The sequence below is a fragment of the Octopus sinensis genome, unplaced genomic scaffold (genome assembly GCF_006345805.1).
Source record: "Octopus sinensis unplaced genomic scaffold, ASM634580v1 Contig12060, whole genome shotgun sequence".
Classification (NCBI taxonomy): Eukaryota; Metazoa; Mollusca; class Cephalopoda; order Octopoda; family Octopodidae; genus Octopus; species Octopus sinensis.
Genome location: NW_021832531.1, coordinates 188,287 through 332,465, shown reverse-complemented (window position 1 = coordinate 332,465; position 144,179 = coordinate 188,287). Strand labels below are relative to the sequence as shown.

The 144,179-nt window shown below is 33.4% G+C and overlaps 9 protein-coding genes and 3 pseudogenes across 9 annotated transcripts; 6 read left to right on the top strand and 6 right to left on the bottom strand.

Moving 5' to 3' along the window:
• The first annotated feature begins 9,373 nt into the window (after window positions 1-9,373).
• LOC115229179 lies at window positions 9,374-10,138 on the top strand. The gene has a single exon (XM_029799580.1). The coding sequence runs from the start codon at window positions 9,374-9,376 to the stop codon at window positions 10,136-10,138; it is 765 nt and encodes a 254-aa protein (XP_029655440.1).
• Window positions 10,139-32,928: 22,790 nt separating this feature from the next.
• On the bottom strand, window positions 32,929-45,906 carry LOC115229178. The gene is made up of 4 exons (XM_029799579.1): window positions 45,802-45,906; window positions 42,354-42,547; window positions 41,812-41,920; window positions 32,929-33,726 (listed from the first exon to the last, which is right to left on the bottom strand). Exons 1-4 carry the CDS (start codon window positions 45,904-45,906, stop codon window positions 32,929-32,931), a joined length of 1,206 nt encoding a protein of 401 aa, XP_029655439.1.
• Window positions 45,907-54,353: 8,447 nt separating this feature from the next.
• On the top strand, window positions 54,354-56,763 carry LOC115229177 (probable rRNA-processing protein EBP2 homolog). The gene is made up of 2 exons (XM_029799578.1): window positions 54,354-55,085; window positions 56,722-56,763. Exons 1-2 carry the CDS (start codon window positions 54,354-54,356, stop codon window positions 56,761-56,763), a joined length of 774 nt encoding a protein of 257 aa, XP_029655438.1.
• Window positions 56,764-58,213: 1,450 nt separating this feature from the next.
• On the top strand, window positions 58,214-58,873 carry LOC115229176. The gene is made up of 2 exons (XM_029799576.2): window positions 58,214-58,531; window positions 58,563-58,873. The coding sequence occupies exons 1-2, from the start codon at window positions 58,278-58,280 to the stop codon at window positions 58,843-58,845; spliced, it is 537 nt and encodes a 178-aa protein (XP_029655436.2). The 5' UTR covers window positions 58,214-58,277; the 3' UTR covers window positions 58,846-58,873.
• Window positions 58,874-61,855: 2,982 nt separating this feature from the next.
• Window positions 61,856-62,356, bottom strand: LOC115229175 (transforming growth factor beta-3 proprotein-like). Its single transcript, XM_029799575.1, has one exon. The coding sequence runs from the start codon at window positions 62,354-62,356 to the stop codon at window positions 61,856-61,858; it is 501 nt and encodes a 166-aa protein (XP_029655435.1).
• Window positions 62,357-67,364: 5,008 nt separating this feature from the next.
• Window positions 67,365-74,150, top strand: LOC115229174 (annotated as a pseudogene).
• Window positions 74,151-74,671: 521 nt separating this feature from the next.
• On the top strand, window positions 74,672-75,450 carry LOC115229172 (dynein regulatory complex subunit 5-like). The gene is made up of 2 exons (XM_029799574.1): window positions 74,672-75,262; window positions 75,295-75,450. The coding sequence occupies exons 1-2, from the start codon at window positions 74,747-74,749 to the stop codon at window positions 75,448-75,450; spliced, it is 672 nt and encodes a 223-aa protein (XP_029655434.1). The 5' UTR covers window positions 74,672-74,746.
• A 4,071-nt stretch (window positions 75,451-79,521) lies between these two features.
• On the bottom strand, window positions 79,522-80,982 carry LOC115229171 (pre-mRNA-splicing factor ATP-dependent RNA helicase DHX15-like). Its single transcript, XM_036499129.1, has one exon. It carries the CDS (start codon window positions 80,980-80,982, stop codon window positions 79,522-79,524), a length of 1,461 nt encoding a protein of 486 aa, XP_036355022.1.
• A 9,457-nt stretch (window positions 80,983-90,439) lies between these two features.
• On the bottom strand, window positions 90,440-96,002 carry LOC115229170 (probable serine carboxypeptidase CPVL). The gene is made up of 6 exons (XM_029799573.1): window positions 95,886-96,002; window positions 91,748-91,922; window positions 91,615-91,716; window positions 91,450-91,513; window positions 91,213-91,402; window positions 90,440-90,730 (listed from the first exon to the last, which is right to left on the bottom strand). Exons 1-6 carry the CDS (start codon window positions 96,000-96,002, stop codon window positions 90,464-90,466), a joined length of 915 nt encoding a protein of 304 aa, XP_029655433.1. The 3' UTR covers window positions 90,440-90,463.
• Window positions 96,003-110,085: 14,083 nt separating this feature from the next.
• LOC115229169 lies at window positions 110,086-118,809 on the bottom strand (annotated as a pseudogene).
• A 3,365-nt stretch (window positions 118,810-122,174) lies between these two features.
• LOC115229168 lies at window positions 122,175-123,319 on the bottom strand (annotated as a pseudogene).
• A 110-nt stretch (window positions 123,320-123,429) lies between these two features.
• On the top strand, window positions 123,430-124,760 carry LOC115229167 (proteasome subunit alpha type-5-like). Its single transcript, XM_029799572.1, has 4 exons — window positions 123,430-123,443; window positions 123,657-123,746; window positions 124,224-124,413; window positions 124,737-124,760. The coding sequence occupies exons 1-4, from the start codon at window positions 123,430-123,432 to the stop codon at window positions 124,758-124,760; spliced, it is 318 nt and encodes a 105-aa protein (XP_029655432.1).
• Window positions 124,761-144,179: the final 19,419 nt, after the last annotated feature.

Here is a 144,179-nt window from a genome sequence, read left to right as displayed (position 1 = left end):
ATCAGGCAAATTGCAAATATAAAAATGAGAAGTTAAATAATTCTTTACTAGTACACATAGAGCATCCTTAGTCGACAAATAGCCCTTTATATTCTCTATGTTAGTAACAATACTTTTTTAAAACAAAGATCCCAAACATACGAACAACTCGAAATGTTTTTATACCCTGAGTATATTTGACTTGCTTAAATGAACGACCTTATCGAGCCCAAGTCTCATAATTGCTGACCCCTATATAAAAACGATAGTCCCTGAGTATTCTATAGACCATATGGTCAATTTCAGCGTACTCAGTTATTTCAAATTGCAAAAAACCGACGTATTACTTGGATAATAATATTGGGTATTTGAGATGCGCATTTTAATTATATTACGCATATACTCCATAACAACTACCATTTCGACAATGATTAGTAAACCTAAACTTTCAATCACACCAAGATCCATATATCCTTGGTGTTCCTCCAAAACTATAAGCGTATTCTGGTAATTTTCATAAAATCGAATTTTGGCCATCGAGCGAAAAATAAAATGTGAACAGATTAATGCCTTTTTGATCGAAGATTTAACTAAACGTTTCTATGCGAATAAACGGGAAGTATTTGACTGCGTTACAGTTATCAATAGAAATTTTTTTGATATATTTATAATTAATAGACAAGTTTTAATAGATAAAAACTAAATTATAATCTGTGCAGTTAATTTTAATTTTTTATCAAAAAATAAATATACAATTCGGTCGTTTGTGATAGGCTTAAATGGAACATGATGGCCGATGTCACATACCATTTAATTTCTGTACACTTGTGGAAAAAGCCCCTTATCCAATAGAATGTGTAACTTCTTATGAAAAATCATCAAATAATGGAATTGGCATTGAATTCTAAAATAATTTATTTAGAGATAATGATATTAGTTGGAACTCGAAACGGGTCACTTTTAGAATACCGTGCCAATATTTTAGACAGTATTTATTCATTTTACACCAAATAGCTACGATCGGAGCCGATTTAGTTAATATACAAAAAATTTTCTCCAAAAAACCAATTGTATCCATCTTTCATTAATATTTAACAATTTAGTTGCAGTTGACTGCATCGGCTGACCACAATCAGCTTATTTGTCTGACAGGTACCCCAATATTATATTAAAGATGGCTATGTTTGGGTTTATCAACTTGGAGACAGGTCTTTAGTACAAAAAATAAACGAAAACAAAGGTGCCACTCTATTTACGTTAGAACACGTTTGTTCTCTTGCTATATTCCACAGCGAGTAAGTGATGTAAAACGTAAAAAACATCCGGAGCGGATTTGTGTGCTTTTAAACCGTACAATCGAGCTTTACCAGTGGAAATCACAATATACTTACATGGTTTATCATTTATTAATTTTTACTTCTATCAGCGCAGTTTTATTGTTGTCGAACAGCCAAAGTGTCTCTTATGGCATTTACGAAACATTTTTATTGGTTTGAAAAACGATTACTACCGAGTGGATGTATAAATTGGTTTTCTTAGACATAGATCACGGATGGGTCTGTCAGGGAAGTGTTCTCTGCCGGCTATTCCCCTTATCCGATGGTGGAAATTGTTGGGAGTTCTTCTTTGGCTTTTTCACGTGATCGTGTTACTTCCATCGTGACTGATTTCAATCAAGACCATCAAACCATCACTTGGTCTGATGCTCCTTATAATTTGGGTTTTTTTTCGTTTTTTAGTTAGCAGTGTTTTTCTCGCCATTTATGATTGGATTTATGTCCAACAAAATTGTGATCTACGAAATGGACAGCGTTCAGCTGATTTATACATTTGAGTTAAAGAAAACGTTCAAGTCGATCTCCAGGGATAGTCAGATGGTTGTTTTGGCTACAACAGACGGGCTATTTGCACTGTCACTCGTCCCCATTTTCCAGCAAATCAACTCGCTCCTGCAATCTTTTAATTTTTCTTTGGCTATAAGAATACAGGTTTTATGAATAAATATGTTTAGAACGATATTGGCGAACGATCCACAGACGACATTGTCTATCGGAGAATAAACCAAAAAAAGGCATTTTATCTTTTTTCTCGAGGAGAATTCGAGGATGCTTTCCAGACTTTTAAATTCTTAGACATTGGTTATATTTCTAGTTGTTTTATTTTAGACACTTTGCATATAATTGGGATTTACTGGAAACTTGCGTCGAATGGGTTTCTTACGCGGACAAATATTCCTCAATTCAAGTTGGACATTGAAGATGAAGTAATTTACTCTACAAACTCCCTTTCTGCCCTCATCAAATTTCTCTACTCGGTAAGTATTTTTTCTGGTAAATTTAGTGTCGAGCAAAACTAGAAAATGGACAAAAGTTAGGTTGTTATCCGCTTTTTGGAGATTCGACAATGTTATCATCCTCCATATCTACAATCATCGATACCATTCTCCTACGTTGTCATATTATGGTTGGTTTAGCCATTTGTACTTGTACAGGTCAATGATCATTTTTGTGCTTCTTTGTTGCGGGGGAAGAATAGTTGCGACGTGAGTGAGTCACAACTTATATTAGAGGAGACAGATCATATTAATGAACTGTTAATTCTCTATCGAACTAACAACCTTCATCTCAGAGGTTGACGAATTAAATTACCAGTGAATAGCTTTCAAACTACTCCAAAGTCGTATAACAGAAAAAATCGAACAGAATATATCGACAAATTTGGATTTAAAGTTATTTGCCGATTATCTCGAACTTATGGGTTTTCTCTAATTTAGACATTTCAGAGTCTCACAACCGTTCTGTGGTATATGAGCAAGTACTTTGGATTTGGAACATTTGTCAGTGGAAGAAGGGCATTCTTCAAGTAAGTTTTATTTTAAACTAATTAGATTCTTACTTGTCCTCTTATGAGTGAAAGTGGAGTCCTTCAATGTCAGGTTCTTCAGTTTGTCGAAGATAAAATTCCCTCATTAAAGCTGGAATATCTCGTGCTTTCCTAATATTTCAATTTTCAGGAAAAACAAGTCTTTGACCTTGACTCTAAAGAAGCACATTTTCACAATACGCTGTGCTCAATATATCTAGAAATGCTAAATTCCTCTGACACTCCTGATTTTGGGATCCGTCAGCAATTTAAACGCCTTTTGAGAATTTCTGAATTCCACGACGTTCTTGAGATAATCGACAAACTGCCCAAATACGGATTTTATGAAGAAAAAAGTATTTTATATGAAAAAATTGGTGAACATGATACTGCTTTAGCTCTGATCGTGTTTGTTTTGAACGATTATCAGCAAGCACTGCGGTTTTAATATTTTAATTGAATATATCTAGTTACTGCGCACGACATGCTCATTTAAATGTAAATGCTAATAAATATCATTCTTAGTTATACACGTCTCTGTTTGTCCTCCTTGCTTGTAAGAAAGTTGACAACGTCGATCCTGAGTTTGTGAAAAAGGATGTGAGTGATTTAATCATTGACATGCTCAACTATCACTCAAACAACCTCGATCAGATAACTGTACATTTACTTATATTAGTCAAATAGGTGTTATCAAGCATTGACCCAAATACTCGTCTTAGCAGCTTATCAAATTATTTACTCAAATTGCTCAACTATAGTCAAAAAAGAAGTATTCAAATCAAAAAACGACTTATTGAACGTTTTTCAGATATCGTTGGGGTTTGTTGACTATGACTTTAGGCGATGGAGGATCATCACCGGACTACTACCTCCTCCGTGACTATAACAGAAGATACAGTTTGTGTGAGTTGCAACAAAAACATTGGTCAGTCAGCTTTTGTATTACATCCTGACGGAAGTCTCCAACATTACTTTTGCTACTCAAAATCATAACTTTTCGTATTTATAAAAACAAAAACGAATTAAATTTTAAAGACAGCCCCAGACACTGTCGTATGACTTTGTCGGAAATTTCCAACCTCCACTGTTTTTGTCACTTTTTGAGGAATTGGATTCGTTATCCTGGTATTCCTCGCTATTTCTTGAGGTTCTTTGTTGATAAGGCTTTTTATGCCAGCCTGTAGGCCTGTCTTTAAAATAAATAAGAAAATATAACTTTGGGCGACAACGGCACTTGTAGATATAAATAAATTCTTATTCGTATTGATTTCAGATTTGACGGTAAGTGTGGATGATATAAAACCAGATGAAGATGGCTTAAAATCAATAAAAATGATTACTGTTGAATCCTTTTTAGTACTATCATCAGTAGAATTGATGGAAAGCTTATTCAGTGACTTGAAAAAATCCTGAATAATACATTTTTAGATTTACTATATCATATTTCTTCCCATGTGTCGATTTTTGCGTGGTAGGTTGTTCTTCTTGGATTGATACTTTATCTTTCAGGCCATTGGAGTCGGCTGTTCTTTGACCAATCCTTTTAAAAGTATCCTAAAATTCTAAAAATATCCCGAGACCAAAGAGAGTTTCTTCCTCGGCTTACAAATATTTTGTGAGTCACGTGAATACTCTTGTTTGTCGTCAGAGGTGTTATTTTGATGGGATGTTTCTTTGTTTAATGACGTGGAGGGTTCCTATAGTTGACGTTAAGATGTCACCCTGTTATATTTCGGTGTATGTTTTTCAATTGGTCCGTTCCAGTCCATATAAGATGGAGATTACTAAGATAAGTAATGATAACAAAAATTAACCAACAGGAAATAAAACCAATTTTTTAAATTTTATGCAAATTTATAAATTTTTTGTTTAAAATATTGTTATTTTAGTGTTGAAAAAGACGCTAGAAAGCATTGTGGTGTTGCATAGAAATTGTGGTGTTGCCAGTTGGTTGAAATGACAAACTTTCTAATAAAACAAATGGGCAAATTATAAATGACTCGGAGAATAATAGTGCGTTGGTGATATTTCTCTTAAGAGAAGAAAAATTTCTTGATCAGGATCAATGAATTATTTAATTTCTTATTTTAGGTTTGGTTGTGGTTAAATAATAATGGTATCTTGGTTAATTAAAACCAATTATTTTAAGTAACTATTTCTTCGTCCAAAACTACTAACTATTTCTTTGTCAAAATCGCCATGGAGATTCTTTTGAACAACCATTGTTCCTTTTGAGGTTCTCTTCGTCTTCTTGGAATTAGTTACACAATTTTTCCAACGAGTTCAAACGATTTATTACTCATGGCTTCAGACCTTATTAGGCAATTCGGAAAAAGAATTGTTGTCCGACAGACTGGAATATTTAGAGATTTTATATTCTTCAGCTTACTTAGCGGCTGGACCTGGACTGGTTGCAGAATAAACTATGTTTGTCTTCGAAAAGGTGTTTGTGCACGTAGAGTCCTAAACAAGACATTACTTCACGACAAAAAGTGACTTCATCTGGGCGTTTAGGGTCTTCGCGGTCAAGTCCAACAGATTTCAGTTCTTTGGAATTCAGCAGCTTGTAACGCAGCCAAAATAGTCTCGTTGATTATCATAATTATGGTCATATGCTGGATTACAAATGTAATTTGTTTTGATCTCATTTGCGCCTATTTTTATTAAAATTATTCTGTATCCTCAAACTTACTTTTCTTCTGCAATCCGTTCCTTCTTCCGAGGGGCCTTTCAAAATTGATGACCAATTTTTTTCGGTTTTATTTTATTTCGATGATGTGTTACAGACTAAACTGCCCTGTCGGGTCGAAAGAGTCAGAATCTAATCCTTTAGAGCAGAGGTTTCCAAATGGGGAGGCGCGCCTCCCTAGGGAGGCGTTGACTCGTGTCAAGGGAGGCGCGAAAAGTATTTCAGAAACATTTTTTAGAAAATTATATCTATGTAAAAAACGTGACTATATTCCGATAATAAGAGTTATTAATTTAAAAATTATATTTTTTCAAAAATTTATTTAATTTATTAGACAATTAAATAATTTTAACACATGGATAAATTCTTGAGTGGTTGCAAAAGAAAATTCACGAATAATAAAGATTTTGACGATGGTTCAAAAATCAAAATGATTGGAATATAATCAATACCACTCCAAAGACAAGAAAATACTTTCCATCTTACTTATTGTTAGGATTCACACGTATCTTTGTTGATTCTATGGAAAAACCCCTCTGTTTGCTTTGCCTCAAAACACTTGCAGCAGATAGTATGAGGCCATGCAAATTAAGAAGACATTTTGAAACGATGCATTCTGAACATGTCCATAAGTCTGAAGAATTTTTTAAAAGAAAATTAGAAGAGTTGATAACCAAACGAAATCGTTAAAAAAACTTGTTCTGTCTCTTCAAATGCTTTACTAGCATCGTACAAAGTTTCTTACAGGATTGCAAAATGCAAGAAACCGCACAATATCGGAGAAACTCTAGTTTTGCCAGCAGCTATCGATATGGTTGAAGCAATGTTTGGCGAATCCTATGCAAAACAATTAAAGCAAATACCGCTTGCTGATAACACAGTCGCTAGAAGAATTGATGACATATCTGAAGATCTTTGTGATCAGTTGGTTTCTCGACTACGTAACTGTAAATTTGCTATACAAGTTGATGAGGGAGCTGACATAAATAAAAATGCACATTTAATTGCATATGTCAGATATGCTGAAGAAAGTACAATAATAGAAGATCTATTATTCTGCAAACCATTTCCTGGAAGGAGCACGGCCAATGAAATTTTTAATATAATTGATACTTTTTTTGAAGAAAATAACATAGAATGGATCAATTGTGTTGGACTAAATATCGAACTCGTTTAGTAGTGACTAATGAGCTAAGAGTAGCACTCTCTGCGATGACACCAAGATTTGAAAAACTTTGCGCCAAGATGGAAAAAAAATTATCTCATTAACTTTTTGTTTTAAAAAATTGTTTTTGATAAAATAATAATTGTATTATATTATGGAATATAAAGGGAGGCGCAAGATTGTACTTTTTCTCTAAGGGAGGCGCGTAAAAAAAAGCTTGGAAACCTCTGCTTTAGAGACTTGGCTATTCTGTTTTTTTGCCTTTTTTTACGGTTCCCATAATCTTATCTAAACTGTTATTTTCCCGTCTACTAACATTTTTAGCTGTAAGATTTTGTGGCCACTTTTTACATCTGTCTTACTTAAATCTAAAAATTTCGGCTGATGAATGTTGAAGTAAGGAGTAGGATATTCTTTATTGTACATCTGTTCTGGAAAACCTTTGCTTCCGTTCGACCAACTGGTTGTCAAGGCCATTCCAGCGACTGGCCTATGCTGTCCCTTTGGCCTTTGCCAGACTTTTTTTGAATGATGAATCGGAATTTGCCTTCGTCTTGATTTTAATGTGGGCCTGCCTTATGGTTATTGGTTGCTAAAACGGACTCTATGAAATTTTGAAAAAAGATGCGCCTTTATCTGAATTAATCTATATACAGTCCGACCCAAAATGGGGCAGACCCCAGGGGTGGGGCACCCTCGGATTTTGGGGCACCCCCGCAATTGGGGCACTTTATTCCAAAAGTACATTTTGGCAGAAAAAAAATAAAAATCGATAAAAAATTATGGAATTTTTGGGGCACCATAAAATCATTTATAAGGAATTAAAAATAAAATAAAATTATAATAAATTAATTATTTTTTGTTTTATTTTCAATTTATATTTTTATTGTTGTGGTTATGGATTACGAAACTAAATTGAAGATTGCTAAAGAAATTTTGAAGAAAAATTTATCTGAGAGGCAACTAATGAAAAAGTACAACACAAGTAAAGGAACAATATCAAGAATAAAACGAAATATTGTACCTTTCTTGCAACACGGCAATACTATTTCTGAGGAATATGACACATTTAAAGCCGATAAAGATAAATTTGATGATCAAGTCTTTGAAATATTTCAAAGACTACGCGTAGATAAAATTCCGATTTCAGGCCCTATTTTGAAAAAAATTGCCTTAGTTACAGCTTCAAAAATTGGATTTACTTCTTTTAAAGCTTCCAATGGGTGGCTTGATAGATTTAAATTGCGGCATGAACTTCAATTCAAGTCAATATGTGGTGAAAAAGCTTCATGTGATTTATCTTATGTGAAAAATTATTTTGAAAAATATGACCAGAAAGTATTAAAATATGGACCTAGAATATATTTATTGTGATGAAACTGCGCTTTTTATAAAAGAACTCCTCAAAAATCATTTGTTGAACAAGGCGAACCGTGTTTTGGTTATAAACAAGGAAAGAAAGACTCACTGTTCTTCTATGCTGCAGTTTAATCGGGGAAAAACTTAATCCATTGATTATTGGAAAATATAAAAAACCTCGGTGTCTAAAAAATTTTGATGTTCAAGATTTTGGGTTATTGTATTCATCTTCTCAAAATGCATGGATGACTGGAAAGACTTTTATGAGTTGGCTTACACTTATAAATGAATCGTTTTGCAAAAACAACAGAAAAATATTATTAATACTTGACAATGCGGGATGCCATAAAACTGCCGAATGTTCGAACATCGAATTTTTATTTTTGCCGAAAAATACAACGTCCTATTTACAACCTTTGGATATGGGAATAATCAAGATTTTTAAAGATTATTATTCCTCTTTCTTAATGGAATTTTTATGTTTTCAAGATTTCGAAAACGATTTTACACATTCTATTGGTAAATTAAATTTGCGTCAGGTTATGATGCTAATTTCAAAAGGATGGGAGAAAATAGATGCTAAAAGTATTGTTAATTGTTGGAAGAAAATCGACAGGAACCGTGATTCTTATGCAACAAAAAACTGTCTAACAGATGAACATTTAGATCAAGTTGTTAACGAAACAATTGATGGAGAATGCGAAGACATGAACAATAATGTTTATGATACATATTCAGAAACCGAAAATAGTGAAAATGTCGTAGCAAAAACAAAAGATCTGCTTAACAATTTAGAAGAAAAAATTTCTAATGTTGCACCAAGTATGCTCCGAGATTTTTTTGATTTTCGGCTGAAATTGACGAACAATATCAGACAAAACTCTACAAATAAAAAGAAAAAACTGAATATTTTAGTAAAAATGTTTTTGATGTTTATTAATGGTTTAATTTTTAAAAAAATAACAAACCCCTGTTTTTGGGGCACCCCCGCATTTTGGGGCACTTGGTGCCCCATTTGGGGGTCGGACTGTATGATTTTTGGCATAAATTAACATCAATTCTATTTTATTATAATAAGCATGATGAATTCAATGAATGTTAGAGAAATCTTATTTTGTTGGAATCACGATTCTACGTTTTCTGTATCCTTTAAGACACGATTCATAATCACCTACAGAAAAAAATCTGAAAATTCTCACAGTATTTTAATTTTCAAATTAATTGTTAACACGACTATAACATTCTTTATACTATAGCTCGTATTTGATTTAGTGTATTAACAAAAATTAATTATAAATTTTTAAATTAATTTAATAATGGATAGTGATTTTGGTGACAATGTCCCTTCCATGGCGAATGTATTTTCTGTAGACGACACCATTCAGATTGACAAAGAGCAACTGGAAACTTTCATTCCAAGCAACGGAGATGAGTTATTAGCAATGATACAAGCAGAGAGATGGTTTTTTATATTAAAATTAAGCCTCAGTTTTATGCCAAATGTCACTTTCTCAGAACCAATAAAACATGTCCAGATATTAAATGATGCTAAAGAAGACACAACTAGCAATTATCCGGATAATATTCTGCCTTCTAAAGATTTTCACAATTTTCAAATTAATCACTTTAAATCAATTTGTGACAAATTTTCACAAACCCGACAAATCAAAAATTACATAGAAAATACAATTTTTCAAATTCCATGTACCAAAAAAGATTGGAACGAATATTTTCTTTCTCAACTAAACCAAAATATTTCCAAATCCGAGCCAAAACTATCAACGATATGCCAACTAAAACCAAAAGACATATTTCGAGCACTTTGTGGACTTTATGAGTGGATGAAAGTACAGTTATTTACTGATTCAGCGGGGGAGTGGCTGTATTCTCTTCTAGTAGCATTAGTGCCGCCATTACACCCGGACATGCATTCTTTATTAAGGGATATTAATCGTATTTTTATTGCAGAAAGACGTTCTTTTATAAATGAAAGTTTTTCTCATAAAATACTCGATCGGATCAATATTTTTATAATTATAATTTCTGACTATTTTGGGCAGTCTGATATGCTTTTGATGTGATTTTGTAGTTTTTAATGATTTTTTAATTTTATTTAATCAATTCGGGGATCAATTCTAACTATTTATTCTAACGATTAAATAGTAGTAACTAAATGTAGAACTTGTGTTTTAAAAAAATTCTAACGATGCAATATCTTTTTTTACTTTTGATGCCTTTGAAGTAATTTCGGATTTAGGATGGCTAGTCTAGGAAATATATATTAAAATGAGTATTAAGTAATCAATGTTTTGATTCTCGTGTAGTATAAACTAAATATTTTCGGTATTTAGGTGCGAAAAAATTGTAACTCAAATCTTATTGATTTCTCATATTTATTCATTGAAAAATCACAAATTAAAATTTTCATTTCGTAAATTAGGTACGCAGAAAATCCTGCTTGCATGCTAAGATTTATCGATCCAAATCTATTTTCAGGGCTTATAAAGTAATACAGTATAACCTCCATTTGGGGCAGACCTCTGGCTTGGGGAACCTCTATTTTTGGGGAAACCTCTATTTTTGGGGTAGTTTGAAAAGGATATAATTTTTATGCGGTAATTTCCAAATTTAGAAATTACCGGAACCTCTAAGTGGGGCACAGGATTTTTAATTTATATACATATTTGCTATTAAAATTAAAATTAATTATATAAAATTTCATTTGGAAGCCTCGTGTAATTTTTGTATTCTTGTTCTTATGGCTCGTAAGCTTAGTCTTGAGTTAAAGATCAAAATTGCCAAGGAATTAAGTGAAAATAAACATCTTACTGAACGAGATATTGTAGATAAGTACAAAATTAGTAAAGGTTTTTTATTAATGTAAGTTTTTAGGCGCTGTGTCACGTCGTCATGTCATAATAATTGTTGGAAAAACATGGCAAAATTTAAATCCTGAAACAATAACGAATTGTTGGGAAACAATTAATAACTGTCGGCAACAGATTCCTAGTTCAAATTTTTTAGTTAACAGTGAGAAAGAAAATTTGGACACGATAATTGCAGACGTAATTGCTGAAAATGAAGAAGAAAATAATGATGAGTCAATATATGACCAAACTGAATGCAACTGTTCACACTTGGACACGATAACAGCAATGAATACCTTGAAGAGAATATTCACCGTTTGTTTCCCGATGCGTTAAAAGACTATTACAATTTCAGAAAAATATTGGGCATACATATGAAGAAATCTGCAACAGGAAACAAAATAACAGATTATTTTCGTGTAATAGAATAAAAATTTTTTTCTACTTGAAAAATACTCTAATTATCAATAAAATTAGTGGAAAACATGTTAAATGTTCTTAAAAATACTTATTTATTTATAAATAATGAAAAATATGCTAAAACTATTATTATTATTATTTAGCCAAAAACAGAATCACCGTCTTAACCATTAACTAACGTGTTCAGGTGATTCCGACACTTCTCAACAGTCTAGCCATCTTTTCACGATGTTCAGACCGTGACCCCACACACTTTCTGTATGTACGGTGAAATGCTTGTGGTCCATCTCCACGATCCCTCCACTTGCCTCTACAAGAGACTCCAGGTTCGATGGACAATTTTCATGTCGGTATGGTCCTTCAGTATGTTTATTAAATTTTTATAAAAATAAAGAAAATTTCAGACCTCCATTTTTGGGGAAACCTCTATTTTTGGGGCAATTTTTCAAAATTGATGCCCCAAATGGAGGTTATACTGTAGTGTGTTTTAAACAAATAGATTTTAAAATCTTAGAAGTTAGTAATCCAATCTAATATAGTCACAATTCGGCATTCTTCTATATGATTAACAATTTCAAACAATTTAAAAATTCTGTATAAAATTTATTGTCACTAACGCATAAATGAGTGCAGGTTTATTTAAAGAAAGCAAAGAAAGTGACAATACTTTGACGGAATAAAAGAGATAATTGCAGAGAAAATCGAACTCTTCTGAGGTACGTTCAGAATCTTGTCGGGAGTCAGGGTTTGTTGGAAAATTAAGTCAATAAATAAGTCCAGATTGAATCTTCAATTACTTGCTTATCATCGGAAACTTATCCTTTCCCCAGTTGGAAACAGAATCGCGTAGATCTATTTGGTAGGCTAGTTTCAGGGCCGTATTTTATCATATTTCAGCACGATTTTCTAGTATTGCTTTGAGTAGTGCGACGCCTCCATTCCATACAGTAGGCTGGGGAGAATAGACGTGTGGAATACAAAAAAAGGTACTTAGGTCTAAAAACATATTCTTTAAAATACAAAGGACGGAGATGGCCTTGATATGGAGAGAGTATATAATTATTATAAAAAAGCTTTATTCCGTCATTAAAGGAACAAGAGGTTAACCATAATCGACAAATAGAAATAACAAGAAAAACAGTAAAAATAGTTCAGTTAAAATAGTCTAGTGAAATAATTTATTTAAACTTTAGCTACAAAAAAAGTAAGTATTAATATAAAAAATTAAATATAAAATAATTAATAAAACATTTATGAAAACACAATAATGAAATAGCCGCTGTTTTTAGTGGTTATTTATTTGGTATTAATTTTTAAGATGAAATTACGATTATTATCAAACATAAAATTAAAAATTGAATTATTAACAAGATCTTTCTTCATATCCACAAAATCAACCCCCAATCCCGACTCATTAATTTTCCACATAGGACAACCTGTGCTAGATTCTTCTGATAATTCAAATCCACGGGAATTCTCTGCGGATAATCCTCAAAACTGGGTTATCTCTGCATTGGCGAGGTTTATTTATTTAAATAAATTAGAAATTTATTCACAATAAATGGAATTTCTCGAGTTATGTACGGCCCAGATTTTGTTACTCTCACAAAGGTTCATTTTCATAAAATTAATTTATTTTAAAATTTAAAAATATATAATTATTAATTAAAATAATTATTAATTAATATAGACTGAAGATTCCGACTGGTTAATTCTTAAGCCTGAAATTTTTTCAATTCTGAGTGATCATTTCAGTTCAGGAGCCCCTTTATTTACAAAGAATATACCAAAAACGGACTCAAAAATCTCAACTGATGAAGAGGAAGAACTAATAACAATGATCAAAGAACTAATTGAGTCCCGGATCCGACCATTTATCCAACAAGACGGTGGTGATATCGAATTTATTGTAAAAAATATCGTTTATTAAAGGACTTTGTTAATGGAACTGTACACGTACGACTTATGGGGTCCTGTGTGGGCTGTCCGAGTTCGACTAGCACTCTAAAGGGTGGAATAGAGAGGATGCTTCAGTACTACATTCCTCAGGTGACCTCAGTCGATGATGTACTTTTAATAATTATATATGTGGAGGTTAATGATGATCAGGTTAGTCAGGAGGCCTTCAAGTCTTTTGAAGATCGACTTAATGATAAAAAACCTTTTGTTGATAAATAATGATTTAAATTGATCTAATATGGAAATTATTCTTCTAGAATTTTGTTTTATTATGTCGTAAGGCGAGAGTTTATAACAGCCGTCATAAGTCGTCATAAAATAATAATTCACGTTATTGAGTAATACTAATCAACCCCGCAAGCTTTTTTATTGCTTTAAAAAGCAGAGAAAATGCATAATCTTGCTGAATTGATGATTTTACTGCAGTTTTTTGTTAAATAGGAAAGTAAATCTGCGGTTTATAGCGATTGCAAATCAACAAGACACTAAAAGGCCGTTATTGTGCAAAAACAGAATAAAACTTTGTCTACGTTTTTTGTTAAGGTTAGTAAAGAAGATCTTGTGATTTTGGCCAAACTAGTTTCGATTTATCATGGCGTAATTTATCATCACAGCTTTACCAGTAAAGACTGCAACAATAGACTATTCGTGAAACAATGTCTTGACTTTGCAATTTCTTCAAAGATATCACGTGGCATTGGAATAACGTGATGAATATTTTTGAAGAATCCATTATAAAACTACTACCGCCACAGAACTGAATGGATTAATGACGAATTTTAAGGAAAAGTTATAGCAGCGACGTGCAGACAAGTTTTATGAAAGCAAAATACTGTAAAAATTCTAAAGCCTGAAAAATTCAATTTTTTGACAGACAAAAATTTACGTAAGAAGTTTACCATTTTTTCTAACGCAGTTTGGCATACGTACGTACATAAACGGTATAATTATGAGTATTCGTTTTCAAGGAGACAACCATATTTCTTTTGATAATGAGTGGTCACCTTTGTTGTCACTTTTTGAGCATTAATATCAATAGCGATAAATTGTATAAGGAATTGCCTACGCTGTGAAAAGTTTGCAGTGAACTCGTACGCTTAACTGGTAATGTTTTAAATATATGGGTCAAGTTTTTTGCCACTCAGCCAAACGTTTTGTATTATATGTTCTGTCAATTTCAGTATCAAAAGCAAACTGTGAAAGATTATTTAGTATTATGAATGCTCTTTGAACAGACAGTAGAAACAGACTTAACTTTGACCTCATTAAAGCTGAAATGATGATAAAAATAAACTTTCATATGTCATGTAATTACTTTTAAAAGTTCATCAGAAAAGAGAAAAACCTTCTTCTAGCGCCAAATAGGAAAATATAAATTTAAATGCGGCATAGACTGATTTTTGTTGGAAAAATAGATGTTTTTCGTAAAATTTGTAAATTTTCTCTGTTTTAGTATTTTTACATGTACGCTTTAAGGATTCACAGTTTCACAAATTTCTTCTATCATTATGATTTGATTACAACCTTAAAGGTTGATAGGCCGACGCTGCGTAATTATCTCTCTAAGATGCACAGGACTCTGTTGCTCTTGATTTCAGAATATCGTGTTTAGTAGACTTTAACCTTGTAATGCTTGGTATTAAAATACAGTGAAACCTCTCGAATCCGCTTGTTTTAATCAAAAATTAAATCCTGGAAATGCAAAAAAAAGTTGGGAACGCTACATCTATCCCATGGCAGTTAGCAACGTTTTCAAAAGACTTCCTACCAAAATCGGAGAATTGTTCCTTCCGTCAGCGAATTGTTGCTACTCTTTCAGCTAGGGGTTGGCGGAAACGGAGCTTGCAATGAGGCCGCTCATGGCATTCGTCACATTGTTCTTCAAAACAAAATTCTCTTTCTCTTTAAACATTATGTCTTAAATGCGTTAAATTCAGTCTGGCATGATTATTCTTATAAAATTGTTCACATCCATTTCCCTTCTTTATATCCCATTTCCCACCTTGCCTAATCCGTCTCCAGCTGCCTTAAATTTTGAGATATTTCTTATTTGGTCAAATACAGGAATCTAGCATAGTACTCTTCTCGGTCCCCTCTTTTTATTATTTGGACGTCGTCACTTTTGGGAGGACACTTGATATGGTTCTGAATGACGATTGTACATCAACGGGCTTAATCAGAGTTGGCAAATATATTCCTAATTTCAACGGATCCTTTTCTGCTCTTTCTGTAAGCAGAAAAGACTTTTCAGTTACAAAGATCAAAAATGCACCAAAGACTTTTGGTTTGTCAATGTACCTGAAAAAAATCAAAAAAGCTCTCGTTGAAAAGGAACTCGTGCTGGATTTTTCTAAAATCACTATTCTGTTGAGATCGTCTGTTTGTTTGTTTACCTTGAGCTGCTGAATATCCAATTCTATTGCGATAGCTTGTTACGGGAAAACTGCTTTGCCGGTTCTTTAAGGAATTGAATTTTTCGTCTTTTCTTGCCTTCCTTTAATGTTCTTGCAATCTAGTCAACCCTGCTTTTCACTCTCTTTTGAACTTCATGATTTTTAAGATTCTGTTGTCGGCTTAGACATTTGGTCTGACTTAAATCTAAAAATTCGTTAGAATAAATTTCCCAAATAGAACGAGATGCAAAACCTGCATATAAAACGCATTTTTTCTGCCTATACTAAAATACAAATGCAAACATAAATATATTTCACAAACTGCAACTAAAATCCTTACGGAAATGTCTTATCCTAAAGTGATTAGTAACAAGAACCTATACGCTACATATATTTAGAGACCACTTTTGTCGGTGTGTAGGATAACTTTGAGGTGGAATGGGTCCGTGCTTGTAATGTGAATACGAGATATGGTATTAAATAGATTTTTTGATTCAAAAGAAAAAAACAAACAATTTATGTTTGCAAAAAACAAATTTTTACCAAAATTGAAATCTCTTAATTTTTTGTTAGACTTTGCATTTTTGGTAGATATTACAGAAAATCTGGACATGCTTAAAAAAGTTTGCGAGGCTGCAATAAAACTATCACATAGAATCTCAAATGCATATAAGCCAGTGTTTCCCAAACTTTTTCTTGTTGTTGTCGCCCCCTTTAACAAACTTTTTATTAATATCGCCCACCATGAAAATGTACATGGAAACAAAAAGAAAAAAATTAATTTATTTATAACAACAATCAATAAGAACAATGACGTTGTATGAATTTAGAAACAAATTCTTCTACATTTGGCTTTATGTTTGTAAGACGAAGTCGTAGATCTCCTCTCTCAGACGTCTAAGCGGTTTCGACTTTTGGTAACGAGTTGAGATACAACGCTAAAGATTCTCTCAACCAAGTAAGAAGTAGGAAAAGGGATAAAAAATAATTTAGCTTTCTCTCATTAAAGCTTTTAAATGATGCTTGAGATAATCGTTGTTTATTCTCGTCTCAAAAGAAGCCTAAAAAAATTAAAAAAAATTAATACAGGAGGAGAGTCGCAATTACAGTTCATTTCCCGTCTCCTGTTGGCTCTGCCATAGAAATCGTTGTTGATTCTCCTCTAAGGTGAAGCCTTAAAAAAATTAAAAAAATTTATTACAGGGGGAAAGTTGCTGTCCCAATTCATATCTGATCTTCTGTTTGCATTTTCTCTTAAAAGTTTTTCCAAATGCTAAATAAAATAAATTAAGCAATTAAAAAATCCGTTGAAGGCTGAACCATTAAAGAAATTCGCAATAATTCATATAAATAAATCCTAATCGACAATACGTTAATAATAATGCTGCACGTTATTCATTTTGCTAGACAAAATTGATTGAATCTCTTGACGGTTCTCTTATGAGAATTAAACTACATTGTATTGGTAATCTTTATTTATTGTATTTTTAGAATGTATTAAGAATTAAAAACATTTCGCATACAGAATATGTAAAGAATTGTTGTTTTCTGTAATTCAATTTTTAAAAAAGTCTGAGGATTTTAAAATTTCCAGAAACTTTACGGAATTTTTAGAATGTGCATTCCCAACTTCTTGCTTTACGTTATTTTATTAAATGATTAATTGATGACTTTATGTCTGGAAAGTTTCTCGTTCAACGTTTGCTAATATAGTCTCTTTTTGAAATTAGATATAAAGATTAGATTATTGTCCTTGCCGCTGGGACTTAACGCTTTTCTTCTATCTCTTTGTGTTGATTAAATCTTATTTGAAAAAAAGATTAGATTATTTATTATTAATGAAATCTCTCGGAGTCAAAAAGTTAATCAAATCATTTTTGAATTCTCCTCTCGGGTGTAACCTTAAAAAAAGTTTAAGAAAAATTTAATACAGGAGGAGAGTCGCTGTTCCAGTTCATTTCTTGTCTTCTATTTGCTATGCAGTTAAAATTGCGGTTCATTCTCCTCTCAGGTGTAATCTTAAAAAAAGTTTAAAAAAATTTAATACAGGAGGAGAGTCGCTGTTCCAGTTCATATCTGGTCTCTTATTTGCTATGCAGTTATAATTGCGGTTCATTCTCCTCTCAGGTGTAATCTTAAAAAAAGTTTTAAAAAATTTAATACAGGAGGAGAGTCGCTGTTCCAGTTCATATCTGGTCTCGTATTTGCTATAATAATAATAATAATAGAGGCATGTCCGCAAGATCGCAACTTAATGTGAAATCTCGCACTGGCCAGCCACATAAGATCAAGATAGAAAGAGAGAACATGTTATTAGGAACTAACTAATCCAAACGAACGAATCCAAACGAGCTGTCCCCCCGCATCTATTTTTCTCTCGTGCTGTGGCTGATGTAGACATCCGGTTCCGCAGTGAAATCACTGATGACGGCGTCACTCGTCAATCCTGGGTGCATGTATGCATGGAACCTTCAGCCGGAATGATAGCAGTGAGATTCGAACCCAGAGCTTCGCTAAACTGCCAAATTCTTCAAGCACTGCACCTCGTATTTGCTATCCAGTAAGAAATGCGGTGCATTCTCCTCTCAGGTGTAACCTTAAAAAAAGTTTTAAAAAATTTAATACAGGAGGAGAGTCGCTGTTCCAGTTCATATCTGGTCTCGTATTTGTATTTTCTTTTAAAAGTTTTTCCAGATGCTAAATAATACAAATTAAAGAATTAAAAACACCGTTGGAGGTTGAACCATTAAAGAAATTCGCGGTAATTCATATAAATAAATCCTAATCGACGATACGTTAATAATAATTCTGCACGTTATTTATTTTTCTAAACAAAATTGATTGAATCACTTGACGTCCCTCTTATTTAAAAATACTATGTTTTAATAATGACAGCTTATGGAAATCAATTCTAATTACATAGATTATAAATCTGGTTAATAATAATTCTACACGTTATTTATTTTTCTAAACAAAATTGATTGAATCACTTGACGTCCCTCTTATTTAAAAATACTATGTTTTAATAATGACAGCTTATGGAAATCAATCCTAACTACATAGATTATAAATCTGGTTAATAATAATTATGCACGTTATTAATTTTGCTAGACAAAATTTATAGAATCACTTGACATCCCTCTTATTTAAAAATACTTGTTTTAATAGAGACAGCTTATGGAAATCAATCCTAATTACATAGATTATAAATCTGATTTCGAGTAAGTAAAAAATTGCTTTCTTCTGTAATTTCCTGTTATCCAACATGTGAAGCTAATTATACTTTCATAAAATTTTAAAAATCATTTAAAACCAATGTGAATACAGTATAGATTGTTTGTTTGATAGATTATTATTATTAACCCCCAAGCTTGCTTAGCATAGCAAACTCGGCACAACCAGTCGAATTAAGAAACCACGGAAGAAGAAACTGTCCGTGCTGATCAACATTAGCCTCCAAATCTTTAATACAGCTTTCCGGATCCAAATATAGGTGGAGAATATCTGTTCGCCCAGTTCCCATTTGTCCGCCTCCTACCGTCGCTCACCGCACGTCATTTGTTTCCGGCAGGGTTTTACATAATGAAGATTTTTCATTGGTAATTGGGAACGGTATCAAGACTTGAACGGTATTGTTTGAACTGTTTTGAATCTATATATTATCATGATGTAAGCAATTAGGAATATTATCTGGTATGAAAATTATCCACGAGCAGTTCGCCAGAGTTATATTCAGATACCTTCATTTCATGTTTGTGTTCAATTAACATAATTTTAAGAATTTTTTTTCACTACAGTGGATTTTATATAAGTTATTATTGTTTTTTCGATGGTTTTTTTATCCATGGAAAACATTTTGAAACAATTCTATCCCACGTCAAAATCACTGGAATACTTTTCGCCTGTGCTTCATAAAGCATCGAAAGTTCATTTGCCAGTTGTTGCAATTTATCGACTTCAACCTTTTTGAAAATAACCCACATCGACTAAAATTATTTCCTTCTTTGTTTTGTCGAACACAAAAATATCAAGTTTGTTATATTAAACGTTTTTTTCTGTCATAATTGACTTACTTATTAACTTGAATTTCAATAGACTGAACAAAGTAAGCCTTTATTTCCTTCCTCTTTATTTCCTTCCTCTTTATTATAAACACGACACAAATGAAGATGGATACACTTTACAATTAATTGTGTTTTCAGAGATAATCACTGTTTAACATTTTACCACACAAAGTTGCCAAATAGTGGACAGTTTTCTAGTTTTAAATATTTTCTTTAAGCAACTAAAAATCCATATTCTCCATGCAAAATATTTTTTAGTGGATTGATGGCCTTTAAAAAATTTTAGTTATATTAAAAAATATTAATGTTTATATTTTTATATTGGTAAAGCAACATATTTCAGAATACATCCACGTTTTTAGTTAGCGTGCAACACAAATGGTTCCATTTGTTTGTTACTTCCTATTAGCCACAACTTGCTGTCGAAGACATCGAAGAGCTAATGGCTAAACCTGAGTATGTGAGGAATATCTCCATTATTGCTCACGTTGACCACGGAAAGTCGACTGTTACTGACTCCTTGGTGTGTAAAGGCGGTATCATTCCAGTCCACAAAGCTGGTGATATGCGCTACACTGATACCCGTAAGGATGAACAGGATCGATGCATAACTATCAAAGCAACGTGAGCTAAATCCACACAACAACCCAATTTAGAGCAATTTCTTTAGTTTTTGACGTTGGACTTGACGGAGATGAGAACAAAGAGAAATATTTAATCAACTTAATTGACTCGCCAGGACACGTTGATTTTTCAAGCGAAGTGACCGCAGCTTTGAGGGTAACCGACGGAGCTGTCGTAGTCGTTGAGTGCAATTCTGGTTTTTTGGGGTTATGGACTCTTCTTAGGAGTTTGTGTGCAAACAGAGACCGTTTTGAATCAGGCTCTGATGGAGAGAGTGAAACCTGTTTTGTTTCTGAACAAACTGGATCTCGTTTTTATAACCCTAAACATGGAGGGGGAGGAGATCTATAACTCATTTTTGAGGATTATTGAAAGCGTCAATGCCTTGATTTCTCAAGGATGTGGAGATGTCGATCAAGGGGATGAACTGCAGCTACAAATCACCACTGGAGATGTCGGATTTGGCTCAGCTTTGCAAGGCTGGGGATTCACAATTCCAATAATTGCGGATTATTACTCAAAAAAGTTTGGAATAAGCAAAGCAAAAATGTTGGAACGTCTTTGGGGTGATAATTTCCGAATGCCTAACGGAAAATGGACCAAAAATGAGAATGAGGGTGTCAGGGGTATAATCTGTCTTGTTTTTGAACCGATCAGACAGGTTTTAGAATCACGTGACTTGTAGTTGCTTAAAGCGTGTAATAACCAGGGAAACACCGCGGAGGCTCTAAAAATGGCCGATAAATTGGGAATTAAAATAAGTGCTGATGATGCTAATCTAAGCGGAAAGCAATTGATAAAAGTTGTATTGTTTATTGATTTTAAAGAAAATTTTGGGGAAGTGGCTCCCGCTGGGGGAGACTATAATTCAAATGGTGGCCAAACATCTTCCTTCGCCTGTGACTGCTCAGAAGTACCGAGTTGACCAGCTTTATACTGGTAACTTGGACGATCAGTGCGCAGCTGGTAGATTAGTTATTTGAGGCGTAGGAATACGAAATTGTGACCCAAATGGCCCATTGGTGTTGTTTATCTCGAAAATGGTGCCATATGACAAGGGGCGTTTCTTGTGTATGGGGAGAGTGTATTCTGGGACTGCTTATGCCAATCAGAAGGTTAAGATCATCACGAATAATGACAATCCGGAGAGCCACAAGATTAACAAAGTCATTTCGAGGTGCATTTGAATTGGTTTTAGTCTCAGAGTTGTTTTGATGAGCGCAAGGCAGAATCCTGAGCAGTTGTCAGGGGCACCTGCCGGGAATATAATTGGGATAGTCGGAATTGATAAGCACATAATGAAAACAGCCACACTGTCGGACGATGCTGAGTGCTTTCCAATCCGACAGATGAAGTTCAGTGTCTCCCCTGTTGTCCGAGTGGCAGTGGCACCGAAGAATACGGCAGATTTGCCAAAATTGATAGATGGATTGATAAAGCTGAAGAAATCTGATCCGATGGTTGAGGTTGTCTGTTTTTGTAACTGTGTTTAGTGCATTAGTTCTGAATCTGGCGAACATGTGATTGCTGGGGCCGGAGAATTGCATTTGGAGATCTGTCTGAAGGACCTTGAGGAAGATCATGCGTGTATTCCAATAATAAAGAGTGATCCGGTGGTCTCATATCGGGAGACGTGCAGAAAGAAGTCGCAAGTACGTCTGACCAAGTCGCCCAATCAGCACAATCGTCTTTATGTCTATTCTCAGGCGATGACAGACGACTTGGTAGAGGAGATGGAATCTGTATTTTTTTATTTATATTAAAGGGGCGTTTAATATTTTCTTCGGACATGAAGGAGAGGGCCAAGAATTTGGAGAAATTCGGGATTGATCCTTCAATATCGAGGCGTTGTTGGAGTTTTGGTGAAGACCCTCAAATTGCTAATTTGTTGTGTGACAGCACAAAGGGGGCACAGTTCATATCCGAGATTAAAGATTCATGCATTGCTGGGTTTTGTTGGGCACTGAAAGATGTATTTTTATTAATTACATTGTTAGGGTCCTCTTTGCAAGGAAGCAATGAGAGGAGTACATTCCAATTTGGTGGATGTTACTCTTCACGCTGATTCAATCCACAGAGGAGCCAATCAAATAGTCGATCCAATGAGGCGGGTGATACTTGGGACGTTCCTTGAAGCAAGCCCTACGCTGGTAGAGCCCGTGTATGTAGTTGAAGTACAGGTGAGTAATGTGATCATCAGTTTAGTCCCCATATGATTCGATGGGAGGAGTTATGTCGACGTTGAATAAGCGGGGAGGTGCTATTATTTCTCAAGATGAGGCTCCAATGCCTGGTCAGCAGATTCTGACTGCGCATTTGGCTGTGAATAGGTCTTTTGGTTTGTTTTTTATTTTGGGATATGTAATAGGATTCACGTCTGATTTGAGGTCGAATACTCAAGGAAAGGCTTTTCCTCAGATGAGATTTGACCATTGGCGAATTATTATGGACGATCCATATATCCCGGGCTCTCAGACCAATCAAATCGTCCTTGAAATTAGGAAAAGAAAGGGGTTAAAGGAAATGATCCCAAAGCCGACCGAGTTCCTAGACGTATTATAATTAGATTGATGTTTTTTTTTCTCTTAATATTATCTTGTTCTTAATTTGATTTGTGTATGTGCAAAGTAACTAGTTTATGTTTTGTGTTTTTGTTAATCGCCCAAATATTGTTTTTTTGTGTTTTAATGTTTTAAATTGAATATTATGTCGACGATGAATTGATTAGATAACAAAATGGGAGTATTATATAAAGATTAAAACTTTTTTATTTAAAATTAGTATTTATGACAAATTATATTCACTGAAAATTAATCGAAAATTGACTATATTGGAAAACAATTCATATGCATTGAAAATTTACTATAGCTGGTCTCGTAATCTAATGTGAGATCGGGGTTACGCAACAATAACAATAAAGTCTTATAAATGAGCATTTAGCATCAATGGAACAAAAAGTCAATAATTATTTCCCAGACATAGACATTGAAAAATATGATTGGATCCGGAATCAATTTTTGGTTACTCATAGTAATGAGTTATCCGTCCATCTATTACACAATTGTTTTGAGAAAATAAGAGACTCTTATCCTGAAATTGATTTAGTGATAGCTACTATACAAGCTGCACTTAACAAGAACAATAGAAGAAGACGAATATTCAAAGACAGAAACATCCCCATCCTACCTCGTGTCCATTTGACAAAATGGGGGTCCTGGCTTAAGGGCACATACTATTCAGAACATCTGATCGGAGTTTAAAATTCGCGGATGATGGATATCTATACCATTTCAGGTTTAAAGTGGGTCTTACCAAAAGCAAAGGGGGTCTTATCAAAAGCAAAGTGGAACTTATCAAAAGCAAATCGGTAAAAAAATAATTTTTGTTTTTTTAAACAAAGTGACTAAGCAACATTCTAAGACCGCGAGATTAGTTGCAAAAGTGACTAAGCAACATTCAAAAATTTGCGCACATATTTCATTTTTTCATTCGTTTTTTTCACAAATAAAAAAATCTGAAGCTGCAATTCAAAGCCTATGAAGAAGATGGTGACTTGATGGAACTTGAAAAATCTCTCAATGTTCCGAAAACTACTACTTATTATTGGTTGAAAAAGAGGGATAAACCTGATCAGCGAAAGGGGTCAAAAGCAAAAAAATTCTTGATCCGCATAAAAATTATTGTGTTGAACAAATTGAACTTAACCTGAGAATTACCCTTGAGAATTTGAGAATTCTTTTAAATTCTAATTTCAGCTTAAATGTGTCAAAAAAACCATTCGAGTCCACTTGGACCGTTCCTGTTATTCTTTGAAAGATATCAGGTATGAACCAGAAAAGGACTTAAATTTTTTTTATTTAGAAACAGATTTAAAATATTAAAAATTATTTTTTTAATTTCCTTAGCCGACTAAAATGTACTTTCTCAATAATATCTCCCTCTTCATTTTCTAAGTCTAATGTGTCTCCGTCCTGTTTTATCACTCTGTATGCAGATGTATCTATGTGGTCATACAGAGAATATTTTCTTGTTTTTTCATTTATATCTTGATCCATCCGTAAAAGTGCGTAATCTCCAACTGATATTTCCTCTTCATCAAATCTTCATCAAAACTTTGTACACATTTCCTCTCCATCATATTGTTTTTGAACACCTTTCCATTATCTGTTTGCAAGATTAATGGAGCTACAATCATCATAAAAATGTTTTCAATAATAGGCACTATTTCTGTGGCGCATTTGGTTCTCGCAAGTTCTACAACCCCATATTTTGAAAAAGAGTCAATTAAAACGAGAATCTGGATAAATCGAGCACATTTTTCAATTATTTTGCTAATCTCTTCCCGAGTTGCACCATATATCTTTCCCTTAAGCATAGAAAACATTTTATCTCTTCCAAAATGTACATAATTGTGCTCACACTAATCATAATTAAATAAATTGATACTTGTATATATTTCAGCTTTAACTCTTTTTCTTCTATGCAGAATAATCTGACTTTTTTATTCCTTTGGTACATGTAGGCTATATTTTCCTCAATAAGTATTCGGTTAGCAATCCTACGTAATCTAAAACGTTCTCTTCTACTGATTCCGTCATCAAATGATCCAAATTGTTTAAAAGTTCTTATTTTCAATAAATCCTCTTGCGATAGTGTAACATTAGAAACATTTGATAACGTGCAAAATTTAAAAATAAAATACAATAATATATAATATTAATTAAGAAATTGTGATTTTTGAATGATTTTATTATATAGAAAATATAAAAATATCCAAAGTCTGACCAAGTGACTCACGTCCGGCGTGACTCACGTCTGTTGTGATTTTTGAATGATGTGACTCACGTCTGGACTGTGACATTCATTATATTCATCTTGTCTTTGATGTTATGATTCACAATTTTAGTATCACACCCATCATATAGTTGAGTCATTTTCAGTTCCATCAAATTTTATTTGCAATGTTTTGATTAATTTAGAAATCATTAATTCTTAATTCATTTATTTTATTCCAACAATGAGTTATTTTGTTTTTTTTACTCAATTCCATGTCTCTTAAAAATATGATAACTTGTCGCATATTTATCTTCAATAATATCTCATAATAATTCTTATAAATATCGCCAATACAAATTGTTTGAATAAGATAATTTAAAAGAACTGATCATTCCCATATCAAGGGGTTGAAAAATGGCAATTGTTTTCTTTGAAAGTTTGAGGAAAGTAAGATTTTAATAATTTAGACATCTATAAAACGTAGCATTATCAAGAAAAATTAAAATTTTCGATTTGTGAAGACATTTTATCATTAATTTTTAAACCAATTGTTGAAAATATTACTAAAATATTCTATGACAGATCTAACTCGGAGAAAATACAGAATTTTTACAGAAATGCAGAAAAAATCATTGCAAATTGTACGATTGAGATTCCATTAACGCGACCTGATTAATAAAATTGTCGTTATTAACTCTCATCTTGATTTTGCCGATTAGAAAAAGTCCTTATGTTTGTCCGTTATAAAAATATTTGTCAAAATGTACGTACTAAAATAATTATAATTGTTTACATATGAAATGAGACAAAATTTCTAATTAATCGAACATCAGACAAAACTGCCTCGCAGGATTGAGAGACAACAAGGGTGCAAAAACGACCAATTTTGTCAAAATTTTGTCAAAAAAAGGCAGGCTTCTTCACAATTAAAAATGTCTTCTATGTTTAACTTATTCATAAAGTAATCATACTCTTCGTAAAATTTTTTAATTGAATTTTTGTCGGAGGAATTCTTTTCACCAGAAATTGCTCTAAAAGATAGTTCATGACATTTTTTAAAGCGGTCTAGCCATCCATTAGAGCCTTATCTTTTTACAACATCGTAATTGCTAGAATTCAGAGGTTAGCCCTATCGGTGCTAAATAATGATGACATGGTTTATTAAATAATTTTATTGTTCCATTTGCTAAGACCAAATTTGGTTTTGATAAGATCCACATTAAACCTGAAGACCTATACTTTGCTTTTGATATATATCTATAGTTCTAACAGCGACTTTTGAAGCCTTCCTCTCTGTCTCCACCCAACACCGACTCCCATGTTTACGTGCAGGTTGCTGCCAAAGCAGCTGTGCTTGGTTAAAGGCTCTCCCTTCCATCAGGAATCTGGCGAAAAACGATTTCTTAAAAATCGCAATATCCCTCCGTGTTGAACTGAAGATCTATCAAACGCACAAATGCCGCCGTGGGGAAGCTGTTGACGAGTACGGTTTGGACCCTCCCGCTTGCCTTCGGAGTGCCCCTCGTGCCCCTCGCCACAATAAACTCAACGCAAAGATCGTAAGATTTTCAAGTAGGGCCACCTCTCGAATTCGCTTCTTTTTACCCCCAATTGCTTTGAAGTGTTCGGGAATCTTTGACCCCAAGATGTTCCGCTTCCTTCGCTTTCTCGGTCGACGGATATCAAAAATAAGACACGATTCCAGAGAGTCATCCTGACTTTTGGAACTTCTGTCAATCGCCGTGATCCGTGGGAATGGTTTTGTTATTCGCGAGGTTGGCCCAGCGTCTCGTGAGATATATTTTTCCAAATACAGTCGGACCTCGGTTTGAGCCACTTGGTGGCTCATAAACCGAGGTTGTATCATAAACCGAGGTTCGCTAACAATCCTAATTAACAGTACTTTAAGTAAAAAATAGTTCACAAGAAACAGATAGAAACAGTTCATAGTTTATACTTTTTTGAAATAATGCGTAATCTTTTCTCCAAAACGATTTTTATCCCGTAAATTAATCATTATTTTTTTCCTTAGGGCGTAGAAATCATTTAATAATTCTGGAGAAAGTTTGCATATATTTTCCTCCATATTATTAATAAGAGTCAGTGGATCTATGATGTCTGTTGATTCAGGCCCATTATAAAAATTTATTTCGCTTTCAAGCAATTCTTCGACAAAGACTTCGTTCACCATTTTGTCACGTCAGTATGAATCTTCGAATTGATATTTATTGTTTCCTCCCATCTACACTCAAAAATTTTTTCCAACAATTTTGAATTTGATTTGAAGTTACATTGGCCCAGGCTTCAGAAATTAGTTGCATCACATTCTGTAAATTGAGACTCTTGATTGTTTCCAAAAAATTGCTTCTATTTTCACAAATGCATACAAATTCGATAGTAAATTACTGTAATTTGTCTTCAGTGCTTTAATTATGCCCATATCCAATGGCTGAACTAACGATGTAGTGTTTTTAGGTAAATATAAAAATCAATGTTTGAATAATCGGATAGTCTATGAGAACTAGCATTATCCAACAACATTAATATTTTTCGGTTTTCAGAAAGCATTCTGGTATTTAATTAAAAAAACCCAGCTTTTAAAAATTTCAGTTGTCATCCACGAATTTTTAGAAGAAGAGTACATGACGTTAAAAACATCAGGATTGAATTGTTTTAAGCACCGAGGGTTTCGATATTTGCCGATAATTAAAGGCTCCAGTTTCTCTCCAAGATAACTGCAGCATAGAAGCAGGCTAACCCTTTCCTTGTGCTGCTTAAAACCAAACGAATTTTCATCACATTGTACAAATGACTTAGTTGGTGTATTTTTGAAATAAAGTGCAGTTTCGTCGCAATTAAATACATTTTCTTTACCATAATAAACAACTTTTGTATCTAATTCTTGGAAAAAATGAGGGAGCATAGATGTATCTGCGGAACCCTTTTCACCAGACAATGTTTAAATTTTTTTTTACAAATTGACAAATATAGTTAAACAACGAGAATAAAATAGATATTAACTAACTAAATTCCCGGCCTCGTAAATGAAAACACAGTTTCCATGTACTATAGCCAAGGAAATCCTTTCGAGAAGCCACTTGGACTCGCGTGGGTCTCCCCGTTTATGGGAAATCATGCGGCCAAGCTTTTTCAAAAAGGAAAGATACTTTTCGCCGATGACGCCGGACGTCTCTACAAAGATAGGAGTGAACAGATATCGTTCAGAGAGCTCCTTGTACTTTCCAATCTTCATCTTCTCGGTTTTGCGAGAGACTGAGCCAGCCTCGACAGCTGAAGAAGGAAGATTAAGCTCCGAGAAAGTGTCTGAACACGTCGCATCCATAACAGAGACTTGCCGAACTCAAACGGGAAAGTCGATAGACCGTCGGGTCTTTTTCCGTCTTTTTCGGAAAGTCGATAGACACAATGTTTGTATTGTAAATTATATCGTTTCTTAATCTTTGAAGCCAACCATTAGACGATTTGAAATTATTAAATGATAATTTTAAAGCGACCATCGACCCAATTTTCTTAATGGTCGGTCCAGATAAGGGAACTTTTTCAAGTCGCAATTTGTGAAAAATTCGAAAACTTTAAGATCGAGATTTTTAAGCTTTTCAGAATCACTAGTTTGCTCGGATAAATCAGAATAAATAGTTCCATTATCAAGAAAAGGAAATCTTTTTTATACGTGAAATTGTAGCCCTGCTAACTTTGAAAATTTCCGCAATTCTGCGCTCTGAAAGCTGGTTCCGTTTCATATATTGGGCTATTTCGAGTTTTTTTTGATCAATTTTCATTTTAGGCATCTAGAAAAACATAGAACAGTGGAAAATACTTAAACAAAGATAACAACGTGACAAGGAAAAAATTCTTTAAAATAAACGATAAAATATATAAAATAAAAATAATTTTTTTTTAATCTTAATAGTTTATTACAAATGAAAAGAAAATGGAACAAGAAGTCAGCTACTAGCCGCAGAGAGAATAGAGAAACTGTTCCCCCTGAGTACGGCTATTGAGACGCGCTCAAAAAGCCGATTGACCTCACGGGGGTCGTTTCTAATTCTCCCTAAAAAATAATTATATTACAAAATATTTAGTTTATAGCAATTTTTAGATGGCTCATAACGAGGTCTATTTTTAATTGATTTTTACAAACCCCTTAGGAAAAAAGCAGTTTCAAAAAACGTGGCTCAAAAATAGAGTTTGTATCATAATCGAGTATGGATCATACCCGAGGTCTGGCTCATAACGAGGTCCGGCTGTACCACCGACTGTGACATGTCGCAATTAGAATTCTGACGCAATTTAGACTCTAGCCTCCGATAGCTTTTCAAAGCAATACAAACCAATTGCAACAACGACTGGGCGAAAATGTTTTGCTTTACCCTTTTCAGCTTAAGTTTGATCATTAGCAAACTCTTGCCTGATTTATTGGCCACCAAAATTAAAAATTCCATTGTCACTTATAGCGATTCTCCATTGAATCTATGGTTGGCAGTGAACATTTGTTACCTCCCGACATTTTTCTAACCTCCGAAGGCACCATCAGGAAAAGAGTCCGCACTAAGTTAATAGTCGGAGATTTCTTTGTCGCATTGAGGATTTTGAGTTCTGACGACCGAATTGCTGAAGTGAATTAAAAATATTCTCAATTTGCTTCGCGAAAAACACCTATTACATCCTGTTCCATCACATTTGACTTGTTAGCCTAAACAAAAAGTCACAAAGGACGAATTATTCCGGAGTTTAAAGTCGTATTTCCAAGTAGTTTTGGTGGCATCGATAGACTACGCCTCAGCCACATTAGAATGTACTTCTGTGAGAAAGAATCTTAGCAATGATCTCTGTAATAAATCTCTTTCTATAAGGAGATTTATCTAATTTTTCCCGTTCTTAGTTTTTCTCTAGGAACATGACTGCACTGTATAAAAAAGACGGCGGAATTAGACAAATCTTTATTGATAACGTATTTAAAAGGCTGATCTCAAAAATTACGAGTGCAAGATCTATTTTTTCCACAAATTTTTCAAAACATTCAGCTGGGGTTTGGAGTCAAGGATGGCTGTGAAACTTTTATCCACGTCGTAAAGACTTTATCGATTTTTGCCACCTATCTCATTCAAATTACATCGTAGTAAAACTTGATGTGAAGAACGCCTGAATCTTGAATGTGCATTTCTAACTTTTTATCTTACGTTATTTTATTAATTGCGGATCTAGTCTATTTAAAATTAAATATCAAGATTGAAATTTTGGGAGCGACGCACACTGCGTCCTTGCCGCTGGTACATAACGCTAATTAATAATTGATTTTTTTTCTATCAACAAAAAAAGATTAAGATTATTTATTATTAATGCAAGATCATTCTCCATTAAATCTATAATTGGCAGTGAACATTTGCTTCGCGAAAAACACCTATTACATCCTGTTCCATCACATTTGACTTGTTAGCCTAAACAAAAAGAATCAAAAAGTTATTCAAATCATTTTTAAATGATGCTTAAAGCTAATCGTTGTTCATTCTCTCTCTCAGGTGAAACCTTAAAAAAGTTGAAAAAAATTTATTACAGGAGGAGAGTCGCTGTTCCAGTTCATCTCCCGTCTCCTGTTGGCTCTGCCATAGAAATCGTTGTTCATTCTCCTCGCAGGCGAGACCTTAAAAAAATTTAAAAAAATTTATTACAGGGGGGGAGTTGCTGTCCCAATTCATATCTGGTCTTCTATTTGCATTTTCTCTTAAAAGTTTTTCCAGGTGCTAAATAAAATAAATTAAACAATTAAAAACACCGGTGGAGGTTGAACCATTAAAGAAATTCGCGATAATTCATATAAATAAATCCTAATCGACAATACGTTAATCGCAATGCTGCACGTTATTCATTTTGCTAGACAAAATTGATTAAATCACTTGACGGCCCTCTTATGGGAATTAAACTATATTGTATTGGTAATCTTTATTTATTGTATTTTTAGAATGTATTAAGAATTAAAAACATTTCTCATACAGAATATGTAAAGAATTGTGTTTTCTGTAATTCAATTTTTCAAAAAGTCTGAGGATTTTAAAATTTCCAGAAACTTTACGGAATTGTTGGAATGTGCATTTCCAACTTTTTGTTTTAAGTTATTTTATTAAATGATTAATCGATGAATTTATGTCAGGAAAGTATCTCTTTTTGAAATGATGTCCGCATCCGCCCCTGGATCTATCGCCACAACCGCGGAATGCAAAAAGATGCGGAACTTTTTTAGAATGGTGACCACTTTTGCACTATAAAATTTTTAATTTATTGGAGTCTAAATATTTTAATATCAAATTATTGGTTATCAGTAGGGCAACCACCAATATGACCTTAAAATGATTAAAATATGACCTTAAAAATATAACTTTTTTGACCTTATAATTAGAAAATATGACCTTATTGGTTAGAAAATATGACCTTATAATTAGAAAATATGACCTTATTGGTTAGAAAATATGACCTTATAATTAGAAAATATGACGTTATGGCCAGATAAATTGAGCAATCTTTTAACCCTTTTTCGGAGGCGTCCTCTCAATCAAAGAATTAACATTATAAATTTACTTAATTAACAATTAAAAAAAAAAGTTTATTTAGCATCGAGAAACTTCTTTCGACAGATAATGTGGTTCCCGGACATTTCCATAAATACACGAATAATTCAGGAGGGAAATCTCTCAAATTAGCTTCTTGAATGCTATTCCATGGCATTGAATTTGTTCTTTTTTTTAAATATTGTGCAATCTCATATGGATCTTCCCCAAAGTCGATAGAATTAATACAGTAAAACCTCTCGAATCCGCCGTCTCTCGAATTTTTTCAAGAATACGAAATTTCCTATGAGAAATTCCCGAATCCGCCAATTTCTCGAATCCGCCGCATTTTTAGAGCAAAAATAAAATTATATGGTCGCGAAAATGTCTATAATGCAGATAAGACAGGATTATTTTATAAAGCTCTTCTATGTAAAAGTATTTCAAAAAAAGCATGGATGGATTCTAAGTTATTCAATACATTTTTGTTCGAATGGGATATCAGGTTGGCTAAAGAAAAACGCAAAATACTACTCGTAATTGACCAATGTCCATCTCACAAGATTTTTACAAATTTACAGCAAATTGAAATAATGTTTTTGCCGGCAAATGCTACGTGTTTATTACAGCCGATGGACCAAGGAGTCATTAAGACATTCAAGACGCTATTCAATAAATTCAAATTTCTTGAAATTATTGAAAAAATTGAACTCGGAAAATCGTCATCTGAGGCATGTAAAGAAATAAACCTTAAGGATGCTTTAATTTATACCTATCAAGCATGGACAAAGCTAAATAGTACAACAATAATAAATTGTTTTCGACATGGTAAATGGACCGAAGATTTTATTGAAGAAATATATGACAAGTCCTCGCTTGAAACCTATCAGCAATTCGTGTCAAGACTACAAATAAATGATCCAAGAGATCCTGGACAATTTGGATAAAAATGATGATGAGGACATTTATTGTGGAGAAAAAAAGAATGAACAAGTCGTTTTAGACCACGATGCTTTGAATGCTCTCCATGCATTGAGGAAGTACTTCAAACAAAAGGATGAAATTAATTTAAATGTCTTCAATCACCTTGATGATGTTAGTAGAAACATCAAAATAAATATTAAAACTAAAATAACTGACTATATTTAAAGAAATTAATGTCTTCATTTTTTAATTAGTCTATAAAATTAAAAAAATGCATTTTATTAACAAATAAAAATATTCAAATTTGTCTCTCGAATCCGCCAAACTCTCGAATCCGCCGTAATTTCCCAGGTCCCAAATTTGGCGGATTCGAGAGGTTTTAGTGTATATTGAATAGCATCTTTAACAGTATAAAAAGTATCTTCACATTTCTTTATTCCTTCGCTTAGACAGTTGTAAAATGATATGTTTGCTAGGTTCCGCTCCAGTGAATCAGAATCTATCGCCTTCTTTGCATTCAGAACAATTTTTCCATTATTCGATAACGAGGAAATTTTGTTCAAATGTTTTGAATAATATGTTGCAGCATTAAGCCAGCTGCCCCATCTTGTGACAACAACATCTGAAGGTAGACCAAATTCTGAAAAAAGCTTTTGACGACTTTTATTTTTAAGCGTCACAATCTTCATCGATGATATTAAGAAATCGATGTCTTGATAGTGAGAACGCACTTTTAGTGCACAATTATGAAGTAAATGGGCGAAACAAGTAAGATGAATCATATTTGGATAAAATATACGTATGCTAGTTGCGGCTGACATCATATACGGTGCAGCATCAGTTAACAACAAAACAAAGTTTTTTCTTTCAATTTGGTAATTTCGTAAGCAATCATCAATTGTTTGACAAACTGAACTTGCATCAGCAATCTCAACACAAATACAGTCAATTAAATATATATTGGTTGGGTTGTCAATCTTTCCAGCAATAATGTTCACATATTTTTTTAAAGAATGTTGGGTTTCGTCTATTACTAAAAATATTTGACTCCCTTTGAAATATTCTTTAAGTTTTTCAACCTGTTTCACAAAAATAGTGGAAACAAGATTTCTGGAATGTGTCTCACTAGGCAGTTTAAATCCCAAAGTTTCAAAAAAAGTTTGAAAATCAACATCCCTTAATTTGAACAGCGGAATATTTGTTTTGGTCATCATTTCGACCAAACAATCGCGTAACACTCTTCGGAAACCACATCTTTCGAAATTAACTTCATTTGGACATTAGATTTTCCTGATTCTAATCTCTTTTTGTGTTTCAACGTTTGGCGATGTTGTTTAACGTTGAAACTTTTTCCATATTTAACAGGAACACAACATTTTGAACAGTAAAGTCTCCCGCTGATCATCCTCTTCGAATTCGTTAGGAAATTTGCTAATTATCTTAATACAGTACCGCTCAAATGTTTCGGACCACCCACTTTTTCTCAATTCCAAGTCAATCCTAAATTATTTTTATACGGTTCTTTAGAGAAACTTATTAGATAAGCTTAAACACATTTATTCTATTTTAAAAACTTGGACAGATATTCATGTTTGGCGCAATTTTAAAATTATCGATTTATACTCGATCATATGTTCCGGACCAGTTTAAAAAAAAACGAAATTTATTAAACTTATAAAAAGTTAATAATTAATATTTCCTCCGTTGTTCGTTATAACAGCATTTATTCGCTCTGGAAGTGAATTGTATAATTTTTCAATGTACGAATTATCAATCTCGTACCAAATTTTTTTGGTCAAATTCCAGAGCTCTGGAAGATCTTTTGGTTCCAGATCATAAGTTTTTGTTTTAGTACCGACCACATATTTTCAATAATATTCAGTTCGGGTGACTGGCTCGGCCAAGTTCTAAGATTTTTATTTGTTTCCTTTGAAAAAAATTCATTGTCGACATGGACCGATGGGAAGGAGCGCCGTCTTGCTGGAGATACATGGTCTCATCATAAAAATTTTCGAGTCCAACATTTATAATTCTCTGATACTCTGGCGGAATCAACATTTTTAATGCATAAGACAATGTTTCTCCATCCATTTGCAGCAATAGCTCCCCAGACCATAATGCTAGGAGAAAATTTTCGTGTTTTTAAAACAATATTTGAGTCAAATCTAGAGTTTGGTGGCCTTCTAACATAATTTTTTGTGTTTGAATGCAAATTTATTTTGCATTCATCACTAAAAATAATTTTACCCCAATCATTTTGGCTCCAAGTTAATTTCTCAATGCACCAATTTTTTCTAGCCTTTTTATGGCATATGGAAAGACTTGGTTTTGGGCATTGCTTTCGCGCCATTCAAATTATTTCTTTGTAGGCATCTTTTAATTGTATTTGTGCTTACAATAGAATTTAATTTCATATCAAATTTAATTTGATTTGCCGTTTTTGTGGGGTCTGCTTTCGAAATTCTCACTAATTTGCGTTCAGATCTTGGGGATAACAATCTCGGTCGACCAGATTTGGGTCTGTCGGAATATAGTCCAACGGATGAATATCTGGAAATTGTTCTTTGAACAGCAGTTTTGGATATTTTTAATTTTTCGGCAATTTCTCTTTGTGAAGCTCCATCTTTAAAAAAAGTGATGATAGCGACCCGATCAACCAGTGAAACACGCGGCATTTGTTATTTATTAGTCTTTTGTTTTTAATTGAATCAAAAATTATTTAAATTTAAAGAGATTTAACTGGTTCGAAACATATGATTGCAACTGGTCCGGAACATATGATCGAGTCAAAAATCAATTATATTCAATTGGCGCCAAACAAAAATATTTAAAGAAAATTTTAGAATAGAATATGTATTTAAGCTTATCTAATAAGTTTTCTAAAGAACCGTATAAAAAAATTTAGGATTGACTTGGAAATGAGAAAAATAGGGTGGTCCGAAACATTTGAGCGGTACTGTAATAAATGGTATGGTGTGTGTCTGTCTGTCTGTCTGTCTGTGTGTCTGTCTGTGTGTCTGTCTGTCTGTCTGTCTGTGTGTGCACACCAACTTCAAATTGGCAATACAATGTCCTCGACTTTCATGATGAGGTCCTTAAAACCTTCCCCCCAAAAAAATTAAAAAAAAATTTTCTGCGTTTTGGTCAAAATGAACAACTACGATGTCCTCGACTTACATGATGAGGTCCTTAAAACCTTCCCCCCCAAAAAAATTAAAAAAAAATTTTCTGCATTTTGGTTAAAATGAATAACTACGATGTCCTCGACTTACATGATGAGGTCCTTAAAACCTTCCCCCCCAAAAAAATTAAAAAAAAATTTTCTGCATTTTGGTTAAAATGAACAACTACAATGTCCTCGACTTACATGATGAAGTCCTTAAAACCTTCCCCCCAAAAAAATTAAAAAAAAATTTTCTGCATTTTGTTAAAATGAACAACTACAATGTCCTCGACTTACATGATGAAGTCCTTAAAACCTTCCCCCCCAAAAAAATTAAAAAAAAATTTTCTGCATTTTGGTTAAAATGAACAACTACAATGTCCTCGACTTACATGATGAAGTCCTTAAAACCTTCCCCCCCAAAAAAATTAAAAAAAAATTTTCTGCATTTTGGTTAGAATGAACAACTACAATGTCCTCGACTTACATGATGAAGTCCTTAAAACCTTCCCCCCCAAAAAAATTAAAAAAAAATTTTCTGCATTTTGGTTAAAATGAACAACTACAATGTCCTCGACTTACATGATGAAGTCCTTAAAACCTTCCCCCCAAAAAAATTAAAAAAAAATTTTCTCTGCATTTTGGTTAAAATGAACAACTACAATGTCCTCAACTTACATGATGAAGTCCTTAAAACCTTCCCCCCCAAAAAAATTAAAAAAAAATTTTCTGCATTTTGGTTAAAATGAACAACTACAATGTCCTCGACTTACATGATGAAGTCTTTAAAACCTTCCCCCCAAAAAATCAAAAATTATTTTCTGCATTTTGATTAAAATGAACAACGCGAATGTCCTCGACATTCATGATGAGGTCCATTAAAACCTTCAAGGCAAAAATCTCACGTATTAAGAATATCCTTGATGAAAACGACAGCGAGAATATTAACAATGATGAACTCCCAATTATTCGCGATAAAGAAATTCAATTCATCCTATGTTTTTCTCTTTAAAATTAAATGCATATATCATTATCGACCATGAATCAAAATTAAAGCTATTATCATATTTGACTTTGACAGAATGTGCAATCACAGATTGCACGACTTTGAATAGAGTGTGCAATTAACAGATTTTGAAAAACCACTTTGATAGTTGAAACCACATTAGCACAATCATTAACACAATTTACCACCAATTGACGCACGACTTGAATAGAGTGTGCAATTAACAGATTTTGAAAAACACTTTGATAGTTGAAACCACATTAGCACAACCATTAACACAATTTACCACCAATTGACAGCGCAATCAGAAGAATTTGCGTAAAAATATTAACTATTTACTTGAGTTTTTTCGTAAAGATAGAATTTATTTTCGGTATGCCTCTTTTCCTAAACTTTTTTATTATTCAAAAATAATTTTTTAAATAGATAACCGAAGGAGGAAAAACGAAGCTGAAGAAAAAACGGTCAGCTTAATAAGGTAATTAATTAAATTTTTTTTGTGTGTCGCTTTCTTGCCTGCCGCATTTCCGCCTGCCGTATCCCCCCTGCCCCATTTCCGCCAGTAAAAAATAAAAAAAGAAAAAAAAGGAATTACAAAGGAAAATGAAAAAATTAAATATAAAAAAAAATAAACCACAAAAATGAAAAAAAAGTTTGCAATGACAATAAACAAGGCCCAGGGACAGTCATTAAAGGTAGTTGGGTTATTTTTAGAGAGTGAGTGCTTTTCACATGGACAGCTGTATGTGGGATGCTCGAGGGTAGGCAGAAGAAAATTTATTCATATATGCCAAGGAAGGACGGACGACAAACATCGTTTATCAACAGGCGATAGAATAGGGTTACATTAAACCAGGTAGTTTTATACATCTACATAAACTTATAGTTGTTTGATGAAACAGGCCCTCCGCAGGAGCTAGGTCGCGGTGAGCGAAGCGAGCTGCCGAGCTAGTATTATATATTTTCTTTTTATTTGATTTTTTAGGTTTAGGCATCACAACAGATATATTTAATTATATGACTAAATGAAAAAAATATAACTTTATGGAAAAAATATGACCTTATGAAAAAAATATGACATTAATGGCCTATAAAACTACATCGAAAGTAAATAAAAATATAATAATAATAATTTAAAATGATGGAAATAATAAACTAACAATTCTTTTTTGATATGACTTTAATGACTTTTGGTTGTTCTAGTTATCAAACATCCAAAAGAAAAAATATAAAGTAATGTACACTCCTCGTCACTGAAAACCGAACAAGCTATTTTTGATGATTTTATTAATTTGCGCGATTTCGTCAGAGAACTTGTTTATGATTAACAAAAGCAAGAATTCTCCGGATTCTGAAAAAAAACTATCTAATCAGCTATTTATTTAGACCAACTTTTCTATGATGCAGCAAGCGAATAACTAATCAGACATCTATCAGTCGCTCCCAAAGATCCCAATGGCTGATGTTAAAAAAAGAAGACAATTGGTTTGTATAAAAATAGAGATGCGGAGATAATATCTGCATGAGGAACAGTTTGGATAGTTCGGTATAATAATAAACCATGTTTGACGTAATAAGGTCATTTAGCATTGTGTGACCACTTTACGAGGTTTACTCGTAATTTCCGTAAAGAGGAGAATTCGGTTAATTTAAAGCTATTTGATTGGGCTAGTGGACATATAGTTTTGGATAGGTTGGCAAAAGTCCAACGCAGTTGGGTCATAAATTTTTCAAAGTCACAGAAATGTAGACGTGTTCCAAAATAATAAAGAAAAATTAATAATCTCAGATATTTACTAAAGAGATCAGCAAAAGAACTTTAGAAGTGTAATTTTTATAAAATAAATATTTTTAAAACTTCGCCGCTTCAGCGTCTCGCAGCTCTGGGCTAGACATTTAATATTCCCTAGATTTCTGCATTCTGAATTCACGATAAGTTGGCTGTCCATGACTGAATGCGCCTAGGAAACACAATTTTATTCTCCAGCGCGTTTTGATTTAATTTTTCTTTTATCTGATAATGGATTAATCAAAAATTCAGGTTGTTCGAGAATTTGGAATACAGGCCTTATCCTTTTTTTTGATCTAATAATTTCCATCAAAACAATAAGGAAGTGAAAAGATAGCTAAGCTATTACTGGCCTCACGAGACACCCGGCCAGCCTCGCGAATGGCGAAGCCGTTCCCTCGGATCACAGCAATCGACAGACGTTCCAGAGCCAAGGATACTCTCTTGGATCGTGGCTAATCCTTGAAATCCGTCGGGCCGAGCGAGCGAAGGAAAGGAGTGTCTGGGGCCGAAAATCCCGGAGGACTCCACGGCAATTGGAGTAAAGAACAGCGAGTTGAAAGGTGGCCGTACTTGAGAATCTTTCGGTCCTCGGCCTGCTTCGAAGCGTGCCCAGGATTGTCGGCGGACAGAGCAAGATTTCCAAGCGAGAACGTGTCCGAACAGGTAGAATCCCTGCTTGTATGGGAAGGTGGACAACCCGTCTGGGCGTTTGCCATCCCCTCTATCCAGTCCAACAGGTTCAAGGATTGACGGGATGCCAGCTGAAGCGAGGGCTCTCTGTATGATCGAGTTGAGTTCACTAAGCTATGTGGTTATTATTATTATTATTTAAGCCAAAAAACAGAATCACCGTCTTAACCATTAACTAACGTGTTCAGGTGATTCCGACACTTCTCAACAGCGAGCCATCTTTTCACGATGTTCAGACGTGACCCCACACACTTTCTGTATGTACGGTGAAATGCTTGTGGTCCATCTCCACGATCCCTCCCACTTGCCTCTACAAGAGACTCCAGTGTTCGATGGACAATTTTCCTGTCGGTATGGTCCTTCAGTAGGTTATGGATTTTTCTTGGATTTTCTCGATTTTTACTTGGTTCGTTGCCGCCAGGTTACAGCCCCAAGCAGCACATGCATAGCCTATTGTTGGCTCGATATACTGCTTGTAAAGGGTCTCTACCCTGGCGGACAAGTTCTCCCACAGTTCCAAAGAAAGGCTTTCACAAAATTGATTTTCTTAATACAAGTTGACACGATCGATTCAACATGAGGTGAAAAACAGAGGAAAGTATCAAACGTTACACCCAATATCTTCTGTGTTTTCTTTTGTGTTATTGGGACTCCATTCAGCGTGACTTCAATAGTTTTCGTCCCATCTTCCTGTTTTTCGTGTGAAAGGGTGACTGCTGACTTTTCGGAACATGCATGTAGTCTGTTTTCATATAGCCATCCATATAAGTCGTCCAGTATTCTTTGTAGTCTTTCCTTCGCGTATTCGACATTTACATCCCTTGATGCGACAACTATGTCATCGGCATAGGAGAGTAGTATGTCATTATTATCCATAGGAACCGGGAGATCATTCAGAAACAAGTTGAAGAGGGTCGGGGATAAAGGAGAACCCTGGGGGTACACCATTGGGCAATAAGCGTGATCTTGAACTCTCGTTCCCGACGCACACTTTCCCACGACGTCCGCTCAAAAAATTCGCTATCCATAGCTTCATAGGTGTAGAAATATTTGTACCAAATATCTTTTGAATTAGGATCTTCCTTGGGACGGAGTCAAACGGTTGATGTACAAAATACATCAAATTACGGGCCGTGCTCCTTTTTTATATATTAATTAAAATAAAAGTGTTAATTTTAGTTTACTATCTCAATTCCTTTATCATTAGAGATTGACTTTTCTATTCTTTTGTAAAATAAAAAATATGGAAAAGACTGAAACACTACATTCACTATTGTGGCTTGTATCTGAAATAAAAAAATATTGTAATTAAACTTGATGGTCAGTAATCATGAGTCACTTACCACTTCAGGACATTACATAACAAATGTAGTGTCTGTTGATGTTAGAATAGCCTTGGTGGACGATAACTGAGTATAATTCATATAATTTGGATTTAAATACACTAACACTTCAATTACGTCAGGGTCATTCAAATAGGGTTGCATGTTCATTTTTGAGTCAAATAGATATTTCGATTTTAGTTTTCGTATAAATCTATTTCTAAAACAAATTCTAGAATAAACTAAGTAATAATATTTTTTGGTTACGGGAGAAAACCATTTTTCGATTACGAAAAGTGTCACTGGGTCTGAAAATACTTATGCCGAGTTCCCAAACGAATGAATTATTGATATTATAAAAGTTCTCGCAAATTGGAAAGCAATTGGGTGTGATGGAGTTTACAAAATTTTTTTATAAAAAGCTTCACCGTTATTCATGGACCAATATGCAACGAAATACGAAAAATAATAAAAGATACGCCTGAAGATTGGTTTTACATCGGAATTTCGTACCTTCTACCAAAAATGGATTTATTTAGTTCACCCAAAGATCTGTAATCAATTATGTGCATGCTACAGGTTATTGATGCCAGTTGAGGAGGTAACTCCTGAATCTAGACTGGGCGTTGACATGAATCTGCTCATCCGTGCAGTGAACGTGAGCTTTAAAAGAATGTGGTTGATGTACAAAATACATCAAATTACCAAAACAGAACCTAAAAATAACTTAATTTTTAATTCAATCTGAGATTTAAATGTTAGATAACAAATCCACAAGTCGTTAGTAAAACAATTAAAATTCCAAGCCGTAAATAAAACTATCGATCATTTCCAAAGCCGCCTGGGGTTGTATATGTCCATCATTTCTGACAAGAACCTGGTACACATTTTGATAATTGCGCACATATCCATTCACCATCCTTCGCTAACCAATCCATCTTTGATAAAAACTCGACGTCATCGGAAACGGAACAATCAAGTCAAGTTGACCGTTAAAAAAGAGACATTTATAGCCATTATCAATGATTGTTTAAAACAGTGGAGTTACAGACTGCATAAAATCTTCCACCAATGCTATCTTCACACGTTTACCGTCATTAAACGTTTTCTTCCCCACATTCAGCATCCGTACATTTTTGGAGAGCCACTCTTTGTAATAAGTCGGCTTTACCTAACGTCTAATCATAATACTTTATTGGCCATGTAATTGAAATAATTTCTCCGTCCAGTCAGATTGAAGAAACGAGTGAGGTAGGGAGTCAAATCCCCGTTTATAACCTGGTCAAAGTACTTCAACTTCCTACTCACGACAAACCTCAAAGACTTGTCTGTAATCGTTCCGATCGATGCTCTCTGGGATCATTATTCTGTATTCGTCAAACTGACTGATTTGATAATTATAGATGAGACCAAGGTTGTACAAATACGTTCCATAGTTCACCATCTGATAATGGGAGATCATAACTCATTACGTTGTAAGGATCACAAAGACCGCTCCGATGATCATTCCTTTCAATTTGATGGGACTTGAGGAATGTAAGTTCATTTCGTAAATGGCACTTACCATCGCGGGGACATATTTCCTAGTCACATAAAACTGATTTTCTCTCAACTCGGAAAATAACGTGAAAAATTGTCGTGCAAGTCTAAAATAGGGCAGTGATCTACATTGAGAGATCTCGGACAATTAAAGGCTCTCACTGGTTAAAAGACATTCATCATTCACAACCTACAAGTCATTTATAGGTGTCATTGGGTTGTCGATGTAAATTACAGAACAATGCCTTGTCCAGGTCACATTGCGTTGAATCACCTTCAAGTATTTGTCAATGGTAAACGGGCCGTGCTCCTCGAACAGGCTGTATAGAGAAGAGCCACTGGGTCCTCCCTGAAGCCAGGCCAACACTGGGGCAGAGTGGTTTCCATTCTTAAGGAATGAGAGTTCGGTTTACTTGGGCAGGGAAATACCAGAAGAACATATTTCTGACGCAATCGTTGCTTACTCGGAAATAGCCCGAGTAGCTTTCAATGTTAAAGTACAGAAATAAAAAACAAAAGCGAGTTTAGGGTAAATTCTTCTTTTCAGGGAAAAATTAATCACTATTTATGAAGATTAATCACTATGCATATTCACTAATGAGTCTCAATCCACAATGTATATTTAAATATTTTTATATAAGAATTACGAAAATGACGAGTTTTTATAAACCGCTGCACATCTTATTAACTGACAAAAGTTTGAAAATAAATGCAGATTCATTTCGCGAGTCAACACTAATGAATGAGGAACCAACAATAAACTTTTTAAAACCACTCCAATACTTGTAAAAAAGAGTTATTTTTTATTTAACTTTGCGATCCGAAAGATAATTTCTGGGTGGTAGGAAATGTAAGTACAGGTATTCCCTCTATTGGTCGCCATTTTTGGGACCAAGTCAGAATTGGCGGCTAAGAGAATTTGGCGAGTAAAAGAAATAATCAATATTCTATATTCTATCAAAAAAATTTCTATAATTTTTAACTTACCTATTTGAGTGATTCTAAATATTTAAATAAATATCTGAAACATTTATTAAAAAATTAAGATTTTAAGTAAAGTAATCATTAATAGTTTTTTGACTGCTCTTTTCTCTATATTTTTTGCATTTGTATTAAACTTTCAAGCATATTCACATTAAAATGATTGTCATGTGAAAAATATTTTTTGAGGTCCGAAACACTTTTTATCGCGTCTCGATATCTAATACATTTGTTTCTTTCACAATCTTCAATAATTAAACTGTCTAAATTGTCATTTTCATCGTTTTTGTTTTGTAGAAATTCATGAAGTTCGTCATTTTCAGAGTACGTAAAGTCTATAAACTCCTCTTCTTTTATGGGATCTGAGATCTTTAATTTATCTATAATTTGTTCGAAATTTTTTATTTTATGGTTTCCCTTAATAGGTTCTTCAATGCTTTTTCCCCATCTGGCTTCCAGGCAAGATAAGAAAATAAAACTTCATCTTTAAGCGTTAATTTTTTATAGCATTCAATCTTTGCCTCACCGTTATTTATTTTTTCAATTATATGTTTAAATTTAAATTTGTTGAAATGCAATAGGTTTCATGTAATCAATCCAGGTAATGATTTCAGAATCAATTGATGAATATTTGAGTTTCAAAATACGAAAACTTCTCCCATAAATTGGATTAATTCCAAGAATTTTTTGTTTTTTCAATTTAAGATCGTTAATTGTGCACTTCTCAAAATTGATTTTTTGAAACGCGACGAAAAAATTTCTGAAACAAGACTTAAACTGTCGCTATCGTTTCTCCGCCGCCTTGGATCTAAGCTCGTGGTTGCCAAGAAAGATCCCAACGAGTCGATCAGACTCTTTCAAAGGATCTCATTGGCCATCATGCGCGGGAATTGCCAGTCGATTCGCTGCGCATTTTAACTCTTTTCGTTTATTAACAATAAGTTTGTCTTTTAAAAAAAGACTTAAACTCAGAGAAGAGTTATCAATAAGATAATTTATAATTTCTCTTTTTTGACCATAAGATAATCTAGAACACTTCCTCGTGTTACACAAAAAGATACGCGGTATAAATATTTGAAAAATTATTTTTTTTACTTTCCGCAGGACGGTGCGTGGTTTAGCCCCCCGGCGTTTCCTCTTTGCCCATTCCTAACTTTATCTGTTTTTATTTGAAAAAATTCATAAATAAAAAAATCATTTTAATACTAAAACGTGGTAAGTAAGAGAATTTGGCAAGCAATAGAATTTCCTTAGTAAAAATGGCATTTTTTCCCCAAAAGTAGCTATTAATAGAGGGTAAACTGTATTATTTCATTAAAATCTGTCACGGAGAAAAAAGATGAATGTGCTTAATTAAATATTCGGATGTCATCCTTTCGAGATGTGGATATGGATTAATTTTAAGATTCATAATAAGGATTAATTATTTCCGATTCACAAATTTTCCTCCAATTCCGTAAAATGATCTCAAAAGAATGTCAACTTTGTTAAGATCGGTTTCTCGCGGATTGAAAATAAATGGAATGATTTAAAATTGTACCATTATTCATAATTCTGAGAAATATTTTAATTAAGATAAATTTTCCCAGAATTTGCCTCAATTTTATATTCTGGAAAATTGGCCTCATTCAACAAGTTTCACTGTCAACGAAACATCATATGTTATTGGTTAATATAGTTACCAATAGAATGCAAAATCTGTTAAAATCCTGGATCAAGAAATATTTTTCGTAAGAATGTTAATTATAATGATTAAATCCACGAGTTGAGGGTCATATGAGAGACAATCCTTTCCATTAATTTTCTCTCGAGAAACGTGTAAAAATAAATAAAGATAAAACTTTACTAGCAAAATTAAACACCGAGGAAGCATATGGTGAGTTAGTTTTCTAACAATGAATTTAAATCGAAAGATAGTTCTTTGACAATACAGGAAAGTCGATATGAGTTACAGCAATCGTGCCTTATCTTGTGCTATCCTGCGTAAAGAGATGTTGGAAGAGATATCACTGTATTTGTACTCGGTAAAGATAAGCCAACCAAAAAATTAATAAAGGGAAATCAAATAATAGAAATTGTTGTATTTAATAAAATGAGAATTCGCCATACAATAAAAGTATAAAAGACATTAATAATCATTAAGTAATGTTGTTTGAGTAATAGCACTCAGAAAACATTAAAAATAAATTATTAAATTGTCTGAAAAATAAAATTATAAATAGGTCAAATCAAGAATCTATTTGACCACTAGAATTCAAAAATTAGGTCATTATTTTAAATTATAGACAAAGGAATAATACATATTGCAATATTTGGAGAAACAAACTCATAACCAACAATTTTTTAATTCATGGAAGGTTCTGAGCAAATATTAATATGCATAAAGTCCTTGAATAAAAATAATTATTATTTGCAATAAAAGAACATGCGACTCGTTGACGCAGTTAATTAAGCAATGTGAATTTATACAGTTTTAGGTTTACCATTTAATAGGCTAAACTCAATAATATAAATAAATATATAATTTAAGTTTTTTAAATGTGCGTGGAAGAATCATGTTGATTTTAAATGAATGTAATAATACCATGATTATACACTTGTCTGTGAAAAGTCTCATTGAGTTGAGAAGTAGTTAATGTGGCTTAATTATTTTCAATTTACAGATTTACTTCTAATTCGTTCAAATGGCGGCAAAAGAATGTCAACTTTACCAAGACCGGTTTTTCGCGGATTGAAAATTGATGGAATGACGTAAAATTGTACCATTATTCATAATTCTGAGAAATATTTTAATTAAGATAAATCAATTTTATCCATCTGGAAAATACTTCGAGCTTGACCTTATACTTTTGGTATAGATTCTTCCTCTTCGCCCAATGAGGAAGTTAGTCATCCAATTTTTAGGATCGAGGGGATTTTGCTGAGAAATATTTTCCTAGTCAGTATTTTCTTAGGCACGGAGTCGAAAGTCTTGTGAATGTCCACCGAACACATAACCGTCTTTTCTCTGCAGCGTTTAATCTTTAGTCCTTTTGAGATAAAGTTAATCAGCCTGGTAAAATGCGAAGCTGTAGATTTCCCACTTTTGAATCCATGTTGGAACTTCAGATGAAGAAATAATTGTTTGACTCGGTTGAGTATCAGTTTTTCCAGAGCTTTAGATACTACGCAGAGGAGAAAGATTGGTCTGTCTGACGATGGGTCGTGTTTAGGCTTTCCCGATTTCAGGATAATGCAAATGAGAGCAATTTTCTAAATGGTAGGTATTGAATTGTTGTTTATAAGGAATTATAGATTTGAACCAGGGCTGCTATTGCTACTTGCCCAAGGTTTTTCAACAGAATTATAGAAATTCCGTCATGTCCACAAAAACCCGTCCTTCTTAAATTTTGGATAGCCAGAGACATGGAAATATTTCTATGAATAATCAATCACATTAATGTCAAAGAAAATTCTTCATAACTCTCCATTTCAGGATTAAGATACCAATGGAGATTAAAATCGAGAAGGTCATTTTACAGAAGACCAAATCTTACTTCTTGACATGTATCTCCCCGAAATCAAGTAAATATTTTTGACTCATTTGTGAATATGCACATTTTATTGCCTTCATGAATACTACGCTGTCATTTAAAATACAAAAGGTAGAAGGGACGACTGATTTTTGGCGACTGAAAAATAGCATTTGATGGCATGTAAAATTAATTTTAAATAAGATTTATATAGTTCTGATAATCAGACTAAACGTCCAAAAACATCTACATTCAGGTAACGAAGATTACAGTGATATAATGATTCAAAACATTTGAATATACATATCGTATAATTAACAATTTTAAATCTCCTCCAATAATTATACTTCTGTCAGTCGATCTTACTAAGACCTTTAATCACATTTCAAGACATTTTTGAATACTAAAATTGCTATGACTGATATTCCAACAACTCTGAAACGTCGGCTTTTTAGAATTATTGGTATGTACTAATAATATAATCGATTGTTATAATAAGAAATTGTTATAATAAATGTATAACCAAATATTTAAATCTTCTAAATAATAACTGGAAATGTTGAAATAAGGGCTTATCTAGGAAAACTCTATAATTTTGTTAATTTTATATAATTATAATATTAAAAAATAATAAATTAACGTGAACGTTATTTTGTGTTTTTGTTGGGTTATGAATTTCGATTTACTCCAATATGTCGATAGACACATGTCCATTCGTATCATAAAATATTATGCCGAATTAAACGTATTATCAAAATATTTTTTATAATCCTAAAAAGATATACAAAAAATCAGATATGAATTCCTCCATTCTCGAATTACTGTCAAAAACCCACGGAATAGACGACGAGATTGAATACTACAAAATAGTACACAACACTGAAACAGTCCCACATGGTTCCACTAATTCAAATATTTTATTAGAATTACTTGAAAAACGTGAAAAAATTAGCACCGTCCTCTCCTCGAACGAAAAGTCCTTCGGTCCCCTTTTCGCGGCCATTTCCAAATTCAAAAGTGAAATAAACGGCAGCACGTGAGCTAATCAACCCATCAATTTTAGAGTCCCCAGCATAATTTTCAGCAGATTGCAGTCAGAATTTGATGTAGCCATTTTGTGACTATTTTTAGACTGATTTCCCCAATTTGTTGTGCTTTGCCTTTGAGTTTGTCCAATTCAAGTTCGATATTGGCAAATACGAGGAAGCCTACCTCCAATTGGACTTACTTCATCCACTAGTAGATTATTTGCACGTGTTTTAGATGCTTTATGTCGATTCTGGTCGGTTTGTGAAGGGTTTTTGGGGTAAGTTGTGCTGTGCGGTTCTTTTGGGTAACTTCAGTCGGGCTGAGACCCACTTGGCTGAATTGAGGCAGGTTTTGTCACAGGTTTGGGTTGTGGAATAAGGTTAGTCAAAAGTCAGTCTTGTGAGGGCATTTACTGATAATTTGTGGCTGCTGAATTGGTCGTTGTTTGTTTATTTCCGTTCTGTTGAGTCACTCCCAGTTTTTTGTGAGCTGTTTTTTGAGAGCAGGTTGATGGAAGTGACTGATGATTAGTTTTTTGGATGGTGTTGTGAGTCGGTCGCCTTATTTGGTTTGTTATTTGGCTGTGGCTGTTGTTGTGTCTCGAAATGACGACAATTTTGAACGTCTTTTGGAACTGATTGTTATTTTTGTGTTTTTGAGTATTAGAAGCAAATGGTGGACAAGGATTGTGTGTCCTCCTTTGTGCTTAGGTTGGTGGGGGATTTGGATTTGATTTCGATGGCAAGGGACCTCAAGGACTGTCGGGAAGTTGATTTGTTTTTTATAAATTTTCAGATCATAAAATTGGATTATTTCATGAGTAATTTTGCAGATTTGTTTTATAAATATTCTTGTCAGTTAATTTTGAAGAGAATGCTAAAAATAATGTCTTGTTTGTCGATAAAGTTTGTTTGACACAATGTTTATATATTTGTAGTAATTTTATGACTTTGTTTGAAATTGATGGGGTTGAATTGGACAGAATGGTTCAGGATTTGAACTCAAATATGAACATGAGAATTAAAGTCGACTATAAAAATGTTTTTTGGTTTTTTTATTGATATTAAGGATTCGCTGTCTTCTACTGTTGTCGCGGAATCGGTTGATATTACCCTATATAAGAAATTGGATGCGGTTGTAGCCAAAATGCAGAAGTTAGTTGTCGAATGATTTTGTTGTTTTTCAAATTTTTATTTATTATAAGCAAATTATATTTTCTTTTTATTAAAATTAAAAAATTCGATTCTTAGAACCTGATAAACTTTTTGATTCAAATTTGAGGATAAGGAATCATCTAACAGCTATCTTGTTAATTTTTATGCGTTAAATTTTTTGCCGAATCCATCAATTGTATGTCAGATTGTGAATGATACGATTGCAGGTGGAAATATTGAGAGAAAAATCTTTGCGGTTTTGGGCCAGTATCCGAAGTTTGTCGAAATCATCACAGGTCTTCAGGGTTTTCTTTAAAAGCCTCAAGTCGTCTTGCAGAACAACCGGTTGTGGAAAGAGTCAAGGTTTTTTAAATCTGAATCAGAAATGCCCCATGTTGAGGAATTGTAGAGTAGTACAGGTTTGACGAAAGCATTGTAGACTCTAGAATCTAGAGAAATTTAATTATTTATTCTTAAGGTTAAAATAAACTTTAAATAAACTATTTTAGCGTAGCATTTTTTATTCTTCCTATGTCTAGTTGTGCTAAACGAAATCGAAACATCACTCAAGAAAATCGTGTATTTCAAAAAGATTGGGAAGAAAAATTTTTTATGGTCGATTGTAAGGGAAAAGCACAGTGCCTTATTTGCTATGCGATGCTAAGCACATTAAAAACGTATACCATCGAAAGACATTATCGGCAACACTCTTCCAAATTCGACTCTTATCAATGTCAAAACATCTAATTCTATGATTTTAGGAGATTCGAGAAAAAGAATATAACACACAATGCATATATGAATATATCAATATATAAAATATACTTTGTGCGGCCCGCGAAACTAATTTTAATTATCGATTTGGCCCTTGAGCTAAAAAGGTTGAGAACCCCTGATCTAGAACACTTCCTCATGTTACACAAAAAGATAAGCGGTATAAATATTCGAAAAATTATTTTTTTACTTTTCGCAGGAGGGTGCGTGGTTCAGCCCCCGGCGTTTCCTCTTTGCCCATTCCTAACTTTATCTGTTTTCATTTGAACAAATTCATAAATAAAAAAAATCATTTTAATACTGAAACGTAACGAGTAAGAGAATTTGGCGAGCAATAGAATTTCCTTAGTAAAAAATGGCATTTTTCCCCAAAAAGTAGCTATTAATAGAGGGTAAACTGTATTATTTCATTAAAATCTGTCAAGGTGAAAAAAGATGAATGCCCTTAATTAAATATTCGGATATCGTCCTTTCGAGATGATTAATTTTAAGATTCTTAAAAAAGATTAATTATTTCCGATTCACAAATTTCCTTCCAATTCCGTAAAATGACGTCAAAAGAATGTCAACTTCATCAAGATTGGTTCTCGCGGATTGAAAATAAATGGAATGATTTAAAATTGTACCATTATTCATAATTCTGAGAAATATTTTAATTAAGATAAATTTTCCCAGAATTTGCCTCAATTTTATATTCTGGAAAATTGGCCTCATTCAACAAGTTTCACTGTCAACGAAACATCATATGTTATTGGTTAATATAGTTACCAATAGAATGCAAAATCTGTTAAATCCTGGATCAAGAAATATTTTTTGTAAGAATGTTAATTATAATGATTAAATCCACGAGTTGAGGGTCATATGAGAGACAATCCTTTCCATTAATTTTCTCTCGAGTAACGTGTAAAAATAAATAAAGATAAAACTTGACTGGAAAAATTAAGCACCGAAGAAGTACATAGTGAGTTATTTTTCTTACAATAAATTTAAATCGAAGGATAGTTCTTTGAAAATACAGGAAAGTCGATATGAGTTACAGCAATCGTGCCTTATCTTGTGCTATCCTGCGTAAAGAGATGTTGGAAGAGATATCACTGTATTTGTACTCGGTAAAGATAAGCCAACCAAAAAATAAATGAAGGGAAATCAAATAATAGAAATTGTTGTATTTAATAAAATGAGAATTCGGCATACAATAAAAGTATAAAAGACATTAATAATCATTAAGTAATGTTGTTTGAGTAATAGCACTCAAAAAACATTAAAAATAAATTATTAAATTGTCTGAAAAATAAAATTATAAATAGGTCAAATCAAGAATCTATTTGATCACTGGAATTCAAAAATTAGGTCATTATTTTAAATTATAGACAAAGGAACAATACATATCGCAATATTGAGAGAAACAAACTCATAACCAACAATTTTTTAATTCATTGAAGGTTCTGAGTAAATATTAATATGCATAAAGTCCTTGAATAGAAATAATAATTATGAATAGAAAATTAATATTTGCAATAGAAGAACATGCGACTCGTTGACGCAGTTAATTATGCAGTGTGAATTTATATAGTTTTAGGTTTATCATTTAATAAGCTAAACTCAATAATATAAATAAATATATACAGTAAAACCATTGGTGCTCGCCATTTTCGGGACCGAAAAAAAAATGGCGAGCAATAGAATTTGGGGAGCAATGGAAATAATCAATAAATTTTTTGACCTTGAAATTTTGAAAACATCTCGGTTTTCGATACTTTCCTAAGTGAACCTTTCAAGTCATATTTAAGCAAAGAAACAAAGAGAATCGAAAGAAATTAAAAAGAAAAAATTAACTAAAAATTATCAATTTCAACAGTTGGTCTTTCGAGTTGATTTTCACATTCGATCCATTTTGAATGTCCGAAACAATTTGTACTTGTTTTGGTCGTTACTTTTTTCCAGGCAAAATATGCAAAAAGAAGACCGTCTTTTAAAGTTAATTTTGTATGAGCTTTCCAGTGGATTTTCTCCATTTTCAATTTTTTGTAACATAAACTCAAATTTAAGTTTATTAAAATGTCCTTTGAAGGATCTAATGATTCCTTGATCCATTGGTTGTAGAATTGTTGTAGTCTTCGAAGGTAGGTAAAGAACTTTAATTGACTCTAAATCAGCGTAAAGTTTATGGGATGGTCATCGATCCACAACTAAAAGAATTTTTTGTTTTTTTAGATGCCTATCCCATGTTAAAAGCCATTCGTTAAAAATTTTACTTGTCATCCATGCTTTTGGTGAATGACAGTAATCGACAAAATTTTCGACTTTAAAATTTTTAAAGCAGCGAGGTTTCTGGAACTTTCCAATCATAAGTGGAATTTTTGTTTGCCCCAGTCATATTTGAGCATAGCAACAAAGAAAATCTAAAAAAATAAATAAAAATTAAACCGTTCTTTAAGGATTTTATGTCCATATCGAACCTTCTGACAAACACTTTTTGACTGGATAGATTTGTAAAAAAATCCCAGTTTCATCAGCGTTATAAATGTTTTCAGCATTATATTTTTGAATCTTTGCAGAGATCAATTTCTTGTTTCTGATCAACTGCAGCTCAATGTATTCCATCCAAGTTAATAGTTCGGTGTCAATAACAGAATAAGTTAAGTTAGATAATCTTTTCTTATTGGAGAAAATAGGATCAGTAGACATTATTTTCTCTTTTCCAAGTCTAAAATCGTTTACAGCCCTTCGAGATATTTTTTTCTTCAAAACAGAAGAAAAAATGTAAGCTATACGGTCCATCGTGAGACTTTTGTTCTCCTCCATGTACGCAATAATGCGACGTTTTTCATTAAAAGACAATCTTGTGCTCTTACGCATGTTGAATTTAGCATGGTTGAAATATTTTATATAAAAAATAGTTTAACCAAAAAAAATATTTTATATAAAAAATAGTTTAACCAAAAAAAATATTTTAAAAAATTAATGGCGAGATTTAGAAAATGGCGAGCAATAGAATATTTATCAAAATTTACTAGAAATTTTTAATTTTTTGGAAAATATGTGGCGAGCAATAGAGGTGGCGAGCACCAGAGCTTTTACTGTAATTTAAGTTTTTTAAATGTGCGCGGAAGAATCATGTTGGTTTTAAATGAATGTAATAATAGCATTATTATACACTTGTCTGTGAAAAGTCTCATTGAGATGAGAAGTAGTGAATGTGGCTTAATTATCCTCAATTTACAGATTTACTTCCAATTCGTTCAAATGGCGGCAAAAGAATGTCAACTTTACCAAGACCGGTTTTTTGCCAATTGAAAATTGATGGATGGAGTTGTCTCGAAATGGTTGAATCAGATGTGGTAATAGGGAGTCAGAGGCAGCTGGAAGTAGACTCTTCTTCCAAGAGAAGGAGAGTGGATATCAGCGAGCTGGAGTGAGATCTGCTTAGTTTCTGATTAACTATTAATTTATTATTGTTTGTCTATAAAATTGCTTGAAAGTCCCATACACAATTCATAAGAGATTCCAACACCTTATAACCAATTGTAGCGCCTACAAGAGACCAACCTAAAGTCGGGAATAAACCTAACATACAAAAACTATTGAATGATCTTGCTACCCCTTGACTGCAGACATTACGGACAAGGATTTGTGATTCACAAAAACCTATGGTGTGGACTCAAACAATGGTGGAGAGTGACAGATATAATCTTAGTGCTCCAAGTACAAATCGGCAAAGAGGGAAGGACCAATGGGGTTATATCAGTTATCAATGTATGCGTTCCTCACAGCGGTAGAATCATCAACTATTGAGGCTTTCTGTAAAATTTCAATCACAGAAGTTTCAACAAATTGATTTTCCGCACATAAAGCACGGACAATGTCGATTTTTAAATTTCTCAACCCATCCATTTGCTGCTTGAAATGCTTGAATATTACAAGCTTTCGCCATTTTTAAAACATGAACTTCAAAAAATAATCATTGATTGTAAATCCAAATGATCGTTTTTTAACAAACTATTCAAATAGATCACTCTCGAATGGTTGAGACTTGGGCAAGTAAATTTTCCTTTTTTGGTCATTTTGAAACGTAAGTATTCGTTCATCGTTATTCAGAATTATGTTTCTTTACTTATGTATTTTTCCTCCCAAACTATGTGTGCCTTTCTTGTTGACGTCTACTTAGCTACATATGGAGCTCTAAATTTAACAAAACAGAGGACTCAAGGTTCCAGTTTTCATTTTTTCTTAGAAGCACTGAGACAAAATTTTGTGTAAGTTCTTTTACTAATCTCTGGAATCCTTTTTGAACAAGAATCAACTTGCTTGTCTAAGGAGTCCTACCCAATCAGAATCTGAGGCCTGGCTTTATGTCTGCCCACTTCTGCAGGTTGGTTGAACAAGAGTTTACGTGTTGGTTTATACATACGTCTATATTTAAAAATATCCTTTTCACACTCATGTAAATGTGAATAGACTATGGATGAACTGGACAGTCCCGACCGTTTTCTCGAGACATAAAGAGTGCCCAAGACTCTGCGGACATTCCAACTCAACTGAAACCTCCTGGACTTTTCTGTGAAAATGGAAAACATTGGACTGTGCATCCCAATTGGTTTATCCGAAAATTTAACAAATTGAAAAGAGAATAATTTGTTATATAACTATTATTTTGTTGATTTTAAAAATTTAATATGTTTTTATTGATTTAAATAAAACACGTGCGTTTTTTTTCTTTTGGCGTTGTTGTGTTTCTTATATAATGCAAGTTGAACAAAAAGTATTTTCTGATGAATCATCCGATTCGGATGTAAATCTTCAATGTCTTTTATCCGAAGGAAAAATACAACCAGGCTTATACAAGAGCAAGGAGAAAAAACAGCCATTACAATTAAACAAAGAACTAAATCAAAAACTCGAATCGTTTACTCAATCTAACCTTGATTGGATACAAAGACTTGACATTTCTGTCGATTCAACCCCATTTTTATCAATTATTTCCGACACAAACAACAATCCTTCCCAAAACGATTTTACTGACAAAAACCGCCGTGAAAAACTAATTTTCCACATGACACAAAAAGCTGTTTCTGAGGGACTAAAAAGACTTCACTCCTCTGGAATTGCCACTGTCCGTCCCCCTGACTATTTGGCCGAAATGGCTAAAAGTGATATTCACATGGAAAAAATACGCAAAAAGTTATTGCAAGTCGATAAAATGACGGAAAAGGCTGCAAAGTCACGTCAACTCCGTGATCTCAAAAAACAGTCCAAAGCAATAAATTCGGAAGTTAAGCGACAAAAACAGGCAGAGAAAAAACAGTTTAACGAAAAAATTAGAAGTTTCAAGGCAGGCAAGATTAAGTCTTTGGATTTTTTGGAGGAAGGGAATTTGAAATTGGAAGCAAGAAAAGAAAGAAGGAAGTTAAAAAAGGAAAATAAAAAAGCTCAAAAAAATTCTTCAAAAAAGACCAATTTTCGATCTAAGGGAAGGGTAAATACATTTAAATCTAAAAAACCCAAAAAAACTTTTTAGTTTTGTTTGTCTTATAAAATTTATTTTTATATCAATGTTATATACTTGGTTACGATATTTTCTTTGCCAAACTTAGATTAGATCACATTTTTAGCGCATCCTTTGTTTTGAATTTCTCGTATATTTTTAGACTTTATAAAACGTTCAGCAAAGTTTTGATTTGGGCTCTTTGTCTAAATTTTCTAACACTAATAATATTCGTTTGTAAATAATTGTGAAATCCGAGATGCAGGTTTATCATGCTTGATCATTCTCAAAAAATATTTTTCATATTGACCCAGATAAAATATTATCCACTTTAGCATAACTTTGTTTCCACTTTGTCATGTCGATCTTCCAAAACATAAGAAATATCGACTCAAAAAGAAAGCAGAAAATTTCCTAATTAAAGAGGGGAATCTTAAAAATATAAACGACCTACACAACCTCATAATTGCTTTTACGAGCTTAAAAGAGATTAAAATAATTGCACGTGAGATTCATGAAGCCAGTTATTGTGGACATAATTCTTTGGAAGTCTGATGTAGGCGAAGATTTTTTATATTGAGAGGACAGATCATTCGCCAAGTTGTTAAAGAATGCAATATCTGCTTTTCAGGTTTACTAATGATGATTTAAATCATATTGTTGCTTATTTAACAGTATAAAATTAGCTCATTTTGTAGATTTAAAAATGAAAACAACGATTTTTCTTGATTAATGTCTGTCCATACAAATTAACAAATGACTAAATCCAAATATTAATTAATTAAACTTCGCCTTCTGATTGCTATATCCTCTTTTCGCAAAATGATCTTTCCCTTCGAAGTACTGACAGGCAGTGGCGATGTTGAAGACAAACTCATTTGGTGATAAATATAGCTTATTCTTTTGTCCAGTTCAAGCGTTCTTTCCCGTTAATGTCTGTAATATACGTATATGTGAAATATGCGTTTACAAAGAATCTTAAAAATAAAAGTGGAGTAGCGATGGAGACTAATCTAAATGACATTTTTATAGATTTTGGTCCCTGAAAGTTTTTTCAATTAGAAAACGGAAGTGATTTTAAAAATTTTCATGTGGTAAAAGCATGCGAGAAGTTTTATGTTCAACAAGTACATGAAAGACCAAACAATCCCCAGAGTCAGGGAATTGTTGAACAATAAATTCGAATTCAAGTTTCCAAAGATTAACTTGGATTTTCAGTCTTATAAGAGAATAAACAGCAAGATAGAAGTGCATGTGTCAAAATATGAATTCAACATTGGGTACATAGTATTTATCTTATAATTACTTAAAAGATTTGCATTAAAAAGAATTATGGGAAAAATCCTTATTTGAGATTAATCGGATTCTAACATTTTTTTTTTTAATTGAACAATTATTTTATGTTCTGAAAGCAAGAAAGAAATTAAACATTTATACGTGGATACAGTCACTATTGTTGCAAAATTGTCTAAAAATTTTTTGACGTAGAAAATAGTAATATATTCGAGTATTCTTGATTTTATTTCGTTCAACAATTTCTTCAGAACAGTTGTTCAATTGTATAAATTCTTTTTCGGTACAGAAGTCGTGATTTAAAATGTGGAATTTGATTTTTTGTATTTTTCAGGTTTATTTAATTAAAGAAGCAAGTAAATTACAACTGAATTAAAAGGAAGGTGCATTCTAAACGGTTGAAAAAGATAACTAACAAAAATGTGTGTTTCAAGAACAATTATAGAAAGTATCTTTTTTTAAGCTTTCCAAATAATTTTAATTAAAATCCAAATCAAGATATAATTCCTCATTTTTTCGATCTCCACTTGCTGTAAGAATAACTAACAATAATTAGTTAATGTTTTCTTTAAAATAATGTATTATGTTATTTTTTGAAGATGATTAAAATTGATTTTAGCTATCATGGTTTCACCTTCGAATCGGTTTCATTATCGGCTGACATATTATAAATAAATAAGTTGGAATCACTCAAAATCGAAAAACTTAACAAACTGGCTATTTCAATTTTTTATTTAACATACCAAAAACTTGTGCCCTCTTTCAGTTATAAACACTAAAGGCTCCGCCAGTGAAGAAAACCACTCCAAACTATCAAATTAGTGCCTAACTAAAAACTAGAAATTGTTTTTTGGTTTATGAAATTTTTTCTAATGTCAATAGCATAATTCATATATGACAAAGTCAAATAAAAATATATTGTCCTTTGGGACACATTATATTAATAATTAAAAAAAATAAGTTTATACAAAAAGTTTATAAAAAAAGTTAAGTTCAAGAAAAATCCAACACCTTAAATCTTATTTCAAAAAGTACCAAAAGTCCCAATATTGAAGTAAGGTGTTGTATTTGCACTTCTGAAAACGAATCCGCCTACAATAAACAACTAAAATTACTTTGCATTGTGCAACTGCCCTTTGGACTCCCTCTATGATACATAGAAATAACAAGAAACCCTTCATGAATATTTCAACGAGATAAGCCAAAATAGTCTTGGCATCAGGGGAGACTATTGAATTTTATTTAAAAATAAAAACTCTTTGAATTTTGTAAATTTAAATGTTCCTTTAATTTTTGATCAAGATATTTCTAGTTTTAAAAAAAATTGCTGGTACCTGCAAATCAGAAACTGATCGGGCGATTCAAATGCTGCCTTATTCCTATAATTATTAAAAATTAAAAAACGTACATCTAATGCACACAAGACAATGTTTTGAACTATTATTAAAAGTTATTAACATATTAAATTAATTATCTTTATTTATTAATATTTTTGATATTTTAAAGAATTTTAAATTTAACATTTAAATTATTGTAATTGACACTTAACAAGTTTATTATTAATAGAAATTTTGAAATTTTTTCACATATATTTAAATAATAATGTTTAATTAAATTAAATAATAATAATTAAAATAAAATATAAAAATTACTTTGTGGTAGTTGTCATATTGTTACCTTGTGTAAAAATGGATAAGAATAACACATCTTTTGATGTAAGCGACATTCAATTGCCACCAACAGACAATATATCTCCTAAACCTGTTAATCAACAGGCCTATCCCATAAATTATACGTTTATTCTATATATTTATATCTAGCCCAATAACGACTCCAATTTACACTCCACAATATGTCTACCCTCCTTCTAGTAACATATTATGGCCTACAATGTCAGTTCCAGCTTATTCTGCCCAGAGAATGTACCATCCAGGCAACTACTATGCACTTTCTCAACGTTTTATTCAACCAGCAATATATCGTCCTCAATATTTTATCCCCCGGACCGTTCCTCAGAATTCTACATTTAGACTTCCCTTACCAGTGAAGAGACAAAGTTTGGTGACTCCATTTCAACTCAAAAAGGATTATTTCCCCAGTAAATCAACTTCTACTGTTTTGAACTCCAATCAGCCTCCAAAAAGGTTTTTTTGACGATTTTTTGACATTTAATAGAGTCAGTCGTTTTAATGCCGAGTTGTGGAGACCTGATGTTTCAGGGAGCCCAGAATCTGCCTCGAATATTACCACAAACACAAATTTAGTCCAACCGACATTTGCTGTTCTACAAAACGGCCAGTCAAAGAAAAAGAAAAATAGGTTTAAGAAGAATCAAGCCAGTTTGGCGAATGAATTAGAAAAAATGAGATGTACACAAGACATAACTACTGAGCACGACATGAGGTGGCTGTCAATGTCATTTCAAGTTCGTTGGTCGAGAAAAGGAGTTCTGAGGTGACCACAATTCACCAAAACAGACTTGAGCGTTTTTCCTGTGAGTTAGTGAATGATGTTGTGCCTACTGAGGCTGCTGTATATCTGAGATTGACTATTCCAGACTGACTACATTGTCGGGACGTGTGTAGATCTGGAAAAGCACTTTTATAGGATTACGTCGGTTGTTTGTGAGTGGAATCATTTTATTAGGATATTGACCCCTCAAAGGTAAGGCCAGAAAGAATTCTGAAAAAGTCGTTGGAGTTGGTGAAAGAAGTTTGGGATGAGGAAGGCGACTACACGTATGTGGCAGATCAGCTTAAATCTATCCGACAAGACTTGACTGTCTGTGTTTACTAGTATGTTGTAGGTACAGGGAATAAGGAATTTATTTTCAATCCGTGTTTATGATGTTCACCTCAGGATTGCTCTCCATGTGGTAATTCTTGATAAAAGAGATCTTGAAGGGCGATGTTTTGGAGTTTGGGCAGTGTTTAACACAATTGAGACTGTTGACTGCTTTGCCTGAGTGTCCTTGGTCTGCGAAGGATGAGTTGACGGGGTATTACATTCTCAACTGCATCTACACTGAATACCACTCTGGTTAACCTGGCATATCTGAGTGTTTAGGTATAATGGAGACTATAGGGGGACTGAGCAAAGAAGAGAGGGAGAACGAGTTTATAGCATCTGCCATGCTCATTCAAAAAGCTTATCAAATATATAACTATAGCCTTTTCTTTGAGACGTATCAAAGTTTTCCTGGACTGGGAAAATTGATCATCGATTGGTTTGCTGATCGTTTTAGGAAACAAGTCCTGAATATTATTTTTCAATCGTATGCTTTTATTTTGAGTTTTGTAGTTATAGGCCTACCATTCACGTTGAGACTATTAAACTGAAGCTTGGGTTTAGTAGTTTGGATAAGTGTATGGATTTTGTTAAGGAACAGGGTGTCGTTGTCGATAGCGAGGTTGTTGACTGTAGGAATCCGATTAAGTCTTGATAATTTTGACTGATTATTGACAATAAAGCTATTTGTTTTATTTAAAGTCATTTTTTAAGCGCTCAAAATCGTCGGTCTCACAGACTGCCAATAAATGTATCTATTGATAACGTCAAGCATTAATGACCACTTTGTCTAAAATGAATCAATTTTTTCGATTTTTTCCGCTTAATGAATTTTGTTTGACACTTTGGGAGAATTTTCTATGACGATGATTTTTTATTGATTGTCTCTCAGTATTTTTCTTATTTAATTAAAATTGTCAATTTTTCATAGAATGGATAACTTTTAATTGCCAGTTAAAGATCAATTAAGTTTAATAAATTACTCTAATTCCGGATTTTAACACTTTTTGATCAAATTTGTTAATTTTAATTTTGTTTTTTGATATTATTTTCTCAACCGTAAAAAATTATATTGTAATCAAATTAAAAAAATCAATTTCACTTTTTTAATATTTTGATTTGAAGTCTTTCGTTACCAAGGTTGTTTACTCTTATTGTAGTAGCAAAGCCGAGTCCTCAGACAGGTCAACTGACACTCTCAGTTCGGCTCCTGTAGCGATAAGACTATTCGTTTCCTCCGCAACTTGCTGGTTATCAACCTTCGTGCCACGTCTTTTTTCGGCGATTATGCCCTAACGTTTTATTGATTGTCATTGATTGAGGTTTTCTTGGGATCTGAGCCTGACTTCGATTCTTTTGATCTTATTTTTTGTTTTATCAAACACAAAAATATCTGGCTTGTTGTTTGTAACTTGACTGTCAGTTTGCAATGTCATGTCTACTCTTATTTAAATACGACTATTTGTCACGACCGACTGAAAGTGTATGTGAGCTTCTATACACTGAAATAATTATCCTGAAAATAAAAGTAAAAAATTTGCATTTTATTGTTAATTGAGCTTATTATTTGAAAAGGTTTTTAAAAGTCACGATGCAGCAAATCAATATCTGTATTTATTTAATAATACATTTTTCAGGAGATATCTCCTCAATACCCAATGAATATAAATCTACTATTAGCATAAATTATTACAAAAATACATAATTTAATATTAAAAAATCGAAAGTTACACTCATTGAATGAAATATAAGCTTGGCTCTTTCAGTAAGGGGCATATATTTGAATCGACACTGGGAAATAAAAGTGGTGAAATATATTCACATTGAAAGTTGTTTTCAAATACTCAAATTAAATAATGTAACCGTCCTCCAAGCGGATCACGTCGTTGAATGGACCAATATAAAAGTGTCATTTTAATCAATTTTATTCATATAAAAATATGTCTTAATTTTTTCTAATTCCCATTGTAAAGGTATTTTTGATGGTTTTCGTGACTTCTGAAAAATTAGACATTGAACAAAACCAAATTGACCTTAAATTTGAAAAATTATTGATTTAATTATTCGATCGTCATCTATTTCATAAAAATAATATTTTTATTTTAATAAAAAGTAGTCGGTCCATTCAACGGCGTGGTATATTGAATGGACGTGACAGGTAATATTACAAAATTTATGAAAAATAAAAACTTTATATTTGAATGTAACTTCGAAATTAATTTAGAATACCGAAAGTAAAAAATATCTAAAGGATCAAAAGTAACTTTATCGACAAACCTGAGAATTAAAAGCATATTGAAAATTGTAACAGATAGGTTATTAAAGTATTCGTGGTGGATGTGACATGAACGGACACGTTCTCGTCCATTGAATTCTTGGGACCAAATAAGAACAAAGCAGATTGTAAAAAGCACAAAATAATATTTGCTCTAGCCGCATTTGAAACATCGAACCTTGCAGAAAATCGTTGCAAGCCCTTCATTACTGATCCCAGGAAAGGCTTCCTATCTTTTGGAATAAGCCATGAAATTATCGTAGCTTTGGAAAAGTCAAGCGCAAATACGAAAATTTATGAAACAGTAAAAATAGTTTTTGGAACTGGATTTTTACAAAATACCACAAATTTTACTTAAGCAATCTTGTTAAAAATGTAAATAAAGTAAAAATAAGTTAATTATTATCTAAACACATCTACATTTTGTTGCAAGAAGATCCTTGATTTGCTTGAATTGAGGTCGAGACCCGTTCATGATTACGACATTCATATCTTCAAATTCATATGGAACACAACATGACTTTTTATGTAAAATTCGTAGGTAAGTTTTTAGAGGAGGAGTATAGTTCAAATTCTTAATTGAACACGGTCCTTCACATTCTTGCGCCAAATATGAGGATGGAGAAATAATCCATTCCAAACCAATCTCTTCAAATGTAACTTTTCGTGCGGTCACACAGCAATTATACTCGTCACAGGTTTGAGAATTCCGTTTTTTAATACCATGATTTCTCAACAATTTGCTAAATTGTTGTTTTTCAATTTCTTTTATTTTATGATATTCTGGAGCTTCTAATATTCCCAAACCATCGAAAATCTTTTGCTTTTCTTGCTCAATAAAAGTTTTCCAATCAGTATCCGTTGATATGAAATTAACAAAATAGTATAAAATAAACACAATTTTCATATGAAACTCGTTTTATGTATGTATGATTAGTTATCTTTCAAATAAATAAATTACTTATATAGTAAATACAGCGTAAACATGTTTAATAAACCACTTAAAAATGAGAGAGTTAATTAAAATGATTAGCTATGTTTCTAAAAATGAAGGAGTTAATTAAAACAGGAAATGAAACGTATAAATAAATTTTAATTTTATTTTCTTGTTTGTTTTTCATCTTAATTGATTTTAAAAAGAAAAATTAAGCTTAAATCCAGTGGCATATTAAAATCAAACTAATTTTTTTAATTTAGAACCAAAAAATATATCTTGACTGTGCATGCATGACAGTTTGACAATTTACTCGCAGAAAATCAATTTAGTTATGTAAACTAAAAGTCATTATCTAAAATAAAATAACATTTATGTTTTCTGATAAACTGAAAGCATAAAGCAATCTGATGTTGATGCTTAAAGTATCATTATACTTAATTATCTAATTAGGAGCCCTGATCGTCATTAATTTTTATTCTTTGAAAGAAAAGTATGCTGCAGATTTTTTTTCATCTCTTTGTCAGAGTCTTTGTTCAGCTAAGTGTCCTCACGGAATGCCAGCTTTGCAAGTTGACTGGCGGCAGACCCGTAATCTTTGTTTTCTACCTTTATTCTTTTCCTATGTTCAATGAGCATACTTTTTAACGTCCTATTTAGCGCAACCGACTGGATGTATGTCTTAGTTCCTTTTTCAATGGATAACTTATTCATATGACTTTTAAAAAACTTAGAGACAATTCCATTCCATGTCAAGACTACCTGGATAACCGAAATTTTTTACTTTTGCTTTATAAAGAACTTCTAGTTCATTTGGAAGAAGACTCTACCTGTGGCATTTCTCCACCCCAAACTGCTTTAAGTAGTCTTGTGAAGCAATACACATTTCAATTAAATTGATTTTTTTGCTGTACACAAAAATGTGATTCTTGTTTCAGTCATAATTGAATTTGATTCTTGTTTCAGTCATAATTGGCATGTCAACTCTGATTTTGCCATTGTGGGCTGACATTACAGACACAGACGAATGTCTTTTCAAATCTGATTTAATAGAATTTTATTTTATTACTTCCGCTTTTTTTGATTTGCGAAATGTATGATTTATTGATCTGTTTTAATTTTGATAAAATTTTAATCATTTAGCAGCTGGATAGAATTGAGACTCGAATTTATCTAGTCGCGACAAAGAATTCGCTTCACAATCCTTTTTTTCAAGTTGAACTTATCTATAATTTTCAATGTTTACTTTATCTCAGATATTAAATTCGTATTTACTATTGCTGGCATTCATTTTCTTATTTATTGATCTATAGCAAGGTAATTTTTCATCAAACAGATTTGAATCAAATTAAATTTTTTTTAACTTGGACAAAAAACAACTTCTTTGACCAGAGGGATGATTACGCGGAATTGGCGACCGACTTAAAACTGATAACGATCTTGAGAACATTCGCAAACGCGCAACGAACAAGGCTGGATGGAAAAGACTGACTGGGAGGATAGTTGAGAGTACGACATGAGCGAAACCTTAAACACTTAAGTGCTTATGACAACGTGGAAGTGCTATTAACTTAAATAACTAACCAAAAACCGCTAAAAATAAATTCAAAATTAAAATACTTGAATTTTAAATTGAGTCTGAATTTGAACAAATCTCCGAATTTTCTAATTGTTTGTTAATATTTCCTAAAGACATAATTTGTTGTAACCCGCAACAACGGTGTTTATTCCGATTATCCCTAGAAAGGATTCTGATTTCAAAAAGAATGTACAACCTTGTTATGACAATACACTGCATTTTCAAAAGTCTCCACCAACTTTATTTTATCGGTGTCTCTTATTTTCAAAGTTTTTTTATGATGGTTTGATTGAAACGTTCTACAATCCCTTCGAAATTGTTTACCTTTCATGTATCTGAAATACGTTAAACTCTTTGAATAAATTTCTTAAAAACACATTCTTGAATTCTGAACCATTATCTGATTGCAAAATTTTGCAAGGTCCATAGGTAAAAACAATTTTAGGTCGTTGCCTACTTCTTTTGAAAATTTATGAAGAAATAGTCTGACAAATGAAATTTGAATAACTGAAATAACCTACCAATTTACTATAAACATCAACGACTGTTAAAATCCATTTATAATTATTATTTAAAACTGAAAACTTTTTGAGATCTAGAAAATCTAATTGAAACCTTTCATTTGGACAAAAATCAAAAACATAGTGATTAATTTCCAACGTAAATTGAAAATTAAGAATAACTATAAACTTTTAATGTAAAAACAAATTTACATACCATTTCGAAGGAATTTTTGATTATGTCATTTTTAACAATTAAATAGTTTTTCCACACTCATGCTCAATCTTGTTAACATCTACACGTGAATATTCATATAAAGATTTGGCTACAAGTTTAATTTCAGTTTCATTTTCCAAAGTAATAAAGAGCTTTGAATCGTCAAGTTTGACATACAATCTGTGCATGATTTGTAAATCTACAGTACCTTACATTGATTATCGTGAAAGTCTATAAGTCTATATTTAGGTTTCTTAGTAAAAATCTTCCGGAAGTTTCTTTGTCAATGCATTTAAAAAAAAATCATTTAGGATTTCGCAAAATTTATTATTATACATTTACTAGAGTTGTAACAAGAATAAAGCAAATGGCTCCAAATTGTAATAGTAGTAATTGCATTCTTCACCGAAATTAAGTCAAGCTTTAGAAAATGCCATCAAAATCATTAATTATGTTAAAAAAGACCTATCCAATCTAATCTATTTAAAATATTGTGCGATGAAAAAGGATGCAATCACACATAATTGCTTATTCATACCGAAGTAAGATGGTTGTCACGTGGAAGAGTATTGCAATGTTTGTTTACCAAATTACACAGTGCGCTTGTTGTGTTTTTCAAAAATCAAAATTTTCCAATTATAAAAAATTTGGAAAACAATCTTTGATTACAGAAAATTGCTGGTTTCCATTTACGCGAAAAATTTATAGTCTATAAAAAGACATTACGAGAAACTAAACTACAACGCTAAAGGTTTTCAAACATTAAAAAATAACTTTTTAAAACAATTAAGTACATAAAGAAAAACTAATCCATATATGGCACAGTTAAAATTTATAATTAGCAATAATATCTGTAATAATCAAATATTTTGACGTTGCAAATCAAAAAGTAAACAGATGCCCATGTCACATAATAAATAACTCAAAAATTTATAAAAAATAATCAGGTGAACTGTAATGATATAAAATCAGCGAATTCATCAAAATTTCCCTTTTCCATAGAATCACGAATCGCATCAAAAAATACGAGAAAATGATGAATATTATGTCTATATAAAATATATTTTCGTAACAACCAACATCATAAGGAGTGTATATCCCAGCAACTCCTTCGTAGAGAACAAATGATGAATGTAACCACGAGTAAAGTTAGCACAGCAATGACAATCACAGCACGACATAATTGGACTGAAATCAGTAGAAAATTGTCTAAATTTATGCAACCGGTCAATTTACTTGTCTAAAAGCGATATTTCGGGAACTGTAACCGGATGAGAAGAAATAAACGAAAAGGTCATTGCCCTCCCTTGATCGCTCATAACATAAGCGTGACTTAAAAGTAAAATAATTGAACCAACCAAGTACTGAAAATGTCAAAACCAAATTTAATCGCAGAAACGACTTGTAGGGCATTTAAAGGCTCCAACAAAAAACGTGGCTTATCAAATGGCAAATCTGACTAATTTAATAAGCCAAACAGAAATATATACACAAGTAGACAAAATTGGATTCAAATCTTCAAAATTAATCTCGTTTCTTAAAATATTCAAAGAATCATAAATAAAGCCAAACACATCGAGGTCACTATTGAGCTTAACAGACCTTTTACATTCATCCAAATTAACCCCACCTCCAATACTGGAAACCAACGAAACCGGAAGGGCATTCTCAGAATAAACAACAAAGATTACCTCAGAAAGAATTGATTTTATAAAATCAATGTTTTTACTAACAGATTTGGCGTATTGAGGTTGAGTGAGGGAAGAAGACAGTGTGAACCCGTCACTGAGGGACATGGACAATTCAGGGGACAGGACATGGACTGCTTCTTTAAATGTATTCAAATCAATCTATAAAATTTTATTTTTTTAATGAAATTAAAAACGTTTTTGAATCCTTCTTTGGTGGGGAATTTTACATTATTTTTTGAGTTTTGAGGAAATTTGAAATCAAGAGTTGGATCATTAAGAGAAAGCAAAATAATTTTTTCGTTCTAATAATAAAGATTAATTTTTAACTGGAATTGAACAAAATTTTTTTATATTCCAGCCACATTTCTTTAAAGTTTTTATAGATAACAATCTAAAAATTTTAAATAAAATTTTTACAAGTAATCTAATGTCATGTTGTAAATTGGAGGAAGCTTCATTTTCCTCAAAAAATCAGCAGTTATAAATGGTACCACTCCTAGAAATAGATAATAAATAAAAATGCCAGATTTCATGAAGAGAGTACAAGAAGGGGTAGAAATTTCAATTTTATTAAAGGGAACTTCAATTTTTCCAGTTCTGGCTTGCTTTACGTGATTTAGTTCAAAAAACGACTTCATTTATAACAAAAATATAGCCACGTGAAATTTAATAACAAAAAATGAATTAAAAATTATTTTTATTTAGAGTACATTTATTTGTAAAATTAAATTAAAATAAGTTGTAGGCATATAAAATCTATTCGTAAAATAAAAAAATGTTTTTTTATTAGTGACATTTCTAGCGAAAAAAGTATTAAAAAGTTTCATCAAAGTTATCTTTAACGAGTCAAAAAATTATGATTTTTTTATTTACCAATCAAAATTTATTCCTGTTTTTTTTTGATTTGACAAATTGATATTTTAATATCAATAAAATTAAAATTATATTTTTGTTATAAATAAAATAATTTCATAAAACAAAAATCGTTCACGTGTGTCTTATTATGTCGTCTCCCGAACTCATCTTTGGAATGCCTTTAAAGATGATTAAGAAAGTTCAATTTGGAGTTATCAGTCCAAATGAAGCTGTAATAACTAAAAAACATTAAATTACCACTTCTAGAAAAGAATGAGCGTAACTCCTGATGGAATCCAATACCCCGAGACTATGGATTGTGGTCGACCAAAGTTGGGGGGACTGATGGATCCAAGACAGGGTGTAATCGACAGGATGTCAAAGTGCCAAACATGTGCAGGCACAATGCACGAATGCCCTGGTCATTTTGGCCATATAAATCTCGTCCGGCCTGTTTTCCATGTGGGTTTTCTAAACAAAGTGATAAAAGTATTGCGTTGTGTTTGTTTTTTCTGTTCCAAAATCATCGTCGATTCTGTTTGAGTTGATTAAACTTATTCCTTCTAGGACAGTCCAGTTGTACAAGAAATTCTCGCCAAAACACGTGGGAATTCCCGTAAGCGGATGCAACTTATGTACGACCTCTGTAAAAGTAGACAAGTCTGTTCTGGAGGAGAGGAAATTGACAGAGACGAACAAGACGAGAATGTATTTATAAATATATAACTCAAAAAACTGGTTGATTACATTTTTAGAGTCGATCTGGCTGTGGAAGACACCAGCCGATTTACAGACGTAATCTTTTGGAGTTATCTGCTGAATGGAAGCACGAAGTGGCAGAATTACAAGAAAAGAAAATTGAATTATCCGCTGAGAGAGTGATGGAGATATTTAAGCGAATAACCGACCAAGATGCAGCTATGCTTGGCTTTAATGTGAACGACTCTCGGCCAGATTGGCTTATATTGTCAGTCCTTTTGGTGCCACCTTTGACTGTCCGTCCTGCAGTAGTCATGCACGGGTCAGCTCGAAGTCAAGTCAGTCTGTTCTAGTTGAGTCAACAGGACGACCTTACTCACAAATTGGCTGATATAGTCAAGAGTAATAACCAACTAAGGAGAGATGAGCAGACTGGGGCTGCCACTCATATAATAAACGAGGATACTAAAATGCTGCAATATCACGTAGCTACTCTATTTGATAATGAAATATGTGGCCTTCCTATAGTTGGCCAAATGATTGTGTTATTTTAGGCTGTTCAAAAATCTGGAAGGCCACTCAAATCAATTCGTCAAAGACTGAAAGGGAAGACTGGTCGTGTTAGGGGAAATTTGATGGGAAAACGAGTCGATTTTTCTGCCAGGACTGTCATTACTCCTGACCCCAACCTACAACTAGACCAAGTGGGAGTTCCTCGTTCTATCGCTCAAATTTTAACATTTCCCGAATATGTGACTCCGTTTAATATTGTTTGGTTGGCATATAATGTGACATTGTTAGGCTGACTGAACTAGTCAAAAGGGGGGCCAGTCAGTATCCAGGAGCCAAATACGTCCAGAGGGAGAACGGGGAGAGAATTGATCTCCAAATCCACCCCGCGACTTCCAATCTCCATTTGCAGTATGGAGATAAGGTGGAGAGGCATTTGGTTGATGACGATTATATCATTTTTAACCGACAACCAACTCTTCATAAAATGTCAATGATGTGTCATCGAGTTAAAGTACTGCCCTGGTCGACATTCAGACTCAATTTAAGGTTTTTGTTTTATTTAAGGTGATTAGTGTCACCAAACCTTACAATGCGGATTTCGACGGTGATGAAATGAATTTACATGTGCCACAAACATATGAAACGAGGGCAGAGGCTTCCCAACTTTCCTCAATTCCGCGGATGATAATAACCCCACAAGCCAACAGACCAGTCATGGGCATATTTCAGGATTCATTGACTTCTGTCCGAAAAATGTCACGTCGTGATACTTTTATTCAGTATGACGATGTTATGAATCTTCTTCTGTACTTGCCTGAGTGGGATGGATGTGTCCCCGTCCCTGCCATCCTCAAGCCTGTGCCCCTATGGACGGGAAAGCAGTTGATATCATTTGCAATTCCCCCTCGAATAAACTGCATCCGAAATCACAGCACACACCTGGATGCAGAGGACGATACTGAGTTTAAGTGGATATCCCCCGGAGATACAAAAGTCGTGGTTGATGATGGGGAGTTGATTTCCGGAATATTGTGTGTCAAGTCCTTGGGAGCACTCCCTGGCTCTCTCCCTCATGTGATTTTCATGGAACACGGTCATGCGGTGACTGCTGATTTTTTTACGAATATTCAACTATTGGTCAACAACTGGTTGTTGATCGAGGGACTGTCTATTGGAATTGCCGACACTATTGCAGACACACAGACATATGAGGATATACAACAGACCATCAGGAAAGCAAAGGTTTGGTTTGGTGTAATATTCTAAGCAAGAAGTGATTGGGATTATCGAGAAGACACACAACGGGGAATTGAAGCCAATGCCAGGCAATACTCTAAGACAGACTTTTGAGAATATGGTTATTATATTAATCATTTATTATCAGGTGAACGCGGTTCTTAACAAGGCTAGAGATGACACAGGGACATGTGCGCAGAGATCTTTATCAGAGTTCAACAATTTCAAAGCAATGGTGGTTGCCGGGTCGAAGGGGTCAAAGATCAACATATCACAGGTTGACCACCAATTCTATTTGGGTAGATTATAGCCTGTGTTGGTCAGCAGAACGTAGAGGGAATGAGAATTCCGTATGCCTTTAAGAATAGAACACTCCCACATTTCATCAAGGACGATTATGGGCCAGAATCGAAAGGATTTGTGGAGAATTCTTATTTGGCCGGACTCACCCCAACCGAGTTTTTTTTCCATTCGATGGGAGGACGTGAGGGAATAATCAGTACAGCAGTCAAAACAGCAGCGACGGGTTTGTCAGTCTAAATAGCTGATAGGTTATATTCAAAGAAGACTGATTAAGGCATTGGAGGACGTGATGGTTCGTTATGACATGACTCTTCGGGATGCGACAAATCACGTCGTTCTACTAAGATATGGAGAGGACGGTCTGGCAGGGGAAATGGTGGAGAGTCAGCAAATCCCTACTTTGCGAATGTCTGATAAAGCATTTCACAAACAGTGCAGATTTGATGTATCCAATGAAACGTAGCATTTGTAAATATTTGTAGAGAATTAAGGAAATCGCTGGAGGATAATGTTGTTCGTGATGTACTCGGAGATATTTCCGGATTGGAGGATATTGAGTCAGAATGGAGGCAGTTATGTGAGGATAGGTCTTCAATAAGACGGATATTCCCTACTGGGGACAAACCGGTATTTCCCACTTTATATCCTAAGATTTACCTGCCCTGTAATATTCAAAGACTCATTCAAAACGCTCAGAAAAAGTTTCATGTTGATCTCCGGCGGCCAACCGATTTAAATCCGATTGAAGTGATTCGAGGTGTCCGTAAACTGACCGAGAATCTCATTGTGGTGGCTGGGGAGGACGAAATCAGTCGAGTGGCCAATAATAATGCCACTCTGTTGATGAAGTGTCTGTGTCGGTCAATGTTGTGTTCCCGTCGGTTGATTAGCGAAGAATCCAGGCTGTCTAAACTGGCTTTCAATTGGGTCGTTGAGGAGATCCAAAAGCAATTTCAATTGGCCCAGGTTCACCCCAGTGAGATGGTTGGTCCACTGGCAGCACAGTCATTGGGAGAACCAGCCACCCAGATGACTCTCAACACATTCCACTATGCTGGAATCTCCGCAAAAAACGTGACTCTTGGAGTTCCAAGACTTCGAGAAATCATAAATGTGGCCAAAAAACCCAAAACTCCATCTTTGTTGATATTTTTACACCCCCACGCTGCTGCCGACGATGAAAGAGCAAAGGACGTCCACTGCAGACTGGAACATACAATTCTCCGTAATGTAACAGCCAACACGGCCATATACTACGATCCCAATCCGGCAGAGACTGTGATTGAGGAAGATCAGGATTGGATCAGTGTTTATTGGGAAATGCCGGATGTGGAGATGGATTCCCTGTCCCCTTGGTTGCTGCGAATAGAACTCGACCGTAAACGAATGGTGGACAAGAAGTTAACGTTGGAATACATAAATGAGAGAATATATAATGGTCAGTACTGTTTATTTTCATTTATAGATTATGGAAATGAATTGGCTGTGTTTTTCAACGACGATAACGCTGAGAAATTAGTAATGCACGTGCGTGTGAAGAACACGGGGGATGTTAAGTTGGAGGAGGTTGAGGGACTATTTAATGTCATAGGATGAGGAGTTGATTCACAAAATGGACGACGGAGTGTTTCTTCGGTGTATTGAGAGTGATTTACTGTCCAATATGACTTTGCAGGGAATCGAAGGAATTACCAAAGTGAGTTATGTGCTTTATTGCAGGTCTACATGCACTGGCCGAAGGTCAACAGCAAGAAAAGATCGGTGATAACTGAGGAGGGGGAGTACCGATTCATTCAAGAGTGGATGCTGGAAACTGACGGATCGAACTTGATTCCAGTATTAAGTGATCCTGACGTGGATAGCAAGAGAACATATACCAACGATATTGTCGAAATATTCAGGGTTTGTAGAGGCATATAGTCTTGTAGGTTCTTGGGATTGAGGCCGCCCGTAAAGCTATCGAAACGGAGATGATCCACGTAATCTCCTTCGACGGGAGTTATGTGAATAGTCGACATTTGGGACTGTTGTGTGAAGTGATGACATCGCGGGGATATCTCATGGCTATTACTCGCCACGGAATAAACAGACAGGAGACTGGAGCTCTCACGAGGTGTTCATTTGAGGAAACTGTATTTGTTGTATATTGACTTTAGGTTGAAATATTGTTTGATGCGGCAATGTACGGGGAGACAGATAATATGAAGGGAGTTTCTGAGAATATAATTCTCGGACAGTTGGCTAAAGTTGGGACTGGGTCGTTTGATTTAATTCTGGATGTGGATAAGTGCAAGGGTGTAGCCAATATTGACTATTCTGGTTATATTTGTGATTATGACTTGTAGTACTCAACACTATGGGGGCAGCAGAGGGTGATGGTACTCCTTGGAACTTCATGACCCCCACTGGGGATAGTTCGCTTTCGTCGTATGGAAGAAATACTGCGCTCACTCCCAGTGCCGTGTCTGGGTTTTCTCCCTCAATGCAGAGTTTTTATGGGACTTCTCCAGGTGGGCACACACCTATGTCTCCAATGAGTGTCATGTCTGGTGTTTCTCCAGCTCATTCTATTGATGGAAATGTTTCTAATATGGCTAGTCCATATTCATATGATCGTAAATTGCCTTCCACTCCTCGGTTGGATTCTTCGTACGAATCATTTGACCCATATGGGTCTCCTTTGGGGTATTCTCCTTTCTGTCCTTCTCCTGGTCAAAAGAGTCCGTCTTATTCTCCTTATGATTCGAAGCAATACAATCCAAATTCCCCGCTTTACTCTCCAACAAGTCCTTCTTATCAGTCAGGCGGAAACCAGCAATACTCTCCAACTTCCCCATGTTATACAGAATCTAAGGATATGTATAATAAACCTACGAATTACTCTCCCACATCTCCTTCTTATTCGTATCATCCGAACTCACCTTCTTATTCTCCCATAAATGCAATATATTCTCCAACATCTCATTATTATTCACCAACCAGTCCTGCATATTCCCCTCATTCACCCACTGGAATATCTGCGTCTCCCACATCTCCTTCATACTCTCCAACAAGTCCTGCATATCGAGCATCACATTATCCCACAAGTCCTGGTTATAGTCCTACGAGTCCTTCATATTCACCATCGTCTCCTTCTTATTCTCCAACCAGTCCTGCATATTCTCCGACTCTTCAATCTATGTCCCGTCCTAGTAGACTGACTTCATCGAGACTTTTCGGAACTGTAGTGATATTCTTTATTTGTAGACTTCGGCGACATCACAGCTGCAGCAACCCGGTGATTTGGAAAATAATGAAGAGAAAGATGAAGAAGGTAATGGAAAAAACGATTCTTCCCTTAAATAATTTTTACTTTTTTCATTTCTCTATTTTGTTGATAATTTATCTAGTACGGTTAGAAATTTATACTATAATTGTGGTTTTAATAAATAAGAGGTATGGTAACAAAATAATTTTATACTCTTCCGATTTAGGTTTACTGGTGCAAAGTGTTGGTTTGAAAGTACATAACTTAGTGTACTTTACATCAATAAATTAAAGCTAGGTTTATATTATTTTGTCAATAGTTGAGTGCCACACTTCAAAGGATGTATCAGCGATAAAATTCAACTCCTATGCAATTTAAAAAAAGGCTAATAAGTTAATGTTTTTTGCATTTGCGCTAATGTTTTTGTTAGTTATTTGTATGCTTCCAAATTTCGGTACACAAGTTTTAACACTTAACTTTTGGTGTACTGTATTTTTAGTTAAAATTTCGAATGTAAGAAATTATTTTATTCAATTAGATTTTTATCCAGATTTGAACGATTAATAAACTATTTCGTAAGTTTAAGTGTTAAAATTTTAATTCAGATTGCAGGATCTGGATTTCGGATTGATAACAAATAGTACAAATGTCTGTTAAGTTTAATAAACAAATTTGTATTTCTTAATATTTGAAAATTTTTGATTCTAAATTTATTTCCCTGACAACCAATAAGGAAAAGATGTTTTTTATTTGTAAATATTTTTTAGGTCTGCTAAATCAAAGATCAGTTCGAATTCTACGAAGAATTTTTATAACTGGGACACTGTCCGAAGATTTATAGCTGAGGATCTCGACTGGAATTTGAGCATAATTCCTCGTCTTACTCAAATAGTTACAGATTATATGATTAAGAATTTCTCGGGTTAATTTGTAAATATTTGAGAAAATCAGAGATTTCTGAAATTTATCAACATCTTCCAGAAAAATATCGTGCTATTCTAATAAAACAAATTCCAACCAATTTTCCAGTTTCTTTGACAATCAAAGTTGTTTCTGATGAACAATATTGGAAAAGATGTTGTTTTGACAGGTATGTTAAATTTGTTAGATTTTAAGATGGCGTGTCTGTAATGTATTATCATATGGAAATTCTTGGAGACGAATGTTTCTTGAAAGAACTCTTGAAGCAATGATCGAAAATTATGTGCCCCTTATGAGTGATCTTAAAGATATTATAAACATGATATCCGTCACTGGAGAATATATTCAAAGAGTATACATGTGCATATTTCTTTATTAGCTTGATTTGAAACAGCTGCTACCGCCTATTAAAAACGAAAATCCAAATAATTTTATTGAAAGCGAAGACGAAGAAGACCACATCTCAGATCACATCGATTTTGCTCCAATACTGCATGTAAACTATTAATTCAAATTATTAGGGACTCAAAAATCTTAAAGAATTGCACGTGTCATTTTCTGTTAAAAATTGCGGAACAAATTTTGAATGGCGCTTTTTTGGAATGACTAATCTTGATGCTATCCAATTTACAAAATGTTTGGCAGTTTACAGAAATTTGGAATTATTACATATTCACCGTAGTAGTCTTAATGACGACAAGTGCAAGCTTATACTGACAAATATAAATGCTCATCCGAACTTGAAAATACTTGATTTGTCATATAACAACATCGGCCCAAAGGGCTGTCGAGCAATTGCAAAATTAATTAAAGGATCAAATGTTTTGGAAAAAATCGACTTGACATTCAATAAGATTGGAACTGAGGGGGCCAAAGCCATAGCCAAGGTTTTGTCCGATAACGACATTTCATTAAAAAAGCTTATTCTTCGTCTTAATCAAATTGAGGATAATGGCGGAATTGCCATTTTTGAAGCTCTAGCAAAGAATACTTCATTGGAAGTGTTGGATATATCTTCTAATTACTTATCATTTTCTGTGGCTCAATCTCTAAGCAATGCCTTAGAAAATAACTGCATAATAAAACATGTGATGTTAGCCAATAACAAATTAACTTTGGTGAGTGGCATATGTGGAATATAAAATGATAGGATGGGGGAAAGCTGTTGAGAGACAGTCTTGATAAGAACAAAACACTTTTGTCTTTGGAGGTAGATGGATCAGATTGTGGACATGAAATTGAATATGCGCTTGAAAAAATAATTGACCGAAATCGTCAATCTCAAGGAATAGCTGGAATCATCTAAGATTATGATATATTATCAAATTAACAAAAAATTAATAAAAATGTTAATATTAACAACTAAGATCTGCCTTCTTGATCTTTCACTCATTCTGCCGAGAGTTATCCTTGGAGATTCTACATAAATTCCTCTCTTTGGACATGGCTTTTGAAAATGGATGTATACTGTAACGGATTTAGGATTAAAATTCCCACTCAAAACATCACTTCAACGGAGCTAGGACAATCTACACTGTAAATCCACCTCAGACAACCTTGCAATGAGACTCGATCAGCATCGCCTCGCCTGTTTACGCTCTGCAGCTGTGCCACACAGCGTGTCATGGCTGAATGCTATACCAATTAGTGGCCTCGGAACATTATTAGAGGATGACTGTGTGCGCATCGGTACTGCACTGAGACTTGACATATGGGAACAACATCGTTGCAGATGTGGAAAAATGGTTAACGTCAAAGGTGTTTACCCACTCCCTTGCAAACGAGTGCTGGGCTTGCTCCTTAGTACTCCGCTGTTAACAATGTTATTTTACCAGTCAAGGGGCTTCTTCTCGGTGTTAAATCCAATGTGCCTAGATCGTGGGCGTGAGAAAAGATTCGATAGGATCTGGGCGAACTCCTTGACACTCCGTTGTTAACAATGTTATCTTATGAGCTCTTGAGTCAGCGGACTTCCCATTGGTGCTAGAGCCGGTGGGAAATGAGAAAAGATTAAATGGGATGACAACATTTTCTTACTGCTGCGGGAAATCACTCGTTTGAGGTTTAACGTGTGTTGACATCATTTCCGGACAAACATTGTCTCTTCGGCTGTTTCTCCGGATTCTGCAGTATTTGCTGCAGAACAGAGAAAATTGCCAAATATGCAAATCTTGGACAACGGTATCGTTTTATCCCTATCGCTGTGGAGACATTTGGGGTAACTGGCCCTCTGACGACTCTTTTATCAAAGAAATCAGAGGAAAAGTCCAAATGGGACGTGAGGACCTTCGGAAAGTGTCACGGCCGTTCCAACAAATCGGAATAGCTGTCGTACGCGGCAATGCACAGTCCATCATGCATGCAACCGCAAGTGCCTTTGAACCGTGCCTTTTTTCCTCAATAAAGATTCCTAAGTTAACAAATCTAATAGAATTTGTATTGAAAATCTTGTAGTGACCGTACTCATTCAATTTGTGTAATACATTGACTAAAATAACAAACATGTTGGAATTAAAATGATCGCTAAATATCCTAAAAATACTGACAATTGTATTTCGACACAATTATTAAAAATCAAATATTTATGGAGTTTTTCCATTTCTTTCTTGATTTTTGCAATCACGTTCTGTAAAATGTAAAAATAAAAAATTAGTGAATAAATATTTTTCCGAATGATATATCAAACCATATTTTGCTAAAAATTTGCACAAATAATATTATCCAGCCCATTAAACTGGTTGGTGATTTCCACAGGTCTGGCTTAAAAAATACCACAAATAGCTTAACTAATTAAAAATAAAGGTTAATAAACATATTAACTTAGTGTAATATTTTGTCAAAAAGAAATAAAATCAATTTTTAGGTTTTTAGTAGTACTGTTGAAAGTATTCAAAATTCTAAAAATCATTATTGTTTTTACTTTAAAACGATTAATCATTTTCCTGTTCCAAAATTGGGCGACATATTTTTCTGATTCAGTACTATATAAATAATTGTTATTAACACATACACCAAGTCTGGGTTTATGCCACCGTTTTCTTTAATTTTCTATAAACTTTGAATTAAATACTGATAACGGAATAAGTTTGTTTTGCAATTTTCAATTCTTGAAGCTTTCCTTCATAATGTGAATTATTTTCCATTTAAGATTTTATTTACGCAAAAATACAATTATAGTAACGCTGAACTAAATCGAAAAATATTATTAAACTTGAATAAATCCAGCATAAACAATTAAAACTAATTTGTTCAATTTGTAAATTCTGGTTATTGCTTTGATAAAAATACCCATTTTTTAAAATAAAAATTATTTATGAGATAAGTCGCGGCCTTGCTTGAAAATAATTTTATAGCTTTGCATTTAAGTCATTGTTTTTTTTCACTTACCAAATCGGATATTATCTCTGTTTCTGATTTATCAATGGTTGATAAAGGAAGGTGATATAATAGGAGAAATGGAGAATTGGAGGTTGGTTACGTTAAGGAAACCCACCGTTCTTGTCAATAAGGCACTCAGTTCGTCCAGTACAAATTCCTTCGTTATTTTCGTGGTAGCACACAAACTGGCACACATGTGTTTCGAAAATGATTATATCTAAAAGAATAATAAACACAAGAATAATGAACAAATTCACTCACAAGCTTTGCTATCTTATTTTGTACTTCATTTTTGAGTCGAGCCAGGATAGACCCTTGATGACTGATTTTTTAATATTCATCTCCGTGGCCATAGCAAGCCCCGATATACTCCTGCCTGTACAATAAGAGGTGATATCTAGATATACCAATCTGTCATGTCTTGTAGGTCTATAAAAGATTTGAGCGATCTGATGAAGACAAAGTTAAAAAGGGCAAGTCTAAAAAACATAAACGATTTGATGTTTACGTGTCCTGGATTATTTGAACGGGTTATTAAAAATCTTCAAGAGTGTTAGAATTATTTGTGTGAAATCATCAGGGAAAAGAGCGTCACCGGCACTTTATATACGCGTTCAGGAGACTAGGGCTGTATACTGAAAAATCAGAAAAAGTTTGGATGCTTTATAAATGAAATTATGATTATTCTGTTAGGAGTGTGGAAATATCATGTCGAGTGACTTTATCAACGTATGGAATTATGTATAGAGTCCGACCTCTCGCTAGGACACCAAGTACCATGATAAAGTTAGGGTTAGTGCCAAACAAGGGTTTTTTAACTAGATGTATTTAAACATCCAGAATTAATTTTAAGAGAATTATTAATTTATTGCCACTTTTCATTTTATTTGTTACAGTTTGCATAAAATTAAGTCTAAAATCTTTGTTTTTCTAAATTTTTTACAGAAAAATTCGTCACTTTCGGGATTCAATTTTTCGTTCCCGATTTTTTTTCTTTTTTTTAATGATATATATTATCTAATAAATATCAATAGAATTTGAGAAGCTTCAGACATACAAACTGGATAAAGATTTTCAAAGTACGATAGAAACCAGCTACTTATAAAAAACTAGAAATATAGATCCATGTAACACGCGACTCAGTTTGTGACTAAATTAAGAAATGAAAACTAAATCCGAAAACGAAAATTAGAATTTAAAAATAGAACGGTAGTGGGTCATCGGTGTTTGTCAATATTCGCTTAGCCTCACAATCCGGGAAATTATCCATATCATAATAATGGGGAGCAATCTCCATAAGCCACTCAGGCTTTATAATAGTACAATTCCGAATGAAATTTCTGGAAGTCAGGACAAATTCATGATAGAGAATCCATTCTGGTTTGTGATCGAGACTTGAAGATGGATGTAAATACACTTCCTGGTTGTCCTTCATCGTCATGTAAAATCCTCCTCTCTCCTTGTGAGCCACCTAGCCAAACATTCGAATATTCACACCTGCATAAACATCCCCGCAAGCACTGCTTTCCGAATATTGATGTAATACTGACTACTGTTATAGTCCGTGCTTTTCTTCTGAAGGTTAAATCTGTTCATAATCTGAGCCAGCTGATTCCTGACACTGTCTGCACTTTTCATAGACCGATGGCTTATAAAGTTGTCATAACACCACTGTTGGTCGTCATTACCTAATAGAATCAATCCAACTCAGCCACCCACTTTGTTTGTAGGCATGATACACATTTAGTAGTGTCAAATGATCACCATCAACGTGGGAAAAACGTGCCTTGGCCTCATCCGCGTATTCCTCGCATTGTATGGTCTGAGGAAACATGGAGGAACTAAAATATCAAAAAAACAACACAAACCTGATAACATTGCCACAATAGACAGAATCTCATTTGTACAGTCATAGTCTGAACTGGCAATCAACATCTTGGCCAATTCCGGCTCTACGGGAAACTCCGCCATCATAGCCCCCAATTCTGTCAGGTCTCCTTCATCGTCGATGGCTGCCAGGTAGTTCAACATCTCCAATGCTCGCATCAATGTTTCCGGCGCTGAGGAAATAAACAAGAAATAACAAACCAGGAGGATCCATGAAATCGAAATGAACCAAATCATCAATTCCAAGCTTCTTTAACTGAAGCACAACCGAACTGAGATTCGATCGGAGAATCTCTGGATATGTATTCTCCTGCATTCCATTTATATATGTATTCTCCGTATAAAGACGGAAACACTTCCCGGGCTTAGTTCGACCTGCCCTTCCAGCCCTCTGCTTTGCACTTGCTTTACTGATTTCAGATACAAGAAGCGACTCAACTCGAATCCGCGGATTGTATAACTTCTGTTTGGAAAACCCCGGATCTATCACATACACAATCCCGTCTATCGTTAAAGAAGTCTCAGCAATGTTTGTCGACACAACCACCTTCCTTCCAATCCCTTTCTTTGACTCGGGAGGTGGCTCGAATATTCTTTGCTGTAAATTCGGCGGCAAAGTAGAATAAAGTGGAATGCAGTTAATTTTGCCAATATTTGGTCCAAGTTTGCTCACTTCTGATTGAATTGCTTTACAGGCTTCATCAATTTCTTCTTGGCCTGTTAGGAAAAGTAAAATATCTCCACTGGTCTCCTCACACATGTGGATTTGGATTACAGAATTGATGGCAGAATCCAAATAGTTGGATTCTGGCTCAGGCGAATAAAATATTTCAACAGGAAACAATCTTCCTGGAATTGTCACAAGTGGAGCATTATTGAAATATTCCTGAAATTTGCCACAATCCAACGTAGCACTCATTATAAGGATTTTTAACTGAGGTCTCTGCTTTGCAATCTCTTTGAGCAATCCCATCAGAATATCCGTGGCCAGTGTCCTCTCATGTGCCTCATCCAACACAATTATTCCATAAGCTTCCAACAGTGGATCAGAAACGGCTTCTCTCAACAGCATTCCATCGGTTAAATATTTCAAAATAGTATTTGGAGATGTACAGTCTTCAAATCGAATATTATATCCAACTTCCTTTCCGACTTCCACATCCATTTCCTCTGCCACTCTGGCTGCCACTGACATTGCAGCCACTCTTCTAGGCTGTGTACAAGCCACTTTCATTCTGGGAGGACAATTTGAACGGATCCACGTGACACACCACTGGGGAATCTGAGTGGTCTTTCCAGAACCAGTTTCTCCCACAAGACATACAATTTGATGTTTATTAATAAGATCGAGGACTTTTTCTTTGTATTCAAATACAGGGAGTTTCATTCGGGTTGATAGTAGGTCGTAGTAATGAGTATTATAGGGACGTCCTGTTAGAGGATTTGACATTTCTTGTCTCTGACGTTTAGTATGTCTATCTTGATAAAATTCACGGCGATTGTTATTATTATAGTTTACTTCCGCACGTTGATCGGAGCGATGAAATCCAATATCTAAACGTTTGCGGCTCATCGCCACCAGAACTATAATTTAGTGCCGACTATTATTTTTAATTTGATTATTTAAATTAATATATATTTATATCTTAAAATAAGTTTATCCAAATAAAAACTGATGGGAATTATTTCTGAGGAAATTACCAGGAAATAACAAACCAGGAGGATCCATGAAATTATTTTAATCTAAGTAATAAAAACATGTTTGAATTTAGTTATTGTGCAATAAAAAATATTTAATTTCAAATTGTTTATTATATTCAATATTTTGGCGGTAATTAATTATTTTTGTGGTACCACTTTTGATGGAAGATCCACGTTTATATTTTTTAATAATTGATATAGATTGGTCAAAGAAAATCAACAATTTATTCACAAATAACGAAATATTAGATGATCTACTAAATCAATCAGAATTTTCTAATCTCAATAAAGAAATTATTGTCCCACTTTTAATCAATCTTGCCATCCAACCAAAGACAGGACCAGAAATTCCTGCAGACACAGAAACTCTGTACAAACTCGCACTTCTGATCCCCACATTAATCATACAGGATGAAAACACCTCCAAAAAACAATATTTATCAGTTTTCTTCAACATACTTATCCAAAGTTAAACATTTAAACTCATTTTCAGTCGAATTTGACATTCTTCTCCCAGAAATGTACATTTCTCTTTTAAAAACGATTCTAAAAATTCATTCTTCTTTACAATCTCCCTATCAATTGGTAAATAGCCATATTTGAGAAAAGTATTTAGTCCTTGTTGACAATATCCTCTCATTCCACACTGTCTGTCGTCTTTTTGCCATAGATTCATGGCGAGCCATAGAGTTGAGTAATTTTTATATATTTTAGACACATTGACCCCCTAAATACCCAATGGAGGACACTTTTCCTTGTTAATATTTGTGGAAAACTTGCTCAAACTACTCCTCAATATGAATGCCTACATTCTTTCGTTGTTTCACGTCTGAATAAATTATCTAATCATCACAAAAAGGCTATTTTTGATCATATTCAAGCCACTCTCGTTCTGGAGGGTTGTGATATGTGCAGAATTAGTTTATTCCGGTTAGTTTTTAGTGGAAATCCAAGCCAGTTAATAAAGGAGTGTTCAAATCATAGCTTTCTTGTATGTTTTATTGTCTTTAATAAGAGATTGGAGTACTAAGAGATTCGATTTTGTTTTGTCCTGACGATTTTTCAGTTGATTTAATCAGAATTTGTGTTAAAATTGCCAACAAAATGATAAATTCTGATGAAAAAGACATTTTTGTGACAGCTTTAATTGATTTTGCGAATTTTGTTATGAGAAATGGCAAAATTATTGATTCTGAGCTTTACTTTAAGGTTTATTCTTCGTTTATTGTCTCAGTTAATAACTATTGGTTGTGAGGGAATTAAAAACGTGTTTATTTCTTCTTCGATTCTTGATTTTATTTCTTATGGCCGTGATTTATTTTTGGATGTAAATGAATTGACAAAGACGGTTATTTTGGCTATATCTGTACTGTTGAGTTGTGAAAATTTATTTCTTGTTATGACAATGTATTCCTCTCTGGCACGATTAATGACTTGGCTGCCAGAAAAATATGTTTTCCAACTCGGAAAGACTTTGGGTAATAGTCTTGAGGATTTTATTCGTTTTTTAATTACTGAGGTTAACAATTATTGTTAGTTTTTTAGGCAAATGTGTTGACTGATGGCTTGCTGGATTTCAGCTCTGGAATCTCATAATTTTTTCGACTTTTTTTAATTAAATTGTTTATGAATTAGTAAAAATTTCGGTACATCTTTAGGTTATATGAAAATTTATTTCTAAAATTTTTAAAAATATAAACTCGATTTTTGACAAAATTTTCGATATTTTGTTGATACTCGTATAGAAGAGAACAGATATGACAATAAAATATAAATTAACAGAAACCTAAGTTTGGATTTTGTATACGCTATTTAGATTTCATACTATAACAAAACAATAAACAAAATTATCCAATAAATTATTCGTTTTTTTAAACAGTTCATAAAATTGCTTCTTATACAATTCATTATGATAGAAATCAGATTTCTCTGTGCTTTCTTCTTGTTTTTCGTCATCTCTACCGTCAATTAACTCATAGAGAAATTTATCTTTCTCACTGCCTTAATGGAACTCAACAAGCTTCTTATAGCTCTTAGGTAAAGTCGTTGATTTTTGGAGTTACTGAAAGTTTCTGAAAGTTAATAACCTAATATCTTTTGGCAGCTTCCAAACAATCTACAACACTCTAAATCGATGTATGTTCGAATGACCACGTAGGCATTGTTTTGAAGAATCAAAACTTATTTTTACTTGCATGTCTTCTTAAAGTGTAAGTACTGAAATATCTACAAATTCTGAATGAAGCGACTAAATGTGTTATATTAACCCACTACTGACAAATAAAGTGTCCGACCAAAAATTTATTTGCTTTTTCCTTAAAAATTTTTTTTATAAAAGTTCTTTCTAAGATTAAAATTTTAATGTATTACTGCAATCTAATCTTTTGACAATTATTTTTCAATTACTGAGAAACTTAATTAGGTCAATAGACATACTCATTAACACACTCTTATATCAATTAATATAACTCTGCTATTATTCATATTAGTTTTAAACATAATTTACCCTCAAACAACTATTTTTAAATTGATCTACTGTAAATATGTTAATAAAAATTGTATAGTTATGTTTTGTAGAGTATAAAGAAATTGTTAAAAGTTTAAAATGTAATTTATTAAGACATAAACGAGATAAGTAATTGAGTAGAAGCGACAATATGTAAAACTTTTAATTTCGTAAAATGGAACATGTTTTAAAATTTTGGTTACATTGAAATATTCTGACACTATTTCATATTCTACCAAGCAACTTATATGCTCAAATTTTTTGTTTTCAATTTTCAAAAATGACGTAATGTAATGAGTTTCAGCTTTTAAATCTCTAGATTTATAGGTTATAATATTTCTACCTCCTGAATGTACCACTAATTGGTAAATGGTTCAAAAACCAGTAAAAATTGATAGAGGAAACGCATTTGTGATATTGTGCTCTACAGACGACAGTCTGAGTTTTATTATTGTCAAATTTCAGGGAGGTGGCTAATAAAAAATTGAAACTGACAAACTCAATAATTTGTAAAATGCTTGTCGAGTAAATTCTCCTAAAGAATTAGATGCAATGCATTTATATTTGACACTGCGATCACGTGTAGTGTTAATTTTTATTGTAGGACAGTTCTATGCTTTAGGAAACTAATTTACTTGACAGATTTGTTTTTTATGATTTTTTAAAACTTTGACCCAAACTAATTGTGGTTTGGGGATTCCTTGTGTTATTTGGCAATGTAATGAAATTCCGAATCCTGCGACGACAGCCTCAGGAGATTTAATTTTTATAACTGGCTTTTCTGAATTTATAACTAAATATTTTTAACCTCCCAAAATAATGAGATAAGACGAGTTTTTGCACTTATAAGAGCCTTCTAGATGAGGCATAAATCGTTTAATTTTTAATGAATAAGTTTTTAAATCAATTTCAAAGACTGGGTCAAGAGTGTTTTCTCCTCTTGTTATTATACTGACATTGTCTTTAAGCCAAAACAATTTCGAAAACTAAATTCTTTATTTCTGAATCTCAACTTTAATGGTTTTACTTCCAAGACATGAAAGAGAGATTTGACCCATAACTTCAACGTAAATAATTTTTTCAGCATCTTTTAATAAAAACTCATTTTGACCTGGTTTGATGGAAAAAAATAGCAAAAATAAAAGAAGAACGTAAAGCTGCATTCCACCGATGTGATTTACGGCTTAATGTATTGTGATTGTTATATTCTTTTTATTATTAATGCCTAATGAAAACGTCTTAATTAATTTAGCTTATTCATTGATGAAAAAATCAGGAAAAATGATGAAAAGATTAATTATAACAGCAGTCAATAAAGAATTTATTCGTTTTTTTACTTTTCTATAAAAATGGTTCATATAATAAATCATAATTTTGACATTAAGTGCAAAGTAATAATTAATGCAGTTTATGCACACCGTGATTTATTTCAAATTCAAATATTACTATTGATTAAAGCAATCTCAATGACATAGCCCTTCAATTATCACTGTCTAGACTTGTTTATTTTATTCTTAAAATTGCAATAAACCAATTTTAAGTAAGTTAGTGGATCTAATTTTTTTTAAGTCACAGACATTAAATTAAGTTAAAATTAAACTTATTGGCCATTTCAACAAGCAACAGTTGGTTAATCAATTACTTTTTTTAAATAATAATAGGGTTATTAAAATGACAAATACAGTAAAAAATGCATTAATAATTTTTTAGTTAGTAATAAAAAAATTGAGATAGTTACAACGAGGCGAGAATGGATTGTTGAGGCGGTTTAGGACAGTTATATTTGTTTTTGAAAACTAGAAAATTTTTTAAAAATAAATCAGTTGATAGAATTTTAAATTTGTTATTTTATTAGATTGAATTACAATATAAAAATTTTAATTTAAAATTGACTCGTTTTGTGGGATCCTACTCGTATGTTGTAAATTAATAATTATTTTATAAGAGTAATGTCTAAGGATATTTACTGCCTATATTCCCAAATCCATTCCAACACAGCACTCAGATTTTGCACGTGCTGCAAATTAATATCCGAAGACTACAATTCTCTTATTGTGGCAACCAATAATACAATCTATGTCTATAACATAGTCAATGAGAACGTATTTAATAATAATAAATTAAAAAAGACTAACTTTCCAGTTTTTGAGTACAAATTGTCGCTTGATTTGTTTGGTAATATAACCGGCCTTGATCATCTAATTAATGAGGGATTGACATCTCTCATAGTCTCGTTTGATTTGTGTAAAGTACTTTCTACATGTCCAAATAGTAGATTGTGGTTATGAAATATGATTTTGATGTCGATGACTTAATAACCACGTCTATGCATAATTTTGAACATCATTTATCCGAAGTTTAAAACCAGTGATAACTCATAGGCCTCGAAATATAGTTCAACTAATTTACCACCACTTTTGAGGACTGATCAGGAAAGTAATTGTTGTGTTCTTCTATCACACGAACCTTATTTATTTGTTCTTCCATTTATCAAGACAAGTGCAGATTCAAATCCAAATTCTTTCCAAATCGACCTTTGGACGGCTTATGAAGAGAGAATAATAAATGTAATGGACATGCAATTTCTTACTGGTTATAACGAGCCAACCCTCCTCATTATGTACGAACCATATCTCACCTGGGCTGGGTTATTTATCAATTTAAATTTAAGACTTGTTTCCACAATTCGGGACACATTTGCTCTTGTGGCAATTTCTTTATCCCTTGTGGAGTCATTTTCGCCTATAATATGGTCTTATTCTGGTCTTCCTTACGATTGTCAGGCTTTGCTTTCTGTTCCCCGTCCTCTTTGTTTAAATGTTTAGTTTTATTATTTTAGGTGGTGTTCTTATTATGGCTATGAATAGTTTGATATATCTCAACCAAGGATCTCCTGTGTGTGCTATTGCCCTCAATTCAATCGCAAGAGAGTCTTCCTCATTTCCATTTGGAGGGGAAGACTGTTCGGGAATTTCCATCGAGGGGGCAATCGGGACATTTATTTCATCAAGTCAAGTTCTTATAATTCATCCTGATTCCACCATGTTTGGGTAATAATTTAAAATTAAAGATATTTGCTCAATATTATTGACGATCAATTCAGAATAGTCCGCCAATTGGATTTGAAACATATTTATGTCCCATTCTACGTTTCCCCTCCATTCTGCGTATTTATATTACTCAGATTTATTAGGTTCGTGTGTTTTCTAAATTTGTATTTGTCGCATCGATTCTCGGACATTCGCAGGTGTTGAGAATTGAGGTTTCCAAGATGTTCATTTTTAGGCTTCTGTTAACGGAAATGAAAGAAAATCGCGTTTTCAGCCGGAAACAGTTTCTGAGGGTTTGAATTATTTTTTAAGTTTTAAAGACAATCAGGAATCTTTAAAGACGGTGAGATTTGAGGATATTTACGGAGTGGCTGCTCAAAAATTTGATCAATTTTTTGTCGGATCATCAATATCATTATCAGTTTAACTTTTATTGCCCAACATTGACAGATGTGTTATGAATTCTACAATATTGCTCCATGTCTGCACTCAGATCTTGCATATTCCGACCCCAGTGAAGATCCTTCAGTAAAAATTGTCATTTCGTCAGGATATGGGTTGGGTGGACAAGTCACGTGTCTAAAAGTACTTTGAATTGTCTGAAATGATTATTTAGAGATCAATCAAGCCTGCAATTAAGACATCTTTCAGACTAACGGACTCTGTGGATATTTTCTCTCTGCGTTTAAAAGGATCGGCTTCTCACGACCTTTTACTGATCAGTAGATTGAGTGGGACGTTGGTTTGTCTTCTGGTTATTAGGCAGGTTTTTTCAAATGGGGAGGAAATCACGGAAATTGAAGACGGGGGATTCAGCACGATGGAGACTACGATATTTGCTTCGACGTTGATGGAGGACTATTTTATTCAAGTTTGTCCACAATCTGCTTATTTGTTCAATAAAAGTGATTTTCTAATACTATTTATTTCTAGATTGTCGAATCGGCTCTATTTCTCTTCCACGTGCTTGTCAGCGTGCTGATGTGTTGAATTCTGGTTTTTTGTTGCTCCTGTCTTCATGTGGGCAACTCTATACGCTCACGGTGGAAGATGAGGGTCAAATAAGGATAGATTCCCTGAAATTTGGGGATGGCTCTTTAATTGCAACTTTTTCAGTTTTTAATGATAAATCGGGGTTTTTATCGCCAGAAAAGTCGTTTTATTGGTTCAATTAATTTATAGTCCGGGAAACGTGTGGGTAATTATAATTCGTAGAGAAACGTGGCAATTTGAGGTTTTTTGTGGCACTATATTTTAAAGATTTGGTCTTGGCCGAAAAATGAGATTTTATTTTGTAGCCCAAATTTGCACACATTTGGACGACTGATCTGCGGAACTGGCGACATAAATGAATATTCTACGGAGTTGTTCTTCTAGTGTATCATTCCTAGCCCACAATACACTTTCCCTAATAAGCAGAAGGAGGATATTAATTTTTTCAGTGGAGAAGGAATCAATGAAGTTGTCTTATTGGCGATGGGGACGAATTCAAGGAGACATTTGCTCTTTGTAAATTTGTTTGATGAAATTTGAAGGTGGCGAATGACAACGAGTTTCATATTTATGAGGCTTTTCGCATATTTTCAAACAAACAAAAACTTAGATTTAAACGGCTTAAGGGATCGTTGTTACTTGGGCACTCAAGTCAGCAAAAAAAGTTGGCAAATAGAATTTTAAGGCCATTTGACAACATTGGTGGATATTCTGGAGTATATTTGGTCATAGATAATTGTAGATGTTTCTATGTGGTGCACAACCTACTTGGTTTGTGATGTCTCCGAATGGAGTGCTGCGGAGTCATCCAATGGGTGGTGGTCCAATTACATCATTTGACTCTTTTTGTAACGCCAGTGAGTGTATTGACGGGTTTATCTACTTTACAGATCAAGTAATATTACATAGCAAATTTATAGAATATTATGAATATTTCTTCTTTGAAATCGGAGTGTGGCTCGTTGGTAGACGATGAATGGATTTCTACACGAACGACACAAAAATCAACAGTTCATTTCATATGTTATAATCCGACAAAAAATGTGAATGTTTATTATTCCTATCTTTAGTTATACGCTCTTGTTTGCAGTGAGGAGAGACCGAATGATATTCTAGTACACATGTTAGAAGATGAGAGAGAAGTTATTCAAGTAAATACAGGTTTTTTTTAAAAAATTGTTATATTTTAGAACCAAATTTTGTTCTACCAAAGATAAGCTGGTTTTATATAAAGTTGCTCTCCGCAGACTTTGAAGAGGCTAGCACTACAAGGTTTGTCTCTAATTCATCCTTATTTAGAGTTGAGTTTGAGTTATGGGAACACGTGACATCAGCAAAATTCATAACGTTAAAGGAGATGTCTTCAGCGACTGGAAAAACAGATTTTTTGGCGGTGGCCACGATAAGTTGTTCCGGAGAGGAAGTCAGTACCCGCGGAAAGGTTGTTCTCCAAGTATATTCAGATGTATTTGTACCAAATTGTTGATGTGGTCCCCGAACTTGGGAATCCTCTGTTGAAATATCGGTTTAAGGTGACTGATTTTTATGGATTATTTCAGGAGTTTTATGGAAAGGAGCAAAGAGGGCCGACTACTGCTTTGTGTGGTTGCAACGGGTACCTGGTTTCCGCGATTGGACAGAAAGTGTATGTATTGACAATTCGGCACAGTGATAATGAATTGACAGCAATTGCCTTTGTGGACTCAAATGTGTACTGCACTGCAATGACATCTCTAAATAATTTTATTCTCATGGCCGATCTTGTTAAAAGTGTTGCTTTGCTTCACTTTGATGCTGAAAATAGGGTTTTATCACTTGTTACTAAGGTATTTTGTTTATTAACTTACACAGCATGTCGAAAAAATGGAGCCTCTCTCAGTGGAGTACTTGGTTAACGGAAAACAACTCTTTTTTGTCGGTTTTGTTAGTTTTAAACATTTGTAGCATGTGTAGATAAACATGTTAATGTTTTGGATTATCGACCTGAAGGTTTTCTGGTTTGTAATTTGTAGTTTGTTTGGAGAATAGCAGCGGTCAGTGGTTGACTTTGAAGATGTCTTTTCATATTGGTTCAAATGTTACTTGCATGTGGAGAATGGCCCAGGAAAGTCAAAACCAGCCCCAGATTACATACATGAGTAATCGTTCGAGTCATCGCTTAGTAAATAACGATGGAGGAATTGGATGTTTGGTGCCTTTAGACGAGAAAATATTCAAACGTCTTCGTATTTTGCAGAATCTGTTGTGTGGGAGTGTGTCTCATAATGCAAATCTGAATCCAGCCGCTTATCGGTTTTGTGTAATTGTTAGTGGATAGAAAACAACACTGCAAAGTTGCTTCTTTCGGTAATAAGTCTGACGTGTTGGATAAACAGCTTTTGGATGAATTTATTTTTTTGGATTTGTACGAAAGAAGAGAACTGGCTCGGAAAATTGGTTCTAACGTAGAGGAGGTTCGTTCTTTGAAATAATTCTTTATATAAGATTTTTGATGACTTAAGATTTGTGCAACACGTTTCTCGGTGTCATTACTGAGTATTTAGATTGGTGATGTTCATAATAAAACTTATATTTTTCGAATTTAATTTTTTATAATCAATTTTGAGAAACTTTGGCTTTGATAAATTAAATATATCAGCAAATTGAGAATGATATCGTAAATACTCAAGATTGCATTCTCTAGATTTGTTAATCAAATATTTCTGGTTTTTGAGTAAATTATATTTATAATAATTAAAATCAAAGTAAGAGATTATTTGAAAGTTAGTAAAATTGTCCAAAAATACCAAAGTGCAGAAAATTAATTAAAATTCGTAAATAAATAACCTCAACATTTCCAATGCCGCTTCAGGCTGATCCATAGGAACCATGTGTCCAGCGTTTCTGACAACTAACTGCATCAAATTTTGAGAAGATAAGTAATAGCCGTTTACTCTTCCAGTTTTTGAATACCAACGTTGCTGCGAAGCACGAAAAAAATTTTCTTTGCCCTCCCATTCTAAATTTCTCAAGAATGCTGAAGTCATTTGGAAGGGCACAATTATGTCTAATTGTCCAGAGAAAAAAAGAGTCTATGTTATGAAAATCACATAAAAGTACTTTATAGCCTGCATTAAGAATATAAGTCACTGTAGAGGCCATTGACTTTGTTCTGTCTTCATAGAGTGCCATTCGTGGAGCCATCGAATAATCATAAAATGTCCTGTTCCCTGCGTTGAGTTTATATGAATTATTATTCACAAAGTCTTGGAAATTGTACGGAATTTCCTTATAAATAATTTGTTTTAATTTCAAACAAACCTCGTCAGAGTAGAAATTGTAAATATTCGTAAGCCCAGTTTTATTCCGAATTAAGTCTTTAGTCAAGTCAAAATACTTGTGATTTAACAGTCAAATGTACTTTGCTAGCTTGCAAGTAATTGCCTTGTTCAATATTTTCTCGAATTAAATTGCTATAATTGTCGAAAAATTCTACTTGATTGTCAAAAATGAGTCCAATGTTGTATAAATATGTCCCATAGTTCATCATCTATATTGTTAATTCGAATTTAACATTATAAGGATCACAAAGGCCATCTCCAATAGCCATTCCGACAAGGTTGATTGGTGTGGGGTTATTTTGGTTGTATTGGTCAATTGCATACACCATGGCCGGGACATATTTACCTGCATAAGACTCTCCTGTGATGTAAAGTGGGTTTGATCGCAAATTAGTAAATATTACATAAAATTGTCTCATTAATCTAATCAAATTAATTCTGATAAATTACTCTGATAAATAATTACCAACTTGTTCTTCGGTTGTAAGATAACATTCACTTTCAGAAAAACTAAATCCAACTCCGACCTAAAATCTCAAAAATCTAATAAACTGGATTATCGATGTACACAACATGATATTCATTAGTCCATGAAAGCATTCTTATTTGGACTAAAAACTAATAAAAGATGGCACTGTTATTGTCCGAGTCCAAATAATAAGGACCATTTTCTACAAAAAGTCCGTACAATGAAGCAGCCCCTGGACCACCCTGGAGCCAAACTAACAAAGGCGCAGAAGTATTTCCATTCTAATAATCTTTAAAAATGTCTTACTTGTGCAGGAAAATACCAAAAAAACATATTTCGAACACAATCATCACTGACTCTGAAAAAACCGGAATAGCTTTCGATTTCACCAAGAAATGAGTCTACTTTGCTCATTTCTTTCCCTATTGCAATTTTTCCAGAATTTATATAATCCGTTAATATTAAAGGCTCTGTCTGTGTGAAATTTAAATAAACAGAATAACATTATAGCCAAAACATAAAAGTGGAAAAATAAAAAAGGCAATGTTCATTAGTAATTTTTATCTATAATAATTTTATTACATTTCATTGTTAGCCATCTTAACACAAAAGTAGTTTAATTATTCAATTTTATTAAAATTGAAAAAAACATTTTTAAAATACGACAAATAATTAGATAAGTTAGTTTTTAAATATCCTTAAAATACAGTCCCGTGCAATGAAAAGAGGCCACTTTATTTTTTTAAAATATATTTAGATTTAATTACATTATTTTTGTTAAATATCCATTTAAATCTAACTAAAACGTGTTAATTCTATTTCATGCCTCGTGTATCTTTTGAAAATCGTCAAAAAGTTATTAGTTTTTTGAAAAATGGAATGAGTCAGCGACAAGTATCAAAAAAACTTAAAATCTCTCGATGTGCGATCCAAAAAATATTTCAACGCTACATATCTGGTTTTGGCTATTTTGGCCGTATTCACACTGGAGCGAAGAGGAAATTATCTCCTAGAAATGAAAGGATTCTTGTCAGGACATCGAAAAAATATCCCAAGAAAACAGCTTCTGAACTCAAAAAATCGATCAATATTGATAATTCCGTGATTATAGATACAGTTAGACGTACATTGAGGAGGTATAATTTATTCGGGAGGATTGCTGCCAAAAAACCTTGACTTACGTGTTGACATATGATGGCTCGAAAATATTGGTGTCAGTCGATGTTTAATATGGCCTGGGAATTTGTGATTTTTTCGGACGAATGTCGAATTCAGCTCTTCAATTCAAGAGAATATGTCAGAAGACCACCTTCAATGAGATATGAAAAAAAATACACTTCAGAAACCGTCAAATTTGCCCCTAGCATAACGGTATGGGGAGCGATACGATTTGATGGCAAAAGAATTTTAATATTATGCAATGAAAAACTAAATTCTGCACGTTATCAATCTATTATATCTGAAGGATTAAATGATTTATATACATCAAATTACAAATTTCAGCAAGATGGCGCAACTTGCCACACATCTAAATCTACAAGAGATTTTTTAAATAACAGTGGCATTACTATAATAGAAAATTGGCCAAGTTAATCACCGGATCTCAATATAATTGAGCATGTTTGGTGTTTGCTAAAGTCAAAAATACGATTAAAAGTCCCTGAAACAGTACAGGACTTATGGAAAATTACGAAAGAGAAATGGGAGGCAATTGATGACAGTTTTATTAGGGAATTATATAATTCGATGCCCAGAAGAATATATTCAGTCTATAATTGTAAAGGAAGTTTGATTTAAAGTTTGTTTTTTGATTTAAAGTTAGTAAATAAATAAAGTGGCCTCTTTTCATTGCATGACCCAGAAATGGTCAAATTTAATAAATTAAATAAAATTGGCATTATAATGAAAAATAACTTTTATATTTAGTTTTTTATGGATAATTAAGACGAAGAAAAAGAGTTTGTTGAATTTTTTAGAAAATTTCATACTTTAATTTTTGAGTATTTCTATTTTTAGAAATATTCTTTAGGTGGCCTCTTTTCATTGCACGGGACTGTAGCTACTTGCCTACTTTAGAAATATAGGAAGTAAAAGTCAGATTAAATTTTAAGATTAACAAATAAAATTTATAATTCTTAAAAAAATAATAAATAAAAATTATTTAATTAATTATAAAAACTCTAATCGCTTCCAGGATCGTATGCTTTTTTTTGTGTGGTTTTTACTGGTATAATCTTATTTCATCATTTATACTATCAAAGGAAATTTTCACAAGTAATTTGATAGAAATTAACGAAGAAAGTATAAACGAGCATCTAAGTCTGACAAATTATAAATCACATATGTAGATAATAACAATTTTGTCCTCCTCACTTATCACACGAATTGGTGTCCCTTCTCCCAACACATGAAGTTGGTGATATCAAATGTAGCCGAACAAGTCGGTCAAAAAACGGTATCTTTCATTTATACACAACTAAAGGACCTTAAACAAGTCAGTATTACAGCCATCGAATGTACAGAAAACAGTAAAATACATTTTTTGTAATTTTAGTAAATTTATGTACTAATCACAAAATTAGAAAATATCCGACAACTATTTTGTATTCACATGGACAACGCATAAAGGAATATCGCGGAGATCGGTCTCCAGAAAGTATTTTAAACTGGATTTCCGACAATCTGAAAGATAAGAGCATACGAGTCACTTCTTACGAAGAACTCGAAATTTTGAAACAAAATGGCACAAATTTTCTCATTGGATTTTTTTCGAAATCTCCGATTGACCAACTTGTCTTATTTTGTGGACATTTCAGTCAAATTTACGTCGGAATTGAGTTTTCCGTGTTTTATAGTGATCTTAGTCTTGAGAAGGAAATGCACAACGGAGAGAGTCTTCGTTATTATAGATCTGTCGATGTAATGGTCGTTGTCATGTCCTAGAACACTTGGATGTACTATTCTGGCGATTTTGACGACTATGTGCGTGTAGGGCAGTGGATAAGGCAAGTGACACACGAAAAACTCCGTGAAATGACATTCCAAAACGCGGAGGTTTTTTATTGTGATAAAATTGAAGGAAATCACTGACGAAGGAAAGCCTTTGTTTGTTTTATTCCACAAGAAAGAAGACACAGAGTCAGTCGAACTCTATAAAATACAAATTGACTCTCTTCTCCACCAAGTTGAGGACAAAGTTGTGTTTGTTCACGTGGATTGCGATATTTTTGATCACCCGTTGAATTATTTGGGACGAAGCAGTGATAATTGTCCTCTCTTTGTAATCGACAGTTTGGCTCACATGTTTCTGTTTACAGGGGACATTGTTCTTTCGTTTAAGTTTGTGTTTTTTGATGTTTTTTAGGTCGAATATGGCGGAGTTTGTCGGATATGCGAATGATTTTTTTAGTGGGAAACTGCACAAGAAGTTTCATAATTTTGACGTTTCTAAGGACGCGGAAAGCGAAAATGTTTTTGAAACTAAAGAAACTGAGAAAATTACAAATTCTGTTGTTTCTGAGTCAAAATTCAAGAATTTGGCTCCTTCCCATTCGAGGTACAGTTTCATGGATGAATTGTGAAAAATTATTTATTTGATTTAATTAATGTAAAGTAAGGTTATATAGATCTTTAAAAATAGTACTTTCTTTTTATAAAAGTTAATTTAAGATAGCATTTGACATGGTTTGTAAAAATTTCCAAGTTTTTATATTTTAAAAATATCCTTTATAAAATACTTCTTAATGTCAAAAAGTGTTTTTTTGAGTTATTTTAATACAAAATAGAGAATGAATATTAAGAATCGTTATATTTACGAACCCACGCTCCGCCGCATAAACATCTCATCTCAGCACCAATAAGAGTAAGTAACGGCCACTGGTTAATGTCCGATGTGAGAGGACATCGAGAACATTGTCTGTAGCTGTGTGTCTTTGAGTCATCCCCAAAGTTATCTGCTGGTCTGAGAGCAGCAGATTCTTGCAATTTGGAAGCATTAGAAAAATCTTTTTTTGAAATATTCGTTGAATGAAAAGAAGGGATTCGTGATATTTGCAAAATATTTCTACATTCTTCACCCAAATCTGACTCAGAAAGCAAATCTTCGAACGAACCACCTTGTTTTTTGATTAAAGAATTGTGAAGAAAACATATGAGAGTATGACAGCGATCAACCCAGTCAGTGTTGTTGAGAAGTGAAGGACGAAAAGAATGTTGAGTCTGCCACGATTTGACGTGGACCAAACAAGTCCTGAGGTTGTTTATGAATGCACAATCCGCTTGGAAAACGGACGAATCTTGAATTCCGACAGCCCGCATGTAAATCTGCATTACCAGTAGACTAACCAGATGTGTCGTCCACACCAAAAGAGGACGCATTTGCTCGTATTTTTCAACACAAACACGTCCTCCCTTCCATTCGAGTATTCAAAAACAAACCTCAATACTCCCATTTAGGATAACAGAACACGTATTGAGAACTGACTTTACCATTTCAGTAGAATCAGGACGAATACTGGCAGTTCCCAGTCGTCGGACTATCAATGAATCGTCCATAACTAGCAAATCTCCGCTCTTAGTTCTATAAACCGCAAGTGGGACCTAATTTTAATTAATTTCCAATAACGTGCTCAAGTTGGAGAGTTTGATAGGAACTGTCAGCGAAATTGATCAGATGACACTGTTTAGTGGACAGAACAGCCACTTGTCCATCCATTCCCACAAAACGATTGCCAAAATCTTGCCCAAGCTCGACAGATTTTATTTTAATCCACGAAAAAAGACCATCTTTTCTCCTCAAATCAACATTTATGTTAATTTTAGCAGTAATTGTGACCATATTGACTTCATTTTGATTAGAAAATATATGAAAATGGACTATTTGAGAACACTCCCTGACTTTAGACACAGTACATACATCTTTAATCCACTCACAAACCTACAAATCATTTTATAAACATACAGTAATGTCTTGTGGGGTTAAAGTAAGCAAATAAACTTGTTCGATAGTTTTAAACAACACTTGTGGAGCTTTAGTGAAATAAAAACGAGGCATTTCAAGTCGATGGATAACCGCCTTGTCGCCCTCCACAAAATCCCTTCCCGTCCTTATAATAAGAATCTTGATAAATTAGAAACTTAACTTTAAATCGGAAAGCAAGACACACACAGAGAGGGGATTCAGGCAGGGCATCGACACAGAGAGCATTTCCATTGTGACGATAACAACAAAAACACTGCCATTCGTTAAGATAATCCTCCTAAATGTACAAAAAAGAGTAGTACTTGTGAATGCCATAAACTGAGGACAGATTCTGTAAGGATTACAAGTCCATGATCAGTCCATTGGAGGAATGTCACTGGTTCGGAAAAAGAGGAAACCAAGTAATGTTTACTGCATTCCACACTCCCTGTGTAGACACTGGAACCGTTTGGATTGTTTCTAAGGGGGATTATTTGAATTTGTAACATTGAGAAACATAAATCATCATTTTTGGATACACTCAATTTTACATTAAGCACATTGTTCATTTATATTATATTTAGTTTATTTAAAATTAATTATACTATTTATTTTATCTGGATAACAAAAATACACAATAAAGTAATTTAAACAAAGAAACCTCGTACTGACGAATTAGATAAACCATACCGATATCATGATCTAAAATGTCAATTAAGGCTTATAAAATGACAGCACCTAATAGCCTCCATAGTTTTCTGAGCATCCTTCTTTTAGAATTTGACAAAAGGTATCAATAGGTTCCAAAATTGAGTGAAATCGCTTTGATAAATAGTCATTTTGTGAGTAATAATTGATGATTAATATTTCTAAATAACTTCAAAGTCAATTTTATAATACTCTCTTTTACAGGTTCAAGTACCAATAAGACTGATAATTCCGCAATTTAATTCGTTTTTATAGATCAAATAAAAATTAAAAAATCGACTATTCTTTCAAGGGAATTACAATATATTTAAAAAGTCTGTTTTAGGTTTAAATCGATTTCTTGTTTATATTGAATGATTATTAAGTAAATCAATTAAAACCGTTCGTTTACAATCATTGAGTAATCGAAAAGTATATTTCGCAATTATAATTTTGATGTATCACGTCTAATATATGTGTGATAGGCAAAAAACGTTGGTAAAATAACTTTTAAAAATTTGAATTTGTTTCAATTTTTGTTTTTCTTATTCTATTGATATGTGATTTTTGTTTAATTAATTATTTTATTTTTAAATGTTATATTTTATTAAAAAATTATTGGGTAAACCTCAATCAAATAAATAAATATAAATTGATAGTTAATTGCCATAACACTCTTATCAGCTTACTCCTATTTCATATAAGTTTATTCCAAAAAGAATGTGGATTCTACCAATTTTAATAGCATATACCCTTTCTCAGTGCCCACGATATTCCATCGCATCAAACCCAGGAAAATTAGTTCAATCACGCAGCTTTATGGCTATGTATTACAATGGACAAGAATATAAACTCTCTTGGCCTAATAATATCACCGTGAACTGCTCTCCAAATGTACTTACCTCAAGGTCAGCCCATTTTCTTATTAGCAGTTCGAAATCATGGTCTAACACATTACCGACAACGTACACAAATGATGCCAGCACTGCCCTGATAGATTTATCTACCGTGAAACCATTCGCACCAAATGAAAGACCCCAATGTGGCATGTATACTAACAATAATCCCTGTTTTACTGAAGCACCGTATCCTATCTATTTCCCCGGTTGATTAAAATTGGCTATTATTTTAGAGTTAACTTTCCTACACTCCTATCGGCAAAAGATCGATGTTTGTCTCGACGACTATTTCACTCTGCGGGTGTTCGCTGTTTCGGATTCTGCGGCTCCCTTTGTTTTTTGGCGGAGTGCGGAAGTTTTTTGTAATCCTGGATTCGAAGCCCGTTTGATTTACGGTTTTATTGGGATTTTATTTTTAGATACTCTTTACATTGGGAAATTTGGAAAAACCATTTACGATATGAACTGTAGAATTTTTAGCCATAATGTGGTTTTTAGTTTAAATTATGTTTCCTGTATATTATTTTTGTATATTTCACTAGCATCCCCCAACTGTATGGGACCGAATAATAGGATTATGTATCCAAAAGAAAATGATGTTATTTACTACTATCAATATTCTTATAACAACTATGAATTTATCAATCAAATACCAAATATTCCCGAAATTTGTTTGCCTATTAGAACGTATTCTTATTTTTTAAGAGTTTCTTAGTGATATCGTTTTGTACGACTCGACTGGCCAGCCTGTTAAAAATTTTTATCAGTATCAAGGAAGACACGAATTTTCATGTGCATTCAAAACAAACCCGTCTTCAAAAGTCAAATTTACGATGGTGTTTCCATGTACTGTTAATGTGGTTATGTTTAGCACCTCCAAAAATTACTAAGCCACTCTCAGATTGCAGTAAATGTGGAGCTAACTGCATTCTTTCATTTGATTATGATCCTGGAGTTGAAGTTCCCTCAATAACTGTTACTTGGTACTTAAATGGAAGGAAAATTCAAGGTTTTTCTATTTGTCTTAGATTAAGATGGATTTTTGTTTAAATTTAGCAGTGATAAGAAAACTCTTACCTTTACTGCATCAAAGACCCTTAATGGGAATGTTCAAGTTATCATAGATAGCAGTTTTGGGACTCAAATGACTTCTTCTTATGTGGAATATGTCGGTTGTCTTTTCATCTTAAACTTAGAACCCCCATTTTTCTCTCTTGATTTGCCCAGATACGGAGTTGGGTCTGAATCTGGAGCCACATTGAATGCTACAGTTAACTTTCTTGGAAAAGGTGATGTAAAAATGTGGTGGGTTATGGATGGAAATGTCTTATCAAAACCAGTAAAGAACGTAATTGCAACAGTTGATGTAGCAACATACACTTGGTCTGTGTATTTGTGTTACTTTTAGTACTCTTCGGTTTTTGTTCGACGCAAAAGATCCCATTACTGGCACGTTTAGTTGTGTTTTCCAGTCTGACGGATGCATTGTTGAAAGCACTAAATATGACTTTTCAATGACTCGTATATTGTCTTTTGTTTGTAATTTTTAGAGAAAATAAGAGATACGGTCAGTCTGATGACTCCTGTCTTTGGAGTTCTTGGTGCTGCAATCCTTTTAGCCTTTGTCCTTATTCCACTGTGTGTCTTATATAGAAATCGTCATTCTAAGGCCTATCGACGTAGAGTTAAATTTGCATGTTTTAGTCGCACTTGTCGAGAGAGAATGTGGGCTTAATCCTGACAAAGATTTCCTAACTCTTAACGACTTTGGAGAAAATTCGAGACGACAAGCTCGGTTGATCAAAGCAGTTAAAGTCTAGAAATAACCCAACCTATTCAGTTCTGCCCGGAGGAGGAGGGTCCAATGAGGGGAGTGTCCTTCCCTTCAATAATATGCCAGATATCCGAGAACAGGCCTCTTTCATTAATGATTATCAGCCTTAATTCTATGTTAATTATCATTTTCCTAATGCAATGTTTAACTAGCTATTTTATATTAACAGTGCTTCTCATTAAAACTGCCATTGATTTATCCATGCTGTTAGTCAGACTTGAATAGTCTTATTGATTTGATATTTATTATCTATAATTGGATAATTGAGGTTTTGAAGCTACTAATTACGGACGTCGCTGACAGCTTTATTACATACGAGTGGCAATTTATTAATCACGTGTCTATATTAAAATCTATACTTTTTATTTTATAGTAGTTTATCACTAAAATGTAACTTTTTCACCAATTTGAGTAACTCTTTAGTTATTGAATTTAATTTATTATCAAAAAATAATCAATTTTTTTATCATAGTGATTTTATCATTTTTTATTTATCAAATGAATGAATTAATAGAACAAAAGGTAAACCACAAAAAATAAAGTTCAATTTTTTTCGACTCAATTTGCTTTCTTTTTCAAAAATAGTGAGTATCATTAATCATATTGGGGTTGACGAGTTATGCCGTCGTGGACATCTCATTACATACGGATTCCAAACATGAATAGATTTCCAATAAGATGTCATGAGCTTCTCAGTAGTGAACAGCCACACTCCAACAAAAAGAAAACTTATAAGACAAGAGAAACAATGTGGGTCTCGATTTGAAATTAATTAGAATAATTAACTCACTTGTTCCCTTTTTTGGTCTTTAAAAATTACGTGGTTGGCACATTCAAAACCTTAGCCACATCGGCTTCTGAAATTGCGGAGTGCTCGTTTTAGTTGTTATTGCTTATGTCCATTAAAAGTAATAATATTCTTGCAAACAGCCATATTTTACTATTAAAAACGGAACTTTAATTTGGGTTAATTTCTGAAAATTGGGGAGAAAATTACTACAGAAATCTACTCATCTTTTTAAGAATTTCATGACAACTTATTTGGTGAAAAGATGTGGATCGAACCAATTGCAATACTTCTAATTTTAGTTAATAATCTATATTTGTGGCATATTTTATTTGGGCATTCTGAGGTTTATAGGTACTTTTATACATTCCAGCTGAAATCAAAAAAAACCGCAGTTTCTAAAACTTAGTGCCTACTTTCATTGCACGGTTGGCAGATCCATGTGTACACGCAGTCTAGATTAGGGGCTACCCTTTCAATAAACATTAATAATCCGTGCCTCGTCTTGGCTTGGAGCTCTCTAAGGTCTTCCGCAACACCAGTATCTGGATATATGTCTTCACTCTGTTCTCCACTCCGAGAGCCTTCAGATGCTTCTTGAAGAAAAGGAAACCTCATTTTGGGAATTTTTATAATAAATGTTAATAAAAAAACGTGTCGGTTTTGTTGTGTCCAGAAGTATCTTGTTTAAAAAAGGCATCAACCTTTTACAAAAACTATTTCCGGTGAAAAAATGGATGTGATTTATCATTGCTTTAAGAATTTTGATTCATATGATAAAAACTTTTTTTCAAAATTTTTTATGATTTAAAAATTAGAAACAATAATTTAATTAGTAGGGCAACATATGTCTGTAAATTCAATTTTAATTCAGAGTTAGACTTTAGTTTAAAAATAATGATTAATGAATAAAAAAAGGTTTCTATACAGATTTTTTAGGTTAATTTGGTCATTTTTTGGATGTTTTAAGTCGATTTTTTGATTAGCTCAATTTTTAAATATATCGCCGTTATCCGGGGAACAGTTTGGCAATCTTCCAGGCTGGTGGCCCTCTCTTCGATTAATCTTTTATCACTTTTGCTTGAATTTTAAAAAACTAAAAACATTTGTGACAAATATTCCAAAGAATTTTCAATCACATCGAATGAAATACTTTTGTGTAAATTATGTAAGTTACCCGTAACTTGCAAAAAAATAATTTTTTGTGAACAGACACAGGGAAACACAGAAGCACTCTTCATGAATAATTATATTCACAAATACAGGACAATTGAATATTGTTCCTCCAAATTATTGTTTCAAAAATTTTGCGACAGACGTAACGGAAGCATTTGTATTCTATAAATTGAGGAATGCAGTAATTATCAACTTATTCATTTAGTGCATAATTGTGCACTTAATATAAAATTGGTATATAAAAGTACATTATCCCGAAGTGGACAAATTAATTTCTTGTATCAAAGCAGTTGTGGAGAACAATTATTCTAGACCAGGGGTTTCCAAGCTTTTTTTACACGCCTTCCTTAAAAAATGTACAATCTTGCGCCTCCCTTTATATTCAAGTGATACAATTATTAATTTATCAAAAACAATTTTTTGTGCGGTTTCTTGCATTTTGCAATCCTGTAAAAAATTTTGTACGATGCTAGTAAAGCATTTGAAGAGACAGAAGCAAGTTTTTTTAACGATTTACTATTTGTGAATTTTCTTTTGCAACTACTCAAGAATTTATCCATACAGTCCGACCCCAAAATGGGGCAGACCCCAGGGGTGGGGCACCCTCGGATTTTGGGGCACCCCCGCAATTTGGGGCACTTTATTCCAAAAGTACATTTTGGCAGAAAAAAAATAAAAATCGATAAAAAATTATGGAATTTTTGGGGCACCATAAAATCATTTATAAGGAATTAAAAATAAAATAAAATTATAATAAATTAATTATTTTTTGTTTTATTTTCAATTTATATTTTTATTGTTGTGGTTATGGATTACGAAACTAAATTGAAGATTGCTAAAGAAATTTTGAAGAAAAATTTATCTGAGAGGCAACTAATGAAAAAGTACAACACAAGTAAAGGAACAATATCAAGAATAAAACGAAATATTGTACCTTTCTTGCAACACGGCAATACTATTTCTGAGGAATATGACACATTTAAAGCCGATAAAGATAAATTTGATGATCAAGTCTTTGAAATATTTCTAAGACTACGCGTAGATAAAATTCCGATTTCAGGCCCTATTTTGAAAAAAATTGCCTTAGTTACAGCTTCAAAAATTGGATTTACTTCTTTTAAAGCTTCCAATGGGTGGCTTGATAGATTTAAATTGCGGCATGAACTTCAATTCAAGTCAATATGTGGTGAAAAAGCTTCATGTGATTTATCTTATGTGAAAAATTATTTTGAAAAATATGACAAGAAAGTATTAAAATATGGACCTGAGAATATATTTAATTGTGATGAAACTGCGCTTTTTATAAAAAGAACTCCTCAAAAATCATTTGTTGAACAAGGCGAACCGTGTTTTGGTTATAAACAAGGGAAAGAAAGACTCACTGTTCTTCTATGCTGCAGTTTAATCGGGAAAAAACTTAATCCATTGATTATTGGAAAATATAAAAAACCTCGGTGTCTAAAAAATTTTGATGTTCAAGATTTTGGGTTATTGTATTCATCTTCTCAAAATGCATGGATGACTGGAAAGACTTTTATGAGTTGGCTTACACTTAAATGAATCGTTTTGCAAAAACAACAGAAAAATATTATTAATACTTGACATGCGGGATGCCATAAAACTGCCGAATGTTCGAACATCGAATTTTTATTTTGCCGAAAAATACAACGCCCTATTTACAACCTTTGGATATGGGAATAATCAAGATTTTTTAAAGATTATTATTCCTCTTTCTTAATGGAATTTTTATGTTTTCAAGATTTCGAAAACGATTTTACACATTCTATTGGTAAATTAAATTTGCGTCAGGTTATGATGCTAATTTCAAAAGGATGGGAGAAAATAGATGCTAAAAGTATTGTTAATTGTTGGAAGAAAATCGACAGGAACCGTGATTCTTATGCAACAAAAAACTGTCTAACAGATGAACATTTAGATCAAGTTGTTAACGAAACAATTGATGGAGAATGCGAAGACATGAACAATAATGTTTATGATACATATTCAGAAACCGAAAATAGTGAAAATGTCGTAGCAAAAACAAAAGATCTGCTTAACAATTTAGAGAAAAAATTTCTAATGTTGCACCAAGTATGCTCCGAGATTTTTTTGATTTTCGGCTGAAATTGACGAACAATATCAGACAAAACTCTACAAATAAAAAGAAAATAACTGAATATTTTAGTAAAAATGTTTTTTGATGTTTATTAATGGTTAATTTTTAAAAAAATAACAAACCCCTGTTTTTGGGGCACCCCCGCATTTTGGGGCACTTGGTGCCCCATTTGGGGGTCGGACTGTATGTTGAAATTATTTAAATTAAATAAATTTTTGAAAAAATATAATTTTTAAATTAATAACTCTTATTATCGGAATATAATCACGATTTTTATATAGATCTAATTTTCTAAAAAAAATGTTGCTGATGTGCTTTTCGCGCTTCCCTTGACACGACTCAGCGCCTCACCATTTGGAAACCTCTGTCCTAGACAGTTGTATGTGGAATAAAAAATTATATTAAAAAGGGATGAATTTCGATGATTATATTATTCTTTATTCATTGAATGTTAGGCTATATCGTGCGCAGAGGAACGATCATTTTCGATTCTAAACAAAATGTTTACAAAGGATACAAATTTTAAATCGGAAAATGCAACATATTACTTGATTTTAATAACTCTATAAACAATGTATAAAATTACTTGAAATTTTCATATGAGTAGTTTATACATGCAAATAAAATTGTAAATAACATTTTTTAGGTTAATATTTCAGTCAATTTTTAAAATTTTACGGTAAATTAAATTGACTTTTTAAGTGCAATTTTTATTTTGTTAAGTCAATAAAAATGTATAATAATTAGTTAATGGCCTCACGAGACGCTCGGCCAGCCTCGCAAATAGCAGAGCCATTCCGACTGATCACAGCGATCGACAAAGGTTCCAAGAGCCAAGATGACTCTCGGAATCGTTTCTTATCCTTGATATCCGTCGACCGAGCGAGCGAAGGAAGCGTCTTGGGGCCAAAGATCCCCGAAGACTTCAAAGCAATTGAAATAAAAAGAAATGAATTCGTGATCTGGCCGTATTTGAGGAAGATAAAGCGACAAATTTGTATTTTAAAATTCTATCCAAGAAAAAATGAAACCTTTGATTATTGAAAATTAAAATTTCCTTGTTGCATTGAAGGTTTCAATATGTTATGTTTATAGTTCAAAAATGCGTGGATGACATGTAATAGGGATAACAAGTGATTAAATGAAATAAACGACCAGTTAATAAATAAAAAGATAAAAATTTTGGATATTTTTTTATATCTACCGGAAAATACAACGGCGTTACTTCAACTTCTTGAATGGGAATTATTTGACCATTATTTGATTATTAATTGATTTAAATGATTAAATATTTTAAAATGGAACAGAGTGGCCAAAAAAGTGTGCAGGAAATGATTAAGACATAGAGGGTGGTATTTTCCAGGATTGCCATAAAAAATTAAATGAATTTTCGAGACTTATTTTATCACATTCAGGAATGGACAGGGAAAGTTCCGCTAATCTCGCGATGGAACACCACTACTGGATCGACTTCCCAGGAAGACCATGGATTACTCTTTTATTCTTTTTCTTCAATTGATCTTTCTTCTATTGTTGTAAAAAACTATTTCAAGATAACGGGGACTCTAAGTCTGAACAAACTCAGATATTAGACTATTAGCCTGTCTCACTTCTTATCTTCGATATGTGTGTGACTGTAAATTTTTTCGATGTCAAAAAAGCTCTTCTTTGTAAAACAGTTTTTAATTTCTGGGACTATTTTTAGAAGCTTGCGTTGTGAATCCACAATCTCCAAGACATTTCCGTCATAAGAACGTCATCCGCATAGATGATAAGATTGCCGTTCTGGTGTTCTGGATTTGGAATATTCGCCATATAAACTTTAAATAATAGTGGAATAAGAGATCCTTTTGAACTTCCTTTTTCAATTCATTTTTTAGTGGACTTTGAAAAGACAGCCACCACATGACCGTCCAGGCTCGAAACCTCAGTGTTGATCACAAACAAATTTGCTGCTCTCAACATTAGCCGATAATCTTCAATGCATAATTTTCTTCATTATTGTTGACAGTAAGCAGATAAGACCTATAGGTCTGTAATTAACAGCTTTATCGTTCATTTCCCCGAATTTGGTATTATCCGTACATTTAACAGTCTCCAGGGAGATGGTGGATGACCCAAAGACCAAGTTGAATTGAGAATCTTAATCACTAAAAGATGCAGTTTATCTGATGCATTCTAATATACCGCCATTGGGTTGACAAGTATTTCAAGGTATTTTTTATGTTTTTAAAAATATCTGTGAATACTGTATTTCTTGCACAAATCTCTTGAATTTTTTCTGACTGTTTTGAAAAAGAAGAAATATCCTCTTTTGGCACCGACTGGCCATCCTCATTTTTTAAAATGATCTCCTCTTACCACCTAGACGATTTGGGGCCTTTCAAAAGTTTGGATTTTTAAATTCAACTTCAGACATTCCTCCTTCAAGATTTATTATTTTCTTCTTTAGTTTTTGTAATAACGATCTATAGAATATTATAAATTCGGATTTTGAGTTCTTGACGATCAAGGCATCGACACATTTTTGTAAATTCCTGTATAACCTTTATTTTTCCTTTTTATGCATTTCGAGCGTTTCTGTTATTTAGTCTTTCTTTAAGATGTACTAAATTTTTATTTTTTTTCGAATGAAGATTTATCTAAAAAATATTTATTTTGTATTTCGATTATTAACTACGTACATTCTGACTGTTACAAAAAAAATATTCCAACTTTTTCATATTAATTAGTAGATCTGCTAGGCCGAGGATCGCAAGATTCTTAAGTACGGAGACCTTTCAAACTTGTTGTTTTTTATTCCAATCGCTTTAGAGTCCTCCGGCATTTTCCGCCCTTAGACGCTTCGCTTCTTTTGCTCACTTTGTAAGGGATATCAATGTTTAGACAAATCAAAACTCACTTATCATACATCAGGTATTTTTGAATAGATCCCTATTAGGGTATATGGGTCTCTTGATCGACAAGGATATTTACTAATTTGGATTTGAAATTTATGTAATTTAATAATTTATAATGGAACCTGTAATATCTTCTATGCTTTCTAACAAGATTGAGATTCTCTGCCCCGTAGACTGTCTTGTTGAGACTTACCCAGTCAACGAACAAGCAATCAGCTCTTTCTTAGACTGTATTGTTTTCCATTAACTGTCTCTATAAAAACAAAGTATTTTTAATATGTGTAAAATGTTTTTGATTCTTAATACAGTTCAACAATACAATAAATAAAGATTATCAAAACATTGTAGTCTAATTCCTATTAGAGGGATGTCAAGTAATTCAATCAATTTTGTCTAGCAAAATAACGTGCGACATTAATATTAACGTATCGTCGATTAGAATTTATTTATATGAATTATCGCGAATTTCTTTAATTGTTCAACCTCCACCGGTGTTTTTAATTGTTTAATTTATTTTATTTAGCATTTGGAAAAACTTTTAAGAGAAAATACAAATACGAGACCAAATATGAATTGGGACAGCAACTCCTCCCCTGTAATAAAGTTTTTTAACTTATTTAAGATTTCACCAGTGAGGAGAACAAATATGAATTTATACAACACGACCAATAGGAGACCCGAAATGAACTGGAACAGTAACTCCCCACCTGTAATAGAGTTTTTTAACTTATTTAAGGTTTCACCAGAGAGGAGAATGAACCAAGATTTCGATAACATAGCCAACAGGCGACAGGAAATGAATTGGAAAAGCGACTCTCATCCTGTAATAAAATTTTTAAGGTTACTCCTTGGAGGAGAACGAATATCGATTTATATGACATAGGCAATAAGAGGCCAGATATAAACTGAGAGAGCAACTCCCCTTCTATAATAAATTTTTTTTTTAACTTTTTTGAAGGTTTGTGCAAAGAAGTGGGAATAATCAAACACATTCGCAAAAACGAATGACGAGTTCACATGCAGAAGAGACGAAGGGATCTTTCAAATCTGTTGCTTTGGCAATCAAAAATATTACAAACAAGTCAAATAAGAGCAATGTCCAGTCAAATAAAATAAATATTTAGATTATATCCATGTTAAATGTTCTGACACTCTGGATGGCAATAAATATAAAAAAAATAACAGTGTTGAGAAATTTTAAAATATATATAAACAGATTATAGGAATAAACTCAAAAAATACCACAGGATGAATTTCCAGATAATGTAAACATTAAAAAAATTACATCACAGATTATTCCTATTAAATCAATTTATATAAAAAAATAAAGTGCGAATTAAATAATAAACATCAATTCCAACAAACGCATCAATAATACACGTATAATCAATAATACTAAAATTTATAAAAGATTTATAAAGAATTATTCAGACTACTCCCAGAGAGTTGTTCTTTTTGAGGGATATCGTTCTCGATATTGCGTGGGAATTGCTTGTGGTTGTTCTTACCTGATTCGTATCTTCTATTTATATTAAAATGCTATTACATAATCGTTGTTGCCCAATAGTTATCACACCTTTTATTATTCCAAAAAAATTGTCTATTTTGACAAACCAAGAGTATTTGCCGTCTAATAGACACCAGTCACTTTCACTGAGGGGTCTTAACTAAGCAATAGAAACTGTGAGGAAATCCAAATAATGAAATTAGTAATAAATCAAATCCGGTCCACCAAGTTCTTCATCCAGGCAGAGATTGTTTTGAGTGAGGGATATCCCTAAAGACTAAAAAAATAGAGAATACATATTTTTAATTAAGTGTATGAACATAGAGGAGTCATATGTGAATTACATAAGTAGAAATATGCAAGGAGACTGTAATTTGTGAGAATGGCAACTCGGATCAAGTGGAAATGTAATATTATCGACAGAGAATAACTCTGAGTATCATTGCAGTGCTCAATCACGACATTGACAAAAAAGACGAGCTTAACTAGTCATAGAAACCTGCCCCCTCTTCACTTGGATTGGTAAATCTGCCCACAACACTGTAGATGTCCGTCTGAGATATTATTTCTACACCTTCAGAGATATTGCAAAGAGACTGAAAGGACTTTAGCGTATCACGGGAAGTTCCTCCCAGTCGAGTATTTCAGCGCCGAATCTTTTTATAGCTCTTTAAACCGTAGAATTGGAAATTCCAACATATAATGATATTTTTTCTTAGGGACATTTAAGTTTATACAGAGTAATAATTTAGAGACATTTCCGAAACTAAAACGAGGCATTTAACGCTTGAAATATATATTGAGCATTAAAATATCAGATAAAGTTGTATTTAATAATAATTTAAAAAAAAGCAGAAGGAGAAATGATCATCGGGAACGGACATGGCTTTTCCAACGCATATCAATAGCCATCTTGCGTGGTAATTGCCATTCTATCTTATCCTCTGCTGCTAATTAAATACTAAATAATTAATTGTTCGTTTAATTAACATATTAAAAAAAACAAAATTTAGTAACTGCTAAAAATTCAATATTGTAAAATTTTATAAAAAAGAAAAAGTATAAAATTTATTTATTCAGTTAATATTCAAATTTGTCTAAGAAAGTCAAACAGTAGCTGCCAAATATATTTAGAATTTTTTTAAAATTATATTTAATTATTCAAGAAATGTACAGAGGGGAAACTCCGGGGGGGCTAAAGCACGCACCCTTCTGCGGAAAGTACCGCATGCGTGTTGCCACGGAGAATGGCGATGGATATCCGCTGCAATAACCACGAAACATTGCGTGGCTCTTTCGTCCTGTGGGCCAATTTCCTCTCGATGTCGCTGATGAAGGCCGAGGTTAGAGGCTATTTAGAATTGAAAAATAATTTGGTAGTCCGGAACATTTGCACGCTACTGTATTACAAATGGAATGCTACAACAAATGGCAATAAAAATTGCAAAAAATTCTCATTTCCAAATTTTAAAGCTTCAAGTACATGGATTTAAGAATAAATTTGTAATAAAATCTCGTACTATATCAGGAGATGAACAATTAGTCAATCCTGTATATGAAATCCATGCTGAATTTTTATCGAAAATGTCATCTTATGATCTCAAAGATGAAAAAATCTGAAATTTCAAACTAGTTGATCCAAACAATTAATAATTGAAGCGTGGGATGAAATTACAAGAACAACAGTAACGAATTGCTTTGAAGAGCATTTAACATTTGGGCAAAGCATGATACTCTGGATGACTCTACTATTAAGGAGGACTCTTCGGTTTCAGATGATAATGAAAATTGTACCTATAAAATTTGCAGCAACAATGATGAAGAATTTTTGGAAACAATTGACTCCTCTGAAGATAAGGATCAAGAAAATAAAAATGATGAGATATAGAGAAAATTAGTTTCTGAGATGTAATGTCTGGAATTAAGAATATCGAAAAGTTTATTTTAAAAAATTCACCTGTAAATATACCAATTATGGGTGCAAGTGTAAGGCAAGATATAAAAAAGGAAAAAAACTTTTAATAACTAATTTTATGTGTAAAAATAAATAAATTCGAATTTTCGTTAAAAATAAAATCCACTGTATTTTAAATTAGTTTCTAAAAAGGATTGTCACAGGCTGGATAATGCCCTGGGTTGGATAATACCCCCTTAAAAATTTTATTAAAATCAAACGAAAATAACCTGATAATTAATTAAAAATAACTTGATAATGAAATTAAGTCGATTTATTCAATTTTTTATCAATTTTTTGATTGAATGAATTTTTCCAAGAGTCGGCAAAAACCGGCATCACCAATTTTTCCGAATCAATAACGTTTTTTATTATAATTATACAATTTTTTAGGTCTACCATTTAAAAACAAATATTAAAAATTCATGAATTTTTATTATATAAAAATTTTTTTACAAGAGTCATATTTTTTTATAGGACTTTTGTGTACATTTTTGGATGATTCGTCATTCAGATCTTTAAGTGCGCACGTGTCTTTATCAACTTCCGATATTTCATATATAGTTGAATCGATCTGATCGTATAGGGGGTATTTTCGATTATTTGGATTTGCATCAATATCATGTCTCAGTAGGGCATTATTTCGAAAGGTGTCCTCTTGGTGGTTTCATGCTTCGCCATGTTATATTTATCTTTCCAACTCGCTGTTCTTTACTCCAATTGCCGTGGAGTCCTCCGGGATTTTCGGCCCCAAGACACTCCGCTTCCTTCGCTCGCTCGGCCGACGGATTTCAAGGACTAGCCACGATCCAAGAGAGTATTCTTGGCTCCTGGAACGTCTGTCGATTGCTGTGATCCGAGGGAACGGCTTCGCCATTCGCGAGGCTGGCCGGGTGTCTCGTGAGGCCAGAAATTAGCTTAGCTATCTTTTCAGGTCCTTATTGTTTTAATATTATTTGTCATTGATTAAAAAAAATATTTATAAAAGATTTCTTGATAGAAGTCTTTATAGCCTCCAAAAGACCCATTTGAGGCCCTAGCTGAGCTAATCCACCTTTTGATCGATTGATTGAATCTAAAGATAAATTTACAAATAACTTGCCTTTCTACATGACTCTGAATCCATGGTGCTTTAGGGCGTCCACTTATATGTATGATTTTCAGATCATTACACATTGTTTCCATACATTTGTTCTTAAATTCTTTCCCATTATCCGTCTGTAGAATAAATGGGGGACCAATCATGTAAAAAATATTCTTTAATTTTCTAGTAATTTCCTCCGCTGATTTCCGCCTGGCAAGTTTTACAACTGCGAATTTAGAAAATGAGTATATAACCACAACCAACTACAATTTATACAAAAAGAAATACCCATCCATTATCGCTATTGAGGCTAGCATACCTTCTTAAATCCACTAAATCTGCAATCGGTCCATATAAAAAACATCTATTTGAATATTTTTGATTACTTCAAGTTCATCTTTGGTAAGGTTAAGTAAAACCATTTCTGAAATATAGATTGGATCAATTATACTTATTATTTTTTCAAATTGGAAAACTTAGATAACCAAAATAAATTTGCACGCTAGATTAATTTGAAAAAAAACTTTGCTAAATTACTAAAATAATTAAGAAAATCAAAAAATCTAATCAAAATTAATTTGAAAAAATATTTATTTTTTTAAAATAATGTTGAGGGGGTATTATCCAACCCAGGGCATTATCCAGCCGGTGACAAGGATTTTATAAAGACAGAATAGTTTTCAACTAATACTTTTTCGTTATATCTTTTTACATTCCTTAGAAAATTACGCAAGTAAGGCAAATGACACAAAATCTGCAAAAAAACCAAAGTCGCAATCGAGAAAATGTAATTTTGGATTATTTTACCAAGTTATTTGTGATATTTTGTTCGATAATGAATAGAAAATGCCTTCTTTTCCCTTAATTCAAACCCCGATGAGTTTTTAAAAAAAAACTCGCCTTTTATAAGAAGGAAGATTTTCATTCCTAGACGCTAAAAACAAGACTTCTGACATCGATAGAATACAAAGACAGGTTAAGAATAATGGTATAATACCAATTACAGTCGGACTAGAATCAACACGCCTTTGAAATCCCTTAAACCTGCACAACTAAAGAGGCTGGTTTGCATCACTATGCATCATCACAGATAACTCCACTGTTTAAACAAAATTAATCTCAATTTAATAAAAATACTCAATCGACGCGACAAACATTTAAAAATATCAACTTTTTAATATCATACTTGTATTTTTAAAAAATGTTAACTTTCTTAAAACCATTTTATTCAAGAAAATGATTAGAAAAATATTATTGATGAACTCTAAGAATGTATTTCATGATATCCGATAGCGAGACGATCCCTCTAACAACCAATTCATCTTCTACATCGACAATGACCAATCTATGAACCTAAAAAATGTGAAAAATGAATACTTGGAATCTCACCATTCGTTCAATCACAACAAACAGACTGTCCTCCAACACACATGAATGCACACGCCTTCTAAACGACTAATCAGTCTAAATGGATAATAAAGGTAACATAGTATCGCATGAGAGCCTCAGATACAGTTTCTTCCACTTGATCTCCAAATTGGCGACTCGGTTCGGCAGCAATGTTCTTAAAAATAAAATATATATTTACTATGGAGTCAAATCTTGAAAAAATATCGATAATGTGATTAGTTTTTGAATCGATCAAAGGAAGGGAAGATATTCCATGATTAGTCATAGTCAATAAAGCCTGGAATAAAGTGGTAGTCTCATCACACTAATATAAAAGATATCCCTACTAACATAAATCACATTTCCGACAGTCCCAATATGAAGGGAGAAGAGTGAAGAATCCATATAAATAGGGACATTCCCACCCATCTGACCATAAGACAAATTTCTTACAGAAATGAACATAAATTTAAGTATTCTTTTCAAAGTGACTATTTGCATTGGATTAAACAAGGCCAGTGAGTCAAAAACAGGCAATCTATGCACGTGGGCGTCCAGAAGAGTGTGAATTGCTTCCCAAAGAGATTGTTTAGAGAGAATAAAAGTCAAAGGCTGAGTTGAAGTTTTAGTCAATTCTAAGCCAATAAAATCCACAGAAAAGTACCCCGCCATTGTCGGACGGTGAGATCTCCAATTTCCTCCTCCATTCGTCCCTGGATATGTTTGAGGAGTATTTTCATTAAATCGGTTATGGTTAACATTCCTAAAAATTGATTACAGTTATATACCGATAATTGTGAGTTTGTCACATACCGGGGCTGCCCGAACTCCGTTTAGGATCAGTGCCTGAAAAGCCTGACTGGTCTAGAATAGATAGCTATGTGGTTACCTTTAGTTCTTGGTGAATTACAAGAACACGTGAGTTCTTAGGCATTAGATCGAAGCATGTGCGAGTCTTCAAAAACTCACCGAGATTAAATGTTTCCACTTGGTCTATATTTTTAATTTTAGTACTCTTGTTAAAACAAGTTAGGGCCCAACCAAGGTCAGATTGTTCATTTATTTATTTACCGATAAATATTTCATTAATTTCAATTGGTTTTAATTAATATTATTTTTCTATATAACTAATAATTTTTCCGTCCAAAATCACTTTTATATTCATCAGTTTCAAAAAATACTCCGAAAAAGCTAAACGCAAACAATTTATCAAAAAATGCAATAAAAATGCAACTTAATGTGACAAATATAAACTCGTTAATAATTATCACTTTTTAGCCGTTCTATAAACTCCTCCAAAAGTCCCTGCATGTAACGAACCCGTTCTTTATAATTAAAATATACAAAATCTACTGAGTTGTTCAGCCAATTCAATTTTCCTGCTGTTCAAAAATTCTTCAAGCGGGATTAGCCCATCTCCCAAGTCATTGAGGACATCCTGTGCCACATTTTCAATTCTCCGAACTGTCCTATACTCACATCCACACATACCTTCATTGTTCGTTATCTGTAAACGGAGAGAATGAGCTGTGTTATTCAAAATCCGCTGAATTCGGCTAAATAGCACTACATCAGAACAATCCATCTACAAATCATCAACCTTGGTCACCTCATCGTCTACAAATCCATTTTTATAATGGAAAAAGGCATCACTACAATCAGATGCCCTTCTCACTGCATTCTCCACAACTTGACGACGACTTAAAAGAGACCAATAAAGTTTTATCTTTGAAATATAAAACAATATCGACCTTATCTTCTGGCACATTGCTATATCCTGAGTTCTCTAAATTGCCTCTTATCGTTATAATCTCATCGTTAGTCAATTGCTGAGTATTATTTAGTATTTGATTACTTTATTACGTTTCATCAAGACTTCCAGTTGCTGCAATATTTCAGACGCCATTTTTTGTTCAAATGTTGAATAAGTCCATGTGAGCCATGATTTAGCCAAAGAAGGACCTTTGGCCGATTGGATTGATTCATTTACTGGTAATATAAACTAACCAATCAACAGTCGGCCAGACGATGGTTGAAGAATGTCCTCATCAGATCCAATGCAGAGTCCCATTCTTTCTTATCATTGATTTGAGAATCCTCCAAAGCAGATAACTGGATGACTCTCTACAGACTGAGGACTCCAAATACTACCAGAGCACTATCTGCCTTGGAATCCCATTCATGTCGACCCACCACTTGTTGAACAATATATTTACGGAGAGAATATGTGTCGTCTTTTAAAACATCGTGAAGGAATGTCTGAGTGACTATTCCATGCAATACAGACAGTCCCACATCAATTGACTGTCCTGCCAAATTGTAATCCACCCAGTGGCGTAATTCAATGTCAGATAAAGTCTGCAAATCACAAGATCCGGTCATTCTAATGCCCAATATACGCTCAAGTAGTTCAGAAAGGACATTGCCACTGAGGGCGTCTTGTAGATGTGATTCCCACTCTCCATAAGTCAGTCGGGCTATTCGAGTAAACTGATCGAGAATCTCATTCTTGACTTTATCGAATGTAGCCTGTCTGTCCATTTCCCGTTGATTATTGTAGTTGTTCTTCCACTCAGTTTCCAAATTAAACCGGACAGCTAAGATAATTCCATTTTCCTACCTTTAATGGCATCGAATTGGTGAACAACCGAGGATTGGACCATCTTCCAAAAACACTGGGAAACAGCATAACTCAAATTCGAAGTGGTTGTTTGTGAAGCATCAAAAAACCCCTTTCTTACATTATGACAACATTTTACTTGTAAAAAACTGAATTGGCGAAATAATCCTCCTCATATTGTCGGATAGTCTCAATCGAATCATCCACGTTCCCTCTCCCTGTCACTACCGCAAAATATCCCAGAGCCTTCATAGGGAATAACTTACCCTGCAAAATCTGTCTAATCTGGACATAAATCAATATAAAAAACTCGATGTGGGTTGTAGTCGTTGGCCTCAGCCACGTCAACTTTTGTGAGGACAAAAATGGTCCTCCGTCCATGGGGATCAGCCTGACTGACCAATTCCGTCACATTACTCCTCTCCGCGTCCAAAGATCCATCTACAATCCCCGACTATAATCTACCCTGAATGCACAGAATTATAGCATTCGGGTTATTTATATATTGCTGACACATACTTCTGATATCCTCCCTTGTCTCTGTGGCCATATCTGATGTCACTGTCTATAATATAAATACAAATAACAACGCTTATTATCCCAGGGAGATCAACCAGTACCATTCTTTTAAGTCCCGGTCCTTCAATGCTGAGTGAGACACACTACCGGATTAGACTGCTTTCTTACCTCTCCACTCACAGTCCGCCCCTCGGAAACACTTTCTTTCATCTTAATCTCAATTTCACTACGTAAAAGTGCTGTTTGCTCTTCGTTTGTGAGGTCATATTCTTTAGATATTCCTCCAAATCGAGCAATGTGATAAGGACCCTCACTTAGTGTCACTTTTACAGGAGATCGAGTCATCATTTCGCCCGATCCACGAGGAAATATCCTTGCACGTGCAATCATTTCAAGAACACTCGTCTTTCCCGAACTTTGATCCCCCACCACCACAACTCGGGGTAGACAATCCGTCAATTCTAAAGTCCCCGAAAGTTCAGATCCAAATTGGGCCAATTCATCCAATGTCTCTGAATACATGTCGATCAGTAATTTCTGTTTCTAGTTGTAGGAAATATACATTTGATCTTCTTGTATGTTTTATTCCTCCTTTTGCTTTTCGGAGGATTAGTTCGTGTCGGAGGTTTTTGTTTTCGTTTTCCAAACGAGTCACCTCTTTTTGGTATTTTGTCTGTAAATTTAATTTTCTATGAGTACTTGAATCTGGAAAAGTGACTCTTGAAGTTTCTCCATTTTGTCTTGATATTCTCCTGAGGACTCCTTATTGGTGGTTTCGGAAGAGATTAGTTTGCTTTTAATTAAATCCACATGACTTTCAATCCCCCAATCGGTGATTGACTGCTTTATTAAATCACTCCAGTTCTTTAGTCGTGAAAAATCTATCACAGGAAACATGTTGGATATTTCATTCACTTTCTAGCCCGTTTTATTAAGAGTTGTTACATTGCCTATGTAGTATAGAGATCCTCCAGTTCCTCCTATGATTACTATGCGACGAATAGAGATTAGTCTTCGGGTTTTTGTGGTTTGACCCCAAAAATCTCGTTTTTGAATTTTTATCGAATGGAATTGTCCAGTTCTGACAATCTTGCAAATTTTTGTGTACATCTGTCGGGTAAAAAATACGTCTTTATTACACAACTGAACAACACTTTTTTAAATTAATATTTATTCACAATTATTAATTAAAATTTCATTTCATAAAAATTTATGGATAATCCAAGATAAGGACAATCGGTACTCATTGAAATAAATGAGATTTTGAAAGTGTCCACTCAACGGCGTGTCCATTCAACGGACGATGACATTCTATAAATCAGCGGTTCTCAACCGTGGTCCCCGGGGACCAAAAAAGAAAGGAGGGACCCCAACCTCTCAGTATAGAATTACCACGGTTGAGAACCGCTGTTCTAAAGTGTCATGTTCATTTATTCATAATGACAGAAATCAAAGCACTGATTTTTATTGCTGATCATCAATTCTCAATCAATCAATCAACAACTTTATTTAGGTAACATATGGATAGTATGTGGGGTAATAATTAATGAAACGGTAAGGCTTGCTCACCGACTTCTTCCGCGAAACAAAAAAGAAAGGAGGGACCCCAACCTCTCAGTATAGAATTACCTTTGCAGGTAAGTCCCAGTGACTGTTAACCAGAATTTGTAGTTTTTGATGCTTTTTTCAACGATTTCCCTCACCGTAGGCGTTTTAGCCTCAAGCCATGGGGGAATCGGGCATTCCAGGCTTTGGGAGTAGGCGATTTTTAACGATCAACCTTGCCTTTTTTCGCTTGTGTTATTACCACTTTTTAAACTTTTACCTCACTTAATGAACCATTTGATCTCTTCTTTCTGTAGCTTTTGCTATGTTGACAAGTGCTCAACTGATCATTTTTTCCCTGCTCTGGTCTTTTCCCATCCGCAAAAAACTTGCTGTTCACTCCCCAAGGTCTTTTGGGAGCAACTCTTGATACACTTTACCACTTTATTATGTCTTCGGACATAATCACTGTCTGCTTTTTTGCAATTGACGCATAGTGATCCCGTGTATGCAAAAATATTCTTATCTTGCAAATAACCCGCCGACAACTGCATATTTCGAGTCAAATTCACCCTCCCAGACAGATAGTCGACTGTTTTTCCAAACTTTTGAAAAACTGGAAGAGTATAAATTTGGTCTTGAACGAAAGAGGACTTTGAGAGCAACCATTTTCAGGCATTCATAATGGCCGGTTGGCACAGTGCTAGCAGTGGTATTGTGCTACCGGCTAAAAAAACGTTGAATAGTGCCACTACTTGGTGTTATGAGACAGATTAAAAAAAATATGAAAATTCAAAAATGGGTTGTCCTACCCGGGACATATAAGGAAAAAGATGTCCTTTTTTAAATTTTAAATAAAAATATTCTTTTTTCATTTAAAATATTTTTTGTTGATTAGAATGATGACAATACTTTAAAGTTTTAAACTTTTTAAAATCAAATTCAAACAAAAGAGCAATTGTCCCTGCTACAAACATATTATTGTGAATCTAATCATTGAGGCATCCTTTTATTCAACACAAAATGTGAAAAATCAGAATGTTTAATTCAAATTAAGACATTTCTAGTGGTTCCTTTTTTGTGGGCATTCCACGCAAACCAAACCATCAGGAAAGCTGAAATACATCTTAATAAAGCAAACTAAGAGACCAATGAATTTATTTATTAAATAAGACGAGCAATGGAGAAAAAAATACGAGAATTTAAAAAGTCAATTTCAAATTTATTATCTAACACAGAAAGACAGTACTATAAAAGAATTTGTGGTGTTTAACTGAGTTATTGTTATTTTGTAAAAATAAAAGATGAAAAAAAACACGGTGATCTTACCAGGACTTATATTTGGAAAAGAGGCATGGTACTTCTCTAGAAAAAGGAGTTCCATTATCGGGAATTTTGAGAAAACTCGGAGACTGGCGTTAAAAATCGCCTATTCCCAAAGCCTGGAATGCCCGATTCCCCCATGGCTCGAGGCTAAAACGCCTACGGTGGGGGAAATCGTTGAAAAAAGCATCAAAAACTACAAATTCTGGTTAACAGTCACTGGGACTTACCTGCAAAGGTAATTCTATACTGAGAGGTTGGGGTCCCTCCTTTCTTTTTGTTTCGCGGAAGAAGTCGGTGAGCAAGCCTTACCGTTTCATTAATTATTACCCCACATACTATCCATATGTTACCTAAATAAAGTTGTTGATTGATTGATTGAGAATTGATGATCAGCAATAACAATCAGTGCTTTGATTTCTGTCATTATGAATAAATGAACATGACACTTTAGAACAGCGGTTCTCAACCGTGGTCCCCAGAAAATTTTTAGTGGTCCCCAGGAATTTTCGAAAAATAAAAATATATTAAAGTTAAAACTAATTGTACAATTAAGTATAAATCAAAAACATTGAAATTAATCAAGCGGTTCTCAATCGTGGTCCCCAGAAAATTTTTAGTGGTCCCCAGGAATTTTCGAAAAATAAAAATATATTAAAGTTAAAACTAATTGTACAATTAAGTATAAATCAAAAACATTGAAATTAATCAAGCGGTTCTCAATCGTGGTCCCCAGAAAATTTTTAGTGGTCCCCAGGAATTTTCGAAAAATAACAATATGGATGGACACACTCGTGGAGAGGACATCTTTAATATTTTTGACAATTTTATGAAGACGAATAAAATCCAATGGGATAATGTTGGATCTATATGTACTGATGGTGCACCTGCGATGATTGGTCATCAATCTGGACTTGTTACTCGTATTAAGGATTTGGTTCCTGATATTGTTACAAGACATTGTGCATTGCACAAATATGCACTTTGTTCAAAAACTATGTGTTCGTCGTTAAGAGAAACAAAAATTGTGCGCTAATACCAAAAAATGTTTATTTTATTTAAGGTGGTCCCCACAAAATTTTATAGTGCAAAAGTGGTCCCCAGTCTAAAAAAGGTTGAGAACCGCTGCTATAAATCGAGAATATCTTTATTTGACATAAATTAAAAATTGACACTAAAAACAATTTTAGAGGCACCCTATTTTTTTAAAAATGCATATTTTTTACAAAATTTCGATAATTCTAAAAGAATAAAATAATTTTAGGGTTAAAGGTGATATTTCTGGTTAGAGTATTTAAATTGTACCACAAAGAGTATCCAAATGAGTTACGAAATTACTGTAACTTCACCGAAAAAGTCAATGTAACGACCATAAAAAGAATTTTACAAAAAATTAATCTTTTCAGTCGTATTTCTATCAGAAAGCCAAAATTGAAGCGATTTCATATTAAATCAACAAAATTACTTGGATTCAATTGGAGTAGAACCACGTCATTTTTGTTCATGAATGCCGCATTCAGCAGGGCCAACCCTCAAAACAGTATGTCAGGAGGCTCTCTGATAAAAAAATTACATTTAAAATGTGTCACAAAACGGTAAAATATCCGCTATCTATTACAATTTGTGTAGCAATAATAAGTAATGAAGAAAAAGCAATCATTATATGTCTCTCGAATGTCAATTTACTTGAATATCAACGAATTTTAAGTGAAGGACTTGATAATTTGTACGGGGATGTGTATCTTCTTTAGCAAATGAAGAGACATATCATACATTCAGGTCGACGAAAATGTACCTTACTAAAAATAATATTAATTTTTTGGGAAATTGGCCGATTCAAACATAATCGAAAATCTATGGTCGATTTTAAAAAATAGAATGAGAAATGTCATTGCGTCCTCAATTTAGGAATTATGGAGTGAGACAAAAATGTATGGAATAACATTGAAAATGATGTCATTGTAAGACTTTTTGAATCCATTTAGAAAAGAATTTTTCAGTTGTAAGGAATAAAGGTGAACTACAAAATATTGACTTAAAGGGTGCCTCTAACATATGGGCGGATTGTTTTTTCCCATTGTCTAAATTGCCAGAAATATTTCATCGATGTACTTATAATTGTTGCAAACTGATCGATCTTACGGAAAATTTATTTTTATTCTTTTAGACTTTTCGAAATTTCGCGACAAATATAAATTTTTAGTTAAAAAATAAGGTGCCTCTAACATTTGGCCTGGACTGTTATTATTACTTGCCATACTTATAACACTTTAAAATGCTTTAGACCAGCAATCAGATGCTTTAAATGTAAAATCACGTAACAGTGAAAAGCGTACTTATACAGTAGACTATTCATTTAACGAAAACAAAATTTGAACATTCGTTAATTAAATTTAACGAAAAAAAATTTTTTAATTAAAAATGTGTCATGTAATCGGTAATTTAGGTTCCTTATTTTTAATTTTCATCAATATATTTCTCATATTTGTAATCAGGTGAATATGTTCACCAGATTTCTGCAAAAAATATTTTTCAATATTTTCATAATATTTAAGTGCATCTCATAGCCAATGGGATTGTCATTTGTGCTATCTATTTCTTCATGCTCATCTTCTTCACATTGTGTTGTATCAAGATATGCGTTTTCTTCGCAGGAGACAGGTCCACAGACAGGAAACTCAATCATAATTTCACTTTTATTATCTTTAATTGTAAAGTGATTCAAATTTAATACTTTTTTGTCAGTGGATTCTTCGAGTATTTTTCAATCTATCTTCGCCCAGTTATTTAATGCTTTTTTAAAGCAATTTTTGATAGTTTCCACGGTGACTTGATACCATACGTCAATAATTAAAAATAAAGCATTCACAAATTTGAATTTGGTAAGTTCATCTGTATATCAAAATGTTTCTATAATTATTCCCATACTCAAATTTTAAGTCATACCTTTTTTATACAACGATTTAAATGAATGCACAATCCCTTGATATTCTTTTTTCGTTTATGACGCCTTGATCCATACAATTGCATGTTCTTCAACGTTGAATTGATCACTCCAATAGGCATATTGAACCGCTGAGGCAAATTTTCCTGAGTAGCATCAGGATTATTTTTTTGAAATCAATAACTTCTAGTTTTCGTTAAATTTGATAAGCTTTTCTTTTTTCTTCATATTGATTAAAAATTTACATCATTTTATAAGACGTAAAAATATTCTCGTTTTCTCCATGTGTGTTATCATATAAAAATAACTTAATAAATTAATTCTGTAAATTATTTCAATTTTTTGATTCAATGGTTTAAAATCCATTAAAAATTAGCTACACCCATAACCACAATAAAATTAGCTTGCTGTGTGGTTAAATGCAAATTATAAAACACCTCACTCACTAAGTCTACTTTTATTAACAAATATAACCACCCATATTAATATTATTATGATTAGATAAGATTAGTTTGATATTAAATTGATAAGTTCTTCCAAATCTTCTTTCGACCCAGCAAAAAATGGCTGCCGTTGATGTATACTAGTCGGCACCACATCTAGAATAGCACCATAACCATTAGAAGCCACTCCCCCTGCCATTTCTATTATGAATGCCATAGGATTGCACTCATACAACAACCTCAGCTAAACTAAATAACCACAATTCACCTTCCCTTGGGGTGCCTGACTAGTCCCAGGATACATGAATATCCCTCCGTACTTCAAAGTCCTGTGGACATCAGCCACCATCGAGCCAATATAACGAGCTCGATATGGTTCGCCAGTCTAAAATAAGCCAATTCAATTACAGCTGGAAATTTCTTAGATTCGATATACTTTTTGATTGGCTCATCCCAATAACGACAGTATCCTTCATTTATTGAATATATATTCCCCTTCCGAGGTATTTGAATATCCCTGTCACTCAAAATGAACTCCCCGATGGACGAATCCAACATAAATCCATTCACCTTATCCCCCAAAGCCAACACTAACATTGTAGAACTCCCATAAAGAGCATATCCCGCACAAACAATCTCTCGTCCACATTTTAAAGCGTCATCACAAGAGTCCATTTTCGACTAAATTTTAACTACAAATCCTACCCCTTTTAGGATACAAAAAATAGTCCCGATTGACCCCAAACAGTCAATATTAGAGGATCCGTCCAGGGGATCATAACAGACTACATAAGAGCCCTTTAATAAGGATAATCCAGCCAAACCTGCCTATCTCGGGGGACAATAATCGCATCTTTTATTTCCTCACTGACAAGCACACAAGTCGTCATTGAAGAGACGAGTAATTTAGTGAATAATTCGTTTGATATTGTGTCTAGTTTTTTGACGTCATCGCCTGTTTCGTTAATATTTCCAGCGAGGCCGTATCTAGGATATATTTTGTTGATATGTGACATTTGGGTTATTCCAGCTCTCCGGACTGCGTTGGAGATTGATTTGCAGGCTGTTGTTATTGCTGTGATTGTTTGTGTTAATTCTCCTGTTGATTCAGGGTGTTGTTTCTGGCTTTCGAGGATGTATCGAGTCACAGTAACAAGATCAGTATCAATCCCACCGGTCTCCATTTTTAAATATTTTATTGTTTTTTCGATAGTTATTTTTAAATATAATTTTACAATAATAAACAATTTAAATATAAAAAACAAGAATGTTTTATGACCCTTTATGTTAAAGTATGACTTTATTCCGGTATGGGATATAGGCCGAATTGGACATGCTGCTGTTTAACCAAATTCCACAATAATTTTATTAAACAACACAATAAGTTATAAAAATAAAGTTAATTTTAAATATATTTTATATTTTAAAATAAATTATTTCATTACCCTAGTGAGGTGTGCTGTCGTTGTTACCACATTTAATATAAAATTAATTAAATACTATTTTAATATAAAATTGTAGTAAAATGTGTGCCTATCAAGGAGAATATGACCGTGGAGTAAGTACTTTCTCTCCTGAAGGTCGAATATACCAAATCGAGTATGCTATCGAGTCAGTAAAAGTACACCTTACCTATAAAAAATCAACAGTTAGGATCCACTGTGATTGCAGTGAAATGCAATGAAGGGATTGTTGTTGTAGCCGAAAAAAGAATTCCATCAAAGTTGATAATCCCTTCCAGTATCGAAAAAATAGTCAAAATTGACGAAAATATCGGTATTTATATATCCCTAAATAAAAGTGTTTTCTGTTAGTGGTTTTATGGCGGATTTCCGTCTAATTGTCGACAGGGCAAGAATTGAAGCCCAAAATCACTTTCTAAGCTTTTCCGAGAATATTTCCCCCTCAAATCTCGCTCAGATTATAAGCAAACAAATGATGGCCTTTTCTACGGAGGACGAAGAAGGAAGACGGAGAATGGCATGTTTTTCTTTATTATTTTTAGAGTCGTCCTTATGGGGTGGCCATTGTTATGGCAGCCACTGGAAAGGACGGAATTCAGCTGTATTGACTTGTATATGTCTGTAGATTTCATTTGGATCCATCTGGGAACTACATTGAATATAATGCTGTGTCTATTGGGGCTGGATCTGATGGGGCAAAGGAGTATTTGATTGAGAATTACAACGCTGAGCTTTCTTTGGCTGATTCTACCACAATGGCTATTCGTGTTTTAAAGCAGGTTATGCAGGAGAGCATTAGTGATACCAATATTGAGGTTTGGTTGGTTCGTGTAGGTTAGGCTGCTCTTGTCACGACACAACATAAAGTGTCCTTTCTTACTTCTGAGCAGATTAAGGATATTTTGGAAGGCTTAACTGAGTAAATTGATTACATCTTGAGGACTTTTCTTTTTTCACGAATTCTTGATTTTAAGTGATTTTTTGTCATGTTCACGTCTTGAAAACTCGATTGGTCGAATTTGACTTTATGAATTAAGTAAATATTAGGATTTTTAAGTTAATTCCAAAAAATATTTGAACTGTTTTTGGTGACTTGATGTTGTTTGATGTTTTTGTACATTTATCTCTGCCTTTTCAGACTTCTGATATTTTCGGATCATGAAACCTTATAAACTTATGAAACCTTTATGTTGGTTGTCTACTAAAGACCGGCTTCAAATATCTTTAAAAAATTATTTATTTTTTTAGATTTTATATTTTCACAAAGTATGGTTATACTTACCCTTTAACTTTTTCTGAAGTAGCCTAATCTTTATTTTTCTGTTCGATGCCGTCCTTTTGTCATAAAAATGGACTACTATTTGACCATTTATTATTATTATTATTAGCACTGTCATAGGAACATAATGTAATTTAAACTAATTAAGTTCCCACATTGCCACATATGAGACTATCTTTTCGGTCATAATTTTTCCATGATGTGCGGTTGTATGCTATACTCCTGAGAGTATCTAGGTCGTCTCCATTTTTCAGTTGTCTTTTAACGCGTTGTAGTTCTTTTGAGATTACAATAGGTAATGTATTTCGTGGGCGTCCTCGGGACGCAGATCTTTCGTCCTTTGCGTAATATGATTCCATTTTCCCAGTTAGCATAAACATCCCGGTCGCGTCTTAGAATGGGGCCCAATAGGCGCCAACGTGCTTCGGTAATGTCACACTGACGGGTCTGCTGTTGCAGATATTGTATAGGGGAGTTCTTGATTTTTCTTTGGCCAGTTGATGCCAATAGAATTCTTAACTGTCTTCTATGGAATGCATCAAGAGATTTTGATTCAGACTCAGATATTCCCCATGTTCCTCCTCCGTTGTACAAAAGTATGGGTTTAATAAAAGCATTGTATAATTTGGCACGTAAGGCCGTTCCAAACCTCGCGGTTTGTAGCCAAGTGGTCGCAGTTTGTTAAGTGCAACAGTCGATAAGCATCTTTCTCCTCATAATGTCTTCACTATCTCCTAAAAGATTCCAACTTTTTTCGAGTTTCGCCATTTTTCTTTCGTCTGTTCTATTTGCCTCCCGGTTGATTGTTACATATTCGGTTTTTTTCTATGTTCCTTTTAAGAACCATTTTTCCAGTGCATGAGGAGCAATGTTCAGCAGTTCTTCGAGTGTCGACTTATCATGAGACAAAAAGTCTACATCGTCGGCATATATCACTTCAGTTATTGAAGTAGTCTTCACTAGTTTTCTCAGATCTCTTAGTGCCGCTTCAAGATAGACAATGAATAGTACAGGGATATTGAATCACCTTGGGCGTTCAATGCTTGTTTTGAAAGATCTTGATTGTACGGGTCCGATCTTCACCGTTAACTCGGTGTCTATAAGTAGTTGCTCGAACCATTCTGATCGAGTCATTGTCAAGAATAGTTTTGAGGATCTCCATTAGCTTGTCTCTGCGGATTGTATCAAATGCCCTGCCCATATCAATGCCCAATATTGTGGTCGCCATTTTAAATTTCTGAGATATGGCACAGATCCATCTATGTCCCCATACTACATCTGCAGTTGATCGCCCAGGCCTGAATCCACTTTGGCTAGCCGACAGATATTCATTAACAGGGTCCTTAATACGTTCCAGTGTTACGAGCGAGAAGATTTTCCTTATTGTGTTCAAGAGTATGATTGGGCGAATGTTGTTAAGAGGACCTTGCGGCTTGTTGGGTTTTTGGAGAGGAATTAGCGTTCCTTTCCCAATAGGCGGTATGGTATTTCCATGGAACATCTCGTTCAGGAGATTTGTGATTATAGTGAGATCTCCATTGGGGAGTACTTTATCAATTCACCGTTGATGTTTGTTGGACCCGCCGCACGGTTGTTTTTTAATTTTTTTTTAATTTTTGACCATTTAGAAGAATTATTCTTAATAGACCATCTAAGACCAGGTTTATGATAAAAATCAACATTTAAATTTTTGCAATAATAGAAAAATAAATTGTTAAAGCACAAATACTAAAACTATTTCATTTATTTTTATCTGTTCAATTTAAAACTGACCGATATTGTTAATTTCTAATAAACAAGTATGTAGTAGCATCTACTAAAGAAAAACATTAACATTGTGCATTTTTTACTTTATCAAAACCGTGGTTATTTGTTGACAGAAAGTGACAATTTTTGACCTAAAAATATACCTGACAGTAAATAATCGTTTTTATTAATTAAATTATTTTTAAATTTAAAAAATCAAAAATTGTATATAAGAGCAATTTTTTCAATTCTTAAAAAAGATTTGATATAATAAAATCTTAGTTTTAAAAACTAAAAGAATTAAGACGAAAACTAGTTTTTATTATTCAATGTTTTACATTAAAAACTTATTTAATGTTTCTGGTAAAATTAGTACCATTTCATTTATATAAAAATTTTCGGTTAACACTAAAATCCAATTGATCGGTCTATGTTGAGAAAATATAAACATTAATCTTATTTTATTTATACCTTCAATAAAAACCTCACCTGTCACAAAAATTAAAAAAAATTCTACAATTTTCAAAAAAGTGTTTCGGATATAAAAGAGTAAATGTTCTAAAGTCAATTTTAGTGCGGACTCAAACTTCTTGGCTATTCACATAAATATAGTCGGATGTATATACTAAGTTAAGTTACTTTTCCCAGCTAATACATCTTCTCCAGTCCTTTCTATTTCCCTTTAAATGGAGTTCAATAATTACAATTACTCGAGAAAAATGCAGAATTTGAGACAAAACTTTTACAAAATATGATTTCTCCTATATATTGTAAGTAATGATGTATCAAACGTGTTTGAGTCTTAAAACATCACGGAAAAAGGCAAAAAATAAGTAGAATGACAATTAAAACGTCTGACAAGTAATTCTTTATTCAAGAAGTAAAGATTCACCATAAAAATCAAAACTTTAGTCGAATTATAGCTTTACAATGTTTTAAATCTAACAATATCCCATAAATGTAATTTACTTAAAGGTTTTAAAAGTTAGTCTCCTTGAATTGATTTGAATTTAAAAGTCTAACTCGTGAAGAAAGACCGCTTTTAGTATCACATCTAATCGACTTGCAACCTCCATTTGAGGCGGACCTCCTAATTGTAACAAATCTATTTTAGGGGCACTCCCAGGTTTTGTGGCAGTTTGAAAATTAGATCATTTTTACAAACTAATTTCCAAATTTGAAAATTACATGAACCTCTTGCTGTAAAGTCTTGCAAGAAAATTTTCTTAAACTTCTTATGGCAGATTTGCGTTTTTTTGTTATAGTTAGGAAGCTTACACTGAAATTAAAGCTTAAAATTGCCCCAAAAATCAACGAAAATTGTTTCACGAGCCAATAAGATATTGTCAAAAACTATAAAATTAGTATAGGTTATCTGATAATAGTATTGTTTAGATGCAGTATCTAGAATAAAACAAAATTATATGAACTTTATAAATAATGGGTCCCTAAAATCAAATTTTTTTAGTCAAATTTTACAGAGAATAGATAGTCTGTTACAGAAATTTGATAAAATTGTTTATGAATGCTGTTTAAAAGCAAGTGAATAATTTATTCATGTTTCAAGACCTATTCTTAAAAACGTTGCCATAAAAGTAGCTAGGAATTTGAACTATACCTCAATCAGAGGTTTGAATGGTTGGCTTAAAAATTTAAGAAAAGACACAATTTGTCATTTCATATTTCTAGTTTTTAAAAAGAAATAGCAATTTAATTACTCTTACAGGAAAGTGTAATCGTTATTGATACTTTTTCACCTGAATTAAAACAATTAATAGTTTCTAATTTTAGCGGAATTTCTAGAAAAAATGTAAATGATAAAATTATTAATAAACAATAAAGATAATTGTCAATCTACTGAATTTACAAGAATTAGAAATTCCCCTGTTGCTTAATTCTTGTAACTTTAAGAAATTTGATGTAAAAAATTAGTATTTTATGAAGAATATTAATAGTTTGAAACTACGTGTGTTAAAATCAACATCAGGTGTTTTTATACCCATTTTATTTAACCTAATCGTAAATTGTCTAATTAATAATTATTGTCTTTCATATATTTAGACCAAAAGATAATTTATTAAGAAACCATAAATGATAAGAATAGAATTACAAGATTACAACGGATATTACAGCGAAGGCAGATGTATTTTATGGTTATAAATATGTCTTTTTTGTTAGCTCAAAATATTCAATTTTTCTTTGAAACATCTTAAATATAAAATTTATATTAAAAAACCATGATTCTTAAAGTATCGTGGAGTAAGTAATAGGTCGGCGGAAGTTTTCAGATGACGGACCATATTCTGTAAGAAAGGATATTTATTTTGTCCCGAAAAGGTGTATGTATCCATTATTATTATCAGCAATCGTCGAGCTCGAGTAAGTGCAACGTTAATCCTTCTGAAATCGGATAAAAATCCGATAGACTCTAAAAACTTAGCTTAAGGGCTTAACTTGTGTGATTTGACCGAACAAACGATATTATTATCGCTTCTTTTTCTCTTCCTTGAAAGGAGTCAACAGTATTTATTTCAACATCTTTGAAATCAGTAATCTGATTTCTTATTGTCTCGATCTGTTTGGAATAGAAGGAAATCACTCCAATTGCCGTCTGAGGAACGTTAGATTTAACGAGTCGACCAATACACTTGGCTACAATTTCGGCCTCGTCTTTAAAAATTATTATAAATATTACGTGGATTATGTTTCGAACCTTGTTGTGTTGTAGTTTCAAAATAATTGCACTTTGTAGTATCAATTAGTACAATCGAGGAACAAGTAAATTTATTTTTCCGAATAGATGGAATTTTACTGCAGAGTAATAATTAGCTTTACTAACTAGAGAACACTCGTCTTGACTGAAGAATGTGGAATAAGTTTTCCACTGTAAAATTCGTTGGAAGGGAATTTCATGATTTTTTCATTCATCCGGTATTGTATTGTTAGCATATTGACATTTTGCGGATGAAGAATCGAAACCCTCTTCATTAGTGATTCAGCTAAACCCCTTTTTTCTGCTCTAATTTTAAATTAATCAACAATAATATTACTCTTTTGATATAATTATGGGTGGTAACTGAGAATCATCGCCGGCCATGATGCATTTTTTGGACAATAACAGTCCAATCCAGCATGCTGCTTCCAAAGCCTAAATATAATTACAAATTAATAAGACTTGGCTACATTCATCGATTATAATGACATCAAATTTTTCGGAAAAAGAACTCAGTTTTGAGGCACCGGCTAATGTGGTAAATACTATTCGAGAAGCCCGAATTATTTCTTCCATTTCGGTTCTTCTGACATTGTTATACATATTCATATTATCTCTACGTGCCTTTCGTTATAAATATATAAATAAACTCTGTAATCACTATTTGAGTTTTGGATTGACTCTAAAAAATGTGCGGACATTGCCATTTGATTTGATATTGAGTTGGCCAGTCCTCCCTCTAACATTCGAGCCTCGTTCCCAATTCTAACAAACGAGGCCTCAGGAATGTTCAGGGAACCGAATCGTTCAAGCAAGTTATCAACAGCAGCATTAGAGAATGCAGTTACCAATATCTGTAAATTTAAGAAAATATGATAACTCGTTTAGTTTTATCAACTATTAATTGTTGAATAATTTCTATTAACACCGTGGTTTTTCCTGTTCCCGGCGGTCCGCGTATTATTGAAAAATTGGGTTCAAAAACGGAAAATTTCACAGCATCTTTTTGCCCATTATTGAGTCTTTGAGTAAAAAATTCAAGATCTAAAATGATTAGTTATTATCATAATTAAAATAGAATTTTCTCATTAATGTCTAACTTTTTATTTGTTGTTTATCTATATGGTTTTGATCAGAATTGCTGAAAAATATATTTTTCAGTGGACAGTTTGTGTTACGTAGTTCAAAAAGAGTACTAATCAATGAATTTTTTAATTATACCACTGCATAGTATCATAGATTTCATAGTTCTCTGATTTTATCAGGATATATGCTATATTTGGCTCAAAGCTAATTTGGTTAAATGGATCAGGAATTGCAAGAAATATTCTGCCAAATTCTCCATTTCGCCACAGCTTCATCGGACCCCATATTTTTGACCTGTCAGACAGTAAGGCTACACAAAAGTTATCGCCTAAAGACTTATTTTGCACATCTACTAGCCTTGACGTAGTTCAGATCGTGACTCTTCAAATAAAAATTCGAATAGCTTTAAATCAGTTACCGTTCTTGAGATATTTTGAAAATATATTTTTTTTAAACATCGATCGTTGTTCAACATGCTTTGAAATAAAAATTTACTCAAACTTGTCTCTTTGGATTACTGCATTTTTTTCTAACTCCAGTAGCCGTATTTGATTATCAACAAACTGTTCTACTGCGCTAAATTCCATTTTACAATCTTATAATTTGCTATTTTATTATATTTTTGGGTGTACCATCCAAAAATATGATTTTTTTAAATACAAAAAATAAATAAATAAAATTCATTTATAAATCTAATAGTTATCTAAAATTTATTTTTTCTTAATTTAAAAGAAAATTTCAATTTGACATGTCTAATTTTCATCAAATTCACGATTTGTGGACTTTCCAGTTTTTAATTACTTACTCTAATGCCATTTTTGTCGATTCCAATTCAAATATACCTTCTAAATGCCACAATTTTTTTGAAAAAATTGAATAAAAATGTTTAATTTCCACTTATTTTCGTTCTATTTTCTAATTAAAATTAATGTTACTAATTTCGTTAAAATAATTTAATTTAACTGTCTGTCATACCCTCAAAACTTTCATACTAATTGCACGTATTTGAAACTAATTAAAAAAGGAAGTTAATCAAATAAGTTACACAAATAATTAAGATTTTATTAACCACCTAATGGGAAACTAATTTGATAAAGTTAAGTTTTATTGTAAATTTTTGGGCATCTTTTGGACGACGTTTGAAAACTTAGGTATATCTTTTTATCCTCACGAGAGTAAGGGATGTGGAGATCGTAGATAAGGTCTGTTAATACTATGATGTTTAATTCTGTTTACAAAGTCCCAAATAATATGCAGAGTGCATTGAATAGTAGCAAAGTCAATTAGCTATCTCCATCAATGCTGTAGTTAGGTGAATAGTGATCAAATTTCTGCCTTAAACTATTTCATATCATAGAGAATGTTAGAAAAATCACCACAACTGACTTTTACCATATTAGATTTGTCAGTTCTACTAGCAGGTTTCTATCGAAAATCCTCTCCGACTACGAACTTGCATCATGACATACAAAGTGCTATATTGGATGCTCGTACTTTACATGTTTGGGATAAACTACTTCGTTGTGAACTTGTCTTTTTTACATTCAACCCCGGTGATTCTGAGGTAAACAAATAGTGACGTTTCTCTGTTTATAGTCAATAAATGTTTATAATTATTAAGGCCATTCCTAGTAACCCTCTGTTTCTAAATTAACGCGAATGTTCCTTTACATTGTTTTAAATTTGGAGAGTGACACAATCAGAAATTTTCTAGAAATGGATCGTGTTAAACACAGAACTTGAGTCTCGTTGTGGAAATTAACATAAAATTGAAAAAATGATTTTATTTTTAACGAAAAACACTTTTAGTGATATCTATGATTCTTTTGATTTCGAATCCAGCGATGTGGTCCCAGAAAGGAAACAAAAATTCCTGTTCTCAAGTAAAATTCTCTGAAAAATCCGACTAAGTTTTTATAGCCAAATAATTGAAACGTCATCAAAATACTAACTAGGGAAACTTAGTTCTAAAAAAGTAAAGAATGCAAAAAATGACTGCTGCTAATAGCAGTCATTTCTTTTAAAATCAATTTCTGATAAATTTTGTAGTTCCACAAAAGCCAGTTCCTGGAACAAGTGATTCAAGTAAAAATGTGTCTTAAAATTGTAAGAATTTATTTAGCAGCCATGAATATATTTTTTGTCTTATTTTTAAATTTTCGATCGAAGTTTTGACTTAATCGAGAATTAAATCTATCACTTTTTTAAAACTAGGCTTCATGTCTAAAGTAACTTTTTATTTAAAAGAAAACAAATAGACTAAATATGGAGCTAGAACGGTTCAGGAGTACGTGATAATAAAAATAAAAAAAGGAATGATATAAAAGTCATTTTCTTTACTTTAATACGACGAGAATAAAATTTATTGACTTGAAAAGTCAACTTTTTAAATCAGGGGAACATACTTTCTGGTTTGGCAGGCAAACTGGAAAAATTATTAAATTTTTAAATGAATCTGATTCCCAGGCCATTCCTAATAACACTCTGTTTTTAAAATAAGGCAAATGTTTCTCTACATTGTTTTGAATTCGGAAATCTCTCCTGCACAGCGTATCAAAGACGCTTGTGCTTGTTTTGTGCATTTTGATTTTGACCAGATCTGATTATCTAGTGATTCCCTTGCTTCCAAACCTCCAAGTGTGAATCCTTGTGCCTCTCCACTTTGCAAAAGGACGTCGGTGGGGCTGTTCGTGTAATCTCTTCCGACACGCCTGTAACACCTCTTTTTAAGGTTGTTTACTTTGAATTGTGTCGGAACCACCCAAGCGCCCCAGAGGACTTTAGAATTGCAACTGTACCGAGCTCAGCTCATATTTTGTGGTCAACCACTTCTGAAGTTGCAGCCGCTTGGCATTCTTCCCACTCAGCAGCAGTGGAAGGATTAACGGTATAAAGCCCATAACATCCTTTCTGATGACCGATTCGGGCCTGGCCTTATTATGTTGATAAATTGGGTTTGTTTTTGGATTTTTTCTGGCTGTATCCTTTCTGTCAATCTAACAGCTTTCCGCAAGGGCGATGGTGGATTACACCCAAACGCAGCTCACAATGTATTCAGACAACTGACTGCAAAAATAATGTCACAGCGCGTTATTCCGCAAATGACCCAGGAGTTCCTGGCTTTCCAATTTGGTGTTGGTGTCAGAGGGGCTTGTGAAGTTCTACCACACAGCTGTCAATCTCGAAGCCCAAGAATGTCACATTCCTCTAAAGCTTAATGTTAAAAACGCATTTAATAGTGTCAGGAAGGACTAAATGGTCGAGATTGTCGAAAAACGCTGTCCCAAGCAATTTCCAATCGTTCTTCTTGCATACTCTACTCTAAGCAGCCTGTTTTTTTGGTAAAGTCATCAGGTCAGAATGTGGGATCCAACAGGGTGACCCCCTCGGTCCCCTCTTATTCATTATTTGTGTCGATTATGTGGCACGCAGCATTTCTTCGTCAATTATTATTATTAAGAGCACTTTCAAGAAAACATAAAGTTAATTAAGTCTCCCTTGTGCCGTGTTCTGTAAGTCTCGATACAGTATTGCGGTAACTGTTTTCTCCCAGCTGGTTGATTTTGGTCGATACAGTCGATGCTATTTTCAGGATCGTACAATATCGAAGCTTGGTGGACTCTTCGTATCCAAGCCTCTCCGTATCGTATCGTACTGGGGCAGTGCCTTTGAGCTTTCCACGTATTCCATGGATTCTGTACAGCATTAACTGAGTCACAACAAGTTTATGATCGCTGCTGGTTTCAAGCCCACCATATGACCTCGAGTTTTTCAGAAGGGCCTTTTGATGGTGCCTGCAAAGAATATAGTCTATCTGGTTATAAATCAGAATGGTATTTCCAAGTTTATCTTTTCTAAACCCAGACCAGATGGTTTTATGCCTTGCCGAATGGTTGAAGCAAGTATTAAATAAGAGTAAGTTGTACGCCGTGTAAAATTGTATCATGGATTCTCCGGGGAGGTTGCGGCGGTTTCGTCCATGGGCTCCAATGCATGTTTCCCCAGGTTTTGCAATTCCAGCTCTAGCGTTCCAGTCTCCGGCAACAAAGACGAGGTAAGAAGCGGAAAGCGAGCTGTATACACTCGTGAGGGTCGAATAGAAGTCGTCCAGCTCTTCGGTATACTTGTCTGTTTCTCGCCGATCTATTGATGATCTTAAAAGTAAAAGAAGATCTAACATTATGTTTCATAGCCTAAGATCTGACATTTCCCGCAAACAATATTTAAAGTTCGCTGAAATCGATGATAATACTATTGCTTGGGTCAATTCAACTTACTAATTGTGTTGTTTAAAAATCCAAGATGTTTCAAGAATTTTGATATTAAAAAATATGTTATATATTCAAATTCAAAGAGAGCATTGATGGATAGCAGAATTTTTAATTCTCTAAAATTTTCTAATATAATTCAAAAAATTGAAGCTGGGACAAAGCCCTATGTTGCACACAAATAACTAAGCATAAAAGATTAAATATTATTCACATATTATGCTTGGAACAAAATAGAAAGTTCTTAAATTTAAATTGTTTCACTCATGCAAAATGGACTCAAAATAATGAAAATATTAATTATGAAAATCCCTTAATTGAAAATTATGACCATATTCTGAGAAAAATGGATATTATTGATCCATTAGAAGACAGTCTTTATATTGAGATTGAATATAACGAAAGTGAAGAACTTGAATTAAATAATTCAGAAAAAATAGAACAAGAAATTAGCGAAGAACCGTGTGAACAAAGTCAGAAAGTTGTTACTATTAATGAGGCTTTTATCGCTTTAAACAAATTAAAAGAGTTCTATAATCAAGAAGAATTCTTTAATAAAAAAATTTTGAGTATATTGAAAACGTTGGATCTTCAATGATCCAAACTCGAAAAAGAAACAAGTCGAAACTTACTGATTATTTTGGTTTTAATTATTTTGTTTGGCTTAATAATTTAAATTTTTTATGGATTAAAAATCGATAAGTCTCTCGAATGCGCCAGATTTTGCCGATCCCCGAAATTGGCGGATTCGAGAGACTTTACTGTATTTGAATTTGCTAAATGCCGCGAAATGTGAAGTATCTGGACTTTCGGTGCCACTAACGCCCAGGAGTGTTGCTTTTTTGGCCATTTCGATGAGGATTGATGGTTTACTTATAGCCGCTCTTGATGATCTTGTGATTTTGGGTTCCCCAATTTGTGACAAGGGACCTGCGAAGGCCATCGCCTCGCAATGTGGAAAGATTTTTGGTCTCATTTGGAGGTGTTTTTTCTCAAGATTTTTTTTATACATCCCGCGTCTGACTTATCTACTCCGTACATACAGTGTTTCTGTTCGAATGAGCAACTTCTAGCTTTGGATGACGTTGTTGCTGTGTCGTTACAGCTCCTAAATTCTTTGTTCACTGAAGTTGGTCGCTCTCGTGCTGCGCTCTCACTCCGCTTTGGGGAATTGAGGTTCGTTTTTGTGCAGATCTTGTTTTGCCTTGCTATCTCTCCTTGATGTCTGCTTCTGGAAATTTCGTTTTCTTGTTCTCAATAACACACTCGAACTCTGCGAGCTATCGGAATATCCAGCTGCTGTTCACGAATGGAGATCGCTCGGACTTGACCTCTCCGAAATTCCTTCAATACAGAAGAGTTGGAATGGCATTAGGTGTTCAGATTTAGTGGAACGTTTTTGCTAGCAAGCCGACCAGATGAAGTTGGCGTCCTGAACTGCGCCTGCCAGCCTCATGCTGGAAATTGGTTAAATGCTCTCCCACTGGCGTCTAATGGTCTGCTCTTGGAGGACAAAGCCGTCCGTATCAGCGTGTGTTTGCACTGGGATTGGACATATGCCAACCGCACCGTTGTCGGTGTGGTTTGATGATTTCAAAAAATGGCCGTTTCCCGCGCCATGCACTTTTCAATGATGGCATGAAGAGGGCTTTGGATTCCGCCAGATTCCAGTCTACCCTGGAACCGGTTGGACTTCAAAATGACGGGAAACATCCTGACGGGATGACTACGTTCTTTTCCAAGAGAGGTAAGTCACTCGTTTGGGGCGTGACCTATGTGGATTCTTTTTCCGAGACGCTGTTGCCCTGGACAGCACGTTTTTCAGGATATGCTTACGCGCTTGCGGAGTAGAGGAAGAGGTCGAACAGAAAAGTTGTTACGAATTCTCGGCGAGAAAATCGCCTTGAAGACAAATGACCGGAAAGAGGCGAGCTAGCTCTTTCACTCTTTCAGCGCGTCTTGGTGTCTATTATACGCTGGAACTGCCTTTCGATTCGCATTGCGTTGTCGGACTGATCCCCAGGTCCACGGCAGCCTGAATCGATCAACAACCTTATTTTGACTTTCTAAGAATTAACTTTGTATTGTCATCTGGGAAATTAGTATACAGTGAATACCCCAAAATTCGCCATTCTTAAATTCGCCAATTCTTAGAGTCGCCACAATTTTTTAAAATTTTTAGATAAAAAATAAAAAAATATGGATAAATAATACATTTTTAAAAAGTTCTTGTTCAAGTTTAAAAAAGGCATAAATTCCGTCTGAAAAATTGCATGGGCAGATGAAAACTGATAAAAAAGTTAACATTGAAGATTTTTAAATGAATTTCAAAATTTATCCAAGTCCTATACTCTCGATGAAATTTATAACTTTGATGAAACAGGGATTTTCTACAAACTAATTCCACCTAAAAGTATTTGCACAAGACTCAGTTTGGACGATATATAAGATTTAGGATCGGGTATCTGTAATGTTGTTGTGCAAATAATCACAAACTAAAGCCTGTTTTAATTGGAAACTCAAAGATGTTAAGATGTTTCAAAAATTACGACTATCAATGCTCTGTTTTATATTACAGTTCAAAAAGAGCTTGGATGACGGCCAAATTTTTAGTAAATACACTGGTGCAAAAAAAACCGTTTTTTTAAATACGGCATATTTTGCAAAGATACCGTGATTTTTCTTTCTTTCGATATCGAAAGGGATCATTAAATTAACCCTAAATCAATTTTGTTATATTTTTTTTGTATTGTGTTATATGTCTAAATTAAAAATTTTAATTACACGAGCGCAATAAAAAACCGTTTATTCTGGTGAGTGTGACATTTACTTTTTTTAGAATTTTACCCTCGATAAAATTACGAATGCTTGATGTAATAACAAAAGGAAAGATTCTAGGCTTGAATGCGTTAAATTGGACCACTAAACAAATATCGACAAAGAAAAATCACGGTTATCTTGCAAAATATGCCGTATTTAAAAAAACGGTTTTTTTTTTGCACCTAGTGTAGCTGATTAATTTTGACAACTTTTTGACGAAGGAAAAAAGTCAATTTTGATCGGTAATTGTACTTCTCATTGTATCTTGAAAATATAAAAATTATGTTCTTTCCTAAAAATGCAACAAGAATAATTCAACCAATGGACTTGGGAATTATCAAAACATTTAAAGTGCACTTTAATAGGCACCAATTACTTATCTCACTAAAATTTGGGAAACTGACAAAGTTTCGGTTTATGAATCCTATAAACATTTAAATCTTGAGGACATTGTTTTTTTATAAAAATGTCTTGGGAAAACGTATGCTCAAAAACTATTGAAAATTACTTCAAAAAACTGAAAAAAATAGATTTTGATGAACAATCTACAGATAAAAATTTAATTGATGAATTCTCCTCCCAACGTGCCTGGGACTCTATTGCATGCCGAGCGCGTGTGTCTGAGCTCTCGGCAACCCTTGATCAACACCGCCTGGCATGCCTTCGTGCGGCATCCGCCCCTCACTCTGGCAGCTGGCTGAATGCTCTTCCTCTCTCCAGCATCGGGATATGGCTAGACGATGCTGCCATACGCATCGGAGTGGCTCACCGTCTCGGCCTGGATATTTGTGCAAAACCCGCTGCAGATGCGGTGAGGACGTTGACGAAAAGGGACTGCACCCACTTTCCTGCAAGAGGAGCGCAGGCAGGGAACACAGACACAAGGCCCTCAATGAAATCGTGAAGGCCGGTCTCGAAATGGCGGGCCATTCGTGCCTCCTCGAACCGGTCGGACTCGATCGGGGAGATGGCAAAAGGCCTGACGGGATGACAATATTCCCGTACTCGTCGGGAAGGCCCTTGTATGGGATGTCACCGTTATGGATACCTTTTCGAAATCGAGGATCCATTCTTCTGCGGCAAACCTTGTTCGGCTGCAAACCACGCCGAAAAGATCAAATACACAAATATTCTTCGCTCGCGGACCGCTACCGCGTAACGGCAATCGCCCTGGAGACCGCTGGAGTTGCAGGAAAGGAGACTGACTCGTTCCTCAAAGAGGTCGGGCAGTCCATCGGGAGGAGGCTCGAGGACTCGAGAGAGAGCCTCTGGTTCCGCCAGCGCATCGGCCTGGCCATTGTTCAGGGCAACGCACAATGCGTCCTCGCCGCTGGAACTTAACGATTTTCGGTGTTAATTGTTAGTTGTTTAAAAAAATTTTCGATTGATGAATGATAATTAAAACAGATATTTATGATCCTATTCAAATTGAAGAATTCATTTCTATAAATTATTTAGAAAAAAATGCAATTTAATACGCTTATAAAAAATTTGCAATTAGCGAAGAAAGTAATTTCGATAATGAAGATTATGAAAAACAATCTGCAGATAAAAATTTTCCTTTAAATGAACAAACAATAGTTCATTTCACTAGAAATGAGATTGGTGTAAAATAAAGAGAAATTGAGAAATCACTAATCGAAATTGTCGAAAACGAAGATGTGCGTCTAATTATTTCAATTCGAAGATTTGAGGAAAAAAATCAAAATATAAAGAGAAAACAAACGGGACTGGAATATTACTTTGATAAAAAGCATAATTCTTTGTTAAAATAAAATTAATTTTTTCAATTACGTCAATTTTGGCTATTTTCGAATTATTAAACAGTTCTACTCGCATTCAAAAATTATTGATTATATTCTGGAATTCGCCATTTTTCAAATTCGCCGCAAAAAATGACAAAACCAAAAATGGCGAATTTGGGAGTATTCACTGTATAAATATTTTGCTCTTAGATTTGTAAAACGTGATGAAAAATTTTATTCATAACTATGTTTGCATATCCATGTCATCGGTAAGATTCGTATTAAGAAAAAATTATAAAATGCATTAAATTTATTAAAAACGAAACATCAATTTATTTTCAAAAAAACCGATTTGATGATACAAGTTATTTTTACTTGGCTGCAAAACAAATAAATTACTCAAAATTAAAAAAAAAACTCAGAAAATAGAAAAGATAAAAATAGTTTACAAAGTAAATTGGAGCTATAAATTAAGAATCCTGGCGTACCGAGCAAAATCCTAAAAAAATATAAACAGATCAAAACCTCCCGATCTTTTGGAGTTGCATGTTTCCAAAAACGATAAGATTGGAAAAAAATCTAAAATATTCTACCCACTACAACGTGAGTAGTACACCGCAGAGCATTGCAGTTTGAAATAACAAAGGCTTCAAAGTCGGTAAATTTACGGATTCCGCTAAAGTATTCCCTCAACTTAAAGACTTTCTTCTCGATTTGAGAAAGTGAGAGTAAATGAGACTCAACTAGACATTTGAGGTCAGAATTGAACTGAAATGATATTTTTCCGTTCGAATCATAATAGATCTCCAATTATTTGTTTTTATCCCACATCGAGAGGAATGTTTCAAACATATTTCTGAAAGCAGCTGTACGTAAAATAAAATGGGAAATACATGTCTTTCATGAGTAGAGAGAGATTCAAACATTTCTAAATATTTGTCTGGCTCAGTTTTCAGATTCTGATCTTCCTGGATTTTGCAGAATATTTCGAATGAATTTTTGCACAATTTCGGCATCCCAGATTTATATGCCTCCTGGAATTGAAAAATATTCAGTACATCACGAATGAAGAATATGGCTGCTTCAAATTGTTTAGCAAACTCAAATATTGAATTAGTATTGTCTTTTTCTTGTTTTTTAACGTATATTCGGAAGGATTCTCCTGATATCTATTTGAAATTGATTTTATACTGAACATGTGATTGTAGAGTGAATTTTTTGTGCGAATAAGGGTAATGAAATTTTAAATCTAATATAAATATATAAAAACTAACATCCTCTTCTGAAGACAGATACTGGTAGTACAAAGTTGAGCATGTCCACGTGAAAAAGCTATTTAATATTTATTTATAATTTTTCATACTGCTTAATAACACATAGTTTATTTGAAAATTAAACTAATTATAACACTTTTCGGAATTTTTATTCTTTACTGGAGACTTGAAAGCCAATACAAATTTGAATCGGACGATTTTGACGAAGATGAATTTGAAAAGTGTTTTGTTGATTTTTCTTTGATTTTACCATATTGGTTGTGTTATTGACTGCAATAATTTACTGTTTTATCTAGGTAGGGCGTCGAGAATTTCAATTTTTCTTAGTTTTTCGACTTTTTCGACTGAAAAGCATTTGTATTAGTTATTCGATGTATTAAATGAATTTAATATAATTATTTATCGTTTTCTGAAATAACAAGTTGTGATTTATTCGATTTGGAGTCAGAATTTAATGCAAGTCCCATGATTATTAATTTTAGTATAAAATTAGAATTTTATTAAGAAAAGTTAGAATTTCTTGTTTTTGGAAGATATTTTTATGTTTTTGTTGATTAGGAACTGTTATATTCTAGTTGATTTTGATGGCCAATAAACAAGTTTCCAGCTTATGAGTGGATGATGACGACTATCGGGATTTCGAGAAATGATGAGTGGATGAATGCAATAAGCAATATTGACATTTTTTAAATCGGTTTTGACAATGCGATATTCAATTTTGACATTTTTTAGATCAATTTTGACACACATAAGGACTTTTCTATGCGGCTAAATCAAGATGAGAGTTAAGAGTTAATAAAGACAATTTATTAATCAGGTCAGGTTAATGGAATCCCAATCGTACAATTCGCAATAATTTTTTCTGCATTTCTGTAAAAATTCCGTATTTTCTCGCAAGTTAGATTTGTCATAGAATATTCTAAGGCATTTTGTAATAATAGTGCTCGAAATTCCGTCAGCGTTCCATTTCCTGCTGCATGAACATCGTTATGAGGATTATTGTGATTGGATAAATATGTCTTAATCCCAGCCTTGATAATCGAAAAACAGTCTTCGCATGGATTTAGCTGCGGAGAATATGGTGCATCAAATCTTCGAATTGTATGTTATACTCTCACGCCTTCAAAATTTCCTTGTTTTTTATGGATTGGAGCATTATCCATATAAATAATAATTTCCTCTCTAGCTAAACTGTCCGATAATGCCGTCATAAAATTGCAAAATTTCGATTTTATAGATCCAATGTGTGATTCAAATCTCACAATTGTTCCATTGTCATCAATTGCCAAAATAACGTTAAGATTCACTCCTTTGCTCGCCCTTACTGGAACTATCGCACGTGATCCTGTAAAGCAGGGCTGGCCAACCCAAGGCCCGCGGCCGCATGCGGCCCGCGATAGAGTTTGGTGCGGCCCGCGAGAGAAATTTTGTATGTAGTTAACCTATAAATACATTCAAGATAATTTTTCTTAAGTTTAATAAATAAAGATAAATTTTATAAGTTTAATAAATTTTAAAGTTTATCTATTTTTGTAGCTGTTATCAATATGAAGAAAAGGAAATTTTTGAAGAAAACAGGCAATTCACCAATCATTGGGAAGAAGATTACTTTTTTATAATGCATAATTCCAAGCCAACATGTTTAATTTGCAAGGAGAAGTATCGGTGGTGAAAGAGTACAATGTAAGAAGACATTATGAAACAAAGCATTCCGAATACGCGAAATTTAGTAAGGAATTGAAAACAAGGAAACTGGATTCGCTTAAATCTGAATTGAGAAATCAGCAAAGACTATTAATTCATCGATACACTCTTCTTCTGATACTGTTAAAGCAAGCTACTCTGTTGCAATGATAATTTCAAAGAGAATGAAATCATTTTCGGATGGAAAATTAAGTGAAGATAAAGAAAACAGATTTCTCATTGATACGTATAATTGGACTGAATGCTATTTTACTAAATAAAATCTTATCTGTGTTGTTTTGATATCTATCCTTAGTATGTACATGTATATGCGGCCCGCGGAAAGGATTCATTTGGACAAAGTGGCCCGCGATGCGATTTGGGTTGGCCAGGCCTGCTGTAAAGGATCGGCCGAATTTTTTTAACGTAAAAAGATTAAAATTTGTTTCGTCCAAATGTATTTTTCTATTTGTATTACGTTGATAATCCAATGAAAATATTTTTCTTTTTTCTATATTTTCCGGACTATTCCTAGAAATTGGTTCTCTTCGCAGCATTTGTAGGTAATCAATCGCCCATCAAGTCGGTTATATATTGTCGCAATACAAACTTTATTATTTACCAATTTTCGTAATTCCTTCAATGTTATCGATGGATTATTCTCAATTGTTTCAATTATCAAATTCATATCATCATCCGTAAGTTTTATCGTAGCATCCCTTCTACCTCCACGTTTACAAAGATACGGATTTCCACTTTTTACAATGGCTATAGCTGTTGTCCTCTTGACACCAAGATCGCGAGCAAGCTGTATATAATCACCGCCCTCTTCATCCTTATTTATAAGTGCTCTTCTTGTAGCTTCTGACACTCTTGAATTTTTTCTTGACATAAAATTCGTACAGGGACGGCGAATCAGAAAATGTAAAATAAATGACAAATCGGCAAAAGTCAAAATTGATGTAAAAAGTGTCAAAATTGAATGTCGCATTGTCAAATTTGAATATCGCATTGTCAAAACCGATGTAAAAAATGTCAATATTGCTTATTGCATTGTCAAAATTGAATGTTGCATTGTCAAAATTGATGCAAAAAATGTCAATATTGCTTATTGCATTGTCAAAATTGAATGTTGCATTGTCAAAATTGATGCAAAAAATGTCAATATTGCTTATTGCATTGTCAAAATAAAATGATATTTATTTGAAAAGAAAATATAAGTTAATTAAGGTTGCTTAAGAGCAGAAAGGATAGCGTGGCTATTACCCCTGACAACGGTTGTTGAAAGGCGTTGAAACAGCCATTCGGTCTCCCTTCTATCTTTCGTCTGAACCGAGATCAGGGATCCAAGTTTCCTAATGAAAGAGATTGATTCCGGACCGAAGACTCCAGATGACTCCACAATTGTCAAAATTGAATGTTGCATTGTCAAAATTGATGCAAAAAGTGTCAAAATTGAATGTCGCATTGTCAAGTTTGAATATCGCATTGTCAAAATTGGTGCAAAAAATGTCAAACTTGAACTGAAAATGGTATAGATAGACTTGAATGTTGGCTAGCTTGACTTGTGTTGATTGTTAGTCTGAACCAAGTTCTGTATACAAAAAGTCAAAACTATTTTCAAACTCGAATCACGAGTTGTCAGATGTATTATTGTGTAGTTCTGTTGAGAAATAGTTAGGAAAATATTTCTATCAGTTTTCCCAGGTTTGAAAATATGATAAATTACATATTTTATCCAAATTGTTGAAATTAATTTTGCTTTGATCTAATAGTTTAAAAGAACAATGATGGTCCTTTGACATATTTTTCAAAATGATAACCAGAATTAAGTCAAGACATAACATAACGAGATTTGTTAGTTTTAGTTCGATCTGTGGTTGAAATGAAGTTAGTTAGATTGATTCATTGTTGTTTTCTATTCACCAAGAATGCCACTAGGGAATACTAAAGATTCATAAGAAGTG

Excerpts from the sequence above, each read along its gene's own strand:
- LOC115229179 (XM_029799580.1), top strand. The coding sequence starts at position 9,374 with ATGGATAGTGATTTTGGTGACAATGTCCCTTCCATGGCGAATGTATTT.
- LOC115229178 (XM_029799579.1), bottom strand. The coding sequence starts at position 45,906 with ATGGTACAATTTTACGTCATTCCATCAATTTTCAATCCGCGAAAAACC. Across the intron at positions 42,548-45,801 it reads AACGAATTAGAAGTAAATCT|AATGGAAACCACTCTGCCCC; the intron begins GTAAATTGAAAA and ends TCATTCCTTAAG. Across the intron at positions 41,921-42,353 it reads ATGACACCTATAAATGACTT|GAAGTTGAAGTACTTTGACC; the intron begins GTAGGTTGTGAA and ends TGTCGTGAGTAG.
- LOC115229177 (XM_029799578.1), top strand. The coding sequence starts at position 54,354 with ATGCAAGTTGAACAAAAAGTATTTTCTGATGAATCATCCGATTCGGAT. Across the intron at positions 55,086-56,721 it reads ATTTTCGATCTAAGGGAAGG|GTTTATTTAATTAAAGAAGC; the intron begins GTAAATACATTT and ends TGTATTTTTCAG.
- LOC115229176 (XM_029799576.2), top strand. The coding sequence starts at position 58,278 with ATGTCAGTTCCAGCTTATTCTGCCCAGAGAATGTACCATCCAGGCAAC. Across the intron at positions 58,532-58,562 it reads TCCAATCAGCCTCCAAAAAG|AGTCAGTCGTTTTAATGCCG; the intron begins GTTTTTTTGACG and ends GACATTTAATAG.
- LOC115229175 (XM_029799575.1), bottom strand. The coding sequence starts at position 62,356 with ATGAAAATTGTGTTTATTTTATACTATTTTGTTAATTTCATATCAACG.
- LOC115229172 (XM_029799574.1), top strand. The coding sequence starts at position 74,747 with ATGACTAATCTTGATGCTATCCAATTTACAAAATGTTTGGCAGTTTAC. Across the intron at positions 75,263-75,294 it reads CCAATAACAAATTAACTTTG|GATGGGGGAAAGCTGTTGAG; the intron begins GTGAGTGGCATA and ends ATAAAATGATAG.
- LOC115229171 (XM_036499129.1), bottom strand. The coding sequence starts at position 80,982 with ATGAGCCGCAAACGTTTAGATATTGGATTTCATCGCTCCGATCAACGT.
- LOC115229170 (XM_029799573.1), bottom strand. The coding sequence starts at position 96,002 with ATGGACGATTCATTGATAGTCCGACGACTGGGAACTGCCAGTATTCGT. Across the intron at positions 91,403-91,449 it reads ATCTTACAACCGAAGAACAA|ATTAATGAGACAATTTTATG; the intron begins GTTGGTAATTAT and ends TAATTTGATTAG. Across the intron at positions 90,731-91,212 it reads GCCTTTGTGATCCTTATAAT|ACTCTTTTTTTCTCTGGACA; the intron begins GTTAAATTCGAA and ends TTCATAACATAG.
- LOC115229167 (XM_029799572.1), top strand. Across the intron at positions 123,747-124,223 it reads CAAATCGAGTATGCTATCGA|ATTTCATTTGGATCCATCTG; the intron begins GTCAGTAAAAGT and ends ATATGTCTGTAG. Across the intron at positions 124,414-124,736 it reads TTAGTGATACCAATATTGAG|ACTTCTGATATTTTCGGATC; the intron begins GTTTGGTTGGTT and ends CTGCCTTTTCAG.